General features: G+C 56.4%; 5 protein-coding genes across 20 annotated transcripts; 2 read left to right on the forward strand and 3 right to left on the reverse strand.

The window, feature by feature from the left end:
- Positions 1–2673: 2673 nt before the first annotated feature.
- RNF112 (ring finger protein 112) lies at positions 2674–12182 on the reverse strand. Of its 5 annotated transcripts, XR_011467967.1 has the most exons (16): positions 11908–12181; positions 11685–11725; positions 10892–11180; positions 10485–10691; positions 10245–10373; positions 9967–10071; positions 9514–9564; positions 9211–9267; positions 9060–9134; positions 8840–8957; positions 8550–8716; positions 8423–8476; positions 8226–8300; positions 6772–8092; positions 5518–5684; positions 2674–4410 (listed from the first exon to the last, which is right to left on the reverse strand). XR_011467967.1 is itself a non-coding variant. In XM_070389586.1 (14 exons), the coding sequence occupies exons 1-14, from the start codon at positions 11959–11961 to the stop codon at positions 7622–7624; spliced, it is 1887 nt and encodes a 628-aa protein (XP_070245687.1). In that variant the 5' UTR covers positions 11962–12182; the 3' UTR covers positions 6711–7621. The 5 variants fall into 5 exon arrangements, 4 of the variants coding, with proteins under 4 accessions (XP_070245687.1, XP_070245686.1, XP_070245690.1 ...); XM_070389586.1 differs by lacking the exons at positions 2674–4410; positions 5518–5684 and having other exon boundaries at positions 6711–8092; positions 8550–8710; positions 11908–12182; XM_070389585.1 differs by lacking the exons at positions 2674–4410; positions 5518–5684 and having other exon boundaries at positions 6711–8092.
- Positions 12183–25408: 13226 nt separating this feature from the next.
- On the forward strand, positions 25409–28053 carry MFAP4 (microfibril associated protein 4). The gene is made up of 6 exons (XM_005887296.3): positions 25409–25545; positions 25775–25853; positions 26056–26210; positions 26621–26717; positions 26795–26977; positions 27121–28053. The coding sequence occupies exons 1-6, from the start codon at positions 25540–25542 to the stop codon at positions 27366–27368; spliced, it is 768 nt and encodes a 255-aa protein (XP_005887358.1). The 5' UTR covers positions 25409–25539; the 3' UTR covers positions 27369–28053.
- A 92-nt stretch (positions 28054–28145) lies between these two features.
- Positions 28146–34587, reverse strand: MAPK7 (mitogen-activated protein kinase 7). 3 transcript variants are annotated; one of them, XM_070389591.1, is made up of 7 exons: positions 33303–34587; positions 32575–32811; positions 31806–31971; positions 29869–30947; positions 29213–29787; positions 28751–28884; positions 28146–28606 (listed from the first exon to the last, which is right to left on the reverse strand). In XM_070389591.1, exons 2-7 carry the CDS (start codon positions 32804–32806, stop codon positions 28453–28455), a joined length of 2340 nt encoding a protein of 779 aa, XP_070245692.1. In that variant the 5' UTR covers positions 32807–32811; positions 33303–34587; the 3' UTR covers positions 28146–28452. The 3 variants fall into 3 exon arrangements, with proteins under 3 accessions (XP_070245692.1, XP_070245691.1, XP_070245693.1); XM_070389590.1 differs by lacking the exon at positions 33303–34587 and having other exon boundaries at positions 32575–33272; XM_070389592.1 differs by lacking the exons at positions 32575–32811; positions 33303–34587 and having other exon boundaries at positions 31822–31961.
- A 15095-nt stretch (positions 34588–49682) lies between these two features.
- On the forward strand, positions 49683–58080 carry B9D1 (B9 domain containing 1). 2 transcript variants are annotated; one of them, XM_005887266.2, is made up of 7 exons: positions 49683–49835; positions 51177–51245; positions 51979–52090; positions 54796–54892; positions 55709–55771; positions 57548–57615; positions 57884–58080. In XM_005887266.2, exons 1-7 carry the CDS (start codon positions 49773–49775, stop codon positions 58024–58026), a joined length of 615 nt encoding a protein of 204 aa, XP_005887328.1. In that variant the 5' UTR covers positions 49683–49772; the 3' UTR covers positions 58027–58080. The 2 variants fall into 2 exon arrangements, with proteins under 2 accessions (XP_005887328.1, XP_070245704.1); XM_070389603.1 differs by lacking the exon at positions 49683–49835 and adding an exon at positions 50264–50373.
- A 928-nt stretch (positions 58081–59008) lies between these two features.
- On the reverse strand, positions 59009–111739 carry EPN2 (epsin 2). 9 transcript variants are annotated; one of them, XM_070389600.1, is made up of 10 exons: positions 111583–111739; positions 83870–84631; positions 82100–82267; positions 71445–71557; positions 70054–70146; positions 69205–69379; positions 65310–65483; positions 64982–65068; positions 62749–62961; positions 59009–61525 (listed from the first exon to the last, which is right to left on the reverse strand). In XM_070389600.1, exons 2-10 carry the CDS (start codon positions 84462–84464, stop codon positions 61227–61229), a joined length of 1917 nt encoding a protein of 638 aa, XP_070245701.1. In that variant the 5' UTR covers positions 84465–84631; positions 111583–111739; the 3' UTR covers positions 59009–61226. The 9 variants fall into 9 exon arrangements, with proteins under 9 accessions (XP_070245701.1, XP_070245698.1, XP_070245700.1 ...); XM_070389597.1 differs by having other exon boundaries at positions 69190–69379; XM_070389599.1 differs by having other exon boundaries at positions 69205–69382.
- Between the last annotated feature and the right edge of the window lie 6356 nt (positions 111740–118095).

Consider the following 118095-nt stretch of genomic DNA (forward strand, 5'->3'; position numbering starts at 1 on the left):
TGGCCTTACGTCCACGGTCATTGGTGAATCATGCTGCGTTTGCCCCAGCCTCTTGGCCCACCAGACAGTGGAGTGGACTCTAGAAGCTTTGTCCCACCGTCCCAGCAGCACAGCTGCACCCTCTGAACATAACACACTGGTATCAAGTGGGCCTGTGACCTTGGATCTGAGGCCATGTCCCGTGGGCACAGGACTCCCAGGCTGGTCCACTCATACCCAAAAGGCCTGCTTTCCCTGGACGCCCTGAGGCCTCGAGTTGCAGGAGCTGGAGGGACCAGCCACACGGGCACTGTCATCCGGGAGGACCCCTCACGTGCGCTGATGTGACTTCCACGTGAGAGAAGAACCCAGGCAGATCCATGCTTCCAAGGTGAGGGACATTCCCAGAGGACTGGACACAAGTTTTCTAGAATCACTGATGTTGTTTGGAACTCCAGGGAGAAAATTTTCCTAGTAGAGTTGTCTGTCATCACAGGCAGCCCCCGTGTCCTGTTCACAGCTGTGACACCTCAGCAGCTCGAAGACTCACAATTCATTGGCCACAAAGATGCCATCACACTGCTGTGTCCCCCCAGGCATGTCTCCTCGGGGTTCCCAAACAGACACGGTCTGGGCACAGGTGTCCAGCAACTCACATAGCCACAAAGTAAAGCTGGACCCTCTTCACTAGTAATCTGCAACGATGTTGAAGTGACAGTAACTAAAATGCATCCTGATGTTGTTGTTTAGCCATTAGGTCGTGTCTAAGTCTTGCAACCCCGTGGACTGTAGCCCACCAGGTTCCTCTAACCTAACCTCATGCCCTCCTCCAGGGGATCGTCCCGACCGACGATCGAACCCATGTCCCCTGTGTTTGCAGGTGGATTCTCATCTACTGTGCCACCAGGTAAGTCCTAGCTGATGTTTTTTGATGTTAATACTTTGATTAGTAAACTTAGTACTTTGAGATAATTACCAAAACAAACACAATTGGAATGGAAATGGGGGAAATTCAGAATACTGCTGGGACAAAAACTCCCCACAAGGACTCAGAGGTCACTCAGCGATAACACAGCTTGTGGCCTCACTGTGGCTCTGAGACCATCACCAGCTCAGACCATCACCAGCACAGACAGCTCAGACTGGCTGTAATCACACAGCAACTGGTGTGGGAAATGGCCCCCAGGGGGTCAGTCCTGAGACTCAGAGCCGTGGAGGCTGAGCCTGAACCTCCCAAGAGCACCTCAGGAGACGCTTCAGTACTGGGTGACAGCCATGGGTGTCTTTTCCTTTGTGTCTGGGAAACATTATTTAGGATAACAGAACACTTACTGAAGACCAAAATTATCACGGAAGTATGAGGCTTCTTGTGTGATCAGGGGATCTTGGGACAAACGTGTTGGTTCTTACAAGAGAAAATGTTGGCATGTTCCAACTATCAGGCCCTGGAGTTACACTGTTCCTCAGGTTAGGACTGAGTGGTCCAGGAGTTAAGACTGCCCTTCCACTGCAGGGGACTTGGATTCCTGGTCTGGGAAGTTCCACAGGCCATGTGGTTCGAGCAAAAAAAGATTGGGTGGGACTGTGAGCAACAGAATGATACTCAAACAGTTGATCGTGTGAAAGTGCGAGCAACAGTGAATATGGTTTGTAAAACTAACGTGCAGCAGAAGGGGGATTTTGCACGCTGCTTATCAGCGGGATTCAGGATACGCTGCCCCAGAATTTGGCACCTTGGCACACTGAATATTTTAAGATGAAGGGATTTGAGAAATGGCAGGTTCAGGAAGCAGTTTCTGACCCTCATAACGCTGTCGTGTGAGAGGGGACCCCTCCCACAGCTGGAGGAAAGGAGCCCCTTGTTTCCTCGAAGAGTGAGGAGGGGAGGAAAGGGTACGGACAGGTATTGTGGAGCCCCCTCCCCCTCCCACCGCCGCTAATCCACGGAGCTTGTCATACCCTTTCTGGTTCTACCATGTTTCTCTAAAAACACACAGGTGTAACCACCTCTTCAGGCTTCTGTTTCCTTACCAAGGCTCCCGCATCCCAAAACAACTTACATTAAATAAATCTGTGTGCTTTTCTCTTGTTCATCTGGCTTTTGTTGCATGGCTCCCAGCTGAGAATGCAGACAAGTATGTTAAGAAACAAAATTCAACTGCATACATTTTAAAGATCGTACTGGCTTTGTTCAATGACTTATGAATTAGATGGCATTGCCTCTGGCAGGAGCTCTGAGGAACTGTACAGAGGACAAGACTTTCACAGGCAGAAGGGGCAGGAACAGGAAGTCACGCTGGGCTGAAAAGTGAGGTGGTAGTTGAGAGGTAATTTCCCTGTTGGGGAAGCAGGGGTCCATCAGGCCAGTGTGACCTCACTGGTATCGACCAGGCAATTCCTGATTCCCTGGTTTAAGATCCTATTTCGGGGAGAGTCTGAAGCAGTAATTAAGTGAAGTTTGGTGATGTGGAGCTCAGCATCAGTGACTCCATTTTGAGAATGTCATCTTGTTTTTCACAAATATACAGCAAAAGAAAAGATGCTTTTTCCTCCCTCACATATTCAAGAATTTAAGTGTTTAACACTGGTATGCATTAAAGATTTCTCCTCAAATCATGTATTGTACTGACATCTCTAATTCATCCCATTGGGATTCTGATAATTACTTGGCTTTGTATTTACAGAATGGCTTAAAATTTCAATGGTTGCAAAAAACAAGAAAGGTAGAAATAGCAACGGAGATCATTAGAAATTGTAGTGTTGCTGTTACTGAACCAGGTGTTTGAACTCTTTATTTTTAATTTTTTAAATAGATTCTGCTCCTTTAAAAAATATATTTATGTACTTATTTATTTTGGCTGTGCTGGGCCCTTGTTGCTGGTGAGCTGTCTCCAGTTTTGTGCGTAGGGGCTGCTCTTCACCGTGGTGCACAGGCTTCTCGTTGCGGCAGCTTCTCTTGTGCAGCGCAGGCGCTCGGCCTCTGCAGTCGCGGCACACAGGCTCAGTTGTTGGTGCAGGCTTAGTTGCCCCATGGTATGTGGGTCTTCCCGGGCCAGGGATTGAACCGCATCCCCTGCATTGGCAGGCGAATTCTTGATCACTGGACCACCAGGGAAGCCCCTTGGACTCTATTTTAATCAACAGGTTAATTCTCTGAAGTCTGACTAAGTCACCCAAGGTGGGAGTCTCAGGCCACATGCGCTGTGCTCGCATTTCAAGCCTCACGTGCTGGATTTGAGCCCAGCATAGACGCATACGAGAGGTTGGACAGACAAAACCACATGAAACACAGACCCCTTTAAACTCACTGATCAAGCCTTAACATGTAGCAGCAACAGACACTATTACAGACAGGAACAGAGAGATGAGGTCACCGTGCGTTGTCCCTGGAGGACTCTGTGCAGCCCTGCTCCTCTCTTACATGCCCCTCCTACCAGCAGGAGCTGGGGACAGAAAAGCACTGGGGGGTCATGAAAATGTGACCCCACAGGGAGTGTCCAGAGTGAGAGGGACAGCAGTGTGGGTGTGAGAACCAAGGGAGGGGAGGAGGGACAGAAAAGACAGATAGAGAGAGGTTGCCATTTCGACCCAGGCCGTGGGTGTCTATTCAAGCTCCAGTCCCTTCCCTTCCAGAAAGGGCTGAAACCCTGTCCATTGCCCCCTGGGATGATGGAGCCTGGACACCAGCCAGTTACATGTCTCCTGCCTGTCTGTCCCTCGTCAGGTGACCGCTGCTGGCCAGAGGGAGCAGCTGTCACGCCTGAGAGAAGCTGTAGCTGCCTGTCCTCCACCCCCTTGGAAGAAGAGGACAGGAGAAGGAGATGAGAGAGGTCAGGAGAGGGCTGGGACAAAGGGGAGAGAAGCTGTGCCTGAGCACAGGTGCTGAGGCCCTGGGGTGAGGAAGCAGATTTACCGAACGGGAGAAGCTGAAGCAAGGGGTCCCAGCCGCTCAGGGAAGCTTGTTCGATGGTCCCGGAGGTGGCTGCATCCTCTCCCAGGGAAGAGGCAAAGGCCCCACGGACTGCCCACCAGGGTGGTCGCCAAGTATAGCACTGACCCGAGTCCTTGGACTCTTTGATCAACAGAAATCGATGAGGCCAGATGAGAAATTCAGGTGAGGCTTATTGGAGCTCCTGCCACTTGCGCAGTGGGAACAAGCACCAGGTGGCTTTGCGGCTCTTAGGGGCGGGCTGGGCCCTTAACCAGGTCGGGTGGGGCCGGGGTCAGCTTGGGCGGTCTGCCCGCCCCCTGGGTGGGGCAGTGCGCAGAGATCTGCCTCAGCGCCCCGCTTTAGCTTCCGCGCCTCAGCCCTGGTGGTTGGTTTGTGGCCTTCCGCAGCTCATTGTTCATGATTGCCCCCACGTGTGCCCTCGTGTTTGTCCAGGTGCAAGCGCTCTGGTAAACAGTCCCGGGTCCCAGCCTGTCTCATTACTATAAAATAACAACAAAAGGGGAAAATCTGGAGGATGAATAAACCTAAGACTGAATTTTCCCTGGTTATCAAAGGGAAGAACTCTTTTCGCCCCCTCTCTTAAGACTTCCTGGAGAAAATTCATATTTGTAAATTCTTCCTCTGTCCTGTTAATAGGTATGCAAATGTTTTTAAAGGCTAAATAAGCATTTTGCCTGCATGCTCAGATGCTTCAGTCGTGTCTGACTCTTTGTGACCCCACAGACTGTAGCCCACCAGGCTCCTCTGTCCATGGGATTCTCCAGGCAAGAAGACTGGAGTGGGTAGCCATTTCCTCCTCCAGGGATCTTCCCCACCCAAGGACTGACCCTGTGCCTCTTGTGTCTCCTTCGTTGGCAGGTGGATTCTTTACCACTCAGCCACCTGGGAAGCCCAAAATAAGCTTTTTACCAGAATTAAGAGATTTTTCTTCCCAGAAAGGCCACCTCTTTTCAATGTCTACATAAAGGGACTGCTGTAATAAAATCCACAGAAGGGACAGCGTTTATTCCTCATGCTTGAGAAGTTGAAAGTCCAAGATCCTGGGGCCAGCGGACACGCTGTTGCAGCTGGGGAGGGCCCACTTCCTGGAGCATAGTCGGCTGGGCCCTCACACGTGGAAGGGGCTGGGGGCTGTGCCAGGTCTGTTCATATCTGACAAGGACACTAACCCCATACACGAGGGCTGCACCCTCAAGACCTAATCCCTCCCAAAAGCCTCACCTGCTGATACCACACACTGGGCACAAGAGTTTCAGAGTATGACCTGGGGGCTCGGGGGTGGGAGGAGGGGGCCCAAGGACACAGCTTCCCTCCCTCTGTGGCCAGCTTCAGCACCAGGAGGCTCCAGAAGCAGGCACCACAGGCTAAGTCCCCAGCCAGATCTCTACCCTGACGCTTGTCACCCGAGGAATGTGGAAATCAGTTACCTTCACCAGAGAGAAAGGTTAGAACCAACCAGGCTGCGAGGTCTCGACACAGTCCCTGGGCTCTTGTGAACTACAGAACTAGTGTTGGAAGCACCGGGCTTGGAGCCCAGAGGCCTGATCGCAGGATCTGGGTTGGGGGAGGGAGTGATGTGGGCTTACCTGAGCAACGAATTTGGCATCAGAGATCGTGTGTTCGAGGCCCAGCTCATCTCTGACTAGTTTTCTCAATGGAGACGCGTCATTTCTCTGAACTTCTGATAAAATCGGGCCCTCGATGTCCTCAATGCCCCAGGTGGGTCCCAGGCTCTGGGGAGATGCTTTAAGAGCTGTAAGACACAAGGCAAATGTGGCTCAATGTGATCCATCTGGCCTCTGCAGAGTGCTCACCTGGCCCACCGGGCAGTCTCCCTTCTGTCCAGAGAGCAGGGGGGCAGTGCACTGCAGTTCCTTGCAGCCCCAGGGGAGGGGGCTTCCAGCTAGACCGCTCCCTCCCTTCCTGACCCCTTGGAGACTCCCCCACATCCTGAGCCTGCCAGCCCCAAAGCCTGCGAGGCTCTGTAAACCTGTGTGTCCACTGGATGACAAGGGAACAACCCAGGGAGATGCTTCCAGAAACTGTCCTCGACAAACACACACGGTCTGAGCCCTGCCTTCACCTCTGGCCCCAACCCCAGAAGTTCCAGAGTCACCCCAGCCCTCCATCTCCATCCGTCCCAGGCGGGGCATTGGGATTTCTCTGACTTCTGCTGTGGAGCTGGGTCCCAGACCACGCCCTTCTGTCTGTCTCCAGACACTGCTTCCAAGAGCTGGTCCCGACACCTCAATTTCAGCACAGCTGACCCTAAAGGAATCTCCCAGTTCGGCAGGGGGACACCAGCTAGGGGTCAGGAGTTTGGAGGCTCTCCTGCCATCAGCCACCAGGGCAGCGTCAGCTGAGATGTCCCCTCTCTGGGTTTGCTGCAAAGGACAGGGTTCCAACGCAGACTCAGTTGCTGTCCTGCTGAGTGCAGGCTGGGCAGAGCCAGGGCAGCAGATGCTCGCCAGGTGCTGGCCTGCAGAGAGGTCCTGGCTCCTCCTGCCTCCGGCTCCAGCAGTCACTCCCCGTCCACCTCCACCCTTGGATGGAAACCAAGTGACTACCTTCCCCAGGGCCAGCGAGGTGGGAGAGACGATCGGAGCGGGACCCAGTCCTAGTGGGCGGACAAGCCCTTGGCCCCCAGGTCTCTGGATTTTGGCCCCTCTTCCTGTCTGCAGGTCCCCATCATGGAGCGCCTGGGCTCACTGCCCAGTCCCCAAAGCCCCGTGGAGGCTGAGCTCTGGAGCTGCTTCAATGATTTACCGGGACGCTGACACTCAAGCACACACGTTTTATTTTTTGTAGGATGCACCCATTAATCCTTCGCAGTTTAATACCCTAGAAGCCTCCTCGTGGGGCTCTCCTGTCCTCCTCGGGCTTGTCGTGGGGCTGCATTCAGGTCTCCTGCCACCGGGCCCGAGGGGTCTGCCCCAGGGTCGGGGGCGGTGTGGTCCATGGACCTGTCCCCCCAGGACTTTTCTAGAATCTGCGATGAGGGCTGTTGGTGTAATTCAGCAACTACTGGAGTTTTTCTTTGGCTCTGACGCGTTGCTGGGACGGCATTCCATAGAGAACGTGGGCACTGACCGGGCTGGACAAAGGACATGACCACAAGGGACACGTAAGGGGCCCTGCTCTCAGGGAGCGTGCAGGCTCCCCGGGGCTGCCAGAGGAGGGGCAGCCCCCGTCCTGCTGGGGTAACTTTGGGAGGAGTCTCCGCTCTGGGGTTAGGCCACTGTGTGCCGCCTGGGGTGGGGGCACCCATCCCATTCTCAGCCCCTCTTCGGGGCTCCTGATCCTGATCACCAGGAGCCCTCATCCTGGGGCTGCTTCCGTCTCTGAAGGGGAGGCTTCAGAATGGCACCCGCCCAGCCCTGCTGCAGTCCCAGGAAAGAAGCCAGTGTGGAGAGGGTGGGTCACACTCTTGGTGGGAGACCCTGGGCCTGTTCATCTAGGAAGAGAGGCAGGTCTGGGACTGTCTGGGACAGAAACAGCCCAAGGCTTTGTTCAGGCCCCTCCTGGCCCTGGGCCCTCTCGCTTTCTTGGTGACTGCGATTCTGTCACCACCCAGATGGGCCGTTCACCCAGGATAGTGTGGTACACCGGGACCCTCGGATCAGCACCCCCAGCCCTCTCCCACATCCGCCCCTCCCCCCAGCATCCAGCCCTGGAGCATCCAGGCGGGGGTCACTCCTCCTGCAGCAGGGGCTCCCGGTCCCCCTCCTGCACCCTCTCGTCTTCCTCCTTCTCCATGCAGCCCACCGTGGCTGCCAGCCCGGCACCCACACCTCCCCCGACCACGGCCGCCCCCGTGGCCCCCACCGCAGCTCCCGCAGCCACCATCCCGGCCTCTGCGGCCAGCGCCGCTGCGGCCATGCCTGCGCCCACCACGCCCCCTGCCAGGCCCATGAGCCCCGCGCCCACTGCGCCGCCGACGGCAGCCAGGTGGCCACAGAAGCGCACGGTGTAGGAGTCCATGAAGGCCTTGGCCTCGGCCTGCAGCTCGGCCTCCAGGGCCTCTAAAGTCTGCTCCCTCCCGGTGCACAGCAAGGTTGCCCCGTGCCGGGCCAGCAGCGTGTCCTTCTGGGCTGACAGGAGGTTCCGCATGGTGTCCGGCAGTACCCGGAGCGCAGAGAATATGCGCTTGGTGGCTGCGTCCTGTGATAGAGGAGGAAGAAGGGGCCTGACCCGGAGCCAAGTGCCTCCCACCAGACCCTCGCCTGGGCTCCTCCTACACAATGCCTGGCTCCTCTCCTGCAGGACGCCCAGGCTCCCAGCAGGCCAGGCTCACCTGCTGCCGCACGTACTCCTCAAACTCCTTCTTGGCAGCTTCCACCGTCCGTAGGTCGTGCAGCTGGGCAGCCATCTGTCCAGGGGGAAAACCCGGCTGCCTCCCTCCTTTGCCCCTGTCCCCTGCTGGTTGCCCGGCTTCACCCAGAGGAGTCCGGCCCACCTCCCCACTCCCACGTCCTCCCCTTGGCCCCGTACCTCGTCCGGGGAGGCGCAGCTGGGCCCTGTCCTGCCCATCCAGCCCGAGAGGTTCTGTAGAGACAGCGGTGGGGAGTCAGGGGGTGCAGGGGCACCAGGTGTCCGGGGCTCCAGGGGGCTTTCACACCTTGACCTCCTGAGCCAGCTGCTGCCCCGTGAGCAGGCGTCGGTCCCCCCGGGCTGCCGGGCGCCCCTCGCTCCAGTAGCCTGGGCAGCGGCTCTTGGCATGCTGGGGGGCTGCACTCAGCACGTCAGCCACGTAGGCGCGCAGGCGGCCGGCATCGTCATCTGTGTCTGAGGAAGAGATCCCTCATGCAGAGGAGCCCGGAGCAGGACCGGCTTTAGGAGGAGAGAGGGTATCAGGCTGGGCACCCAGAAGAAGGCAGGCCAGGGAGTCCCTGCTCCAGGGACACTCACCGCCTGAGCTTCCATGGCCTCGGCTCACCCACCGCCGTCCAGGAGCCGGCAGGAGGTAGCAGCGGGCTCTCCTCCCTTGGAGCAGCCCCTGGACCTTGGGGTACTTGCCAGACGATTTCTAAAGGAGGGGGAAAAAAATAAATAAATGAAGGAGGGGGAGCACTCTGAGCTAGCTCCCCATACCTGCCCCATCTTCCTGGCCCTCCGTCCCCTCCCTCACCTGGATGACATCGCCCACGTGACCCTGCCAAGCCTTGCTGGGGTGGGAGGAGTCACGAACTAAGAGGTCCAGGTGCTGGAAGAGAAGGGGTGCTGACAGCAGCAGCTGGGGCGTCGGGGTCTGGGCTCCAAGTCCAGAGACGGGCTCTCACCTGGATTGGCACCATGCCATAGTGTCTGCCCATCACCTCGGCCACGTGGACAAACGTCTGGGGACGGGGCACAGAGGTCACAACTGGACCACTCCAAAGATGTGCCTCCCAGCCCCTGGAGGACACCCTCCCAACTCCCAGCCCAGGACCCTCCGGCCTCTCCTCAGCCCCCAGCCCACAGCCCTGCTCCAGGTCACGAAACCCTGGGGCAGAGCCCGGCAGCACTCAATTCCAGCTGCCCAGTCCCCTGCCTCACAGTCAACACAGGGACAGAGAGCAGCCCCAGGCCAGCCATCCCCTCACCTCCAGGTGCTCCAGGTCTGTGTCCTTCAGCTCCTGAGAGGCCGTGAGGATCTGCAACCAAGGAGAACAAGGTGCGGGAGGGGCTGTGATGACAAGGAGATGCTGGGAGGACTCCGGCAAGGAAGGATCCTCAGGTGGACTGTGGGGCTCAGAATGTGGGAGGGATCAGCCGGGGAGGGGAACCCCTTGCACCCTGCAGTGGGGCAGGACTGGCCTGACCTTGGTGGGGTGGAGGGCAGGCCCAAGAATGGTCCACAGACCTTCAGCTGCCCCAGGAACCTTCAACCGAACTTTAGGACAAACCATATTCCCACCTTCCCTAAGGTCATCCCCTCGCAGGGGTGCCTCCAGAACCTGCTCTGGGGCCAAGGTGACCTTCCTTGGTGGGACCAGGCTGGGCTAAGATGGTCCTGGGAAGGTGGAGAGGGCCTTGAGGAGCTAGCAGGGCCTCACCTGGTAGGAGCTCAGCATGGAGGTGAGGGCGCACAGCCGGGTCCTTGTTTCCCTGCTCAGCTCCGGGCTCATGACGTCCCCCGTGTCCACCAGGAACACGGCCACCTGCGTGGAGTGCCAGCTGTGGGTCAGCCTGCCAGGCGCCTCCCCAACCCTGCCCCTTCCCACCCCGCATTCTCATCCTGGCCCCCAAAGCTTTCCTGCCCATCACCTTCTCTGCTCCCCAGCCCCCGCACTGCCCGAATCGGCCTGGACCCCTCCGTCCCTTCACCCCTCACCTTCCTCCCCTCCTTCCCCAGCAGGAAAGGGTGGCTCCACATCCAGATGCCCCTAGAGAGGCCGTTGGCTCCCCACCTAAATCCCTGCCCGGAGCCCGCGCTCCTCGGCCAGCTGCCCTCGCCGGACGCCTAAGGAACAGAGAAGCAGAGCAACTTTGGACCATCCGGCCCTGCTCCCTTCGCCAAGCCCGGCTGGGACCCTGGTCCTGTCCCCCAGTCCTCGCCCGGCCCCGCGCTCACCAGGCCGGGCAGGCCCTGGAGCAGGTGGTTGAGGAGGAAGGTCTTCCCTGAGTGTGGCCCCCCCAGGACGGCGAGGAGGCAGACCGGGGTGTCCCTGGCCAGCGGGTGCTTCAGGCAGCGGTTGATGGCGCCCATTCGCAGGATGAGGCCCCCCGAGGCGTTGATCCGCACCAGCAGCAGCGGCTCAGCCCGCACAGCGCAGGTCTCCTGGGCCCAGAGACGAGGTTCCCTGAGCACCAGGCTGGAGCGTGTCTACCCCGAACTCCGCTCCCTCCGTCGCCCCGCCCCATAGCCACGCCCTCCGTCGCCCCGCCCCCTCCGTCGCCCCGGCCGAGGCCGGCATGCTCACCTCCATGGCCCCGCCCCCTCCTCCGCCCCGCCCCCTCCTTCCAGGGCCAAGCCGGCACCTGCAGCGCGGCGGCGGGCAGCGGCCTCTGCGGCAGGAGCCTCATCCTCTCCCCCAGGCCCCGCAGGCCCTTCCTCCGCTTGCAGGTCTTGCGGCACTCGGGGCAGCAGGGCGGCCCGCAGCCAGGCACGCGGTGGGTGCTGAAGCACCGCGGGCAGAAGTCGTGGCCACAGTCCAGCGAGATGGGCTCACGCGGCCTCTCCAGGCAGATGGAGCAGGCGGGCGGCTCGCGGGGCGCCGTGGGCCGGGACCCCAGCCCCAGCTCCAGCTTGGGGAACGGCGTATGGGACCTGGGGGCGGCGGTGGGGGGAGGGGTGCGGGGACCCCAGACAGTGGTGAGAGGGGCCCCCGAAACGAGGAACCCTGGATGGAGCCGTCGCGGGTAAGTTCCCGCCCGGGTCTGGCCTGTTTCTAATCCTCCAGGAAGGGAGGCAGGGGCGGGCAGACAAGATGGTGCCGGCGTCTGGCACAGATGCCAAGGAAATCCACCCCCACGGCCTCCTGCTTCGAGGGGAGGGGTCCCTCCAGGGGTCACCTACCCCTACCCCCTCCCTGCAGTGGCTTCAACACGCTGGGCCTGTGGACATAAGGGGGCTCCCGCAGCGGGGCAGATGGCTCTCAGAAGATTCCAGCGCTGAGCTGGCACCGACTTCCTGAGGCACCCACCTGATTTCCCGTCCTTCCCTCCACAGCCCACCAGGGCCAGCCTCGTGTTGCCCGCCCTGGGACAGGCCTCCGTGCTCCCAGCCAGCCCACCCACATGGCCCCCACCCGCCGCCAGGCCTTCCACTTACCAACTGTTGCTGCTGTTCCCCATGAAGCTCCGTTTTCTCTCCTTGGAGAAAATTGGGGACAGAAAACCCAAAAAATGTTATTTAGAAGAGAATCCAGAGTTCTATCTTCATCCTGGGTTTTAGGTGCCCCCATCCCCTCTCTGGAGACCCATCCCCACAAGGGGGCCCCTTCCCAGCAACCCCCCACACACTTCCTCCCCAGATCTCAGGACCAAGACCTTGCCTGTTTGCCAAGCCGGTGACAAAAGGAAATGACTGACAAGGCGGACCTCGGCATGGGAGGCTGGCGGGGGCAAGAGTCCCAGAGCAGAGAACAGGCCCGAGAGACCTTGCCGGCGCTGAGGATGGCTCTTCTCCTGGAAGCGCTGGTGGGGCTGTGGCAGGTGGAGGCTGGTGAGGGGGAGGGTGGTCTCCCCGGAGGAGACGACTGGGCAGGGCTGGGAAATGGATGTGACAGTCGGGAAAGAGGAGGCTGCCTCTGGACTCACCCCAGGGGGAGGAGACAGGACTGCGGGAACCAGGGCTCCGGAGGAGGGAGGGATGAGAGAGCTGAGCCCAGAATCCCTGGCAGAGGCTGGGATGCAGGCGAGCGAGGTGGTGAGTCGCCATGGAGACGAGGGAAAGATAAGGACAGGGCGGGGGAGGGTGGAGGGAGAACGAAACCATATGGGTGCGTGGCAGACACAGAACTAGGCTGGCACTGCCCCTCCTGGCCCAGCAGGTCTCTTCCAGGGCCGCAGGCAGGGGGTACAGAAGACAGAAGTGTGGGAACCGGGAAAGCACATGGCGGGCGCTGACCCAGAGCCCCAGATGGTCTCCTTCCTCCCGTGGATGGTCGTGGTGCTGGGCATCTGCTGGGGCCCATGATGCTACCCACAACATGTGGCCTACAGGACCCTCCCCCACGGTAGTGCCTCCCCCAGGGTCATCCCTTCCCTAGGGTCGTCCCAGCTATGCCTTCCTCAGCCCCCTGGGCTGCTCTGACATTGGCTCTTTGTCCCGTGGTGTCTTCCTCTTCCACAGAGTTATCCCTGGACCCTCTAGCTGCCTATTGACTGGGCCCCTCCCACTCACCCTGCAGTACACAGCCAGCCCAGACCCCTGAGCACAGCTGACCCCTGGCTGCTCAAATACCTGCCACAGCTCCATTAGATTGGAATCCAAAGTTCCTGGGCTGCACCCGAGGGTCTGAACCTCCCTGAGCAGCCCTCCCTCCTCCACCTCCGACCTCCACCCAGTGTTCCCTGTGGCTATAGCGGGCCGCCAGGCTCCTCTGTGTGTTAGTCACTCAGTCGTGTCTGTTTGTGACCCTGTGGACTGTAGCACACCAGGCTCCTCTGTCCATGGGATTCTCCAGGCAAGAATACTGGAGTGGGTTGTTGTGCCCTCCTCTAAGGGATCTTCTCAACCCAGGGATTGAATCCAGGTCTCTAGGGGCACCAAGCAAAGGCAGGGCACTCGGATCTGCATTCCTGGGGAGTCTGGGCCAGCAAAGGGGTGGGGGTGGAAGGACATTTCTCACAGGGAGTGAGAGGTGGAGGAGAGGCCAGGAGTGGGGCGTGCAGGACCCTCTGCAGCCTAGCCCTCAGTCCTGTCCCCAGGGCCCTCTCTGGCCCAGGAGGCCATTGTCTAGCCAGCGGCCTCTGGGTACTGTCCAGTGGGTGAGCCCAGACTCAGCTGCCTTCGTGGCTGGGACCCTCCCAAACCCGGAGGGACAGCAGGATGTGCTGAGTACCCACCCCCACCCCCCAGGGCCACCAGTCCCCTCCCATCAAGGTGACCCCCGCCCTGTCCTAAGACGACAGAGCAGAACAATCATCCCACACCTGCTTAGCAATTTAGGGTCACACCGTGTCACCAAGAGCTGCCTCCCCCGGTCCCCACAGCACAGAGGGCCTGGTGTCTAAACAGGGAACCCAAGGCTGGGCGAGCAGGATGGCCATGCAGTGCGGGTCCAGAGGGCGGCCTCGGCCCCCCAACCCCAGGTCTGTGCTGGCCTGTCGCCGCCTCCCCCCAACCCATGCTGGAGGGTTTACACAGACAGAGAGCCCCAGCAACCACCCCCCAGCCCAGGCCCAGGCTGGCTCAGACACCCTCAGAGAGCTTCCCGTCTGTCCTTTCCCCTCTTTGTTCTCAAATCTTTAGGAAGTGCCTCTTCTGTACCAATCATGGAGTCTGCTGCCAGGGCTACAAGAGACAGATGGGGTCCTTACCCAGGGGAGCTCAAAGGCTGTGTTCAAACCCAGGACAGGCCTCCACCCTGAGCACAGACACCGAAACCTAGGAGACTGTGGGACTGGGGAAGCCCCGCAGCCAGACCTGCAGCTGCTGAGGCTCAGTCTTGTGGGATGGGTGGACGTTAACCCCTCTCTGTGAAAGGCGCTGGGTGGGGTGGGCGTTGCAGTCACAGGGAGCAGCCTGTGTCAAGGCCAGGCTGGGGCAGTGCTGGGGAGTGCGGTCCACAGAGCACAGACCTGGGGAGGACATGGGGCAGCTTTTAGACTTTAATGACGTGACGGTGGGAACCTAAAGGAGTTGAAGCAGGAGGCATGTGACGAGATCTGCGTCCCTGAACCCACGCAGAGAGACTACAGGAGACCTGGCGGCTAAACCAGGCCTGAGACCTGTCCCCTAGGGACTGCGTCCAGAGTGCCACCAAGTTTTGCTAGAGCAGGCAGTGCTGTGCCAGGGGCTCCTGCCCTGACACTACCGCCGACCTGGTGGGGATCTTCACCTGCATAGAGGTCAACTCACACGCTGATCTTTGCCAACTTCAGCCACAAACAATGAAGGGTGGTTCCAGGCACGTCTGACTTGCTCTGGAGTTTTGAGGTTAATGGTCTGCCATGTCACCAAAAACAAACTTTTTTTTCTAATTAAAAGGGGAGATTAAAGCATCCTAAGTGTCCAGTCATAGATAAATAAATAGTTGATGATTTAAAACTAGACGCTTCAGCCGCAGGGTGGCGTGGGCAGAGCTGTTGTTGATGCTAGGCACCCAGGGGTCTGTTTTGGGCTGAGTCCATTTCCAATTAGAATCCCATCTGTTCTTGCTTCTTTTGGACAACAGACACAGGTGGTCCCTGCTGTGTGTCAGCAGCCGAGCAGCCCACCGGAAAGGCCCTGGCGGTCAGGCTGAGCACACTGGGCTCTGTCCCCTGAAACAAAGGGCATGAGGACAAGAGTGGAGATTTTGTGGAGCACCTGGAAACTTCTGGGCAGTGGTGTGGTCAGTCAGAAGTGGGGCTCAGCAGCCAATCTGGTGGGGTGGGAGAGGGCAAGGGGCCACGGACACTGGAGCCACTTCTTAACACTCACAGCCCCACTTTGCGGACAGGGAAGCAGAGATTCAGAGTCACATGACCTCCTCACAGAGACTTGGGGCGGCCCACCTGGGGGTCAGGAAGGGGTAGAAAAGCCACAGTCCCAGCACGAGGGACAGGAAGGGGACCTTCATGGGCAGGACGCCCAGGCCAGGGCACTGACTGACTACTGTGGGGACTGGAGGTGACAGTGGTGACGCTCAAAGGCCCCCTGAGGTTTACACTGGCTAGCGGGGGGCCATCAGCAACCAAGGAACCTGCACCATCATGCACCAATTTCCCTGAACCCGAGCCCATGCCCAGCTCCAGGCCCCTCCCCTGAAATCCCCCATTTGGACTCCTAGCCGCCCACCAGGTCTGGAGCATCCAGGCAGTCGGCCAGGATGCTGAGGATGCGGCCAGCTGGCCCTGAGGAGCAGACACCCTGCCACAGTCTCCACTCAGCTGGGCCTGGCCCCCCAGACCCCTCCAAGGTGAGAGGCAGCAGCTCGCAGCTGGACAGCCAGCCCCAGACTGATTGGGGCCGGGCCCCCTGCAGGCTCAGCCTCTACATCTGGACCTCCACTGGTCATCTGGTGGCCAAGGCCACCCCGAGATGGACCGGACCAGCTGGAAGGCCCTGGCAGCACCCAGGCCTTGGTTCAAATGCCAACCCTGCCCAGCTTGCCAGCCTGGTCACTCCCCTCCCTGCAGCTCAGCTTCCTGACAGTAAAGCTAAAGATAATGATCTCCCCCCTGCTGGGTTATTGCGAGAGCCTGGCATGCAGCTGGTGCTCAATAAATGCCAGCTGGGCTCACCTCACCTCACTGTGCCAGCATCTCCCCACTGTTTGCCCCCTGCCTGGTCTCTCAGCCCCCTCCCCATCCAGGGGGCCTGACCCCTCCTCTTGTCAAATAAGAATCCGAGAGGTTCCTACAGAGGCAGGACCTGAGGGCGTGAAGACCATGCCCCACAGACAGAGCCCTGTTTCAGCTAGTTTGTTACTCTGATGAGATGGTCACAGGCATTTACTCGCTCCTAAGGTAGGCTGCCATCCCATGGATGGCATCACCGATTCAATGGACATGAGTTTGAGCAAGCTCCAGGAATTGGTGATGGACAGGGAAGCCTGGCAGAGAAGGCAGTGGCACCCCACTCCTGTACTCTTGCCTGGAAAATCCCATGGATAGAGGAGCCTGGTAGGCTGCAGTCCATGGAGTCGCTGAGTCGGACACGACTGAGCGACTGAACTGAACTGAACTGAAGGTAGGCTGAGTCCTTTCAACGATAGAAACTCAGTTCTCCCAGATTTCCTCCAAAGGTGGAATCATTGCTCCACTTTACAGATGAGGAAACTGAGGCTCTGCAGATGCTCACAGCCACGCCTGGCTTCTGCTAACCTCACTCCCTCACACACACATATACACATACATAGACACACACATGTACACACACACTCCTTCCTCTCTCAACCCCTCCCCACCCTGTAGCCTAGACCTGGGGAGAGCAGAGCGGCCATAACAGCCAGGTGCTCAGCAATCCACCACACAGCCTGTTTGTTAATGAAATCTAGTGTGGAGTGAGGTTAGGTAACAGGAAGTGACCAGCTGACCCCAGAGGTCAGGGAGGATGGTGTCCAAACGCTGGAATCTGCTTCTGCTTTCTGATGATGAATCTGGTGGCAGGAAGAGGAGCCCCACCCCGATCGGAGCAGCTGGTCCCAGAGGACATTCTGGGGCCAGAGGCGGGGAGGCGGTCAGCTGACAGGCCTGAGAAGGCTGGGGAGCCATCCCCAGGGCCCAAGCCAGCCCTGCCCATCCACAGCGGCCACCAGGAACAGACTGCAGGCTGACAGCTCCTGCCCCACCCGCTCCACCAGTATTATGCATATGTGCTAACTCACTTTAGTGTGTGTCTGACTTTTTGCAACCCCATGGACTGTAGTCCACCAGGCTCCTCTGCCCATGGGATTCTCCAGGCAAGGACACCAGAGTGGGTTGCCATTTCCCTCTCCAGGGATCTTCCTGACCAGGAATCAAATCTGCATCTCTTATGTCTCTTTCGCTGGCAGGCAGGTTCTTTACCACTAGCCCACCTGGGAAGCCCTACGCCCTGCCAGCCCGAATGTAAATCAAAACGAGTCCTTCAGGCATAAGGGATCCTGCTGGGCCACTTCATCAGGTGGCCAGGGGCTCATGTCCATGGAAATGGGCCCACGGCGCTCCATGTACGTCACACTGCATCACAGTCTTGTTGAGCAACTCCCACTCACAGGGAGATGGAGCAGGTGTGCCTTGTCCCATTCCTATGTGAAGTACGACGAAACGCCCGGACACCAGGCAGAGTGTTCGGGACAAGACTGACTCTAAAGGAGACAAGACTCTAAAGGAGAGAGAAGGGGAGGGCTGAGGCACTGGGGCCTCGGGACCTGAGGAGCCACATGGAGGCGGGTGCCCTGGATTCTCCTTCTGCCTCACTGTTCTGGACCTGATGTTGGACAAGGGGCAGCCCACAGAGGCTAACAGGCAGACCAAAAAAGTCCCAATAAACTCCTTGCACCCCCACTCTAACTGAGAAATCAGGAGAGGGACAGCCTTGCAAGATGGGAAACTTTTAGACAGTAAACACTCCAGCCAAATACCACGAAGAGATATAGCCCCAGCCTAGCCGCCCCAGCCGGCACCAGGGGGGACGAGATGCCCCCTCACCTGGCCGTGTCAGAGGAGGCCGGAGGGAGCCTGGACTTTTCTCCCAGCTGGGGACACCCGCTCTCCTGACCCCACAGCACTGTGGAAGCCACCTAGGGAGTCAGAATCCTGAGCCTATCTGGTGGTCACAGCCCCTCCTGGGGCACTGGTTGGGGTGGCAGAGTAAGGAGCCTGGACGCCCACCTGCCTCAGCATCCTGAGGCTTTACCCCATCCCTTGCCAGAGGGGTGTCAGAGAAAGCCACGAGACAGGGGCCAACAGGATCCAGTGTCTCAAGGCATCGTGTGATGAGGTGTCCCACTGTTCAGGATTCAGCACCAAGTGGCCATCAACAGGCCAGAGGGCAGACCCTGCAGTCCTGGAAACGTCCTGCATGATGACCGCATCCATGGTATCACCCGGGTTGTGATGCTGAGGGACAAACGTATGACGTGTGCCCACTGGGGAAACGGAATGACATATGCCCACTGGGGAAACAGGACAAGGTACCAGGGCTCAGAGTCTCCCCTGTGGTCCAGTGGCTGAGACTCTGCACTCCCAGTGCAGGGGGCTGGGTTCCATCCCTGGTCAGGGAACCAAATCCCACATGCCACAACTAAAGATTCCATGTGCCTCAACTAAAAACAAGGTCCTGCATTCTGCAACCAAGAGTTCACAGGTCACCGCGAGAAAAGATCCCAACACTGCAAGGATGAGGCAAGACTCTGCATCTGCAACTAAGACCAGGCACAGCCAAAAAAAAGGTGGGGAAGGGGAGAAAAAGATGCCTGGGCACTCTATCAATTTACACAACTGCATGGAAACCTACCATGACCTCAAGACCAAAAGTCTAGTTAAAAATAAAATAACAATCTAGAAGAAAGGTGTCCCTTCCTGCTTAAAATGGGACACCGGCTTTCTGTTGCCTGTAGGATAGCCTGACACTCCCTCCCCACAAGGCCTGCCCATCTAAAGTCCCCCCACTACAGCTCCCCAGCCCTCCCTCCTCCAGCCCCTCACTCACTCCCCCCAAGCTCAGGGCCTCCTTGCCTGCATCTCACCCGAAGCAAGCATGGCCCAGATAGGCCCCTGGGCCCCACTGCACTCCTGCCGCCGTCCAGCTTCTGTGTTCAGTCTTGAGAAGCTGCAGTCACAGGCTCTGCAAACTCCATCCCACTCCCTGGAAAAGCAGGGCACAGAGTGCAAATAACACACTACTGTGAAAACGCTTCCCATCGTTCAGATCCCTGGAAAGGCCCCAGACACCCACAGGGGACCCCAGATGACACTCTGAGAAGCACTACATGGAACTATTTTAAAAATACTTTTGTATTGAGCAGAACACCGGATGCTTAAGAATATGTATAGAATTATTCCATTTATAGGAGGTTCAGGAACAGACAAAGCCACTGCAAGTTGAGAGCAGTGACAATGGTGTCTCCCTCGGGCTGGGGAGTGGGAGACATAGACGTGACCTTCTGGGCTGGAAACCTGTCTCTTGACCTACAGGTAGTGACACAGTGGTTCACCCAGTACAAGCTGCACCCCTGCCCGCACCATCGCTGACCTCGATAAAAGGAAAACCATTAACATCGCACTCTTCCACCTTGGACTTGGCTTCAGCTTCATTAGAACTGCCGGGATGTGCCTCCCATCAGTTCCAAGGATCGGAGGCCACCTGTGGGGGCCCCAGCCTCCCAAGGGCACGCCTGCTCTCCATAAGAGCCAAGATCACCCTGGTGCAGCCAGGGAAGACCCCAGAGTTCATGGGACACTCACTGGCAAGGCCACTGCTGTATCAGGGAGACCCAGTCCCTGGGGCACCAGCAGGACCAGGGGACACAGCTGTTCCCCACCCCCAGCCTTGCTTGCTTCCACCAGGTCTGGGCATGTTTGGCCAGGGACTTTTCTTCCCCCAGTGAGTCTGTCTTTTTGACTCAGGACCAGCTCTCTTTGCAGGAAAAAGAACAAGAACGGGCTCTTAGTTCTGCCTCGGGCAGGAAGGAGACTTGGAGTAACCACGGGGAGACAATTAGGCACGGGCCTTGGCATTCTCCACGGCCCTCCCTTCCCACTGTTTACAATTGCACAAGCCAAAGTCCGTCCTGTGTCTGCGAGGCCCCGAAGGACCCTGCCCCGCCTCCTCTGAGCCTCTCCTGTGTCCTCGCTTGTCCTTTCTGCCTGGCCAGTCGGCTGGCGCCCCAGCCCTCAAATGCAAAGGCGCCTCCTACCCCAGGGCCTTTGCACATGTCACTCCATTGCTCACACCTCTCTTTACTGGAATGTCTGCACTGCTCCCTCCCTGCCCCTGCAGTCTTTATTCCAGGGGTCCGGACAATCAGCCCCTTCCCCATCACCTGTCAATAAGGCTCACTGGAGCCCAGCCATCTCGTGCATGTCCAGGGATGGCCAAGGTGGCACAGCTGAAGATTCAAGTCTGAGACCATAGGGCTCCTGAAGCCTGAGCTATTTCACATCTGGCCATTTATAGAAAAAGCTGCTCACCCAGTCTCAGTCCCTCAGAACCTTCTCACTGCTCACTGAGGCTTCCTGCCCCAAACTTGAACTCTATGAGACTCCCTGCCTTCAATCACTGATGTGGGCAGGCCATCCACTGGGTCTGCTCCTGGGTGTATCCTGGTCACCTCAGCATGGCAGCATGCCAGGCTCCAGAGATGGATGCTGAGAACGTGGGTGTCCGTCTGCATCCCCTAAACTGCTCACATCGTGAGTGCCCTGTGGTGACTGGCGTGGCACAGGCACCCCATAAACACTGAGGGACGCAAGGATGAGGGGATGTGTGTGCTGTGGGCACATGTGCATATTTGTGCTTGTTCAGAGCTGGCGGTGGTGAGAAGAACACTCGCCGGAAGCAGAATTCTGTGCCACTCGGTCTTCCTGGTCAGGTGGAATGACCCTTGGCCACACTCTTCACTCTGGGGCTCTTACTAAAGCATCTCCAGGAAGGACATGAAGTGCGGGGCGCTTTGCAGCCCACAAAGCCACACCACCCTTGTTCCAGCCTGCCGGGCTCCCCGTGCTGCACGCACCCCCCCAGCACCTGCAACCTCCTCAGGGCGCTGGGCCCCCAAACCCAGGCTTCTTCTCTGCAGCAGGGGCCAGCGCCTGGGCAGACAGCTGCTCACCCCCAGCATCAGCACCTCAAGTTGGCTCCCTGGCTGTGGGGGTGGGCGGGGTGGGGAGGGTGCCACAGGACGACTAAGTGGAGCAGAGAGGACTCTCAGGGCAGGAAGACTCGTGTGTGTGTGTGTGTGTGTGTGTGTGTGTGTCGGCATGTGATGCAGGCCGCACAGTGCCAGGCATGACCCCTCATGTTAGCTGTGGGCTCCGAGTGATGCTGAGCTGAGGGCGTGGGTCTGGTGGGGCTGTTGTTGCGGAGCTGTGCTTGTGTCGGGGCGGGGGTGTGGGAAATCTCTGTACCTTCCTCTCAGTGAACCAAAAAGTGCTCTAAAAAATAAAGTCTTTTTTTAAAGGAACAATTATTGAACTGCACACCTAGAGTTGATGGATTTTACGATGTGTAAATTATACCCCCACAGTTGAGCAGGGCCCGATGGGGTCTTCCTGGAAAAGACTGCCCCCAACCATGGCCTCCGCCTGCCTCTTGTTTATAGGATAACTTTAGCCTCCTAGGTCTTCCTTGAATTCCAAAGAATAAGTTTCATCAGAGAAGTGAGTAAATGCACAAACAATGGGAAGAAGACAAGTAAGACAAAATAATAATAGTTTAGCCATAGAACAAAGCCCAGGATCTTCAGTTCCACCTCAGGGAACTGGACTGGATCATGCAGTCTGAACCACGGCCTCTGAGTGCTGCAGAGACTGGACCCCTACCAGGTAGGAAGAGTGTACTGCACACGGCCCACCGGCACGTGGATCCCAGCCTGGTGGGACCCAGAGGTGGATGACTGACATTCTGCAAACACCAGGCTGTCCCCTCACTGCCAGCCAATCAGAGAGCGGCGCACAAGCTCATCACACACCTGGTGACCCCCTCCTGCACCCTGTGTTTAAATACCCTCCCCCAGGGTTCCCCCATCCCACCTGTCATCACGCTCTCCCCTCTGGCTCCAGGACTGCTGAGGCTGTGTGTCTGTCCTCTGCTGCCGGCACAGGGGTGATGGGCTGGCCTGTGTCCTCAAATGTCACCTGCTGAAGCCCTGACCCCACAGTGGGCCTGATGTGATCTGATGTGACACTCCACAGTGCCTGTGGGGCCCCAGGGCCCCACCCCTTCCCCATCAGCCTCCCTCCCAGTGCAGGTGCAGCCTCTGGGGAGGGGCCTGGGGTCAGCGGCTCAGCAAGACCCTCCTTCCTTACAGCAGGCAGCCCCTCACTCAGCCGGGGCTGGGGGACACACACCCAGTCTTCTCCAGCTCAAGCAGAAGGAGCAGTGGCCTCCTGCGGGAGACGAGGGACCTCATCTTCAGCTGTGGTCCCGGATGCTCTGCAGGCTGCCAGGCTTTCAGGACAAAATCAGCATCAGACCTGTATCATCCAGGATCTGGCAGGGAACAAAGGCAGACTCAGCTGCTCTGCTTTGTAGAGAATTTCACGAAGGGACTGTCACCGGGCTGTGGGCCTTAAGGAAGGCACCTGGGACCACCCTGGGCTGCAGGGATAAAGGGAGGAGGCAGGTCATCAGGGCCAGTTGGGGTGCTGTCTTGGGGTGGAGAGGGGACACAGCCATTGCCAAACTGAGGTCCTGGCAGGGTGGGCCTGGGAGCACCTCTCCCCCCCACGCCCTGCTGGTGCCTGCTAAGGGCCACATTCTGCCAGCATCTGGGCCCACGGGGCCAGAGCAGGACAGACAGGTGGAGTACAGTGAGCAGGTGACCCGTGCAAGGCCTGTGGGGTGGGGGCCGCAGCAGGCGGGGTGGGGGCCGCAGCAGATAGGCCTGTCCAGTGGGCCCACTGCCCCCATCCTGTCACCCCGAGTTCTCCCGCCTCCTGGCAATGCTGGTCAGAGAAGCCCCTCACTCACAGCAAGGGGACTTCCTCAGACTCATAACCAGAATCAACCAAGCAGCAGGGGACTAAGACCCAAGCTCAGGGCTGGCAGCCCAGGCAGAGCTGTCGTGACTTAGCACCTCACCTGCAAAGTTGCTGCTGCCCAGCCAGTGACCCAGGAGCAGGCCTGCTGGGGGTGACTGGCACTCCAAGAATGGATTCCCCCACCCTAGCTTAAATCAACACCTCCCACAGTGGGTCCCAGGGCAGCAGATTATATCTGCAAAACCAACCAACCATTTCAGGCAGGGGCCCCCCCAAACCCAGGAAGACATGTCCATGCTGGGTGGCCAATAAACACGCCCACTAATGTGTCTCTTCAGGACATCCAAGGGTTTCCATCAGACACCACCTTCAGAGGAGTGCATGGGGCCAGACTTCTGTCCCTGAAGAGTGCATCTAAACCCCACCACACCCAACAAGCAGAGGGCCTGCTTTGCTGACCCACGTGAAGGTTTTAAGAAAAAATTAACAGGCAAAACACAATAGGGACCACCTCAGTTCTTAATTACTTGTCTTTCCTCTTCTGTTTTTGGTGTGCATGTTCTGGGTTTCTTCGGGGGCAGGGGGTGGGGCCTAGGCTTATTAGCTGTACTCAGCAGAAGTCTTTGATGCTAGAATTAGGACATGTTTATTAGTATTTTTTTTAATTTTACATTTTATTAGTTTTGAAGACTGATTGTCCATTATTTTCCTTGCTGTAGCCTGCCTGTGCTAAAATTAGCTGAAAGGATAGATGTCTTAGGATTAGATTCAGCTGTGTGTAACAGGAAAGAGCCCAAAGAGGCTTAAACTAGATAGAAGTTCCTTTCTCTGCGGCCTGAAAGAGGCCTGGGGAAGGGCAGTCAGGGCTGGCTCTCGACCACGCCATGAAGTCCAAGGGACCCAGCTCCTCCCTGATCACCCCCTACCACCCATGGGAGGGGCCTCCTCCTCCCCGTCCAGCTGCTGTGCCCGCGGACAGGTCAGAGAAGAGGGAAGAGCAGCTGCCTTTGCACCACATCCATGTGCATCTTCTTGGCCGGATTTCAGACATGTGGCCTCAGTAAGGGAGCTGGACCGCGGGGCCTGCGAGGAACCAGGACTCAAGGCTAAGGGAAGAGCGGCTCTCGAGGGGAAGGCCACCGTCTCTCCCACAGACGAGGACGAAAGTCCCATTTCAGGCAATCTGTTCACAGCGGAAAAGTTATTACACAATTATTACATTTATGATGATGAAGGTGAGTATTCACTACATAGTTACCAACTATGGGCCCTGCGCCAGGCACCTGGTATCTGTTACCCAACCACAGGCCTCTGAAGGACAGACTATTACCACCCTCGTTCTACGGAGGGGCTAACCAAGGCCCAGAAAGGCTAGGGAACCTGTCCAAAGTTACGCAGCTAACAGGTGGCACAACTTGGACTTGAGTGCAGGCAGACTGGCTCCACGTCCCCCAGGACACACACAGCTATGAAGAGAAAACCGTCATCAGCTTTCACAAACTCGAGGGGCCAGGACTCAGGAGGGAGAAGGGGCCGGGGCCGGCGCTGCTCTTACTTTGAGCCTTTGCACATCTCATCCGCTCAACCAACACTCTTCCTCAACACTCGTGACGTGTGCGATAAACTGTCTGGTGCCTGCATTTGCCACTCCGTGGGCAGCCAACACACGGCAGGTGCTCAGATGTCTGACCCACGAGTGGGCCACGACACCAGCCCATCAACGCTCAAGGCCAAATAAGGAGCAGGCAGGTGGCCCCTCAGGGAACAGAGCAGGCTCAGCTGGGGCCTCCTCGGGACAAGCCTGGTGTGGCTGGGCTGCACTTTGGGGGTCACAAGCAACCATGGTTGAGGCCCTCCAGGTGGACCAGAGTCACACTTAACTCTCCTCTCAAGTCCAAGATGAGAAGCCCAGCCTCAGGCCTGAGGCCACAGGGAGGCCTGGAGTGGGGTGGGGGGGTGGGGAAGGTGGCAGGGTCGCCCCCCAAGGAAGACTGTCCTGGAAGCCTGAGCAGAGGCCAGAGCCCTGAGGGAGGGAGCCCGAGGCAGAGACGGAGCCGGAGGCTCAGGGGGCAGGACGGGAGGAGGTGGGCTTCAGGGCTGAGGCAACCGACTGAGAGGAGCCAGGAGAGCCTGAGGTGGGACGGTCCCAGTGAAGGCATTTGGAAGACGGGGTTGGGGCAAGAGAAAGAAAAACAGAGGAGGCCTGTGTGAGAGGGGGAGGGAGGGGGCCTGCTGCAGGGGGCTGGAGAGGGGCCCTGGCTTGGGCTGGCAGACAGCACTTGGACGCCTGCGGCCTGTGCTCACAGCTCAGCAATGTCCCAGCCCTGCCAGGAGACGCCCGGCCCCAGCCCGGGCCCCGGCGCAGCCCCCACATCGGGAGCTCTGGAGCTACCCCCCACCCCACCTCTGCTCCCCGGAATGGGCCTCCCCTCCCCAGAACCTAGACATACCCCCACACCCTCACCCCAGCCTTCCCCTGGACAAAGACAATGGCTAATGAAACCCAGGCCAGGGAAGGAGAGGGAGAAAATAAACAGACGTGAGCAGGGGGGCCGTCAGGAAGCAAGGCAGGGGCTGGGGGTGCTGGTGGAGGGGTCCGGGGGTGTCTGCGGGGCATGGATGTCCTCTGCGCTTTGCCCAGACAGGCCTAATGAGATCCAGGTGGTCCCTTGGCCCAGGCCCGCCCCGGGCCCCCAACAGCATGAGTGGAGCGGGGGAGGGGAAGGGGCGCTGCAGCCACGGGGCGGGGCCGGGCGGCTGGCTGGGGGCCCAGCACATAACTCTGGGCGGACAGTCTGGGACAGCAGACACCCAGCCGCTGGAGCCCAGCTCGGAGCCCAGCTCACAGCATGGAGGTACGGAGCCGGGAAGGGGGCCGGAGCCGGGAAGGGGGCCGTGTGGGCTGAGCCCACCGTGCACAGAGGGCCCTCACGGACAGACGGGGGCTGTCGTGAGCCTGTCCCAGAGGAGGTGGGGGCAGCAGGGGAGACCAGGGGTTCTTGGTGGGGCTGGCTCCTATGAGGGGCAAGTGCAGGGAGACGGGGGCTCCAGGGCTGGGCGCTGACCCTGCTCTCCTGTCGCCAGGCTCTCCTGGTCCTGCCACTGCTGCTACTGCTCTCCGCTGGCCCCTGCGCTCCCCAGCTCCTGGGGATCCGGGGAGATGGTAAGCTGCCTCGGACCTGGCCCGCAGGCTGGGTGACAGGCTGGGCGAGGGGCTGTCCCGGGCCCTCACAGCTGGGAGTGGGGCTGGCTGTTAAGATGGGGCGGGTGGGCTGGCCAGTAGGCACCCCTGGCCTAGGGAAGGAAGCAAGCATGGGGTGCAGAGGTGTCCGTCGCCTCAGGCCCCTTCTCCTCACCTGCCCCAGCTCTGGAGAAGTCGTGCCTCCAGCTGCCCCTGGACTGTGACGACATCTACGCCCAGGGCTACCAGGCGGACGGCGTGTACCTCATCTACCCCTCAGGCCCCAGCGTGCCTGTGCCCGTCTTCTGCGACATGACCACGGAGGGCGGGAAGTGGACGGTGAGTGGAGGGGGGACGGGGGACACATCACGTGGCTGTGAGCCTGGGACGATGCTCACAGCAGTGTGTGGAGCGCCGCCACCCCCAAACCCTAGGCATCTAAGGTAGGTTAGGGGCTGCATTGCACCATAACCCTGGGAGCAAGGTGCCCCTTACAAATGACGGTCTGGAGCCCAGAGAGGTGCAGTAACTTGCCCAAGTCACACAGCCAGTGCCAGACTCCACCCCAGGTGCCTAAACTCCAGCCCACCAGCTCCCTCCACTTGCTCTTGCCCCCGGGGCCAGCACGCACCTCCTCTTGGCCCCCATTTGGTCCTTTCATAAACCACCTCAGCCTCACAGGGTCTGTGTCTGGGTGAGGGCACTGCCCCCGGCCCCTCAGGCATCCAGGCCCACCCCCTCCGCTCCAGGTTTTCCAGAAGAGATTCAACGGCTCGGTGAGCTTCTTCCGGGGCTGGAACGACTACAAGCTGGGCTTTGGCCGGGCTGACGGGGAGTACTGGCTGGGTAAGGCAGGGCCCGGTGGGCTGGGGGCCCCTGGAGCCAGGTCCCCACTGACCAGCCAATTGCACCCCCCTTCTCAGGGCTCCAGAACATGCACCTGCTGACACTGAAGCAGAAGTACGAGCTGCGGGTGGACCTGGAGGACTTTGAGAACAACACGGCCTTTGCCAAGTACGCTGACTTCTCTATCTCACCCAATGCTGTCAGCGCAGAGGAGGATGGCTACACCCTCTATGTGTCGGGCTTTGAGGATGGCGGGGCAGGTACACTCTGCCAGCTGTGTGGGGCTGGGGATGGGGAAGGGCACTGGGCCCAAGCACCGCCACCCCGGCCACCCTGCGTCTGGCTCGGGGGGCCCTCCCAGGGCCTCCTGCCTCAGCTGCCCCGTGCCCCTCCCCTCCGCCAGGCGACTCGCTGACCTACCACAGCGGCCAGAAGTTCTCCACCTTTGACCGAGACCAGGACCTCTTCGTGCAGAACTGCGCAGCACTCTCCTCGGGCGCCTTCTGGTTCCGCAGCTGCCACTTCGCCAACCTCAACGGCTTCTACCTGGGCGGCTCCCACCTCTCCTACGCCAATGGCATCAACTGGGCCCAGTGGAAGGGCTTCTACTACTCGCTCAAGCGCACCGAAATGAAGATCCGCCGGGCCTGAGGGGCTGGCCCCCTCGCGGCCCACCGCCCCTGCCCCCATCCCACCCGGCCCACCGGCAGCTCTGCTGCTCTCAGCACCGCCTCGGCCAGGCCCCCATGGTTCCAGCCAGACGTCCCCATCACATCCCTGGCATCCACCTCTCGGCCAGGCCCCTGCTCCCTGCCACCCGAGGCTATGCTGCCGCAGCGTCCCAAACCTCCAAAAGGCACCACGGTCCAGCCCGGACTCGGACCCTGTCCCGAAGGACATGGGGCTGTGTCCCACTTTAGCCAGCTTCTTGACCGCGGCCTCTGCCGGCCGAGCCTGTAGACCTCTCCTGGCATCTGCCAGGCCACCCGCGTGTGGCCACTGCTGCCACACCCCAGCAGTCCCACTGGCTGGCCCTTCACTTTCCTCCCACCCCCGTGTTCCCCAGGGGTGAGCACCACAGCCCGGCCCCATTGCACTCACGCTCAGCGGCCCCCTGCCTGCCTGACCCAGGCATCTGAAGCGCAACACCCAAACTGTATTTCACCACAGCTCCAACAGGCCACCCAAAAATGCCACAGCCAAGGCGGGCACACATGTGAGGTCCCCCCACCCGCCCGGGGGGTGAGTGTGACTGTGCTAGGGTCAGAGGACTGCCTCTGTGGGGCTGGGAGCAGGTGGGAGTGGAGGTCTCAATAAACCTCAGGACCTGAACGAACCAGCCTCACTGTTGTGCACGCAGATACCTTTGCCTGCCCCCATGACGGCACACTGTCCTCGAGTCCGAAAACACACCCTGAAGACAGGTGGTAGAGGAGACCTTGTATTTCACAAGCAACCTTCCGAGGGCAAAAAAACTGTGTCATCATAATAATGTAATAATAATAATAATAAAATTACGATACTGAAAAGAATCGCTTGGGGGAGGGGTTCCCCCTCTTGGTGTGGCTTGTGCTGGCTCAGGTGGCTGCTTAAGGCCACAGGGTGGGTCTGAGATGAAGCTGCAGAATGATCTGAGCTGATTCCCCAACGGGGCGCAGGGCTCCGGCCCTTGGGGACGGTCCTGCAGATCTCGGAGCTGGGTCTGCCCCTGGCAGCAAGGCACGGACTGCGGGCCTCAGGGCTCTTGGAGGTCGGGCAGGTCGGCCAGCAGCATGGGGGAATCCATCTGGATCTCACGCTGCAGGGACTCGATGTCAGCAGGGTTCATGCCGTGGCCCTCGAGCCAGTCAGCGAGCAGGGAGGCTGAGAGAGAGGCTGAGTCTGTCTGGCTGTGGGTGTGGCGGAGAGAGGGGGTGAGAGGCTCCTCCTGCAGGGGAGCCCCAACTGACAGCCCTACCAGACCCAGAGACCCACCAGACCCAGAGCCCCACTGGACCCACAGCCCAACTCAAAAGGTCAGACCCAGCTCTTACCCGTCTTGTGGCCCATCAGCCACACCCATGTCAAAAGACTGGTTTAGGAATTCCTCCAGGTCAAAGCCAACACCATACCCAGCTCCACTGCCCTTGGGGGTGCCCGAGAACACGGGGGGCAAAGGGTCCTCCACCTGCAGGGGACGACGGCAGCTCTCAACACAGGCACCACCAAGAGCCGACTGAGGTTGGCAGGGTGCCCAGCCATGACACCGCCCCACCCATGCCCGGGCCTGGACAGCAGCGGTGACAGCACCAGCCTCGACAAGCCCTGAGCGTGGGCTGGGGTCTCCAACAATCTGCTCGTCAGCATTAGGCTCTTTCTGCGAGCAAGGGGCAGGTGAGGGGACCTCAGCTCTTCTGGCACCAGGACACACACGCCCTCTCCTGGCCTCAACAACCTCAGAGCCCACCTCCCCCGCGTCAGACCCAGGCATCCCCACGACCAGGCCTCTCTCTCACCTGTGACTTGGACAGCTGCTGGGTCACCAGGGTGACGTCAGGTGACTCCGATGTGGAGGGCTGTGGGGCCCCCCCGGGGTCTGGAGGGGGTGGGCCAGAGGGGAAGTAAGGGAGAACACTCAGGGCACTGGGGCCGGGCAGCCCAGGGGGCGGCACCAGTGGCTGGGGGGCCAGGAGGCCGGAGGCGGCGGTGGTCTGGGGAGCAGCAGGGCCAGCTGCAGGTGCAGGGGGTGGGCAGGCCGGCTGTGGCAGGGGCCCAGTGGGCTGGGTGGCAGGGCCAGCGGGAGGGCTGGGGGGCCGGGCTGTGGCGGGGGCGGGGGGCTGGGCCATGCGAGTCCAACGCTCCAGCAGGCTGCGGTCGTTGTCGCTAAGCACCAGCCCAGCCAGGGGGTCAGCGGAGGGGCCCCCCGAGACCCCCGCGCCCCGCTCCTTGCGCTCCCGCTCCTGCCGCCTCTTCTCTCGCTCCTTGGCCCGCTCCTGCCGCCGTCGGCGTTTCTCCTCCCGCTCCCGCTGGCGCTCCTGAGCAGTCACCGGCTTCCGAGGCTCAGGAGCTTCCAGGGGGGCACTGGGGCCATCTGTGGGGAGGATGGGAAGGTGAAGGTAAGAGTCTATCCAGGCAGGGGGTCCCCTCTGCCCCCCATTCCCCAGCCAGGCACCTCGGAGCCGGCTCCGCAAGGACTTGAGCAAGGCAGCCTTGAGGGCAGCCTTGGTGTTGTCTGAGATGGCCCCCTCCTTCTTTGGAGGGGCTGGTTCACTGGCTGGTGGGGGCGGCTGCAGGGTCAGATCGATGGTGTCGGGCGCAGGGCCAGGGCACGGCAGTGGGGCTGGCGGGGGGGACTCCATGGCGCAGTCCCCACTCGGAGCCCAGGGGCTGGGCATTTCCACATCGGGGCAGCCGGGCTCACTGGCCACAGGCTGCAAGGAAGGCTGGAAGCGGATCTGCTGGCGGATGCCCTCGCGCCGTGCATGGAAGTCCTCGATCTCCGCCACAATGGCCTCCTTAATGCGCTCCCGTGTGAGGGCTTCACGGTCAAAGGCAAAGTCAAAGGGCGGGGCACAGTCAGGCTCGTCGTCGGGGTCATGGTACTTGGCCAGGAAGGGGTGGCGGAGGGCAGCAGCTGCAGAGACACGGGCGCTGGGCTCAAAACGTAGCATGCGCCCCAGTAGGGAGAGCGCCTGGCGGTCGGCGCCCGGGTACACCGTCTCCCAGGGCACAGGCTGGCGTGGTGGCAGGCTCTGGATATAGGCCCGCACCCTCTCAGCTCCCACAGCCTGAATCACGGCCGGCGACGGGGTACCCAGCACCGTCATGATCAGCTGCAGCTGGTGCACATAGTTTTTGCCTGGGAAGAGTTGGCGCCGGGCCAGCATCTCCCCAAAGATGCAGCCCACGGACCACAGGTCGATGGCCTGCGTGTACTCGTGCAGCGAGAGCATGAGCTCAGGGGCGCGGTACCAGCGAGTGGCCACATACTCGGTCATGAAGTACTGGTGCTCAGCGGGCGAGGTGCACAGGCCACGGGCCATGCCAAAGTCCCCAATCTTGAGCTCGCAGTTCTCGTTCACCAGCAGGTTGGAGGGCTTGAGGTCGCGGTGGATGACCTGAGCCGAGTGCATGTACTTGAGGCCCCGCAGCAGCTGGTACAGGAAGTAGCGCACATGCTCCAGTGTCAGCGGCTGTGAGGAGTGGATGATCTGGTGCAGGTCGCTCTCCATCAGGTCCAGGACCACATAGCTGAGAGGCAGGGGAGAGACGCAGGCTGTCTTGTCCAAACTCCAACCCCACTGTCACCACGCCCTCCCAGCTCCAGACAGGTCAAGGTCTTACTCTTGGACTCTGCAGGGGCTGCCCGCATGGTATCAAGATTCTCTACAACTTTTCCATGGACTCAAGTGAAATCACTTTTCTCTCCAGGCCTAGCTTTTCTCATCAGAGAAGAGATGAGGCTGGACTAGACCAGTCTGGCCCCCGGGGTTTAGTTTGGGGGCCCTCTTCGTTGTGTGGTAGTGGCTGCTTGAAAGGCTATGATGAAAATTTAAAGGCTTCTGCAATCTGCAGGACAGTGTTCTGTGACTGACTAGTGACGTCTGCTACTGGAATAGGAAAGAACAGACATAGGATGAATATCCTACAGTCGCCATGCTATATACTGAGATTCTGGGCTTCCCAGGTGGCACCAGCAGTAAAGAACCCACCTGCCAATGCAGGAGATGTGGGTTCGATCTCTGAGTCGGGAAAGATCTCCTGGAGGAGGGCATGGGAACCCACTTGAACATCCTTGCCTGGAGAATCCCCATGGACAGAGGAGCCTGGCAAGCTACAGTCCACAGGGTCGCAAAGAGTCAAGACATGACTGAAGTGACTTAGCGTGCACACATACTGAGATTCTATAAAACTGTCACTTCTACATTTTCTTTGAGGAAATCATAGGTGTCCCTGGCAAACCCTTAGGGAGCACTGGTCCTGGAGTCGTGGGAATTTCCCCAGCCTACCCTACCTTAGGTTCAGCTGCCCTTCCAGAACTTCAGCAGAATGGCTCCAGCCTTCAGAAAAGGTGCCAACTCTGCCTCCCTCCCTATCCCCACTCCTTACACAGATTTGAACTCGCCATAGGGTACAGTGGGCCTCAGGATGTCCTTTATGGCAATGATGTTGTCATGCTTGAAGTGCTTGAGGATCTTCAGCTCTCTGAGGGTCCGCTTGGCATTGGTCACCACATCAAAAGCATTAGGGATCTTCTTAATGGCCACCTGCTGGCCTAGGGAACAGGGGAAAAGTAGATGTCACCTGGGATAGCTGGTGAGCTGCTGAGTAGCACATGGCCTCTTTCAATATGCTGTGCATGTGACAACCGCTACCACAGAGGACCTACTACGTGACAGATCCTGTGCTGAGCACAGTTGGTACATGACCACATCTCCCCTTCACCTCTGTCCTTCACTTCTAGCAGGTACACAGCTCAAAGTCACAGACATGGAGATCTGGGCACAGTAATTTGTTGGGCACACTGCACAGCTAATTAGCGGTACCCCCCTACACTCTATGCGTCTCAGGCCTCTTCATCCCACCACCAACCCGATGCCCGCTGTCTGCTCCACAACACACTCCGGGGAACCTCCATTCTGATCTCACCCGGACTGTCACCTTTCTAAGGAGGAAGCCGACTGCTGCGCTGGCAGAGCCACCAGTTTCTAGAGACCTGAACCCAACACAGAGGCCGGCCCCCAGACAGCGCCCAACCCCTGCCTGCTGACTTGACTCAGATTTCACATCCCAGCTTCTCTGCTGGCTGCTGGGACGGCGGGTCCCACCCCTCGGGACCTGGTTCCCACACATGAGAGCGGCCGGAAGGGTCGCTCACCGGTGAGGCGGCGGCGCGCGGAGGACACCACCCCGTAGGCCCCGTTGCCAATGGTCTCGATGATCTCGTACTCGTCCCCCACGTCGAAGGTCACGTCGAAGGACCGCGCCTTCAGCAGGGCCAAGTTCTTGGCAGCCACCGAGGCGGCGGTGCCAGCGGGTTCCGCCTTCACCGGCCCGGGGGGCTCCCCGGAGCCGTCCTCACCGTCGTCCTCCTTCAGGGGCTCGGCCATGGCGTCTGCGTGGACACGCGGGCGAGGAGGGGCCCGGCCCCGGACTCAGGGGCCCCTCGGAGGCTTCAGACCGGCAGGCCGAGCAGCACGCGCAGCCCGCGTCCCGCACGCTCGGGAGCCCCCAGCTCAACCCCGCGCGGGACGCGGGGTCGGCAGTGGGGGAGGCTCCGCGAGGCGCGGTTCAGGAAGAAAGCGAGGGGCGGGGCGCCCGCTCTTCTTGGTCCTCACTAGGCGGATGGTGCCTCACCCCGACGCCGCAAGGGCCCTCGACGCCGCCCAGGCGTCTAGTCCCGAGGTCGGGGTGGGGGCGGGGTGGGACCCGAATACCCGCTCCCTCAATGGGTCTGGCAGCCGCCACCACCTCAGCGGAACGCTCAACTCCGCAGGTCTCCCGCCCCGCCCCCTCAAGACCACGCCCCTCAGTCTCTGACCAATCCCTGAACGGCTTTTGCTGAAGTGCCCACCCCCTCCACTTGCTCCTCCAATCCGCGCCTACCTTCCGAGGAAGCCACGCCTTCACCCGCGCCCGCGCCGGGGTCCAGTCTCCAGGAGGGAACCACCCAACCCGCGCTCGGCGCTCAGCCGGGGCGCGGCCGCCTGGCTCAGTCCTCGGACGCAGGCGCGCCAGCAGCCCCCGGCGCCGCGAGACTGCGAGGCACCGCCTACTGCCTGCGTGCGCGCGCATCCGCTCCGATCTTCCAGGTTCTCTCAGGTCAGTTGCTGGTGGCTTCCGAATCTTGGAGGGCTGAGGTTACCGGTAGTTACCATCACTGAGTCCCCCTCCTTTAGGCCCCTCTTCCCTTATCAGACCCTATCAGCCCGGGGATTGCGTCCCCCATTTTCCCGATGGGCCCCAGGAGCCTGGCGCTTGGGAATGCGTGGTCCCTGGTAGACGGTGATCCGTCACATCCAACCACCGAGATCCCGGTCCTCCGGGTTCTAGAGCGTCGGCTCGTAGCCGCCCTGTATCTGGTATCTTCCGGTATCTGGTCCTCTCAGCTCAGCTTCCGGCGCCCCGGACTTCGGCCAGTGCTTCGCCAGCCTCGGCCGTGAACCTTCCGTGAGGTGGCTGCGTCCAGCGACTCCCGCGCTGTGGCTGCAGGGCAGCGGGCAGGGCCACAGGGTCAGCTGCGCCTGGAGGAGGCAGAGCTCCGCCGGAGCCAGTGCCCTGCCAGTCTTCAGGGCCCGCGTTCGACCTCGCAGCGAGTGCGTGCCGAACGCTGACCCTCTGGGTCCCGAGGCGGCTCGCGGGAGGTCGGGTGTCCTCCAGTGACTGACGGGAAAGAGCCAGGAGGCGGGGAGCCCAGGAGTTAGGCCTGAGGGTCCATCCCTTAGACCGGAGAGGAATTTTGTTTACATACCCCACTGTTGTGGTGGTTTATTTTTTACTAAAACATACTTACAGGAAGTTCCACACATAGCCTAAGTGTATGAATAAGTTCACAAACTGAACATATCAGTGTATCGAAATCAGGTGGAGGAAAACAAACAAACAAACAAAAATCCAGAACATTACCAGCCCTTCAGAAGCCCTTTCTCTTTTCTAGTGGTTACAACTTCTTTCTGTTAACTCTTCCATACTTTGGGGGTCGGGGGTTGCCGTGAATTCTAGGAGGTTCACTGGGGCCCATACATTAAGATGGAAAAGTGGAGACTGCATTTTAAAAATACAACATCAGAGAAAATGTCTGGGAGCATAAGGTCAGCTCTAGGACAAATAAATACCTCGTATTTAGACATGGAAAGATCACTTGGACCTCCTGAGTTAACTATACCTTTGGTTCTGGTTTTCCTGAAAGCATAGCAAAAAGCCAAATTATCTGTTACATGATTTGCCTTGACTATTAATAAACCATATTCATGGGAAGTGAACATTTTCTGTACTGAGTTCCAAAAACATTTCCATGATGGCCTTTTCTTAAGTGACACTGTAGACAACCTACCTTAACTCTGACGTATGTGTGCGTTAAGTTCTGCGGTGTCCATCAGTGAAAAGAGAGGACATAAAACTGCAGGACCCAGAAACATGTCTTCTCAGGGAACCCGATGGCCAGTTCTGTGACAATATGGTCTGCTAAAGGAATAAAGCATAAGATAGCAGAAAAGACCCATACATTTTGAATGCTTTAAATACTTTTTTAGAAATATTTGAGCTAGGATTGGTATACAAGTTATAGACGATTCAACTTTCTCTGGCGAAACCTCCCTGTTTCTCATTTACTTAAAAAAAAAATATTTTACTTGTTTGGCTGCACTGAGTGGTCTTAGTTGTGGCACATGGGCTCCAGAGCATGCAAAGTCAGTAGCTGCAGCACGCAGGCTTAGTTGGTCTGGGGCATGTGGGATCCTACTTAGTTCCCCAACCAGGCATTGAACCCACTGTTCCCTGCATTGCATGACAGATTCTTAACCACTGAACCACCAGAGAAGTCCCTTCATTTACTTTTGAATCCATCATGAGCTGTTTTACTTCTCCCCCTACTAGACCCTGACTCTGTCCTGAGAAAGTTGTCAGTTATCTAACATTCTTCAGCCTTGTCTTATGAGCTTACTTCATATGACACAACTACTTCAATAAAAAGTTTTTTCATGTGGCTCAAAATTCAAATCATAATAAAAAGGTTCAAGTGAAAATCCTGGTCTCACGCCAGGTGGCTGATTTTATAGTTTCCTATTGGGCTTCCCTTGTGGCTCAGCTGGTAAAGAATCCTCCTGCAATGTGGGAGACCTGGGTTTGATCCCTAGGTTGGGAAGATCCCCTGGAGAAGGGAAAGGCTACCCACTCCAGTATTCTGGCCTGGGGACACGACTAAGCCACTTTCACTTTCATTGGAAGTAAAAAAGAAACAATAAAAATCCGAAACACACAAATACAACTATACATTCTTTGTCCCCTACAACTATACATTGTTTGTCCCCTTGACAAAATATAGCAAATCATTTACACTTTTCCTTAAATCATTAAGTATCAAAAACCGGAGGGATCTCTCATTCTTCTTATAACAGCTTTTTTTGGAGGTATAATTCACATACTGTAGAACTTATAGTGTACAATTCAGTACATGAATTTAGTAGGTTCACAGAGTTGTGCAACCATCACACCACCCAATTTTAGAACATTTTCATCATCTCAAAAGAAAGCCATTAGTCACTCCTGATTTCCCCTCACCAGCCCTTGGCAACCACTAATCTACTTCCTGTGAGCCCATGGCAACCACTAATCTACTTCCTGTCTCCCCACTGCCTATTCTGGATGTTTCAGATCAATGCAATCATACACTCCGTGACCTTGAGACCTTTTGTATCTGACTTTTTTCACTCAGCCTAATGTTTTCCAGGTTCATCCTTGTATCAGAACTTCATTTTTATTTTTAAAGCTGAATATGTTACACTGTATAGATAGACCACATTTGTTTATCCCATCATCAGCTGATGGACATTTGGGTTCCTTCCACTTTTTGGCTGGTATGAATAATTGTGCTCTGGACATTCACGAACAAGGTTTGTGTGGACGTAGGCTTTCTGAGCTCTTGGGTACAGATCTAAGGGTGTGATTGCTGGGTCATATGGTAAAGTTTTTAAACATTTTGAGGAACTGCCGAACTGTTTCCTTTAGTGGTCACACCAGTTCACTATCTCCCCAGTGTATTTGAGGGTTCCAATTTCTCCACATCCTCACCAACACTTATTATTTTCTTATTTTTCTTTTTAAAATTGTAGTCATCCTGGTGGGTATGAAGTAGTATGTCATTGTGGTTTTGATTTGCGTTACACTCATGACTCACGAGGGCTTCCCTGGTGGCTCAGAGGTTAAAGTGTCTGCCTGCAATGCAGGAGACCTGGGTTTGATCCCTGGGTTGGGAAGATCCCCTGGAGAAGGAAATGGCAACCCACTCCAGTATTCTTGCCTGGAGAATCCCATGGACAGAGGAGCCTGGTGGGCTACAGTCCACAGGGTGGCAAAGAGTCGGACACGGCTGAGCAATTTCACTTTCACTTTCTTTCATGACTAATGACGTTGAACATCTTTTCACAGGCTGATGAGCATTCTTCTCTGGGGAAATATCTGTTCAGTGTCTATTCAGTTCCTTTCTGTTTTGTTTGTTTGCTTTTGGCTGTGTTGGGTATTTGTTGCCTCGAGACCTTTTTCTCTAGTTGCAGCAAGCTGAGGCTACTCTCTGGTGTGGTTTGCTGGCTTCTCATTGCAGTGGCTTCTCTTGTTGCAGAGCATGGGCTCTAGGGCATGTGGGCTCAGAAGTTGCAGTTCCTAGGCTCCAGAGCACAGGCTTAATAGTTGTGGTGTAGGGGCTTAGTTGCTCCGTGGTATGTGGAATCTTCCCACTAGCAGGCAGATCCTTTACCACTGAGCCACCACAGAAGCCCTCATTGGCATTGAACCCACTTTTATTTTTATTTAAAACTTTATATAGACTTTATTTTAAAAAACCTTTATATAAAAACTTTTATTTTTATTTATATATTTGTTTAAAATTTATTTAAATTTTTAACTTTTATCATTTTTTTTTGTGGCACCACCATGCAGTTTGCAGGATCTTAGTGCCCTGACCAGGGATTGAGCCTGTGCCCTCAGCAGTGAAAGCTTGGAGTTCTAACCACTGGACCAGCAGGAAGTCTCACTCCACTCTTTTTTACAGCTGCATAGTACCTCTTTTCAAATATAACCTATTTAACCAAGACCCTATAGGTGTACACTACTACTTTTAAGATTTTTGCTCTTGCAAATGATGTTGCACTAAATTATCTTGAACACATCATTTTGTGCATTGCAAGTTTAAAATACGCAGAAGTAGATGTGTGCCAAGTTAAAGAGTATTGCACTTGTGATTTTAATAGGTAATGTCAAATTTCTGTCCTTATTTGTTGTTTAGTTGCTAAGTCATGTCAGACTCTTTGCAACTGCATGGACTATAGCTCGCAAGGCTCCTCTGTCCATGGGATTCCCCAGGCAAGAATACTGGAGTTCAAAATTAGGAAAGGAGTACATCAAGGCTGTATATTGTCACCCTGATTATTTAACTTATATGCAGAGTACATCATGCAAAATGCCAGGCTGAATGAATGACAAGCTGGAATCAAGATTGCCAGGAGAAATATCAACAACCTCAGATATGCAGATGATAACACTCTAATGGCAGAAAGCAAAGAGGAACTAAAGAGTCTCTTGATGAGGGTGAAAGAGGAGAGTGAAAAAGCTGACTTAAAACTCATCATTCAAAAAACTAAGATCATGGCATCCAGTCCCATCACTTCATGGCAAATAGATGGGGGGAAATTGGAAACAGTGACGAATTTTATTTTCCTGGGCTCCAAAATCACTGTGGATGGTGACTGCAGCCACAAAATTAAAAGATGCTTGCTCCTTGGAAGAAAAGCTATGACAAACCTAGACAGCATATTGAAAAGGAGAGTCATCACTTTGCCAACAAAGGTCCGTATGTATAGTCAAAGCTATGGTTTTTCCAGTAGTCGTGTATGGATGTGAGAGTTGGACCATAAAGAAGGCTAAGCGCTGAAGAACTGATGCTTTGGAACTGTGGTGCTGGAGAAGACTCTTGAGGGTCCCCTGGACATCAAGGAGATTAAACCAGTGAATCCTTAAGGAAATCAACCCCATTTATTCATCGGAAGGACTGATGCTGAAGCTGAACTCCAATGCTTTGGCCACCTGATGCAAAGAGCCAGCTTATTGGAAAAGACCCTGATACTGGAAAAGTGAAAGTGAAGTTGCTCAGTCGTGTCTGACTCTTTGCGACCCCATGGACTGTAGCCCACCAGGCTCCTCTGTCCATGGGATTCTCCAGGCAAGAATACTGGAGTGGGTTGCCATTTCCTTCTCCAGGGGATCTTCCTGACCCAGGGATTGAACCCAGGTCTCCACATTGCGGGCAGACGCTTTAACCTCAGAGCCACCAGGGAAGCTCTTGATACTGGAAAAGACTGAGGGCAAAAGGAGAAGGGGCCAGTCCTGGAGTCTGTTCTCTATGGAAGGGCTATAGTCTCTGTGTCAGGCCTTAGGGCGACCTCCAAAAGGGCTGACACCACATGCCACACCTCCCAGGACTGCTGCTGCTCCTGTCCCCACAGCAGGCCACTGCTGACCCCTGCTTCTGCAGGAGACCTACACACACTCACAGGAAGGTCTGGCTCAGTATCTTGTGGGGGTCACTGCTCCTTTGCCTGGGTCCTGGCACGCATAAGGTTTTGTTTGTGCCCTCCACTATGTCTACCTTCGCCTTCGTCACTGTCCCTGTTCACGGCTGAGAAGGGGGCTCAGTAGGGGAGGGATGTGATAACCTAAGAGCACATAGTGTGGGTGGGTGGGGGTGCCGCCTCTGCCTCTGGGACTCCCTGTGCCTGGCTCCACTCTCCCCACTGACTAAGGCCAACAGCCCTGAGTCACCCAGTGAGCAGCCGGCCGGCGCAGCCCACACCCAGATCTGCAGAGGCTATGGAACCTGCTCTGGGGCCCACTTGTCAGCCTGAAGCCCCTCCCCCTTTCCCTTCCCCCAGCAGACATGCATTTATCTTGTTAGACAGAACTTTGTCACATGGCCAGCCCCCTGCAGGGGTCTGAGAATCAAATGCTTAGTTAGGCACATGGCTGCCCATACAATCAGGATTTGTTAGAAATGCAGAACAGACAATGAACAGGTAGAAGGGCCAGAGCCACATCTTCTGGTCTAGAGGACAGGTGTGTGATGACCTAGTCCCCAAAACCAAGACAGGACCTTCTCAGAGACCCTGGAGACTGGAGGGCTGAGTTCCCTCAGTCAAGGTCCACAGCCTCCCCATGACAGACCAGCCTTCTCTCTCTTAGCCCTGGAAGGTCACCACTCCTTCCCAAAGGTGGCAGGGACCACGAGTCCCCTTGGCCCAGAGCCCATACCACAGGTGACAAGCAGTGCAGCAGGGGTGGGTGTGAGGGAGGTGCTGGCCAGCAGCTTGGACTGCCCCTTGACTTCCTTCAGGACTGCCAAGCCCTCCAGTCCACACACAGTCACACTGTGACACACACACTAGTACAGTCACAGCACGGCGCTCACATGCCCTTGTAGTCCATTTAGGTTCCCAGAACACGGACACATGCCCACCCAGGATGCACAGAATTCAGGGGCACCACTGTGCACACAAGTTGACTGTTAACCCTACTGCAGTCCGTCTCTTCTCCCCTCCCCTGAGCTTCTGTCCAGCGCCCAGTGCTCTGTAGATGTCTCCAGGGGATGCCCCACAAGGCTCCCGGGCCTGTGACCACTGCCACATTCACCAGTGCCCTGGCCGGGCCCCCATCTCACCCACATGCTGACTGACCACTTCCACACCTGCCCCAAAGCCAGAGTCTCAGTCACTCACTACATCGCCAAGCACATGCTCCGTGAAGGGCAGTCTCCCGGGGTGGGGGAGGGTGGGCAGGGGAAGGGGTTGACCATGAACACGACATGTACAAATCTCTGCACTTGAAGAACTCAGATTTAGCCTGGAAGAGGACAACAAAGTCACTGAACTACAGTGTCTCGGGTGACAGGCCCCAGGCATGGACCCAAGAAGGGCTGATGGGGGAGGAGGTGGTGATTTTCCATGGAGTGATCAAGAAAAGCCAGCCAAGATGGTGACCTTGGAGCAAGGACTTGAAGGGGTGAGCGGGAAGGAGCCCCATGTGGACGGAGCAGCAGGAACAGCATTCTGGGCAGATGGAACAACAGACAGAGCTCAGAGGCAGGGTGTGCCTGGCCTGTGTGAGAATCAGCCAGGGGGTGGTGATCGGGACGACTGCTCGCTGCCTGGTCCCAGCTGCTGTCACTTCTCACCAGGACCCTTACTGTCATCACTGAGTCACTGTCCTCTTAGCCTCCTCTCCCTGCTGTGACTTCCTCCCTGCCCAGCAGCCAGAGTGACCTTTCAGCAAACACAGATGAGGCTTCAACAAACACAATATGGGTGTCCCCATCTTGTGGGATCAAGTCCGCCCCAGGCCCGTGAGGCCCTGCTGGTGGAGAATGGAGGACAGATGGAGGAAGTGGCCTTTGTGATGGGACTGGCTGCCTGGAGGCCAAGTGCAGGGTGTGGTGGCAGCCCCAGCTGTGGTTCCTGTGAAGTCATCCCCTTTATGCATCTGCCTGATTTCCTCTCTCAGATCTGCTGGAAAAGCCCCGAGGAAACCACTAGTGGGTATGTGCAGCCCAGGGTGGTTGGGGTGTGGGTTTTTGGGGAGCGGGTGGTGGGAATGCTCCCAGGAGGAAGGGACTGGCCTGGGTGAGCTGCTCAGCAGCAGTGTGGCCCTGCCCCTCCTCTGGCACCTGTGGGTGGGGCTGCAGACAAACACAGGAGGCCCCACTGTGCTTGAATTTGGAGGTCCCACCTGCGTCCTGTGTTTTCCTTTGCTGAACCTGGCAGCCCTGCAGGGACCACATGCGCCTCCACATGGCCTCCCGGCTACCCTGGCCCCAGGTCTCGGCCCCATGTGGGGACCAGAGACGCCTGGTGAAAACCCAGTGGCTTCACATCTCTCCTGGGCTCCCCCCAGTACTTGGAGGCCTTGATGACCTGCGTCGTGTGCACTGTCAACCCACCTCCAACCCCCATGGCATGCTGGGGAAGTACTCTCTGAAAAAATAAAGTCAATAAAATGTAAAGAATGGAAAGTCCTAATTTTAGCACTTGCCAGTTTCTGTGGCTGATCTCAAGCCAGCAGCACATCGCTGGAGGCTGAGCTGCACACGGTTACCTGTGAGTCAGCGCAGGCTGTGCAAGCCGGTGCCCGTCAGCTTCTCTGATCCTCGAGCACATTCCTCCCCAGGGCCTTCACACCAACTGTGCTCTCGCTGTGGCGTGGGAGCTCCTGCCCCACACCTGCACAGGACTTGCCTCTTCCCTGCTTTCAGGACGTTGTGCATCATCCACAGTAACCCTCCCCTCACTCTCCAGCCCTCTTCTCTGCTTTTTTCCCTCAGAGCAGCTTCCACAGTGCTGGATTATCAAGTAAGTTTACATGTTTGCCTCCCTACTAGAAAGTCACTCCATGAGGGCAAGGGCCATGCCTGTCTTGTTTTCCACTTAACTCCAAGCACCTAGCCCAGTGCCTGGCACACAGTAGGAGCTCAATAAACACCTGTTGAGTGAGCGATAACTCTCAGCTCAGTAAGCTTGGCTCCCATGACCTTGATGTTTATTTTGTGCATTGGTTGGAGCCACTCAATACACCCCACCCCCACAGGAGCCAGTTGGACACACAAACTTCAGCCCCACTCCACTCCCACTCTGCCTGTGCAGCCTTGGTGAGGCTCTCTCCATCTCTGAGGCTCCTGGATTTGTCTCCTGTGAGGGAGGATTAACTAATAACTTCCACCTCCTGACCTACTGTGGGCACCACATGGCTGAATGGATGGGAAAGCACTTTGCAACTTATAGCTGCTAAAATTTAGGAGCTCCCATCCCCCCACTATTTCTCAGAAGGAAAGACATTTTGTAGTTATTAGAAACATCCTGATGCTGCTGCTGCTAAGTCACTTCAGTCATGTCCGACTCTGTGCGACCCCATAGACTGCAGCCCACCAGGCTCCCCCATCCCTGGGATTCTCCAGGCAAGAACACTGGAGTGGGTTGCCATTTCCTTCTTCAATGCATGAAAGTGAAAAGTGAAAGGGAAGTTGCTCAGTCGTGTCCAACTCTTAGCGACCCCATGGACTGCAGCCTACCAGGCTCCTCTGTCCATGGGATTTTTCCAGGCAAGAATACTGGAGTGGGTCGCCAGTGCCTCCTCCATAGAAACATTCTAGAACTGTCGAAAGTGCTCACAATCAGCTACACATGATGTAAAAGCATAAATCATTCAGTAACAGCTTTTTTAAAAAAAATCTAGTAGAAAACTTGACTTTTCATTATTTTCATCAAGTAGAAAACTGAGGAAGTGACCTTAACGAAGCAATCTCCACTTAGAGCAAGTCTTCTTGACCACCATGTGGAGATGCTTACCTGGCTCTGTCTTGTCTGGCAAACTTCTTAAAAAAAAAAAAAAATCTTTCTGTTGTCCCTTCCCCATTCTTGAGGACTTCAATACATTTCAAAATGATGCCAGGACCTCCCTGGTGGTCCAGTGGCTAAGACACCAAGCTCCCAATGCAGGGGGCTTGGGTTCCATCCCTGGTCGGGGAACTAGATCCCACATGCCACAACTAAAGAGCCTGCATGCCACCACAAAGATCGAAGACCCCAGGTGCCCACAACTAAGACCCCATGCAGCTAAATAAATATATATTTTTTAATGTCATTCTAAATTCTCCCAGCTCTCAGCTGTCTCTTCCTAGGGAGCCTCTCCCACTGTCCCCTGGGCCCCATCCCTCTCCACTCAACCTCCTGTCTCTCTTCTGGGTACCTGGAAGGAGTGATGTCCCAAAGGAAGGAACCATCTGTCCAGGACCATGCAGAGTGGCTGGCACATGACACCCCCTCCCATGAGCCAGTCAGGCCACGCCTCTGCCACCTCAAGACCCAGATGAGGGATTAGATAACAATGCCAAATGAGCTTTCTCTGCCCTACCTAACATCATCTAAAAATTCACCCAATGTGACAAAATTAGGAGAGTTCAAGGAAACAGAGATTTCCCAGCTGTGAACCCCAATGTCTACTACCAGGGCTGGTTTCTGCTGGTAGGCGTGGCTTCCGGCCATTAGCAGGCACCCGTGAGGACAGGCTTGGTGTGTTTTGATCAACTAGACCTCTGATCAGGTTGGTTGGGGTCTGTGTCATGTGAGTTATTCAACATTTTAAACACCACACCTTCTTCAACAACCACTTGGGACCGAGCATGCCTCATTATCCCCTGGATTATTTCCACACCTGAACTCATGTTTCTGACAGCTGCATCTTTCAGCACAGCAGGAAAACAAAAGCTAGACACAGAGACATGCTTGTTGAGACAGACAGCAGCAGCATGTGGTTCTCCGAGGAGAGGAGAATGCGTGACTCAACACTCATTCTAACTATGACTTCCCTCCTATCTCACCTGAGTTCAAGCTCCCAGGTTCTCTTGCAGCTAGAAGAGGCCCTGAACCCCAGTTCTAGCTACTGGGCTGTGCAGGATGCCCTGTCCTATGCCAAGCCCTGCTGGGGATGCCCAGCCTCTCCCCCTGCTCTGCGTAGAACATGGCCCTGTACCTGGAGCTGAACTGGCAGTCTTGTCATGAGGACAAAAGCCACATGTTAAGCAGGTCAGGAGAACCAGGTCCCTGGTGGCATGGCTGAGCTGGTGTCAGCTCTAGGCTGTCTTAATTTTGACACAAGTGAGCCTTATGTATTTAAACCCTACTTGGGTTTTCCACACATGCAGCCTAACCGCCATGCCATGCACCCAACATGTGAACTCCTGGCAAGCTTCACTTCTCTGCCTGGCTTTGGCTGATGTTGAGTTTATGTCCCATGGATTGAAAATGAATGGTTTTTAAAGACCTGCAGTGTTTTCCAGAGTTTAGCCAGCAATTCAACTTGCTATCTCCAAGCAAGGTGGATACCAACTGCATCACCGCCTTCACTATGGGGACCATTGATTCCCTGTGCTGAGCCCCGCGAGGTCAGGATCTTACCACCCCCGATTTCCGAGAAACTGAGACTCATGAGAAGTTGAGGCATAAACCCAAGGTCATACAGCCAGAGAGCGGCAGAGCTCAGATTGGAACCCAGCTCCCCCTGCTGGTTAAGCCCTGGAAGCAGCGGCCCTGGCATTTCCCCCTTGAACTTGAGGATGAAGGAAGCATGCCCCTCCTGGGGCTGATCTGGAGAGGCCAAGGACCCCCCGGTTCTTCAAGTGACTCGGCAGGAAAAGGACAGTCCAGGCCAGGCCCTCATTTTCCTAGTGAGACACTGAGGCCTGGAGAGGGGCAATGACCTGCTGGGACCAGACTGCAAGCTGGGGACAGGCTGGAGATGAGACATCTAACTTGGGCTGTGCCCCGACACAGACCTACTGATTCAGCTGTGCTGCTGGAGGCTGGGGTCCCTGAGTCCCCTGACTCTGAACCGCCCTCTGGATAGAACCTAAGGGTTCGGCCCTGGTCTTCAGCGTTCTAAGGTCCCTCCTGGAGGTCCCTATTCTCTGCCCACTTGTTCACTTACTCATGAGTTCACTCAACAAGTGGGTGCTTGGGCAGTTGAGTGTGGTCCAGGAGCCCGATCAGGCCATAGCCTCTCCTTGGTGGAGAAGGCCCCTGCCCAATCAAGGCTTGTCTGGAGGACAGGACAGTTGTCTAGAGCTTGACGCTCAAAAGGAAGGTCAGATGGAAAGGGTGGAAGGAACAGCATGTACAGAGACCTGCAATGCACTGAATTGGTGGTATGTGTGTGCAGGCACCCAGTACTGCGAGGTTGAGAGGAGGGGGAGATGGGCAGCAGCAGGGGGTGCTGAGGGACCCAACAGGCCAGGGGACCTGGGCTTTGTCCCTGGTGACACACAGCTGCAGGCCTGGCCTGTGGCCCATCCCACAGGGAGCTGACACACACGCTCTGCCAGAGAGCTGAGAGTTGGGCTGGGAAGGAAGGTCTATGAGGGTTGTCACAGGAATGACCTTGGGGACCGGGGGCCCAGAGACCCTGATTCAAATTGCTGCAAGGCTCCCCGAGATCCTGGGAAGGCCCCTCCATGTAAAAAAGGAGCAGCAGTGTTCTCATGGAGTCAAGTGTCGTGGGTGCTGCAGAGTTTGTGGGGCCTAGGGAGGGGAGAGGAGGAGGTCTGTGGGTGCTGATGTCACTGCTGGCCTCTGCCTCTCACCTGAGATGGCAGGTCTAGGGGTCCCCAGCCCCCCGCCCCAGCAGGGGCCAAGGTCTGTGAGTGGGACGCTTGCCTGAGGCCGTGCACCCTGGGGCAGGCCCTGCCTGGCGCTTCCTTTTCCCCAGACCAGTTCCCCTTTGTCCAGGACGTGGGCCTTAGGATGGTGGTAGGGAGGGGTTGCTGGAGAGGTTAAATGTCCTGGGCTGATGGGGGTAGTGTGGGGGTGAGGGAAGGCCAGACCCAGCAGAAACAGTCTGATTTACAGATGAGGCGGTTGCTGCTGCTGTTTGGTGAGGAGCTGCAGGCAGGAAGGGGGCTCCTGCCGGGAGGACCCAACCCCTCAAGGGCCAAGAGTCCAGGTTCTCCTGACTCGTAGCCCAGACATGGGTTCAAATAACAGGAAAGCTGTACAAGATAGAGACGTGCCAGGCACTGGGCAGGGTGCCTGCCCAAGGGTGAACCAAGCTAACAGGCCCAGGCGGCCAGGAGCCCAGCACGTTAGTTAGGAGTGTGCTCCTTGTCTGGAAAGAAATGCAAGCAGAGCTGTACACACAAGTATAATGAGCTTCTGGGCAGGAGAGATGCAGGGAATCTGCCAGGGCAGACTATGATCAAGGGATCAGGGGACGCAGAGAGGAGATCAACATCAACTAGAGACAGAGAGCAGACGCTGAGGCCCCGGGACCCAGAACTCAGCTGAGATATCTCGTCCTTGAGGCAGGGCCCAGATCGGCAGATGCCCACAACAGGAAGGGCCTAGCCAAGTGGCCTTGGCAGGCCAGCATCTTTCTGGTACCACAGAGAGGGGGCCCTCATCTCCTGAGAGTGGGTGCTCACAGGTGCCGAATGCTTTGGCAGGCGGTTGCCAGGGCCAGGGAGGGTGGTGGAGAGGGGCTCGGGGATGGGGGGCCTGAAGTGGGTTCCCAGATGCTTCACTTCCACTCTCCACAGCTGGCCTCAGTCCCCCTTCAGCGTGACCCTGAGCCGAGACCGACTGGCACTGGAAAGTTGTGAGAGCCAGTCCAGTGTGGAGGAACTGCTCCTGTCCCCAGGAGGGTCCAGGACCTTTGGGTCTGGTGGCCTGGCCCTGGCCTGGCTGGCAAACCCACCATTTCTCAGTGCTACGCAGCCTGTCCCTCCAGCCACCGGGCCCAAACCTTTGTTCACGTTGTGGCTGTGTTGGGCCCAGGGGTTTGAGCCTGACTTCAGGAGGGACAGGAGCAGAAGTCCAGCGTGGAAGCATCGGGGGAGATGCTGGGCTGGGCTGGGCAATCAGCCAGGGTGGAGCTGGGGTGCCACAGAGCAGAAGTCCCCAGTCTCTGACCCTGAGAACAGCCCAGCTCTGACTGCTGCTGGCTGGCACGCAGATATGGGCATCAGGCATTGGTGCCCGCTACGCCGGGGCCAGCTTCCAGCCCCACCCAGCCCTCAGGGTGACACTGGGCACTCTCCCAGCCCCCTCCCTTGGGCCACAGTGTGTCCCCAGTCTCAGTGGGCCTGGCCCTGAGGGGACTATGAGAGTACAACGGAGGAAGAAGCTACACTGAGAGGGGCTAGGGGTCCAGAGAGAGGACAGGGAGGACTGGAAGTCCAGGAGGAGTGGAAAGTTTTGAGGCCAGGTTGGTGCCAACCTGCTGAGGGTTGGCTCCCCTCCCTGTGCAGACCCCTACATCCTGCCCCGAAAACTGCACAGCATCCTGCCTAGGCTACTGCACACCAGCACCTGCAAAGACCCGCTCCTCCTCCCTCTGACTGTCCTGATCTGAAGACCCGCCTGCCCAAGGGCTCCTGATGCACCAGACCCCATAACAGCCCACCCCACCTCACAGTGAGGACTCCAGTCGGGCCCCACCAGCCCCGCAGTTCCTCCTAAAGCCACTAGGCCTGGTCATCTCCTACCTTCCAGGGGACTACTGATCTGCACCCCTAATGGACACCCCAGAGATTCCTCCCCGCCCCCAGGAGCCTCCCTGTCCAGGTTCTGTGCAAATGTGGGGCAGCCTTGGACACAGCCAGGTTTGCAACTCTAGGGAGCCCATGATTATTTGATAACAGCAAGCATTTTGTTGAAAACTGATTTGTGTAACACCAAGCCTCAAAAGCCACTGGAAAGTGTTAGACGAGAGTGGTATCATCTGTGGAGAAGCATCTTAACTGGAAAGGGATGGGGGGGTGTGTGTGGGGGACATGGCCAAGGCCTCAGGGAGGCAGACTCTCACCCGAGCCCCTGGCCCACCCATCAGGCTCCCCAGCCTCAGCCTCTCTTATCAGATGTGTGAACACGGGCTGTCCCGTCCCCTGTCAAGTATCTTTGCTTACCTGGCGGGGGGTGGGGGTGGGGGGACGGTCAGTGGGCCTGGGCTGGCTGTGACCTCTCCTTCCCTTTCCCGCACAGATGTCTCCTGGGACAACCCCTGGTCTGCTACCGAGCCAGCAGCTGGCTGCTGCAGGGTGTGATGACCTGGGCACCCTACTGAGGGCACGGCCTCCCTGATGTCTACACACCTGTCCATCCCTTCATTCTCTGGATCCCAGATAAGGTTTCTAACGCCACCTTTGATACCTTGGTCAAGAAACGCCCTTGGCACTGGCCCAAGCCCAGGAAGGGAAGCAGCAGCAAGGGTCCCAAGCTGATGGAGTCCTCACTCAGCTCTGTATCTACAGCTCTGACTGAGTCCCAGTCATCTTGCATCTGAATCTGCTTCCTCTTTTGCACAACGCCTGTTGTTCAGTCGCTCAGTCGTGTCCAGCTCTTTGTGACCCCATGGACTGCAGCAGGCCAGGCCTCCCTGTGCATCACCACCATTTCCTGTCCACCAAACTCATGTCCATTGAGTCAGTGATGCCATCTAACCATCTCATCCTGTGTCGTCCCCTTCTTCCCCCGCCTTCAGTCTTTCTCAGCATCAGGGTCTTTTCCAATGAGTCAGTTCTTCACATCAGGTGGTCAAAGTATCAGAGTTTCAGCTTCAGCATCATTCCTTCCAATGAATATTCAGGACTAATTTCCTTTAGGATGGACTAGTTGGATCTCTTTGTTGTCCAAGGGACTCTCAAGAGTCTTCTCCAACACTACAGTTTGAAAGCATCAATTCTTTAGCACTCAGCCTTCTTTATGGTCCAACTCTCACATCCTCCATACATGACTACTGGAAAAACCATAGTTTTGATATTGCGCAACGGAGATGTATTCACACTCCAGTACTCTTGCCTGGAAAATTCAATGGACGGAGGAGCCTGGTAGGCAGCAGTCCATGGGGTCGCTAGGAGTCGGATACGACTGAGCGACTTCACTTTCACTTTTCACTTTCATGCGTTGGAGAAGGAAATGGCAACCCACTCCAGTGTTCTTGCCTGGAGAATCCCAGGGACGGGGGAGCCTAGTGGGCTGCTGTCTATGGGGTCGCAGAGTCGGACACGACTGAAGCGACTTAGCAGCAGCAGACGTATTCAATTATCCATCCACTCCACAAGCTGCCACCAGTGCTCAGGCAACCGGGACACGGGGCTGGCACAGCCCTGGTGTTCGTGGTGTAGGGCTTGGGGGAGAGGCGGCACTGGCTGGAGCTGTCACAGTAATCAATGTGCAAAAGCGAACAGTGGTGAGCGCTGAGAGCAGGCGGGCAGCCGAGCCCGGTGGGCTCGCCCCTCCCCACCGGCAAGGTGCTGGGGCGGCCCCTCAGAGGTCCGTTTTCCCGCGTCACGCAGAGACCTGCTGTCTTGGGCTTAAGGACCTTCCAGGTCCCTTCTCGGTTTGTCTAATAAACTTTTGGGAGGCGAGGGTCTCAAAGGCACGAGGGAGAATCTGTCGACCCGAGGCAGGGAGCTGCTGGCCCCACGGGGACTCTCGGAAGCGCGGCCGGACCCCGCCCCTCAGCAGCCTCGGGCTCCAGTCACACACTCCAGCCGGCAGCGCGGTGGTCAGAACGGACACACATTCCCGGGCGATGGCCTGGGTCCTACACCACCAGCTACACTCGCGTGGGGTTCCTCGCGCCGACCGCCCAGCAGACTGACCGGACGGCTGAGCCCCGCCTCCCACCGCAACGGGCCGCTCCGACTGCGCCTGCGCGCCGCCGCCTTGTGCGCGCTTTTCCGAAGCTCCCGCTTCCCTGAAACTTGTCCCTTGCGCCACGCCGTCGTCTCCAGGGCAACCCGGCGCCTCCTAGTAACCGCGCGGCCCGGCTATGGCTGCCGCGGCCCCCAGCGTGTTCCTGCTCATGGTCAACGGGCAGGTGGAGAGCGCCCAGGTGAGCGGCCGTGAGTTCTCCAGGGTCGAACCTCGGGGGAGGGAGCCAGCGTGACAGGCTTGGCGAGAGGTCGCGCGGACCCTCCGCCACGAAGTGCGGTGGGGAAACAGGCCTGGAGGGTTGAGCAGGCCGAGGCCACAGTTGGCCGAGCCCGCGTGAAGATTCGGGCAGGGGCCTCCATCCACCCAGCGACCCTCAGCTCCTCCGGCGCGGGTTGGTCTGACACAGCGATGGTGGCAGCTCTCCTGACCCGGAGGGTGTGTCTGTCCGACGGAAGGGGACAGTGCTTTCCAGTCCCCTGCATGTCCTAAGAATCGTTTGTTACTACTGTAAGACATGATATATGCCAGTCTTCATGCCCAGCCCCGCTCAGCCAGTCTTCACAACCACCCTTTGAAGTAGGTATTACTTGCACCCCCATTTTACAGATGGGAAGTTGCCCAAAGGAAGTGGCAAAACGAATTTCAAACTTGGACTGATGTCAAAGCTTTGCTGGACTTGCCTTTCCAGGCTGTTTTTAAAATATTATGATTATATTGTGAGTACTAACCAAGGTGGTCTAGGTAAAGCCCCGTGGGGTCTCTTAGTGGGCATCTCCCGCCTTCCTGTTTCATCAGGGTCGCTGCCCCACGCTCCCACCCTGTCCACCTCCTCCTTGGCCTGGTGCCTAAGGCCAGCTTCCCCTCTTCTGCTTTATCCCAGCAGGGGCCTCAGCTGGGCTGGGTCACATGTGCCTGTGTTCTCAGCAGCCCCTCATCCCCACTCTTCCCCTTCTCTGCTTGGGCCGCTCTGCAGGCCCTCAGCTCCCACCAAGCCCTGTATCCTGGGAGCACCTGTCTTCTAGACCTTTCACTTCGGCATCATTCCTTAGACCCTCCTGTGCCCACCCTGTGCCAGGTGCTAGGGACACAGAAGGCCCACATACCTGTCCCTTGTTCACAGTCTAATGGAGTTGAGAGAAATAAACATGGTCAGTGCTGTGATGGAGCACCAGGGGCTGTGGAAGCTGGGATGTAGCTCCAACAACCTGGAAGTCATGGCAGGCTCCCCGAAGTGTCAGTTTTGAAGGGTGACCAGCACTCCTCCAGGTGAAGGAATGAGAAGGGCATGTCATACAGATGTCAGAGCCTGAGCAAAAGCCTGGGGGCAGCAGTGGCCCTGGACTATCCCACATCTTGAGACCAGACCCTCCAATGAACTCCATATCCACGCACCCTGCTCTCTCAGCCCCTGCCCGCCAGGTGCCTCATGTTCAGAGTTGCTGGTGGCTGTACCTGCCTGGCTAACAGGTGGTCACAGCATGAGTCCCTGTGAGCAGAAGCTGTGTGTGCTTATTTCCAGTTTCCTGAGTACGACGACCTCTACTGCAAGTACTGTTTCGTGTATGGCCAGGACTGGGCCCCCACAGCGGTAAGCTGGACCCTACAGCCTCCCAGACTCACAGCTTTTGTGACTGGAGGGGTTTCTGAAGGCTCCATTGCACCCTTTCCCCTCCCAGTTCAGAACCAGTTAAGAGTTCACGGGTGGCACACACGTGAGTTTGTTCCCAGTGAGGCCGGGGCAGAGAATGCAGAGATCCCTGATCCACCCCTAAGGCTATGGTCGCTCCTGGGCCCTGCCCTGCAGCAAACAAAGCCAGACCAGCTCAGCTTTGCTGGGGCCACTTGCCTGAGAGGGATACAGACTCGGGGCAGTAAACGCTCCAGGCTGTTGGCTAGTAGCGGTGCTGAGGGGAAAGTGAAGGCAGGAAGGGGAGGGATGAGAGGCCAGAAAAGGCCTCCTTAAGACAGTAACTGAGCGTAGAGCTGAAGGAAGCAGGGGGATGGGCCAAGTAGAAGGCTATAGAATAAACTAGCCAGGCAGAACGACAAAGGAGAGGGCAACAGCCTGCTGGACCGTCCCCTCCTCTGAAGGAGGTGCAGGTGGAGCTTGGGCACCAGGAGAGGGGAGGGGCCTCAAGGTTTCAGGCCCTAATGGATAGAAACCCTCAAAGACCTGGGAGCCGCTCTGTCATGTCTTAGGTCCCTCTGTTCGGCAGAAGATGGTGATGAAAACAGCTCTCAGCTGTCACCTCTGGGGTGGGGTGGGAGGACATGGCAGCCTGGAGCTGGGACGCTGGCCGTCACTGTCATTGTCCTCGCAGGGGCTGGAGGAAGGCATCTCACAGATCACCTCCAAGAGCCAAGATGCGAGGCGGGCGCTGGTATGGAACTTCCCCATCGACGTCACCTTTAAGAGCACCAACCCCTACGGCTGTGAGTCTGCAGGCTTCGTCCTGCTCATCCCTGGGGCCCTCTACCAGCCTTGTCAGGTGCTCTCAGACACCTGGCTGTTTTCCCTTCCTTCCCACTTATTTGTGTGCACTTGACCTTTCCGAGGTTCTGAGGAAGTCGGTGAAGCCCAGCCTGAAACCTTGAGCAGCGACTGCCTGCGAAGGGCAGAGCCTGGTGACTGGGGCTCAGCAGTCTGGCCTCTCAACGGCTCTCCCCCATCCATCACCGCTGTGCTTCCGCCAGTCCCGAGCCCCCTGCTCCTCCTCCAAGACCCTGCCCTGAGCCAGGGGTAGGCCCTTCTCTCTGCCATGGGCACCCAGCCCTCGTCCTACCTCTGGCCTCCCAAAGTTCTCCTTGCTAGTGTCTGCAGGGTTTGTTGTCCACTGTATCTGGTCGTCTGTGATCACTCTCACTTAATGAGTGCTGCTGCTGCTGCTGTTGCTAAGTCGCTTCAGTCGTGTTTGACTCTGTGCGACCCCATAGACGGTGGCAGCCCACCAGGCTCCCCCGTCCCTGGGATTCTCCAGGCAAGAACACTGGAGTGGGTTGCCATTTGCTTCTCTAATGCATGAAAGTGAAAAGTGAAAGTGAAGTCACTCATGAGTGCTAGCTGTGTGCAAAGCCTGGCTCGCTCCACAGAGCTGTGCGTGCTCTCCAAACGTGGACTTGGCTGAGCTGTGAGATACTATCTTAAAGGTAGGCTTCTCTCCACCTCTTCTCCTGTTTAGGAAACCAAGACTCAAAACAGTGGCATCATTTGCCTTCAGCTTCACCTTGAGTAGCTGAGCACGGATCTGATTTCACAGTCCAGGCCTTCACACTGCGTGCAGCCGGCGCCCAGGCTTAGAGGGTCTGGGGTTGCAGGTCTTGAGCAGAGGCTGCCCAGTGACCCTCCTGGGCAGGACGGCCATCCTGCTGTCCATGAATAAGAAACTCTCATTGGCTCCCTGGAAGACAGCACTAGGTAACATACCAGACTCCTGCTGCCGAGGACAGGTGAATAGAGTACTTAAAAGCAAAACCAGAAAACAACTACATGAAGGCATCATCAGACAGGCAGCAGAGCATGGAACTTTATTTAGCTGCTGAGCTCCAGGAGCAAAGCAGGGCTCCAGAGAGGCCCCGCCCCCGCTCCCCCCAGGAGCATTTGCCGATTCTGGCAGAGATGATGGAGATGCCCGTTGAGACTTTTGCCAGCCAGATACTAAGCTGTAATTATACAGCACAGTGAGGAGGGCACCGGGACAGACAGATCCATACGGAGCCCCAGGCAGAACTGAATCTATGCAGACAGCCGGTTCATGACAAGGGGCAGCGCAGGAGTGGAAAGGGGACTTGAGAGTGGTCTGAGTGACCAATAAACAGGACAAGGCCTCAGGTTTATTTTAGGAAGAACAGTTACAATTAAGGAAAATGCAAATTAAAGCTAAAGTGAGGGGCTTCCCTGGTGGCTCAGTAGTAGAGACTCCACCTGCCAGTGCAGGAGACACAGGTTCGATCCCTAGTCTGGGAAGATCCCACGTGCTGCACCACAACTACTGAGCCCAAAACCACAACTTCTAAAGCCCTAGAGCCTGTGCTCCGCAATAAGAGAAGCCACCACAGTGAAGACCTGCACATCACAACAAAGAATAGCCCTTGCTCACCGCAACTACAGAAAAGCTAACACGGTGATGAAGACTCAGCACAGTCAAAATTAAATACAATCATATAAGAAAAAAGTGAGTGGCCACAATGCAGGCACCAGAACAGCCCAATCAGGAAGCTTGAGGATGGCAAGTTGTCATGAAGGGTGCCAAGCGCTGGCTCAGGGAACAAGGCTGGAGTGGGTGCTGCGCCCCCGGGAAGCAGCTGGGGGGACATGTGCTGAGCCCCTGCTTGACTGTGCACCCCACAGACATGCTAGATGGGACCAAGTTGAGCAGACCCTGTAGGTGACATGGTTTGGTTGCATCCCGTGAACACTGAGTCTAAGAAGCTGAAAGAAATCTATGCACTGTTCCATTCCCATGGTACAAAGTTCAGAACACAGGCAGAACCAAAGGACCAGGCTGGGAACACTTGCTTTGGTGGTGAAACCTTAGGAAAAGCAGTGACAATCTCTGAACGGCCCTCCCCGCCCCAGGAACACTTCATGTGGGTTGGCCACGAGCCAGCTCCTGCCTCCACCGGAGGGGCCCAGAGTGGAGGGAGTTCTCTTCTGGGCCTCCAGGGGGCAAGACTGCCCACCGGGAACACTGGGAACTGTTAGGATTCCAGTTAGGATTCCAGAGGAAGGGCGTACAGGCCTCTGCTTCCCCTCTGTCCTCCTGGACCGGACCGGACACCACCCCTCCCAGGACCCACCCCGCTGGCCTGAGTCTGACACCCCTTCAAAAAAGGTCCCAGGACCGGACCCCACCCGATCACACCTGGATGCCTGCCGACTTCCTGGGTCTGTGGACAGTGGAATCACAGCATCCCAGGCAGGGCATCGGCCTGTACTGGACAGCTGCCAGGCTCTGCCCCCCTCTTCCCGCCTCCTGAATCCTGGGTGGCAGAAGCCCCTGGTGTGGGGTGGGAGGTCCCCACATTCACCCCGTTCTCTGTCAGCCCCATACCTGGGGGCTTCAAGGACCACGGCCCTGCTCTCTGCCCTGCTCTTCCCAGGATTCCCCACGGGCTGACCCCTGCCTTGTCGTTCGAAGGGCCGCAGATCGTGCTCAGCGTGTACGGGCCGGACGTGTTCGGAAATGACGTGGTCCGAGGATACGGGGCGGTGCACGTGCCCCTCTCACCTGGCCGGTAGGTCCTCCCTCCATGCTCCCTGGGCTGCTGGCCACGCAGCTTTGGGAGGTGGGCACCCTCTGCCAGGCTCCTATCCAGAGGAACCCCCCTGGAGGTGGGGAGTAGATGGGGCCTTGCAGGGGTGGGGGCGCAGCCCCATCTGGGAGGAGGCAGGGGTGGGCAGTGTCCTGGGCTTCGAGAGGCCCCAGGGGTTGGAGTTGAGACATTCATTCCTTCTTTCCTTCCCGAGAGCCCGCATGGCTGCTGCCTTTGTGCGCGGTTCTGCTGGCCTGAGGACGACATGTCAGACACATGTGAGCTCAGGGCCCTGCCCTCGGCAGCCCCCATTAGTGGGCAGGGTGGAGAGTTGAGGCTCTGTCTCATCAAGCCCCATGACAGATGTAGACACAGTGCAGACAGGACGTCTGGGCACAGGGGGACCAGGCGGGCCCTAAGGAGTAGGACTAGGTCAGAGGGGGCGGAGGGAGGCGGCACAGCAGGCAGCCGAGAGGTGTTGGGACAGGACCTGCTCGCTGATCACAGCGGGTGGGACCCTGGGGGCTGCCATGGGCTTCCTGGAGGAAAGGTATCCGGGCAGCACAGGGGGACATTAGGGGAAAGGCAAGACCCTGTGAGGGTGCAGCTGAGCTGGGGTTGGTGTCTGTAACCCTCACATCCTCTGGCCCTTGAAAACAGGCAGGGCTCTCGGGAACTTGGCCCTGGAGGCGGCCTCGGCTTTAACCTCTGGGCACTCCAGCTTGTCCCTCACTGGAGGCTCAGAAAGTTCCAGCACTTTCCCTTGATTCAGCACAGCTGTGAAAACATTTGTTTCAGGCACAAAAAGACCATCCCCATGTTTGTCCCAGAATCTACATCTAAACTGCAAAAGTTTACCAGGTGAGTAGACGCCTATCCCCCGTCCCCAGGGCGCCCATCCTGGCCTCAGTGGTGGGAAGGAAGGCTGTCACATTCCCCCACCCCTCCTTATCATGCTGAACACCTCTGCATGAGGGGCCTCTGCCAGGAGGTGACATCTGAGCAGGGCTTAGAGCCAAGGGTGGGGCCATCGTGGCAGAGCCCAGAGAAGATTGCAGGCACAGGGAGTAGGTAATGGACTTGGCAGCACAGCCAGCGGGGGCTGGACACAGGGTCTGGGTGAGACCAGCCGAGGCCTCTGGCCCCTTCCCTCATCTGAACAGGAGCTGGAGGGTGGCTGGGCCTGGCTGGCTGTTGGGGGTAGGGATGGAGAACAGTCAGCTCAGCTGCTGGGTGGGCGGGCAGGATGAGGGGAACGTGGCTGGAGCCCTGCTGGCTGGAGGAAGCTTCCTGAGCTCTGAGGCCTGGGGAGCATGGCTGGGTGCTTGCTGCCCCTGGGAGCTCCTCCGGAAGCCACTGTGATTGGGCCAGTGTCGGCTGGAGGTGACATCACCACCCACAGGGCAGCTGTGGGGTGTCAAGGGCCTTGTGGGTCCACACATCCTGGCCACGTCCACACTGCTCGGGGGAGAACTGTGGGCCCCCGTGTGCTGTCTCCCTGAGGAAGGGGCTTCTGGCTAGGGAAGACCTCACTGCTGACCAGGTGGTAGCAGGGGTGTCTCCTGCTCTTCTTGCTGGGGGGGTGGGGGGGTGGGCAGGGGGCGCTCTTGCCCCAGCTGGACTGTGTGAGCTTGGATGATGGAACCCAGGGCAGCAGCTGAATCGACAAGACCTCCGCAGTCCAGGGCCCTTGGAGGCCACTGAGAAGCTGGCCAAGCAGCCCCTCCAAACACCCCCTCTCTGGGTGCTCTGCTCCCAAGCACCCTTCCTCAGCCTGCTGCCTACCCACTCCCCTGCGACTGCTTCCTGTGACCACTGTGACCAGTTACCACAGATGTGGTGGCTTAAAACCAAAGACGTTAAGTTCTCTCAACAGGACCTGGTATCTCTGGGGCCATCACTCCGCCCCTCCAATCTGATGCTCAAGGGTTTCCCCAAGATGCCACCACATGGGCGACTCAGGCATGTCTCTGCCCCAAGGAGCCGCTGGTGCTCCTACAGCAGCATCTGTCCTTGGCACATGCCAGCCCTGGGGGCTGCTTCCCCAGCTTGGTCCTCAGCGCAGCCTGGCAGGCAGGTACAGGTGGAGCCCTGCTCCTCCGACGGGGAAACTGAGGCGCAGTCAGTGAGGCTCCTCCCGACCTGCCACAGCCACATCCCTTGGTGCCTGTGTGGGTGTAAAGGACCCAGGCCAGTGCCACCTCCCTGCCGTTGGGAGCGAGGTGGCAGGACACTGCCCAGGCCGGGGGCACAGACATCTTGGCCAGAGCCCCGTCAGGTTGGGCCTGTGATCACATCCCCGGGACACTGGAGAACACTAGGGCCCAGAGTCGGGAAGTGACTAGTCTAGGGTCCCGCTCTACTAGGACAGCAGAGAGCCCTGATCTTGTCCCTCTGCCCACCCCCAAGGATGGCTGCTGGACTCCGGGTGGGGCCCCCTGGGTTCAGGCCGTGCACCCTCCCAGCCCTAGCCCTCCCTCTGCTTTTGCCCACAATGACCGTACCCATGGACGGTGTCCAGCTGAGGAGGAGGGTGGTGTGGGGAGGCTCTTCCCCGGGAAAGGGCTGAAGGGAGAGCCCATGCCATGTCTGCAGGACCCCCAAGCTCCTTGCTCACCCGCTCCCCTGTCTTCCCAGCTGGTTCATGGGACGGCGACCCGAGTACACAGACCCCAAAGTGGTGGCTCAGGGGGAAGGCCGGGAAGGTAAAGGTTCACCCCTCACCCTGGGCAGGGTGGGCATGGAAGGGACCAGGTGAGCCCCCAGGAGTCAGATGGGTGGAGCAGGGCCCAGCTCAGAAAGGTTGCCACTTCCATCGCCCTGTCCCCAGGGCAGCCCCTTCTCCCAGGGAGGAATGTGGGCTGGGCAGTGTTGCCCCCACTTTCCAGGAGGGAACATGGAAGCTGTTGATTCCCAAAGCAGCCTGGATCTGTCTCTGACCCAGCTTGGCTGACTCTGTCCTTCTGTCCCCAGTGACCCGTGTCCGCTCCCAGGGCTTCGTCACTCTCCTCTTCAACGTGGTGACCAAGGACATGAGGAAGCTGGGCTATGACACCGGGCCTCCGGACACACAGGGCGTCTCGGGGCCCAGCCCACCCCAGGGCCTCCCCCGGTGAAGGCAACAGCCCTCTGCCCAGCAATCGTATAATAAAGTGTAACCTTTTCACAGAGCCTGGGCTAGGGCTGCGCCGACTTTTGCAGCACATCCCCTGGGAGCAGGGCCCTCACCTCAGAGAGCACCGCCCATGGCCGCTGCACAGAACAGCCACCAGCACGCGCGCTTGGACTCAACACTGATCTCAACGGCTCACAGCTGTGTGCCCCTCACACCCCGACACGTTCGGCCCTAAAACCTGCCTGCTTGGTGCCTGGCACATGTCAAACTGACCATGCTCCATGGCTCCAGTTCCATGGATGCCTGCCACCCTTGGACAGGGGACGGGCTGAGAGCCTCCCCAGGTGGGTGGTATTGCAGGGGGAGAACCCACTTGCCCTCGGCCAACGCCAGGCCACCTGACCACCCGCTGGCAGCTTCAGGGGAGCCCTCTGAGCAGGTCACAGGGCTCGCCCAGTGTTCTCTCCTTGGCAGGATTTGAAGGGAGCCCCCGGCTCATGTTCCCCCAGTTCCTCTGGAAACCAGAAGTTTATGCTACTCAGGGCCACTCCCCCTGCCCCAACTCATTGTGCTCCCTGGAATAGGCAGCAGGACGCTGGCCTTTTCTGCATGAGGAGTCCTCTCCTGCTCTGGCCTCTGCTCCGCAGGCGCATCCCCCGTGGCCCCATCCCAGCTTCCAGAACACCCCTGGTCATCAGACCAGCCTACGGCCACCGGACTCCAGCCACCCTTGACGCATCCCCATCCACCTGGATGGTTCCTCCCTGACATGGCCTCTCTCTCAGCTCCTCCCTTGTCATGACCTTGACTGTACAGGAGCTCCCCAGTCCACTCCTTCCCTGATGCTCAGGCTCACACAGGCACCGGGACCAGCTCAGTGGCCAAGCTGGGTCCAGGTGGGAACTGGCTCCTGAGCCGGCCCCTCACAGTGTTTCAGGATTGATGAGGGTGGAGGCAGGGGAAGGACACAACCAGAAACCGCATCATGATACAAATGATAAATTATATTTATACAGTAAATAAGTATCAATAGTCAATACGAGTTCAAAACCAGCCACCTGCCCCTGGACTGAGAATGGCTGGGTTACACCCCCACCATGGCACCTGGGCAGGAGGGCGCTTGATGGCACACATCCCACACTCTGGCAGTGCCAGTGGCTTCATGATCAGTGCAACGGGCAATGGGAAGAGGTGCCTGGGGATGGGTCTGATCGAGGGCGGGAGCTGAGGCTACCTGGGCTTCGGAGGCCTGTGTCACGTCAGGAAGGGCTCCTAACTGATGAGGAGCGGCCCCAGCACCCAGTAGTGTGGTCCTACCACCTGTGCAGGCGTCAGCCCATCCCTCCCTGGGGGAACATCTTGCCCCAAGCCCGCTCTCCCCTGGGCCGCTGGGAGAGGAGAGCCGGTCCGGCCTTCCTGATGACTCAGGAGCCCACAGTCCAGCCCAAGTCTCTGGGCTGGAGGTGGCCTCCGAAAGGAGGAGCAGAGTGAGCTCTCCAGGCTGCTCTGTCAGCCTCCCGTGCCCAGCACTGCAAGCAGAGGGACCTGGTGTTAACTGCCCTTGGTGCCGGAGGCAAGACGTCCACTGTGGAAATGGAGACTGACTTGCCCACTAGGCTAGCTGTCCAGACATGGGACTCGGGGCCAATGTCCCTGCTCTGGGGAGGAGTGAGTCTCTTCTGATCTTTGTGACTTAATACTTCTTTAAATTGTGGTGGGTGGGACAAAGGAAGCAGGGGAGAGGGAGGTAAGATTAGTGCATGTTTGTTAATATCTTTTCTGTATAAGAGTGATTTTTGATCCTCTCCAAAGAAAGAGATGGTTATTTCTACATCACAACATGTGTCTGGAGGGCAGGTGAGTGTGTGGGAGCCAGGCTTGGGCCGCAGCCCGTCAGCCTAGGGCTGTCCCAGGAGCCACAGCAGAGCCCCACTGCCCCCTGACAAGCCGCCAGCACTGTCCCCACCTCTGCCCTGAGGGTGGAGGGAGCTAAGGGGGAGGTCACAGAGACAGGGTTCCATCCCATGTTTCCACTGTAAACGCGAGTCCTGTTAACTGTGCATGCCTTCAGTCACAGAAGTTAGCTGATAAAACCTGGTGAGTAACATTCATATGTTAGATTTTGTCTTTAACTTTCATGTTGGTACATCAGTAAGAAAAATAGCCTCTCTCTTAGATCTAGCCAAAAAGGCTGAAAGTCAGTTTGGTAATTTACCAAAAAAGGGAGTTAAAGGAAAAGGCAACTAGAGGCTACAATTTTTTGTTACTATTGTAGGTTTTTCTTTTTTTTTTTAATATCTTTTATGTGTAATCAAATTCCCATATTTTTCCTATAAAGAATTTGCTTTAGTTTTTCCATAAGGCATTTTTTTGTCTCTTCGTATTTAAATTTTCTTACAGAGTTAAAACCATAAATAAGAGAATTTAAACCACTAACATGACACTGCCAATATCTTAATTCAGCCAGACCTGGTAAATTCTATCAAAACTAGACAGTTAAATAAGAACCACGTTATAAAAATATTAGCCAAAAAAAGACTATTTGATAATTCTGCAAACTCAAATATGAAACTGTACTAAACAAAATCTGTGCAAATGCATACAAGCACGGAGCACGTGGCAGGGCTACGCTCAGGTTAGTTTAAAGCTTCTCTAGTGGATTTAATTCAAGAGTTGTTCCACGGTGGTGGCGTTCACTTTGAACTCACGCACGAGTCAAAGAAAAGTAAAACACGCACAACTGCGTCCCCAAAAGGTCAGTGTCTGAGGGTGCTGGCACTCCATCCGGTCCATGCCTGGGGCTGCCCGGGGTGTCCCTGGGGCTAGGGGTGGGGGCCAGGTCCCGGGCGAGAGTGTCCCAGAGACCCTGGGCTGAGGCTGGACTGGCACTTCACATGGCCGCCGCCTCGGCCAAGCCCCCGAGAGCTGGCAGATCCCCACAGAGGCAATGGGGTGGCCAGGCTGGGTCAGGGGGCCCCCACAGGACACGGGCCCGGGGACCCACATGCTGTGTGATGCCTCTTGTCTGCTGCCACCGCTCACCCCTCAGACTGAGGCCCGGGATCACAGAGACACCCTCTGCTCAGGAAGCTGGACAGGACGCCCTGACACCCATCCCCCTGCTCTCCGACCCCTTCCACAAGCGACAGTCCCTGCTCGGCGTCCTCGGCATGGATGCTCTGCACGGGTCCCGGCCGGGCACTAGAGGAGGAACGGGTTGGTTGTGCCGGTGGCCTGAGCTGCCGACTGGGGTACACCCAGGCTGCCCACCATGTTCATTGCAGCAGGGCCCAGAGGTGGCAGGGAGGAGCTGCTGGCCCCCAGGCCTGGGTGGGAGGCCGCGGAGGTCATGGAGGCCACAGCCACAGGCTCCACACCTGGGCTAGGACCAAAGGACGCACTGCCCCCTAGCACTGGGCTCCCCCGCAGCTGGTTCAGCGTCAGCGGCTGCGGCTGGTTAACCTGGAAGGGGTTGACAGGGGCCGAGGCCGTGGCGGCACCTGGGGAGAGAGTGGGAGAGGCAGTGGCTGTGGGCAGAGCAGCAGCGTCCCTGGGCCCCGGGGCTGAACTACAATGCCAGGGAGGCCACCCAGGCAGCCCCGCCTCTGGGCGCGATGTCCAGAGGAGGAAACTCAGGCTGTGAGGAGCCAAGTGATGGGCCAGGCTGACAGGGGCCAGCGCCTACTCCAGGCTGGCACCCTGGGCACCGTCAGCAGCAGCCACAGGTGCAGGGAGAGAGGGGAGCCATGGGGGAGGCGGGACGAGCAGCGCAGCCTGAAAGCAGTCCCCACATGCTGTACCGGGGGACCCTGACCTCATGAAATCTCTGAGAAGTCCTGCGATCAAGGAGAGACGCAGACCCCTATCCCTTCAGGAGCTCATGGCTGGGGCTTCTGCACTTTTGCTCGAGGCTCTGAGAGCTTGGCCCTGCCAAGTCCTCAGGCCAAATGCCCTGAACGTAACCCGTTCCTGTCCTTGTAGAGCCCAAGGAAAACTCGGGGAAGGGCGGGGGCTTCCTTAAGGAAGAGGGTTGCCTGGACTGGGGCTGAAGGGTAGATCTGACCCTCCCACCCAGGGAGAAGCAAGACAGCCAGGCCGGTGGGACAGAGCATGTGGCAGGGATGGTGAGCAGCTCACGCAGCTGAGGGTGTGAGCACACTGGGACTCGGGACTGGGGCGGGACATGGGGCCCTGGCCACCGACTCAAGGGCTGGGGCCTGTCCTGCAGCCTTGTGGAGCCCCTGTGGGTGGAGAGCCCACCAGCAGGGAGGATGGGCTCGGGACAGAGGGCAGAGTTCCGGCCCCAGAAGAGGCAGAACCCAGGGCAGGGGCAAAGTGAGGGTCCCTGGAGCATGGCTCGGCAGAGGACCCAGGTACACTCACCCAAAGCGGGGGCAGCCAACCCTGGCTCCCCTGGCCCCCAGAAGTGTCCCAAACTCATGCTTGCTAGAGGGTTTCCCTGGCTGGGGGCACCAAGCCAGGGGCAGCTTCTGCTCTGTGGTCTCAACTGAGAGGAGGGGCTGTTTTCCAGCCCCTCACAAGGCCCCCCGAGAGGCACCAGTGCTGGCCCAGGATGTGGGTGCTCCAGAGCGTGCTCCCCACCTGCCTACGGCCTGTGGGAAAAGTCCATCCAGGGTTGGAGGGGAGGTCAGCGCCCACAGGCCTGCCCCAGGGCCACTCTCAAGAAGGGTGGATGGCTGGGGGAACCCAGGAAGCCACATACCTGGTGCCAGGAAGGGGTTGAGGGCCTGTGCCGGCGGGGCTGGCCTGGTCACCAGTGAGTCCAGGTTGACCAGGGCCGCGTTGGGGCCCAGGAAGGACTCTGGGGTTTTCCGGGCACCACTGGGCTTGCTCGAGGCGACGGTCAGGGGCTGAGACTCAAAGGGATCAGGGCTGGAGGTTCCATTGTTCTGGGTCGGCGGAGAGGCTGCCTTGGCTGCAAGACAAGGACACACATGGACCAGTGAGCTGGGAGGGCGGGGGCCCAGGACAGGTGCATCCCACCCTGCAGTATCCAGAACCCAGATGTCCTCAGATGCTGCCTCGCTGGGGACGTGCATGGCTGCTCCAGAGGATAGGACGTTCATGGCAGAGCTTTCCCAACAGCCCCAAACTGGAGCTGCCAGCAGCCACAGGGCAGGGCTCGCACCATCAGACCCGAATCCAGGGACAGAAGGTGTGGGGAGGGAGAGAGCAACCAAGAGAAGCAGGGACCAACAGCACGGCACCGTCTCCACACACGACAACAGCACTGTGGGTTGGTGGCTACGCGTGAGTAAATTACATCTTTTGGATGTTTTCATTTTTTAAAGTTTTTACAAAGGACATGAATCTCTCAACAATAAGAAAGCAAATGATTTTTAAAACTTCAGCCAATAGAGGGTGTGCTGAGACAGGCCAGCAGGACATGGATGTTCTGCCAAGATGTGAAAAGGCAATGTGGATGTGGGTTCCTAGAAATGGTGGTGCCTTTGCTCATTGTTCCTGCAGCTCCACGTCCAGGAGCCTGGTCTCGAGAAATACCACACAGAGACACACAACCTGGAAGTCAGCCTGAAACGTCCTCCCCTAAGTGAAAAATTCAGTAACATCGCTGAGATTCTACAGAGCTATTTCTAAAGGATTTGTAATGCTGAGAGAAAATGTTTTCAATCTGTTTTTCCAAAAAGTCACGGGGGCAGGATTGGACTCTCACGCCACCGTGAGTTCCAACGACAAAGGCCGTACGTAACAGCTCAGGAAAAGTACTGGAATGAAGCTTGGTGGCCACGAGCACACGGAAGAATTGGAAACGATTCTCATTTTCTTCCGTAAGCGTTTCCAAACTTTCTATTGATACAGTGGAACTCCTCTGGAGTCGGGGTAAACACTTCACAGGCCCAGGGAAGCGTGTTCAGACTTCTCACTAGGCGCAGGGAGCAGGTATGGACAGTTAGGTTGTGCTTTGGCTGTGGAGGACACACGGAAGCTTGCTGCTTTCTTCATGTGGCAAAACAAAGAGCCCAGGAAGCAGCAGTTCTAAGGCGCTTCCGGCCCCTCAAGCCGCAAGGCCTGGGGGTGGTGCACGGTGCCAGGCTGCCCGTACCTTCAACCAGCCCAGCCCGGCTGCTGGGGGAGGCACAGGAGGCAGTGGGAAATGGGGAGGGGGAGCCGAGAGGAGAGAGCAACGAGAAAAGTTGCTCTGGCAAGAGGGGTGGCCCTGGGGATACTCTGTCCCCAGCCCTGTGCGGTGTGTAAAGAGGGCGTCCAGCCCCTTCCTCGGCCCGCCACCCTGACCACTCCCAGCCTAGGGGCACACGAGGAGGGGTCAGGCCTCCTGCACAGTGGCTGGTGGGCAGTGCAGGAGCTGCTTGTGTGTGTTTGTGTGTGCATATATCTCTGTGTGCGCATGCGCACAAGTGTGTATGTATGTGTGTGTGCATGTTTTTATGTATGTGGATATATGTCTGTGTGTGCATATATCTGTGTGTATATCTGCACACGCACTTGTGTGTGTGCACGTCTGTCTGTGTGTGCATGTCTGTGCGCACATGTACGCATGTGTATGCACGTGTATATGTGTGTGTGTGAGCATGTGGCTCTGTGTGTGCATATACCTGTGTGTGTGTGTGTGTGTGTGTCAAAGATGCCTGCCTATACAGAGACCTGAGTGGTCTAGAAAAGGGGGCGCCTCTGGAGAGCTGGGAGGAAGGAGGCAGATGGAGGTGGGGCAGGAGCCATGTGGGGCTGGAAGCTAGGGCAGTAGCCTCTGCAGGCAGCCCCAGGGCAGGAGGCTGAGGCGGCCCAGCGAGAGGACAGAAAGCTCAAGGGCATCCACTGCTGCCCCGAGTCACTCCAGCTCTGAGTCAGACAAGAGGGAAGTGTGTGGAGTCACTGGGCTCACGACTGTCATCCCTGCAGAGACGGGATTGGTCAAGGGCATAGGACCGTGCGGAAACCACCACCACCTCATGTACCTGCTTTTTTTGAAGTTCGGAGGTTGTCAAATTCAGAGAAGTCATCTTTAATTGTACCATTCAGATTACTGAAGAGATCGAAGGACCCTGGGGGAGAGAGTGGTGGTGACTGCAGGGGGCCTCCACTCCCTGCCTTCCACTGCCCACCTGGGCCGGGGTGGGCAGGCATCTCTGCCCCTTGTGGGGAGAACCAGAGAGCCAGCTGAGGAAAGGGAGGTGAAGCACAGGCTTGGGTTACCAGGTGGGCAGGGCGGGGACCAGGAGAGGGACTCCCCATGCAGAGTGGGGTGCTCAGACTGAAGCAGAGGAGCCAGGAAGGGGGTCTCACCAGAGGAAGACACAGGCTTGGCAGCCGAGGCTGCAGCCCAGGGGTCAGCAGCTTTCCCTGCGCTGGGGGCTGGCTGCTGCGGGGCAGCCCAGGGGTCCGAGCCCTTGGGAGCAGAGTGTGTGCCGGCTCCAGTGGGTGCCCCCCATGGGTCGACGGAGGCGGCTGGCTTGGCACCTGTGGAGAGGTAGGGTTGGCTCGAAGATGCCCGGTGAAATGGCTGGGCAGCTGGAGTGAGAAGGGGAGGGCCACCCCTGGGTGGTAGGAGCACCCAGGGGGAGAGGGCCGCAGAGCCTGCTGGCAGACTCGTGTGCTTCAGAGAGCACAGGGCACACACCTGGGCGCCACCACAGCCACTCGGCGGATCTGGACAGGCCCTTCCCTGAAGGACAGACAGACTTCTATACCCTGAAACTGTCCGTGGGGAGGGGGCTGACTCCAAGAGCACCCACATGCTGGCTCTCCCCCCTCGGAGCATTACAGGTGCCCACACCATGCCCCTGCGCCCCGTCCCAGTGGCCAGCACCTCCCCTAGGCGAGCGGTGCGGGGCCCCTGAATCAGGTGCCCGGCAGACACGCCACAAGGCTGTGTTCACGTGTTTTATTTGGGAGGCTCAGCTGTGCTGCTTTCCTGCTGTGCGACGTTCCGCTCTGAGACAGAGAAGGAGAGGCGGGTGTGCTTGTGTGGCTGCCGCTCCCCAGGAGCCCCTCACAGCTCCCCTTGCCCTCCATGAGGTGCTGACTCTGTTCGCCTCCTGAGGGGCTGCTTTTCTCCATCATGCTCATCAGTGGGGTTCTTTCCACATCTGGCTGCTGATTCTCTTCCATGAGTTACAAACATCTTCTCACTTGTGGACTTTCCCTTCACCCTCCTTAAGGGGTCACTTGAAGAATGGAGAAGTTCTCAACGGGGATGGGGCAGGACCCCCGGGATTTTCCTCTGATTTGTGCTTTCCGGGACATGCAGGAGCTCCATCCCCACACGCGGCCTCAGTAATACTTTTTACTATAGTTTTTATTTCCATAAGGGATTTATACAACTTTTGTAAAAGTTAGTCCTAGGGACTGTTATGTTTCTAAAACTTCCTTTTCTAATTACCTTTTTGTTATGCAGAGAAACAACTGAAGTTCACATAGTAATTTTCATATCCAGCAATCTTACTAAACTCAATTCTAATCACTCAAATTCATCCTATTTATTCTCACAGTAATTCTAATAATAACTCTCAATTCCAATAAACCCCTCCCTGGAAGCTACGCACTCTCTCCCATCTCTCATAAAGGATGGGGGCGGAGCTCTTCGAGTTCCTTTTCTTTCTATCTTGCTGCACTGGCCAGAACCACCCGTCCCAACACATGGCAGGGGTGCACACTGCATCCATGTCTTGCTCTTAAACATTTACCATTAAATGGCACCATTTACCATGACAGGCTTTCTCCTTTCAGAAGCTGATCAGGTTACAGAAGCTCTGCATTATTTCAAGTTTGCTAAGACTTTTGCAATAAACAGCTGGTGAATTTTGTCAACCTGTTTCTGCCTTTACAAAGATGACTGCATGATTTTTCTCTTTGGGTTTATTAATATGGTACATTAATACATTTCCTGGGGATTCCCAGGTGGCTCAGTAGTAAGGAATCTGTCTGCCACTGCAGGAGATGCAAGTTCAATCCCTGGGTTGGGAAGATTCCCTGGAGAAAGAAATGGCAACCCATTCCAGTATTCTGGCTGGAAAATTCCATAAACAGAGAAGCCTGGCGGGCTACAGTCCATGGGGGTCGCAAAGAGTCAGACATAACTTAGCAACTACACACCAACCATGCATTTCCTGACTTGGTCCTGGCAAACAAGGCTTTTCATAATGCACTATACCATTTTTATGCTTTTCTCATTTTGATTTTGCAATTGCTTCTTTGCTGAGGGTTTTTGCATCCATATTCCTAAGTGAGCCTGGCCTGACATGTCTGTTCTCACACTGGGCGTCTTCTGTCTGGTTCTGGTATTAAGGTTGTGCTAGCCCACAGGAGTTTGTGTGAAGGGGAGGTGTTTCCTGTGGGGTGTCAGACCTCCCAGCAAAGCTTGTGGGGTGATCAGGGGGTGAGGGGGAGGCGCATGGCTGACTCAGGTCCTTTAGTGACTCTAGGACTATCCTGTTCACAGGTGTCCTTCCACCACTGTGGCTGAGTGTGACTTCATCCATTTTATCCAAGTCCTCAGGTTTGCCAACACAGAGTTGGTAAAGTCTTCTCACTCTCTGCTGAGTCTTGGCAGGATCTCTCTCGAGGACGCTGGCTCCACTGCTGGATGAAGCTGGCCCAAGCATAGAGCCACCTGTCTGCACTGGGGCCATATATGACTGGTGTCCTGCCCATCAGACTGCCTCCTTGACGTACTCGGGGTGCAGTCCTGCCCTGCAGCCCCCATGCCACCTCCTCACACAGCCCAGAGTAAAGTGCATAAGAACCAAGGAGCTGGCCCTGGGTCAGGCAAGGAACAGCAAGGAAAAAAGCGGCAGGCCACAAACCACATGAGGCCACAAACCACATGAGGCCAACCCAGCTGTATTCTGATGAGCTCCAAACATGCTCTTAATCTTTTAAATTCACTATCAACATTTAAAGGTTTGATTTGAAAATTTAAGGTTATGGACTTTCCTGGTGGTCCAGTGATTAAGAATCCACCTGTGAATGCAAGGTGCCTGGGTTTGATCCCTGCTCCGGGAAGATCCTGCATGCCGTGGAGCAGCTAAGCCCAGAGTACCACAACTACTGAGCCTGCGCTCCAGAGCCCACGAGCTCCAACCTGAGAGCCTGTGCACAGCAACGAAGACCCAGCACAGGCAGAGATAACCATTCTTTGTTAAAAAATTTTTTTTCTAGGTTTCAATCATCTCTTACTGCTCAATAGTTATACAAAATATGATTTAATCTATAAAATGGAGTATTATTCAGCCATAAAAAGGGGTGAGGTAGGAATGTGTGCTACCATGTGGATGAACTCTGAAAACATACCAAGTGGAAAGCACCAGGGCCACGTGCTGTGTGATCCCAGGGCAGGGCGATTCCCTGCGCCTGTCCGGTCCCCACGTGGGAGAACGGAACCTGGCATTTGGTACACTTCAGCAAACTGCTAGGGAACTGAGCTGAATACAAAAGATGGGGTTCTGGTTTGCAGAGACAAAGGCCCCAAGAGACATGGGCACAAAAGATACATCCAAAGTTGTAAGACAGGATGTCCACAGATCAGCCATGGCAGCAGGATTGAGTATACCTCGGGGGGCTCCCAGAGCGGCGGGCTGGCTGCAAAACCGTCCCAGAGCCTGTAGCCAAGCCCTGCCCAGCGATCAGGAAGCCCATGTGCCCAAGGTTACTCCCCAGATGAAACTGATGGTGCCACGCTCATGTCTGAATCACCTGTCACAAGTTCACTTTACGCTGGCATTAAACAGAACTCTAAAATGTTCATTTAGCCTATTAAACAGATTTGCTATTGCTTTAAATAGCAAGTAAGAAGAATTACTTTAATACGGTCATTTAAGCATGTCATAATTTCTAGCTAATCACAGCAACTCGACTCAGACATTTCACGCCGTGTAATACAGTTTCTTAACCCGGGTGCGATCCTGAGGCTGAGGGTTGATGTGTGTCCCAGGGGAGGGACAAGCCATTTCCAGTGCACGTGGGAAGCAGAAGAGAAACGTGCCCAAGCAAAGCTCCTCACAACAGGACGAAGTGGAGCTCTGAACCACCGCCCTCAGGAGGGCGTTACAGTGGGTGTGCAGGCCTGGACACCCACCCCATCACCTGGACCCAAGCCCACCGCTGCCAGGTGAGCAGAGTGCCCGTAGCTCCTCCCTCATCCAGCAAGTGCGCAGGGGAGATGTACCAGAGGGGTCTTTACCGAACGACGGCCAGGGGTCCGCAGTGCTGGCCGGGGCTGCCGGCGCGCCCCAGGGGTTGGTCTGGCTGGCGGAGGTGGACGGGCCCCAGGGCTCCGCCTTCTGGGCAGCAGGGCCCGCGCTGGGCAGGGCGTCCATCAGGTCCAACAGCGTGGTCTGCTGCGGGTGGGAGCCGTGCTGCTGAGACAAGCAGGGTAGGGGACAAGTGAGCTCTGCTGCCTGGCAGCACATGTTCACCCATCACCTGCACCTGCCCAGGGTTCTCCCAGAGAGAAGGCCTTCGGGGGCCCAGAGGACCACAGGACTCCCACTGCCCCACATCACCACTTCCCAGTGAAGACCTGGCTCCACCCTACATGCCACGTGCCCTCTGTCAACCGGTCCTCAGGGTTTCCTGGGAAAACGCAGGCTTTGCCTCCTTCCAGGTGCTGTCCGCTGACACACCTGGCCCTGCAGTGGCCAGCATCACCCAAGGCCCTCTCTCCCGGGGGCTGGCTCACCCTCCCACTCTCATGGCCATACTGGATGCCGTCAGGGCCAGGATGTATCAGCACTGTAACAGGGTAGGGGCCCCAACGGAGCCCCTGGCCCTGGGGGGACTCTGCCGTCCGTCAGGATGGTTGTCGGGGGCAGAGTAGTCACATTTAGATCTCAGAGCACGTGATGCGCAGCTTAGGAAGCAGTGGCTAGAGCCATGTGGCTGGGGGGTGGGGGGCCGGGGAGGGGTCATGGGGGCCCACCACCCAGGCAGAAGTGTGCACTTCGCCCTCTCCTCGCTCCTGCTGTCACACCACGGGGGCGGGCTTGGAAGGGTCTCACACAGTGACCCCCCAGCCCCGTGAAGCACTCACCTCTTTCTTTTTTGGAACTTTAACCGTGTCTCGGCGGCTCTCCTCCAGGGCCATCTGCAGCCTGAGGTCATCGCCCCGCCTAAGGCGCTCTTCCTGTGGAGCACAATGGACCTCAAAGCTGGTTATGGCCACAACATCGCCACCCAGCTAGGCCCTCCCACCACAGCCGGAAACTAAAGCTGGATCGCCAGTCACTTCAGAGGAGGGTCTGAGGACAAGGTGGACAGCGAGTATCTCCCGTCCCCTCTATGCGCCCGGGGTCCCCTCCCACCTGTGTGACTCCCACCTACTTCCAGTCCCACCAGGGAGCCCAGGGCACAGACACCACAGACAGAGAGGAGAAGAGGAATACTTCTAAAATGCTCTTTCTCAAAGTGAAAATGACTTTAAAATTCTTTCTAATTATGGAAGCAATATGTCTCTTCATAAAACACAAATAATCAGGAGGGGAAAAAAAAACAAACACAAACAATCCAGAGAGGAACTGGAAGGGGGACACGTCACAGGCCGTTCCACCCTGACCCCCGCCGTGCTTCCAGAAAACAAGTGTGTTCCTATTTTTGAATTCTAACAGAAATGGTCCATTGTATTTTATATTTATTCAAAGCACAGTCACCATATATAAGACTGGGCCACTCAAGCTTTTACAAATAGATAATATAATGATTAAATGTAAGTGAATACACTCATTGTGTCTTATTTACTCTAAGATGGGATAAGGAACCACACTGGATGGGCATGTCCATCTGCCCCGTTTTCCCTGTGAGCTCTCTGTACCTCCCTTGGGCCGCCAGAGGTGAGGTGGGACCCATAGGGAGGTCGTGTGGACTGAGGGGCCACCCTGGGGGCAGTCCGCTACTGTGGACCTTACAGGATACTCCAGTTACAGGGGGACCAGCCACTCTGGGACCGACAGCTGCCTCCATGTGACCCCCTGCCTGTCCCTCACGGCACTTCTAAGCGAGAGGGTGACGCAGCCATGCCACACTGCTTTGCCCTTTTTAACCACAGGACAGCAAGTCAGGGCTGAAAGCAGCAGCAGAGGGCCAACCCCTCTGAAGGTCCTCTGGGCCACTCCCCCTCCTTCGCCATCTTCACGTGACACGTGCTCATAACAGGGAGACCAAACACACGCCCCTCTCTGGACGTTAGCACTCTCCTCTCTCCTGGGCCCTCCCTCCAGCCTCTGTCTTGTCCTTTTCCGGGTCCAGATGCTCTCCAGCCACCTTGTGGATCGTATTCTGCACACAGGATGTGCAGAATACAGAGGGAGCATCTTGTGAAGCACCTCTGACAGGTGCGTCCCCAGGACCAATGTCCTGAAAAGCCTTTCCTCTGTGTGGCTGTGCCTGGGCCCTCCCCGCCGGGGGCGTGTCCCTGCCAGCACCCACCTGCTCGGCCACCTCTCTGCTCATGGCCAGCGCCAGCTGCAGCTGCAGCTCCTCCTCCCCACTCGTCTGCGGCCTCGCCTGCTCCAGCTCCGAGGACACCCGTGGGGAAGTGGCTGTAGGGAAGACAAAGTCACTGTGAAGGACCCGTGTTCCCCGGTCAGCCACCCGCTCCCGCCTCACACCCACGGGTCCCCCTGGGCGGGGAGAAGGGGTGTCTGCGACCATCCCAAGGTCACAGCTGAGGAACATCACAAGCACATCAGCCACCCAGCACCCACCAGGAAAAATATCCTGGGGCACAGGCATGGCCAGCTCCGACCTCTCGAGGATCAGACCTGCCCCCATGGCAGAGCTGCATGGCATCAAGAAGGGGAGCTGAGTTTTTACAAGATTGGGGGCACAGTTCTGGAAAAGCTGGGTCATCATTCAAAGAAGCCCAAAGCCTGTGTGGACTCACAGGTCCTCTCAAGACCTCCTGACCCCAAACGCTGCTTCAGCCTAAATCTCCCACTTAAGCCTGCCTCTCAGGATCTGCTTCTTTGGGAGAAATTAACTGGTGGGGAAGAGCTCGGATACTGAAGTTTCTAGATGGCTGTGCTCTGGCTGCAGTGAGTAAGGTGGGAGAGGCAAGACTGAACTGGGGTCCCTGAGCAGTGCAACGGGCAAGGCTGCGGGGCAGTTTGGGGCAGCCTGTAAAGGGGAAAGACACGTAAACACAGCGAGGAGACTGCATCTGGAGCAACCAGGCCTGGAGCACAGTGTGTTCACTATGATTCACAGTCAACCAAGAGAAATGGTTTAAAAAAAAAAAAAAAGGCCAACTGCCTCATGTGTACTCTAAGCTAATGAAGAGGTCAAAGAGCAAAAAAACACTGCAGTTAGGAAAAAGCACAAAGATGCTTTTCTAAATAAAATCAAGTCCAATCCCAGTCCATCACCCCAATTTTCCAGAGCATTCCTTTAGAAATAAAGCTGGATGGTAACAAAATGTCCTCAAATCTATCTTAACAATCCTATTTCTTAACAACATCCCCAAACAAAAGCATGTCTGGTCCCCAAAGTTCACCTCTGCCCATCACAGATGGCAGATTCTGGCGTCCCTGTGCTCTAGAAGCAAAGCCACCACCCAGACTGGCGAGAACAAGGGAAGTGGGACGGCTGGGGTCAGTTGTGGGGGCAGGAGGAGGCTCTCCCAGGACCAGAGTGGCTATCTTATCCAGGTCACGGCCCCATGGGCTGCCCGCTCCCCGCCGGCTCCTGATGAATGGTCTCTGAGGCTGCCTCACGAAACTCTCAGTTTATAACAAACCCTGGATATCTACCATCCTCCACTTACTCCCAAAGGGGAAACCAGGCCCCCAGGCTCCACCCTATACCCCCAAAGGGCTCTGAACAGAGGGCCCCATGTTGGCAGGGAAAGCTGAACTTGGCTGTGCAGCCACAGAGTCTGACTTGCCCGGGACAGGATGAATGGGCCGGGGCTCTGCAGGGCTGGCCAGAGAAGTGAGGCGCCCTGTCCTCGGTGCCTCTCTGCACAGCTGCGCGGCCGGCCCAGCTTCAAATGCAAATGTGCACGTCTGTGTCCCCCCAGCTGACGCTGCTGGAATAATGTGTGGCCAGCACACACGGAAATAGCTCACCACATCAATGTGGAAATCAGACAAAGGGTATTCCCCTAAATGCTGTGGTTTTTATAAGCGGATGCACGGCTCTAGGTCGCGCAGATGGCAGAATTCACAGCCACCAGCCCGGAGCGTCAGCTGAGCGCACACGGGCTTCAGCTGCGAGGGCGGCGTCCGGTGGAGATGCTCCTGCCTTAGTGACAGCATCTCGGCCCCACAAAGGGCCTCTTGTGCCAGAGAACAGGACAGTGAGCACAGAGCCTGAAAGGGCCCTCCGGCTACCAGAGCTCGGCCGGGCCCCACTCTGAGGGTCCACCATTCACGGGGCAGTAGGAGAAGCAAGTCCCCTTGGGTCTCTGCTGCTTTCTGCCCCAGCCATGCTCTCCTGGGAAGGCAGGCCCTGTGCACACAGGCTCATCACCCTGGGAGCACGAGCATGCCCCTGCCCTTCCCCTGCGGTTGAGCCTGACCCGTGGGTAGGAGCACAAAGCTGGCACCCCTGTGGCAGGCTCCCTTTTTTCCTGCCTGGTCCACCACCCTGGCTGAGGAAGCACAGGGGAAGGCTGGACAGGGAGCCTACACAGGATCACATTTTCTCAAACTCCAGGCTAGGAGGAGAACCAGAAACCCACCCCCAACCTGGTACCTCCTGCAGGGCCACCCTCCTTGACCCTGCTCGCCTGCTCCAGGCCCTGAATGCCCCCTACAAGGCACTTCAGGTGTGCACGGTTGGGGAATTGCGAAAAAAGAAAGTAAAGCACTCAAGGTAACAGAAAAACAGGAAACTGCCCCTTCTCATTGGCAACGTTCTGCAGTTTTCCTAGAGCACTCTTCAGCGGCGTCTGCAGTCACGGCCGCTGTAAAGGGTGCAGACTGCACGCCCCCTCCCGCAGGCGACTCTGCACAGGGACTTCACGGAAAGCCAGGCACACGGGCTGGCAAGAAGGCAAGGGCCTGGCCATGCGGCTCCAAGGAGACCCCACCTGGGTCTGAGCACTGCCACTACCCCATGCCTGCCAGCAGACGGGGACACCAGGCACCTGGCCTGTCCCTACCCCACTGCAGCAGGGAGCTGCACCTGGATGCCACCCCTCCAGGCTTCTGCTTCCAAGTCTGTGAGGTGAGCGATGGGAGGGGCGGGAAGGGTGGGAAGGCCCGAAACAAGCTGCCCCCACCCTGGGGGTTGGCCCTGCCCAGGTCACTGCTCTCCACTCCACCCACAGCCACAAGACACCCCCTGTCTCACGGGGTAGAAACCAGATGGACACCGTGGTGGCCCAAGGCCCATGTGGGCTGAGGACTGTGGTTCTGGAGGCCGTGGCCTCCCCCTCCCTTTTCTGTTGGCCACCGAGGGAGGGGCTGTGGAGCTGGCACTGAGCCCAGGGCCACTTTTTGCCCCTGGTGACCAGATCCCCGTTCAGCTAAGTTCCTTCCTCATCACTGAACTGCAATGAAATGCTTACTGGGCCTTCCTCAGCTGCCGACATCTTCCTGTGCTCCACAGGCTGTTTCCTGAGTCAGCAATGACCTCAGCCACCAAGGACACTCCCACGGAGAGCAGAGGCTTCTGACCCTGTCCCCTGGGAGACCTTCCAGGCCCGCCCTCTCCCAGCTCACAGGCGACAGCAGGAAAGACTGTTTTTAGTCAAGTGAGATGAATTATGAGAAAATAAGCTCAGATTACCCCAGGTAACATTGAAAGGGAGAAAATACAAAAATATGTTGTGGAAATAACATGTCCACTGACTCAACGGACTTGAGTTTGAGCAAACTCTGGGAAATGGTGGAGGCCCGGGAAGGCTGCTGTGCTGCAGTCCATGGGGTCGCGGAGTCAGACACGACACAGCAACTGAACAACAATGTTGTGGAAAAGCCAAAAAGGTGCGAGATGTGAGGAGACGGAAGCACCACCACAGCCGGGGGACCTTCAGGACAAGGGGGGCTGGACCATGACCATGCTCTGCCCTTTGCCCACCACTTGACAGTCCTGGCAAAACCCTGTCCAGATCCCATCGCAGACTCTACATCTGATTCCAGTTCACAGAAGCACAGGAAAAGGACTGAGGCAGACAAACCCAGATCAAGGGCCGCTTTGCAGGATGGCCAGCCCAGCGTCCCAGCACAGGAGGGTCATGAGCACAGTCAGACTGAAGGGACAAGATCCCGGGCAGTCTCCGTACAGACAGTTGGCTGCACGTCACAGTCAGAACAGTGGGCAGATGGGCACGCGGGCAGGGACGAGGCGGCCCAATGGCTGCTGTCCACTCCATCCACTGTCAGGCTATGGGGGAGGGGAGATGCCAGAGCCTGTGTTAAATACTTCAGGATAAGAGGAAGTGAGGGCCACCCCACTCTTCCTGCCTCTACCCCTCTTCCCAGAGGAAACAGCTGTTGACATTTTCTCATGATTCCACCCAGAAGACATACTCGCACACCCTGCACATTGGCGTGCTTTCCTGACTCTCGCCCACCGGCCCCCTCAATTCCTGCCATGTGTGGGCTCCACCTCACTGCATCCCCACCCAGGCTGACGGTCTCAGCCTCAAAGAGGCAGCCCTGGTGGAGGGTGCGCCTGGAAGCCTGGGCCCAGACCCGGGCTTGCCGCTGCTCAACCCCTCGCTTTGGCTTCCTCACCCACAGGATGGGAAACAGGGTTCCTGCGGCTTGGGCTGCTGTGAGGACCAGACGAGTTCCTACGGGGGGCACCTGGCCCAGTGCCTGGTGTGTGACAGTGGTACCACACCTGGTGTCTTGCCCAACCCTCAGCCCAGATGGGGTCCTGCCTTCCAACCCACCCTCAAAACCGGGGCTGAGGTCCAGAGATGAGGTGGCTTGCCAGGGTCCCACAGCCACAAGGGACAAAGGCCGACCTAAGGCCTTGCTCTTCACCATCACTGCTTCCCACAGAGGAGGGAACCGGGGCCCAGGGAGGTCACAAGGCCACTCAGAGCCAGCAGAACTCAAGAGCCAATGCCATGCTGTCCCCATGCCCTGAGCTGCTCGGAGCCCTCGGTCCTAACATTTGCGCACATCATGCCTGGCGCTTCTCCAGGCCAGAGGGCAGCCCATGCTCTCCCAGGGCCTGTGTCCAGTAAGGAGGGACAAGACACACACACACAGGGGAGGGGGTGGGGACACTGGAGCATGGCCTGCGGGCAGGCAGCAAGGCTGCCAAGCAGAGAGCAGGTGGGGCTTCACCAGGGTCGAAAGCCTTGCCCTGCCGAGGGGCCAAGGCAGAGCGGGCCCAAAGGTGTGAGGTCCTGACCCCCAGCGCCTCAGAACAAGAGCAAATTTGGAAATGGCTGTGGCAGAGTCCTTAGTGAATGGTTAAGCTGAGGTCACACTGAAGCAGGTGGGCCCCACATCCAACGTGACCTGTGTCCTTACAGGCAGGGAAGTGATGGGGGCGAAGACACGAGGGGAGGGCGGCAGCCATGGCCCAGGGACACCAAGGAGGCCTCCAGCAGCAGAAGCAGGGGGAGCATAAGGCAGGATGCTCCCTGCGCGTGCGGGTCTCAGAGGCAAAGGCCTGCGCACGCCCTGATCCAGGGCTTCCAGCCTCCACAGGGAACAAGACCCGGGTCAGTGCTGCTGCAGCCCCAGGTCCCGGGCTCTCCCAGCACACACATCTGGGCCCCACCTCCCGCACACTCTTGCCACGGGGAGGAACTGCCCCTGGACTCTATACTGCTCACCACCCACCCCTGGCCCCTGCTCTGTCACCCCCGCACAGGCCCTAGAATCCCCCAGCTCCTTCTGGCTCTCGGGCGGGCAACAGCACCTCGGCTTCCCCTCCAGGGTCGGCTCTGGAGCCACCCCCCTAGCACGTCCTCCCCACTGGGGTGCTCCACGGGCAGGGGTTCTTCTCAACCTGGCTCAGTGCAGACACCCCTGCCCCGGGCACCTAGAGCCGGCAGACCGGAGGCCTCACCTGCGCTCCAGACCTGCCTGCAGCTGGGCCATCTCCCCAATCTGCCTCTTTCCACACACCTGTGTGTTCATTTTCTAGTCTAGTTTCCAGTGAGCAGAAGCTGTGACTCCCAAGGGCACACCTCACACACTGGTCCCAACCACCCTGAGGTGCGTGAAAGCCGAAGCCCAGAAGAAAGGAGGCAGCGCAGACGATTGTGGGGATAGGCAGCCGGGCAGAGACAAAGGCCGCCCTAGGGCTGGCTGGCAGGACTCAGAGCCCGTCCTATCTGTGCTGCTCTCCTTGGGCTGCAGAGTAAATCCTGTCCGTTATAAGGCCATCAGCTTGCAAGGTGGGAGCTAGGAGCTTGTCCAGAACAGGAAGCCATTTTTTCTCCTTGCTCTTTCCCAGGGGTTCCATGGTTCCTGGTGCTTTGGGAAGTCACACTCTGGAGGGGGTGAGGGAGCACCAGGGCTAGGGCCACACCCACAGCTCCCCAGGCAGGCGCTCGGGAGGAACCGGGGTTGGGGGGGTGCTGTGGTCACCGGAACTTTAACAGAGACAGAAGGCTCTCTTTCTTAATTCAGTCGTAAACTGAGATTGCATGCCTAGAGCACTTTCTTATAGAGCAACACTTACAAACAGGAAACTCACTTTTAAAATGAATATCCTGATGGAAATTTTCATCTACTAAACTAGCAAAGTAATGCTCAAAATTCTCCAAGACATGCTTCAACAGTATGCGAACAGTGCTTCCAGACGTTCAAGCTGGATTTAGAAAAGGCAGAGGAACCAGAGATCAAATCGCCAACATCCGTTGGATCATCGAAAAAGCAAGAGAGTTCCAGAAACACATCTACTTCTGCTTTATTGACTATGCCAAAGCCTTTGACTGTGTGGATCACAGCAACTGTGGAAAATTCTTCAAAAGATGGGAATACCACACCACCTGACCTGCCTCCTGAGAAATCCGTATGTAGGTTAAGAAGCGACAGTTGGAACTGGACATGAAACAACAGACTGGTTCCAAATCGGGAAAGGAGTACATCAAGGCTGTATACTGTCACCCTGTTTATTTAACTTTTTTTTCCTTTTGTTTTTTTGTTTGTTTTTTGTTTATTTAACTTTTATGCAGAGTACATCATGAGAAATGCTGGACTGGATGAAGCACAAGCTAGAATCAAGATTGCCCGGAGAAATATCAATAACCTCAGATATGCAGATGACACCACTCTTATGGCAGAAAGCGAAGCAGAACTAAAGAGCCTCTTGATGAAAGTGAAAGAGGAGAGTGAAAAAGTTGGCTTAAAACTCAACATTCAGAAAACTAAGATCATGGCATCCGGTCCCATCACTTCATGGCAAATAGATGGAGAAACAGTGGAAACAATGACAGACCTTATTTTGGGGGGCTCCAAAATCACCGCAGATGGTGACTGCAGCCATGAAATTAAAAGACGCTTGTTCCTTGGAAGAAAAGTTATGACCAACCTAGACAGCATATTCAAAAGCAGAGACATTACTTTGCCAACAAAGGTCCATCTAGTCAAAGCTATGGTTTTTCCAGTAGTCATGTATGGACTGAGAGTCGGACTATAAAGAAAGCTGAGTACCGAAGAATTTATGCCTTTGAACTGTGGTGTTGGGGAAGACTCTTGAGAGTCCCTTGGACGGCAAGGAGATCCAACCAGTCCATCCTAGAGGAAATCAGTCCTGAATATTCCTGGAAGGACTGATGCTGAAGCTGAAACTCCAATCCTTTGGCCACCTGATGCAAAGAACTGACTCTTCTGCAAAGACCCAGATGCTGGGAAAGATCAAGAAGCGGGAGGAGAAGGGGACGACAGAGGATGAGATGGTTGGATGGCATCACTGACTCAACAGACATGAGTTTGAGAAAGCTCCGGGAGTTGGTGATGGACAGGGAGGCCTGGCATGCTGCAGTCCATGGGGTCCCAAAGAGTCAGGCACGACTGAGCGACTGAACTTAACTAAAACTAGAAATTATCTTTCAGAAAAATCTCAGTACCCATTTTGGGCTGGGGGCTATCCACCAAGCATGGTCACCCCTCTTGCACCCCAGCTGGGGGCGCTGCACCTGGGCCGGGTCTGCTGGGAAAACATCTGCCAAGTTCAAGACATAGAATGATGCTAACACACTTGCCCACTAACCTCACTTCCTGGAATTCTACTTTGAAGACAAGACAATTCTACATCAAGACCCCTCAGAAAAGCAGCTTTCTGCCCAAAGGTATTCATCACATTGTTACCACACTGTGAGAACCTGGACACAATTCAGACAGGGTGGAGACTGTGATCCACGCGGTCCCTTCTCAGAGCATGTCCCTCAGGCAGGGCGCTGTGTGAGAGCCTGTGACAGCACAGGGGACAGGCAAAACCGGGAGAGAGCACCATCCCAACCTGCTGTACGGACCTCTAACCCACCCGAGCTCTAACCTTTGCAGTCAAGTGTAACTGTGCAGCAACGTGGAAAATGCACAGCAAGTTATCTGAGTCAGCTGAGGGGTCCTCTGAGCCACTGCATCCGGCCCACTGCACGCAGGGTGAGAACAGCCTCTGACTCGCCTGCCCGGCCCCCTCCGGGCACTCCATGTGGCACACCGTCAAGGTGCCCACCCTCTCCCAAACTGGAGGCCCACAGAGGGCCAGGCCTCATCTGGGGACCACGAGCCCTCACTGCCCAGCGCGAGCCCTGGGCAAATGAACGCTGTAGCCTTCTGAGATGTGTGCTTTGTTACAAACAACACGCGTGTAACACTGTTGTACCACGTATACAATATAAAACATCAGATTTCTTCTGCTCCCACAAAACACTTCAGACCCAGATCCAGGTCTGTCCATACAGCTGGCTGTGGGGGATATGGGTATTGATCTGGTCCTCGCTTCCTCCTCAGAGGAAGAACTCTCTGGCTCTCCCAGACAGATGGCCATGACGAGGCCCCACCACTGCCTGTGCCCAGAGGCCTGGGAGCTGGGACGACGTCGTGATAGAAAGGGCAGGGATCCAAACAAACCTGCAGGCCTAGAAAAGCACCCGCTTAGAAAAAGCATTCAGAAGGACACACCCACACGGGAACAACAGCAGTCTAAGGAGATCATGGAGTGTGTCCGTCGTCCTTTTGCACTTTCTACATGATCAGGAGTACACAGGCATTATCTTACGATGAGAAAACCAGCAGAGTTTCTTTTGTGCCACCCATGCTGAGCTCACCACCTAGACATGGAGAAGCGGGCCACAGGGGCACTGGCCTGACGGGCTGGTCACTGAGTGGCCAGCAGGCTGTGGGAGGAGGCCCATGGGCGCATCGCCTGCTGACTCTGACTTTCTGAAAGGGCACGGCTGCCGGTCATCAGCCGGAGGGACGGGAGGAAGAACCTGAACTGGACAGGCCACAGCCTCCGAGAAAACTCAGCACCAAGACCACGATGCCCGCGCCCACCCCAAGACTCCAGCCTGTCAGACGTGTGCCTGGGCTCTGGGCAGCCAGCGGCTCAGGGAGCAGAGAAAGGGCAGCTACAAAGTTGGAAACAGCCTTCACTACCAACAAAATCTAACCTCTAAGAATCAGATGTTCTAGACTCAAAGCCTCAAGATATGGCACATTTCCACATTTCTGGAAAAGCCCACAAAATGCAGTTCCAAAGGCTAAGTGTCAAGAAAAGGAAAAGAGGACTAGTTCCCTAGCCTGATACAACCACCGATGGAGACCGCATACCACACGAGCCGAGCTAACGGCCCGGCCTGGATCTCCGCTGTGTCTCACAAGGCCGGTCAGGGTGACCCCTCCATGCTGCATTTCCAAGCCAGCGTGTTCAAGGCAGATCCCCAGGGCCCAGGCAGATCCCCAAGGCAGATCCTCACCTCACACTGGGCATCAGGCGGGTGCTCAGAAATGATCACCCGTGACGGTGAGGGTTGAGACACAGAGAGAAAGGCACCCAGAACGGTGACACCACGTATCACTGGTTTGCCCAAACCTCATCCAGCACTTGAGAAACTCTGGGAAAACAAACTCACTCACTCATTTTACCCTTAATTTCTACCTCTAACCCCAGAGCTGAGGCAGTGTGGGCTGTGGGTCGACCAACTTGGTGGTGGTGTGTGGAGGCACCGAGTTGAGGGGGGACCTGCGGGCCTTGGCTCGGGGGCTTTGAATGCAAGCGTCCCAGGAGAGCTGGGGGTCCCGGGTACTCGACAGGCAGGCTCAGGGGCCCTGGGGACCAGCGGGAGTGTCACTCTGAAACACTATGACTGCCTCCCTGCACCAAAGCCAGTACTCCCTCGGGACAGAGAGTGAGGGGAAAATGGGCCCGGAGCTCAACACAGTGATCCCGCGAGCACTGGCAGGGGGGCCACAAGGCGCACAAAGCCCAGGTGAGGGGCCGCCAGCCGCCCCGGTAGAGCCACTTAGGCAGAGAGGAGAGGCGTTCTCTGTGGTGGGCCCAGGTGCCAAGGCAGTGGACTGAGTGCACTTCTTCGTAGGCTGCGGCGAAATCTGCTTTCAGCGTAGCCCGCACCAGCTGAAGGTCGTCCAGGAGAGCTAGCAATCACCACCAAAGCAAGCCTCACTTCCATCCCCATTGAGTCAGAGACCTCCAAACACTGCAACCTACAACTGACTAGGCAGCCAACTCTCTGCCTGCCAGGGTCCCGGGTCCTGCAGATTTCAGGAAGGATGGCGGGGAACTGAGAAGCAAGATCCACCCCATTTGGTCCTCTGCTCACCTGCCCACATCACTGCAACATGGAGGATGGCTCCCGGCTGGGTGTGCCGGTGGGACAAGGACCAAACCACAGGCCCGGCCCAGGGGCCTGGTCCTCCCCGCATTTGGGGCTGCCGCCAGCACACCTCCAATCCCGCAGGGTGTGGGACTGGGAGAGCCTGATAGCTACCCAGGCCTCATGCAAAGCAAACAGCGGATCCCCTGAGGCCTCTGGGTGAGGGGTGTGAAGAGGGGCGCAGGGTAGCCAGGGCTCCCGGGAGAGGGGAGGACCAGCACTGGGCTGCAGAGGGAGCCGCCCTGAGGCCTGGGAGGCAGGGAGAAAGCTGGCTCTACTGGGCGACCAGGAGCACATCCAGCAGGCTGCCCGCGTTTCCCACCTTGGGCTGCGGGGTCCCAAGAGAGGCAGGGCTGGGCCGGGTCACTGGCCGGGCAGGAGGGTGGCCCCGGGCGCAGCAGGAAGGGCGGGCGATGGCTCGGCGGCGGCTCCTCGCTCTGACCCCACAGGGGCCCAGTGCGGTGCTGGGGACACAGCGAGGCCTCGGGTGCTGTGGGGCAGGGACACACACACACACACACACACACACACACACACACACACACAGAGACAGGCCGTTAGAGGGACAGGCAAGGCCGGACCCCGCAAACAGACTCTGAACATGCAGCTCAAGCTCGGGCTCTCAGAGGTGGGCCAACTCAGGGCCGCTGGGCAGGGAGGCGAAGGCTGAGGCCACAGGACCAGACACGAGGCCCCACCACCTCCTCCCAGCCCCGAAACAGTCTTCACTTGATGCATGGGACGTGGCTTCAGCTCCTACACTCAGTCCTCGGGACTCAGGGGCAATGACCTCAAAAGGCAGGCAAGAGAAAAGCAGCCCCCAGGGCCCTTACGTGACCACTTCCAAAGAAGAGGCCAGCCCGGAGCCCAGCCTACCTGCAGCGGCCTTTCTTGGCGGAGAGGGGCTCCCTGAGGGACACATACGACTTCATTTCTTAAGGTCAATCTTCCTTTTCTATCAACCTAGTGTAGGGGAGCCCCTGGAGCCCCAGATTGCATGCTCCAATTCTTTTAAGCGGCTTCACCAAGGTCCCAGCATTTGCCTGAGCAGAGTCATCCAAACTAGGTGGGGAAACGACAGGAACTACAAGTGGGACAAGGAATGCTGGCCTCTGAGCTTGACAATTGCTGAGAATCCCAGAGGCGGGAGTCCAACCCCACTGTGCAAACCTGCTCAACACAGATGCTACAAGTGGCGGGGCGACGACAAACCGAAACCTGCCAATAAGCAAGGTCAACAGGGGGTCAAACTGCAAACAACTGCCTTAAAATTTTTTTTATGCTAACAGTGTTACTTATTCCAAAAGCAAAGGGTAGGGGTACCTGGATTTCTGTTTTCACAGCCAGAGGCACAATTTCTGTGTCCCTCACCCTGCAGGCTACCAGGGCTGCCTGCTTGCCACCTCACTGAGAAGGCAGAGGGGCACCATTTCAGGGCCCACATCCATGAACAGCTAGGATGCCAACATGGCTCCCTGGCCAGCCTCCGTCAGGCCCTGAATGCCACTTCTGCTCTCTGACATTTCTCCTGAACACTAGGCAAAGACCTAGCATCTTCAACATGCAAAGCGAGAAAACAGAGCAGCCCAGAAAGCACGGACCCAGCCGTGTGACCGAATCACCAAGGACTCCCACCCAGAAGCGGGAAGGAAGCCTGGTCTCTCCCTCTGCAAGAGAGGCGAACATGCACTGCCTCACCCAGTGATGCTCAAGCAGAACAGAAGCTGAGCCAGTCAGGAGACCGGAAGCCCAGTTTCAGAAAGGGACTGAATATGAGATAAAAGAGAGTAGATTCTCCAGGACAGCCAATCCCCTGCTGCTGTGGGCAGCCAGGCCCTTCGCTTCAGCCCTGCCCTGAGGAGGAAGCAGGTAATCCAACCTCTGCGCCTGCCTTGCCCCCGAGGCCAGCCCTGCCCACATGCACAGAGTCAAACCCCAGAGCAGCAGAGGGTCTCGGTACCCCAGGCCAGAAGCCCCTCTGTAACAGTAACTCCAGGCGGACTGAGGGGCTGCTGCCAGGTGCCAGCAGCAGGAAGGTAGGGGCCATGAGCTCTGGCTGAGCCCGGTGCCCAGCATGGGGGTTACTACTCACAGCCATGGTAGGAAGCCGGCGACCCCCCGGCCTTGCCGTACTCCTGCTCTGAGTAGCTGGTGGACAGGTTGGGCTGGCTGGAGCCCCGGCCAAAGGTGATCTGGTTGCTGCCCATGCCGGTGGCCACCTGGGCCATGCGCTCCTTGGTCTTGAGGGCCTGGGCCCGCTCGGCCTTAAGCCGCTCCTCGTCCTTCAGCAGGGCCACCAGCTGCTTGGCCTTCTCACGTACGTTGACCCCCTGGTCCTTGCCGTCACGGTCAACGTACTGGAAGTCCTTCAGGGTCTGGATAGCAAAGATGTTCTCGCGGCACTGCTGGGCCACGCGCTCGGAGCCCGTCTTGATGAGGTAGTCAAGCAGCGTCAGCGCCTTGTACACGTGCCGCCAGTTCTTGCCGTGGTCGTTGAGCCGCTTCCACACCATGCTCATGATCTCCGAGAAGGCCACCACGTTGTAGGTCAGGTCTGCAATCTCCGTCATCAGGGAGCTGGACGGGCCCCATGGGTCATTGGAGGTGGCTTCCCGCACTTTTATCTCAGCTTCCGAGTAGTTGTTGACAATGTTTTTCATCTGCCGTCTGATGGATGAGGTCGTCATCTTTACGTTCTGTGACAAGTGCAGATCCTTTCAGAGAGAGAAGCTTCCCCGTCTCCGGCAGGTTCGTGCTCCACAGAGGTTCAGTCTCTGTAACAGGTCTGGAGCAGGGTCCCTGACGGTCATTTCCTCTATTGGCGCCTCAGGTCTGAGAAGCTGGAAGCCATGACCTAGAGAAAGAAGTAACAAACGTTACTGTGTGTGAGTTCCCGAGACAGCAGGCTCTCTGCAAATGGCAGGCAGGGGTCGGCCAGCCGGGGTGGTGAGAGGACATCCTCCAGCCCCCGAGGACAAAAAGGATGCCATCTTCCCTTCAAAACTAAGTTAAGAACAATACTACACATTAATAACCAATACAGTTTAAACTCAAGTTTAAGCCTCTGGAAGGAAAGCGGTAACACTGTAACTCCTGGTCTATTTTCAAACCACTTCTGCTGGATCTGCTCTGCCACACCTGGCAGACGCCCGCTAGAAGAATCTCACACCATCTACACTGGCTCCAGAGACTCTCTCTGACCCTCTTCTCCTAACTTCTTACAGAGACTCCCAACCCCTTCGAGACCAGGGCTGAGGCCCCACTGGGCTTTCAGAGCCTCCAGCATCTGGCACAAGCTATGTAGCACTGATACAACCTTACATATAAACTGCTTCTGGCCCAGTTTCCTCATCTCAGAGAAAAGAGAACTGAGGACTCCACATTAACAGGTCCACCCAGTCCTTTGCCACAAACACATCTCTCCAGGGAAGGAACACCTGCGGAGCTGGAGTGAAGGCTACGCCTCTGGCCACAGGCCTGGTCCAGAGTGTGGAGGACTCCACCTGGTTTGGTTGCCAGTGGGCACCCAGCACTGCGATATAAATGCTGCTGCCACAAGTTAAAAGCAGCGCCCCTTCCCCCAGGAAGGCATCTGGCAGGGGACAGAGGTGAGTGCAGGGACCTGAGGATGCAAGTGGAGGGCAACTCGACTGTGGCGGTGGGCCACCGACAGAGGCGAGGAAAGCACTCCCTTCAGAGCCCTCAGGGGGGTTCTTCAGAGGAGGTGACAGGGCGGGCGGGGACTGGAAGGGAAGCGGTGCCAGGTGACTCCTCTCCTACAGAATGAGGAGGGGGCCCAGGACCTGCAGCTCCCCACCCCCACCCCACCCCCAGCTGCCACTGGGCTTCTGGCCTGGGAAAGAGCTGGGTGGCCTTGGGCCAGGCTGTCTCACTATATGCTCACAAAAAGCCTTCCTTCCGGGTAAGGATCACCCCTCCCCTGGTGCAGATGGAGAGCCTTCCTTCTGGGTCATGAGGTCAGCTGACCAAGGCCCCCTGGTGAGGACTCTCTCCCTCCTCCCACAGGGCTCTCACTCTGCTGCTTCTGCCAGAGGAACAAGAGGTGGGCGGCCTCTACCAGCTTCATTCCAGACTCAGAAATAAATAACCAGCAAGTGTCAGGAGTGGGGAAGCCAAAGGAAATGCCCACTCCTCACATTCAGCCAAATAGGAGAAGCTCATAACCGTCATCCTGGTGCCATTAGTCATCGGCCTGGTGAGCAAGGCCTCTCCACCCTCAGACAGGCCAAGAATTCTATCTTCATCTGCAGATGCAGGGCTTCAGCAGAATGGGACTTCAGCTGAAGGTGGGCAGAGTGAACTCCACTGCCCGGTCGGCTCTTAAAAACCTTCCACAGTGTGTCCGAGGAGCAGGGCCAGGTGCTCTGTGGGGACCTGCATGTGTGACATGACAAGGCTGGTCATCCATGGCCACCAGACAGGATGGGCCTCAGAGGGGGCCTCCTGAGCAGCTCCGGCTCCCAGAGCAAATGCTCCAGCATCACTGGTCACACTCAAGGTCCTGAAGCCCCAGGGCCGCCGAGCACTTTGTCTGTCACCCACCTGGGGCTCGGCAGGCTCCCCCACCCTGCACTTCGCAGCTGCAGGAGCCATCGCGGCCGCATGTAACCTGCAGCTTGCATGTCCTGTCCCAAGCAACAGCCCACCTACACACACAAAGCCTGAAGGACGGGCCCCTAGCCACAGCTGAGCCATGGCCCAGTACCACCGAGGAGCTGCGTCCCGTGGCTCTCAACACACAGGCAACCCAGCCAGAGTCTGGGATCAGGACTCTTGATCTCAAGAGCAGCCTATAATGGTGACCATAAAGTAACAGCTGGATCACATTTGCCAAAGACAAGCTGGGGCAGAAAAATTCTGGCATATTTGAAAATATAACCAGAATTCGCCTGACAGTGGAAACTACAAGTAGACTGAATAAAACAGCAAATAGAGCAACACTAAAAAAACAAACAAAAAATTCCAAGGCTAGAGTGATGCCCCTGGAGGCAAGAAGAATTCCATAAAAATGTGTTCAAGAGCCTTCAGAGTTGGGTGGGGAAATTCCTTCCCAATCCAGAGTCCCAGACTCGGGAGGAAGCAGCCCTCATGGCTCCAGACCCCAGGTGGGCCCTGGTCAAAGCCCACGTGAGTCCTGGCCATCCCTTCTGTGACAGGGACATAACTGGCCAGGTGTCAAGAAGATGTTGATGGTTGGGGTCTCCACCAAACCCCCATGTGGGGGGCTTTTCAGGGATCGGGGATCGTTATCAGGGACCCAGACCAGCTATGAGGGAACGGCAGCAAATCTCTCCCCTCCCCAAACCTAACAGGATCCACAGATGGCAGCTCCTGATCTGCGTCTGGCGGCCTCCTGTGACTTTCTCCAGGCAGGCGACACCCACAGGGAAGCTGAGAGCCGTCCGCCTCACTCACCGAACGCAGCATCTGTGTCCCAGGACTCCTTGGTGGGCAGAGAAATCAAATCTTATATCTCTATCCCAAAAGCGGGCTTCAAGAAAACCCTGCATTCATGTATGTGAAGAATTTCAAAAACAAACATCTGAGCCTCTTAACTCCAAGATGATAAAGCAGATACAGTGGCAGCACCCACATTACAGGGAGAGCCCCAGGTGCCAGTTAACTGGCTGCAGGGGGACTGACCGTCCCCCCAACGCTGGATGACCCCTGTCCCCTTAAAAAGAAAGAGCCACCTGGGGGCTTCTCCCAAGACATGACAGCCTTGGAACAAGCACAGGAAAATTCAAATTCGATGTCAGACAGCCTCCAATGACCATGTTAGTGATTTTTCTAAAAGCAGAAATCAAGCACTGAAAACACACGTGAGGACTTCTTCTTTTCTTTAGCAGTGTGGCGGATCGTTCAGTCTCTAGGAAGAGCAGCCGGGCTGCAGGTTACACGGGTGTTGAAACGCAGTCACTCTGAAAGGCGGTGTGAAACAAGGACCAGGATCAGGAGACGTGGTCTGGCCACCCGACAACACAGGCGCTTAGAAACGGTGGCGTGACGAGCAGCACCTCCAGGAGAGGCGCGAGCACCGAACGCTGGCGCCTGGGCCAGTGGATGCGTGAGCAGAGGACAGAGAATTCCTCACTGCTCCCCTCCACCACTCCTCCATGTAGTTTTGCTAATGGCCAACCAGGGACAACATTCTTAAACAACCCTGCCAGAAACCAGACAGCACACAGAACCAGGGACCTGGAAAGCAGGGCTCGGGCTGGGCCAGGCCCAGCCTCCCGCTCCTGGATGGCAGGGCAGACCGGACACCCAGCCTCCTGTCCCAAGGCCCCTTTCTGACAAGGGCTCAACTCCTGCCAGCCCAAGGGTGTCACAGGAGCCCCCACCTCAGACCAGCTCCAGGTCAGTCACCATGAGGCTAGAGTTCTGGCGACAAGCCTAGTGGTGGATGTTTCTCTTGGCCTGTGGGGCTTCCCGGGTCTGTGGAGTGAGCCCCTGGAACTCAGCCCCCCTCCAAAAAAGGAGCTTGTGACCTCTGGGCCAGAGTCTCCATTCCAACACGCTAAGTGACTCTACCACCAGAGAGAGACCCCCGATGGCCAGTGGCCATGCCACCCAGAGACTGGGGCACAGAAGGGGACATTTGATGGCTTCACACCCACCCACCCGCACACGGGGCAGGCCCGCAATGGGTTTGATCAGCAGAAGTTTCCAGCTTGAGGCATTTTGGGAAAAGAACAGAACTACATGGGAAAAGGCAGAATTCCCAGGGATTCATGCTTAATTTAGACCTGGCTGGTCACTGTGGTGGCGCTGAGTGCTGGGCTGTGGCCACGTCCTGAGGAGCCAGCAGGAGAGGGGAAGCCGGGGGAGGGGGAGCTGTGGACCACACAGGCCTGTGTTCAGGCACAGCAGCCACCCGTCGCTGCTCTCTCAGGAGCTCAAGATGCTGCCCAGAGGAAGCCCGCAGGTGAGGACAGGCACCTCCGGGCAGTGTAAATGCAGACCAGCCTGGCACAAAGGGCTCCCGTGGGCTTTGGGGAGTGTGGCTGAGGTCCTTGCAGCCCACCCCAGGCGGTGCGGGGGGCACCAGAGCCCAGAAGACGGCACACCCGGAAGGTGACCTCCTCCAGGGCCAGCACGGGTGCACCCTCGCCCCCTGGCACTCTCCCGGTCCCAGGCACGGTCTGCTCCCCTGCCCGTGGCCTCCCCCAGCACTGTCCCACTGGCTCTTTCCTGTCAGTTGAGATCTGGGGACCACGATCACTCTCTCAAGTCACCAACTCCCACTGTGGGCAGAACCTCTTCATGTGGGACACCTTCCTGCTCATCCCAGTTGCTGCTTGCCCATCTCCACCACGTGTCCTCAGCACAGGCTCCTCTGACGCGGGCTGAGTGAGTGGGAACAGAGGGAAACTGAACAAGGCAGACAGCACCCCACCCCCTCCCCCTCAGACACGGGGCTCATCTGGGCCAGTCCCCCAGCAGTCTCCCTCAGGGCTCTGTCGCTGGAGTCAGAGCAGCCACTCTGCTCAGTGAACATATAAAACCACTCCACGTGGTTAAGAGTTCACAACGAAGAACCTGAGGGCAGGGGTGGATGAGCCATGTCAGCCAATAGTACCCAGGCAGTCCCACGGGCAGCAGAGCCCTGCCACCCCACCAGCCTGGGCTCAGGAGCAGACCAGGTGATGAGGTGGGGACAGCCGCTGCTCAGCACTGAGTGACACAGGTTCAGACACCTGCGTCCTCCCAGAGTGTGTCTCTGAGGATGTTTCTCAGCAGCACCCCGAGGGCAGCCTGGGGACACAGTCCAGGGCAGGGGACACACCTACAGAAGCAGCAGGGCCCAGGCAGAACATGCTGGGCAGAAGGCCCCTCCTGGTCAGGCAGGTGGCATCATCCCCAAGCCCCTTCCTGACCGTCACACCCGGGCCCAGTCCTCTCCTGTGTGGCTGGCATTCCCAACAAGGCCTCAGATGTGCTAACTCTCTGATGCCAGCAGTCACCCGAAAGAACAGGCTCAGAATAGAAACTGAAAATAGCACAGGCTCTCTCAACAGACGCTGGAGAATCCTAACAGCTCTGACTGCATGCCAGAGCGTCTGCTCACTGAACCTCAGTAAGAATTTGCAGGTGAGGAAGTTGGGCGCAGAGAGGGTAAGAAACTGGCCTGAGCCACATGCCAGCATGTGGTGGGACCAGGACTTGCTCCCAGACCTCTGGCTTCTGGTCCTATCCTCTTCATCTCATCTGTTTAGCTTCAGATAAACCCCACACTACCATGAGAATAGTGAATCCTTCCTCCCTGAATCCAGAGGCTTTGAAGGGCCCTCCTGTCAGGTGCTAAACAGGCAGTGAGACAGGACAGAAATAACCACCCTCCTGCCCCTGCTCAGCCCGTCTCCAGCTCTGCAAGCCAAGCAGGCAGGAGCCCAGACGCTGGAGCTAAAGGGCCAGCCCCTGACCGCGTGCGGACATGAGGCCCAGGCGCTGTGGTGCTGTCCTGGGATAGGCCCCTGGCATTCCCAGCGCCTTCCAACGTGGCCCACCAAGGAGAGGTCTTTAAGGTTCTTCCCAGAAAGCACTGCCCTGGAAAGCGTCAGGCCCCACAGACGGGAACAGGAGGAAAGCTGGCAGGTGGAAGCCTGCGCATCAGAGACTCCAAGACGACTCCAGCCCATCAGAACTCACACTTTTAAGAAACAGGACCTCTTCGGTGACTGCTGCGTCTTCTGCTGAAGCAGCCACATGGGCTAGAACAACCCGAGAGCTCTGATTACTCCTTTAAGAACAGCCGTCATCTGAAGTACCACCAGGAAAAAAACCAGTCTCAGAGCCGAAAGGTAAACTTCCTCTTTTGGTTCAGAATAAAAATACGACTTCCCTCCTTCCTCCTCTGCTGGATATGTTCCCAGGATTTTATTTACTCTGCACCGCTGACTGGACTCTCAAATGTCAGCGTCAGCCCAGAGAAGGTCTTCCAGCCACCACTCTGTCCTCTTACATTTTTATGATGTACGTGCTGCTGGGCACACACGAGTACACACCAGCCCCATGTGGGCACAGATGACGCGCCCCTGTCACCCAGACCCCTTCCCCACCCAACCCCGCAAACAGCTTGGGTTCTGAGCTCCGTGATCCCACGGTTTTTAAGAAAGAAGATGGTCTTACCATTGACATCATCCAACCACCACAATCTGCCGGTGTCGATACTGAGGCTCTGAGACTCGTCTGCGCTGCTGTGTGTCCCTGCCATGTGACAGCGCCTGTGTTCACCGACACCCACCCCCTCGTCTGTCCGGGGACACCTGAGCCCACTTCACCTTCTTGCCATCGTGAACAGTGCTGGTGTGTGCAAGAGTCCCCGAGACTCGTGCACCAAGGCTTCTAGACCCTGTTCCGGGAGCAGAGCTGCTGCTCTGCAAGGCACACGGCGACGTCTGCATGGCATTTTACAAATGTTCTTGCTGTTCTCTCTTGTAACATCATTTCCTTGTCACAGCGCAGACAGAGGGTTTAGCCAATACTTTTCACACGTTGGACATACAAGGAATGATGCCTATGGGGAAGCCCAGGACGCAGCCCCCGCCCCTACCTAGGTGGGGACAGCCGGTGGGAAACCTGTGCCCCTGGGGCAGGGCTGCAGGAGGATCGGGGCACAAGGGAGCCATGGGCATGAGGGGAAGAGGTGGTGAGGCGGGGGGCGGGTTTGGGGGCCTCATGCACTGAGGAATCTGGATCTGCTGATTCATTATTCCCCTTCCAGATCTCTGTCAAACCCTCCAAGTAAGAGTCATATGGTTAACACTCACAGGGTACTTCTGACATGCCAAGCGCTGTGTTAGGAATCCTCCTCTTTAATTCTTAATATAAGCTGCGTTATTGTACGCTTAATATTTTTCTTCAAATCCATCTACTTTGTTTTTGGCCACACTCAGCTTGTGGGATCTTCATTCCTAACCAGGGACTGAGTTGGGCCATGGCAGTGGAAGCACAGAGTCCTAACCACTAGACCACCAGCTGCTGCTGCTGCTGCTGCTGCTGCTGCTGCTAAGTTGCTTCAGTCGTGACCGACTCTATGCGACCCCATAGATGGCAGCCCACCAGGTGCCCCCATCCCTGGGATTCTCCAGGCAAGAAGACTGGAGTGAGTTGTCATTTCCTTCTCCAATGTGTGAAAGTGAAGTCGCTCAGTCGTATCCGACTCTTCGTGACCCCATGGACTGCAGCCTACCAGGCACCTCCATGCATGGGATTTTCCAGGCAAGAGTACTGGAGTGGGGTGCCATCGCCTTCTCCGCTAGACCACCAGGGAAGTCCCTAAATCAATTTACTTCTAAATTCAAATACCTGCATTAAGTAATCACATACATGAAATCAGGTATCATGCTATGGCATTTGGGCAGAGGAGGTCTTTCTATTTGTTTTCATTAAGACGAAATTCACCATTTTAAAGTAGGCAATTCACACTCACAGCTTAGGATCCTCACAGTGTTGCATGGGCTTCCCAGGCGGCACTAGTGGTAAAGAACCTGCCTGCCAATGCAGGACACATAAGAAACGTGGGCTTGATCCCTGAGTTGGGAAGACCCCCTGGAGGAGGGCGTGGCAACCCCCTCCAGTATTCTTGCCTGGAGAATCCCATGGACAGAGGAGCCTGGCGGGCTACAGTCCTTGGGGTTGCAAGAGAGTCAGAGACAAGTGAGTGACTTAGCATACAGGCACAGTGTTGGGTAACAGTCACTGCAGTGGACGTTTGCATCCCCGGGAGACCCTGTCATCGGCCATCACTACCCACTCCTCCACTCACCAGCCCCTAGCACGCTGCCTTCTGTCTCTGTGAACTCACCTACTCTGGACACTTCACGCAAAACCACGCAGTATGTGCCTTTTATGTCCGGCTCCTTTCACTCAGAGTATTCTAAAGGTTCGCTTATATTGCGTTTATCAGTACTTCACTCCTTTTTGTGGTAATTTTCTCTCGTATGGACAGACCACATTTATGTACCCACTGATCAGCCAGACACCTGGATTGTTTCCATTATTGGCCTTTATGCACAATGCTGCTGTGAACTCTGCGTATGAGTTTTTATGTGGATGTGTGTGCTCAGCTCGCCTGGACAGGTACCGAGGAAGAGGGCTGCTGGGTCACCTGGCAGCTCTCAGCTTCACTTTCAAAGGAACCACCAAAGATACCACGGCATTCTGACGATAAAAAACTCTCTAAGATGAGTAACATTCAACGGCTTCCACTTAACATTATTTTAAGAAACACTGCCGCAGCTGAAGCTACTGGAGTGGGTTTGCAAGTCTGGGGACAGAGAAGCAGCGCAGCGGAGGCGGGGCTCCTGCAGTCCTGATGGAGTCACAGCAGGCGGACTGGGGGGGGCGGGGGAGGGGGAGGGCAGTAAGCAGGCAGACGCCCATACCACAGTGCCTGGCTGCACCAGAATGGCAGGGACACAGGATGTCAAGGTGGGGAGAGTGTGCCTGCTTCAGGAGAAGGAAGGAGACCGTACAACTATGAAGACAATGAAGCTGGAGGTGCTGGCAGGACCAGCACAGAGAGCAGAGACAGCCGAGGCAGCTGTGCCAAGGGCTGCGGTGGGCGCTGGGGGGAGCCCAGGAGAGTGGGCATGGAGCACAAGTCAGAAGGGGGTGAGTGGCCATCAGTGACGTCCAAGAAGGGCCAGGAGAGGGGTGGAGACACAGGAGAACCATCCTGTGGTGTAGGAGAGAGGAGCTGAGGGGATTCAGGGCATGATGCCAACCAACAGGGATGCAGAGTCCAGAGGAGGCAGCAGGAGCCAAGCCTCAGGCTGGGAGGGCTGTGACTTCTCTGCCTGGTTATGCCAACAAACAGCTCCAACACCCAGTGTGGGGCCCTCGGCCCTCCAGACCTGCTGCACGGGGCCGGTCTCTGTGGCACAGCACCAAGCCCATCACCGCCCCCCCACCTCCAGCCAGCCTTGCAGAGCACCCCCCACCTGCTGCGGCTGCCCTGCAGGCCACCTGCGCTTCCGGCCTCCCCCTTCTCTCCCCGCTTCCTCCCACGGCCTCTGGACAGAGGCCCCGACTGTCTGCACACTGGGGCTGCCTCACAGGGCCTGGCGCTGAGCCGGGCACACAGCTGCCCCAGGAAGGAGTGACTCAACCCCACCTGCTCCCACACTGCCCCAGCCTCGGCTGCTCCTCACACCCTCACCCGATGCCCAAGTCCAGGGCCCCCAACGTCTCACGGGGTGTGGAAACATGGGCTGTGATGCTGCTGGGGGTAAAAACTACCATGAGTTGGAGTGGAGAGAGAGCTGCCCCCACACCACGTTTTCGTCAGCTCACTAATCTGTTTCCTCCTCAGGAAAATGGCAGCAGCAGCCTTGGAAGCCTACAGATGACCCCATGAAGGATCTGAGTGGATGGAGGGGAGACCCTTCACTCCTGCGGGGCCCACGGCTGCTCACAGGCCTCTGCCACACCCTCTTCGGTCCCGCTGAGCACCTCCCCCACCCAGGAGAAAAGCAGGACTGGAGAGGCCCTCGTCTGGCAAGGCGGCACTGAGTCAATTTCACACTAAAGTTAACAAGCAGAAACAAACCACGGCTGGCATACCATGTAATTTTTTTAATTCTTAAAAGATTAGAAGTATGCTGCTGAATGTCAAAACACAAAAACCAAAAAGAAGTTAAAGTTGTTATTTTCCTTTTAGCTTTATCTCCATTAGCCAAATACTTCTCTCCAAACAACATTTACATTGCCTTTGTCCTACTTTGCTGAGGAAAATAATAATGCAGGAGTGAGTTTCCAGTGCGGATGACAGTGCACACGCAGATCTGCCCAGTAAACACTCCACTTTAGAGAAAGAAGTGTTTCCTTGCCTCACTGGCCACCAGCCTCCTGCTCCCTCGGTCAGCCCAGGGACGACCAGGGGGAGGACCGGGTCCTTCGGCACACCTGTGCTTCACAGGAAGACAGTCAAACCTGGGGAGGCCGGCCCGCTCACTCACCGGCCGCAGGCTCGGCTGCTGCTGGCCAAACTCACCGAGGTGGCCGCTGAATTTACTGATGGCTTACTGTGTGCCCCAGCCTGCAAGGGAAGCACTTCACAGGAGAGGAGAGAGGGTGAGCGAGGCAGTGCCCGCCGAGGAGGCGCAGTGCCAGCTCCTCAGCCTCAGGACCCGAACATAACTTACACGAGGCTCCCGGGTCCTTCCTTGAAGACCACCACATGTTCTAAGCTGCTCCCTGGAGGACTCATAGTCTCTCCACCAACCAGCTTCCAAGGCGGGCCTACCAGTGGCAGGTAATTTGCACCTGGGAGCCCCACCTTGCAGTGACCCCTCCCCTGTGCCCAGAATGCCCACTCCCCCTCTGTGGTCATCATTTCTATGCACCAAGGACTTCCAGTCCACCGCCTCCTGGGCCTGTAACAGAACTGTGTTCCCCGCTCCTCAGGGATCAGCCACGGCCCTAGCCGGTAAAACTGGCAGAAGGGAGGTGTGACGTTCTGCGTCCAGCACCTCAGAGGCCCGTTCCCCGCGGCATGTGTGTGTGGGGGTGGTGGAGGCCTGTGTCTCCGCCAAAGAGAAAGGATGAGGTGCCCAAGCACACACGTGGCCCTGGAGTTCACAGCAACATCGCTCCTAAAAGCCAGCCAGTGAGAAGAGCTTCCCTTCACAGATGAACAAAACGTGGTATACCCATACAGCCTTAACAAGAAGGAAAGCAGGCACAGAGAGGGCCACTTGGGGCCGCCCTGCAGGCCAGCAACAAAACTGGACCCTCCTGCCGGGCCCTCCCCTGGCCTCAGTGAGACACAGAGAGACGTGGAGCTGCGGGGAGATGGACAGGCCCTCAGAGGCCAGCTGCACTGGCCTGGGACTTTCTCTCTCAAGTGACTGGATGCTCAGAAGTCGCCAGTTCATCGGGCACTGTGCTTGGCCCCTTCCACATCACCACCTGCAAGGCGGGAGGCCTTGGGGGAAGGATTCCAGGTTACATCCTGTGAGCCTCAATGGCACAGGTTTTTAAACATCTTTTATTTCTGAGAGCTTGATTCAGAAGCAGTATGCCAATGAAGTTTCTTCCTTTTAAAGAAGACAATATTTGTTCCCCTCCTCCTAGTTTTAACCCAATTTCTTTTTCTTTCCTCCCAAAGGCCTTTAGGGGTCTACCACATGGATTTCTTCACCATCCAGTGGCTAGCAGAGCAACGCCACACATCACTGATGCAGACCCCCGAACACCCCCCTAACACACACCAGGCCCACCGCCATCACAGGACGCACAGGCTCAGGGGAGGCCAGCACCTCCTTCCCGGAGGTGCCTGTAACCAGCCAGGCAGGCAGGGAAGTGGGGACCCCTCCCCAGCATGACAGAGCTGCTCACAGAGGCTCAGGCTAGGCACAAGCACATCCACACCAAGGGCCCCAGAGGGAACTCACTCAGCACTGACGTGTCGTGGGTCACCCCAAAGTGACCTGTGAACCCACAGCCTGAACTGGAACAGAGGGAGCTGGTTAGCCCCAAGCAAAGATGTTCCTGAAGAACGGCCTGCTTTCTCTTCTGGGGCCTGCCTTCTCTTTTATAGCCTCCAGAAAGGAGAGGCATAAACCACCCACGACCACCTCATCATAAACCAACCTGACCTCAGTGAGGGAGGAGGTTTCTTCAGAAACCCAGGATGACAGGCCGGACGCCACTCCAGCCCAGAAGGGAAGGTTTCGAAGATCCAGCACCCAGGCACCTGGCCCTGGGAGAATGCCACCCCCTGTACTACATGGTAAAGGGCAACCTGAGCCCCGAAAGTCACAGCTGACTCTGCCCGGGGGGGCGCCGCCCGCTCCACAGTCTCTGAGGCTCGCAGAGCCAGCAGTCTTCTGCTCCACTGTTCAGCCCCAAAGTCTGCCTCCCTGCAGGCCACCCTGCCTACACGCCCCATCCCAGCACCCGCTACAGCCTCCCTGTCAGGGTCTCCTCCTCCTCCTCCACATCCAACTGCTGAATAAGCCCCTCACTCCGCAGCCTCGCCCCCAGCAGTGCTCTCAGCCACAAGACCCCGCACCCACAGCAAGGAAGCGGGGGACAAACCACAGGAGGCAGCTGAGCTCTTCCCAGCTCAGCCACTGAGGGAGAGCTCTGTGCCAGCCTGCGATGGCCACACAGGCCACAAAGACCCCTGGGCACTAAACAAACAACTTAGAGAAAATACACCAAAACATTAACCGCAGTGACAGTGACAAGGCTAGTGCCAGCTTGGCCCTTCCTACTTTCATGAACTTCCCACATTTTCTTTCATTACCATTAAGACAGGCATCATCAACATTCCCCAGAGACGTAGCACAGAGAAGAACCAGCCTGAAGATGCTCGGTCAGCGTGTATGTTTTATCAGAGCTGGCTTTAGTTTTTGGAAAAACTACGGATAATCAGATGGTGAAGAGGGGAAAAAGTTACCAAGATTCTTGCTCAAAGTCAAAAGAACCTAATGAAAAAAACCTGAGAAGAGGGAGAGAGAGGGAAGAAATAATAAAGGGTTTGGTTTTGTTGTTTAAAGAAAACATTTGTTTCTCTTTCATCAAATATTAACATCTACCTAACACCTTGCAGTCCGGTTACATGGTGATTTCTTACGCTACTTACTTTACTCTCCTGCCAATAAATAATATTTTTTTTAAATCAAGAAGGAACATATTTTCAGTCATAATTTATTCCTTCTCTCAATTAGAGCAGGGAGAGTGCTCCTTTAACACACAGGCAGGGTCAGATGAGTTGCAAAGACCCGGTTATGAATGCCTTCTTATCCACTGGTCTTCTCTAGAACTGCATTCCATAGCAAATGGCAGCCTGACTGGGCCCCACACACAGGCTCGGGTCCTGGACAGCCCGGGGACGTTGTCACACAGCCGCGCTCCCATCAGGCAGGCCCAAAGCCCTCAGAGCAAACTCTACAGCCACTCATCCCCGGTCTGTCCAGGAGGTGAGGCCTCTGCAGGCTGGCCAAGGAGAGCTCCTGCTGGTTCCACCAGCAAGAAGGCCACCAGGAGCTACATGATCCACCTGCTGCTTCTCTGAGCTCAGGCCACCTTTGCATCGGCTGTCCTCCCCAACTCCATCCTTCCTATGGAGGCCTATGTTTCCTACCTTGTCGCTAAAAAGAAGGGAAATGGCCAACAGCAGTGGCTCACAACCCCCGCCTGTGAGGGGGATCTGTGCTGGGATCTCTGGCAAGCTTCAGGAACTTACTTATGCTCAAGCCCCACCCAGAAAAATTAGAACCAAAGGTGATGGGGGCACAGCATTTGAGAATCACTGGCTCAGAGGAAGCCAGGAGACACGGCGAATGGCAAGTGAATGAAGAAACCCAGGCAACAGGGAAACGGAAGGGGGAGGAAAAAAAAGCAGGGCCAGAAAGCAAGGTTAGAACCCAAGTGCAGACCACACCAGAGTTAGGACAAGAGACTGGCTCTGAGCTGAGCTTCCTGGTGGCCAAAGCAAAGATGACTCACACTGTCTACAGACAAAACAGAACAGAGTCACAGAAGAAGCTTCTCCTTGTCCTGGGGCCTGAGATGAACCCCACCCTCATGTCCTCATAAGGGGACACACAGCATGACATAGATGAAACGTGCTCCCAACACCAGGACCAGACCCCTATGAAGTGGACAAGGGCCGCTCTGCATCCCCATGGCAGCCCTTGACCTACAGTCAGCAGTTGGGCTGCTACTGACTCTTCACTGGAAATAAACTCCTACCAGAAATCAACGCCCACATCTACGCCATGCTCCCGAATAATTTCATGGTCCAGCTGACAGCCGTGTATCTAACCAGCCATCCTGAACTCAGCATGCAGTCATGAAGCCACAAGGGAACTGACTCTGACCGTCTCACTGGGGAAAGCAAGGAAAGGCATCCACCCGTGTACTGATGGCTCCAAGAGAATATGAGAGATCATCCCCTCGCCACCATCCACCCCCAGACCCATGGCTGTGGCTGTTCAGGTTGGGAAGGGCAGGGCCTGTCCTTGGTCAGCAGCCTGCTGGGAGGGCCTCATGGCCCCCAGAGGCAGACAGCAGCCATGTGGGCCTGGGTGCCCTGAGGGGGATGCTCTGCACAGTGCGCTTCTGTAGTACGTGTGTCCCACTCAGCAGCGAGCATCTTTAAATGTGTGTGTAAAAACCAATGGAGCCAAGAGTAAGGCACCTTCCTGCTCCCTCACAGGTGACATTTTCTTTTTGATCCACACACCATATCACCACGTTTCAAATTAAGCATTGACAAGTTAAAGCCGCAACTACTCACAGCTGCCAAAGTGGAAACAAACCAAGTATCCATCAACAGATGAACAAACTGTGGTCTGTCCACATGACGGAATATCATTCAGCCATAAAAGGCATGAAGCACTGACACTCGACCATGGGGGTGACTCTGGAAGACAGGATGCCAACGGGAAGAAACCAGTCACAGAAGGCCGTGGGCCACATGGTTCCATTCATGTCAACTGCCCAGCACAGGCAAATCCATGGATGCCGGGGTGGGGAGGGGAGCAGCGGCTGCTGATGGGTGCAGGTCTCCTCAGGGTGTGATGAGACCAGCTTGGGAACCAGAAAGAGGTGAGACTGTACAACACCATGAATGTGATGAATGCCGCTGAGTACTTACACTTTAAAATGGTTGCTGCTGTTGTTCAGTTCGGAGAAGGCAATGGCACCCCACTCCAGTACTCTTGCCTGGAGAATCCCATGGACAGAGGAGCCTGGTAGGCTGCAGTCCATGGGGTCGCTGAGAGTCGGATGACTGAGCTACTTCACTTTCACTTTTCACTTTCATGCATTGAAGAAGGAAATGGCAACCCACTCCAGTGTTCTTGCCTGGAGAATCCCAGGGATGGGGGAGCCTAGTAGGCTGCTGTCTATGGGGTCACACAGAGTTGGACACGACTGAAGTGACTTAGCAGCAGCAGCAGTTGTTCAGTTGTGTCCAGCTCTTTGTGATTCCATGGACTGCAGCATGCCAGGCTTCCCTGTCCTTCACTATCTCCCAGAGTTTGCTCAAACTCAGGTCCATGGTAAATTTTATGTCATTTTATAAAAAAAAAATAATAATTAAGATAGCTGAACTCTCATTGTTTTGCCTTAATAGAAGTGCTAATAAAATTTAACCCACATCAAGATTTTGTATAAAGATGACTGTTATGCTACCACTGAAAAAACCCAGCTTTGAACCCAGAGAGTATGAACTTCAGAATTAGGACCGCTGGTGGTCAGTCCTTATTTAAAAATAAGTTCCCAAAGAGTCCACATCTGTGAGCAATACACATTGAAGCACTTATCAACAAAGTCAAGTCTCGGATTTGGTTTGAAATAATCTGGTAGGGGAGGGAGAAGAGCCTAGATTAAAACAGTCAAGCTGAACTATTCTATTTTTATAAGCTGGAAACCCTCCATAATGATAAGTCTTACTCTGTTTTCAAGCAAGTTTCCAAAGATCTCTGACCTGCTGGATAGTATTCTGTGTAGATAAAAGAACTAGATGCCTCTAAGCTGTCAAATTCCAGGGGCTCAACCAGGTGTCCTCCACCTGAGCCCCAGAGCACAGGGTCACCTGGAGGCAGACCTGGCCACAAGCAGCCATACAAAGGGCTCCTCGAAAATAACCAGAGTCCCAGGCCAGGCCACCGGGCAGCAGCGCACAGAGGTGTCTGGCCTGGTCTCTCACGCTGCTAATGCTAACTAAGGGCCCTCCAAAATGCCTGTCCCAAATTCAGCCATCAGCTGGAGTCCCGGCAATGTCTGCAAATACGGGGATCAGTCACCCAAGTGCCTCTTCCAGAGCCCCAGCACACCAGACGGAGCTCACCTCTGGGCTAGGGTCCAGGAACAGGACGCTGCCAGAGCCTCCCTCCCGAGAGGCAGGAGGAGCTGATGCTGCAACTAACTGCCAGCTCACCTGTCCCTGCTCCCTCTTCCAGAACTAGGTGTGCAGGGGAGGCAAGGCAGGTATCTCCCTCCACCCACCCCTGTCGCATTCCCAGAGTCTAGGGGAGCATGTAGCACACAGCAGGTGTTCAACAAAACACTGCTGTGTGGTCCTGACTCAATGGGCACTGCTCTAACGGTGTACTAGAAAGACTTGCTTCTCACAGATGCCAATGCAAGATGTAAGATGGAAGGTACCAGGATGGAAAGAAGGGACAGGAGACAAGGAGTTATGGTAAAAAAAAAAAAAAAAAAAAGCACCACCACCAAGAAGAGCACCAGAAAGGCTCTGGAGCATGGAGCCTGGGTCAGCAGGGAGGCATGGAGAGGACAGAGATCTGGAGGTGGGGGAGGGGGGTCTCATAGGGACACAGAAGACGGAGGCAGGAAGCTCCACCATCCTGAGCAGGCACCTGCCACCACAGGACTCCGTGGAAGGCTGTGAGTCCCCAGAGCAGGGCCCAGGCCACAAAGGGAGGTGAGTGGACACCACGGGAGGGGTGGGGGCTGTGAGGAGCTGGAGCACGCAACCTCACCCAGAGATGGCGCCGACCCTGGCGCTGACCCAGGGTTGCCAGGCAACGGGGCAGGCCCCGGCTGCCAAGTGTTCTGATTTGTCAATGAAGCCGCAAGTCTGGATTGCTATGTAAGATCTCCTGATTTTCATGTTGGCATCTGGGGTAGACCGAATAATGGCCTCCCAAAGATGCCCTCATCCTAATCCTGGATGGATGGCAAAGGGGAATTACAGCAGCAGATGCGATTAAGGTCTCTAATCAGATGACCTTAAAATAGGGAAGAGGACCCTGGATTATCCAGGGGGCTCCATGTAACCACAAAGGACCTTAAAGTACTAGTGGGGGCAGGCAAGCCGTATCAGAGGGCACAGTGGGAGAGGGACGGGACTATAGCTGCTGGCTCTGAAGAGGAGGGACCTCAAGGCAAGGCGCTGGAGAAGGCAGGGGACAGAGCTCCTCAGAGCCTCCAGAAGAGCCAGCCCTGCCTACACCCAAAGAGCCACATGGACTAGACTTGCAGAACCCTGTTGCTTTAAGCCATGTGTGGGTGGTAATTTGTTACAGCAGCCATAGGAAACCAATACAGCAACCAAGTTCAATCTTGAAAACGAGGCACCAACAACCCAAACGAAAAGTACCGGCGGGCTGGATGGGACCCATGGACCACTTCTGCCTGGTGCACGTGGGGGGTGCCCAGGTCCAAGTCTGGCACACGGCAGCTGCTCACACATGCCCTGAGCTAAGGGCTCGACCCCTCGCCCCGACAATGTCGTCACACAGGGCTCCATGGGTTCTAGAGAACATAGCCGCTTGGCTGTCAGGAGTCCTCTCCCCAGGGACCTGCTCACTAGGCAGGAGCACTGCCCCGCCCCGCCTGGACCCAAGGAACCAGCTTCGCAGAGAGGAGGGGCAGCCGAGAGCCCCCTCCACCCCCACCTTCTGCGACAAAAGAAAGGAGTGTGGGCATTCCAGGTTCCCAGGGAAGCCTCCAGCACCCGCTCCCAGTCACCCCAGGGTATGCCCACACACCACAGCAGTGACATCACTTCAGTCTGTCTCAAACAGCAGAGGACCTCTTCTCACAGGAGCTCTTTCCAGCTCCCCACGCTCAGAGGGACCAGAGCTGCTCAGATCAGAGGTCAGGGGGAGCACCGGGTGCCCCCTGCCACCAAAGCCATATGAGAACCAGGGTGGACTCCAGGCTGATGGGGGCCTCCGCGCACGCCCCGGCCTGCCTCCTCCACACCCTCCCGGCTCAGGGAGCCTGACATCTCACCCACGGCTCCTCGTGGCCTGTTCCTGCTGCTTGGGGTCCTCTGCCCCTCAGAACTCCCACTTTTCCTTCAAGATTCTGCTTACGTACCATCTCCTCTCTGACACCCAAGTTCGTTCTCAGCATCTGCCCACCCTTTCTAACGTCTCTCTCTCGGAGTTGACACTACCTGTCCCACATCAGGAGCCGCTCTCCGCAGATCATCAGCTGCTTAAAGGCAGGAATTTACATCCTTTGTTTTTAAACTAGAATATTTACAACACTGATTCACAACACAGTGTTAATTTCAGATACACAGCACAGTGACTCAGTAGTGTGTGTGTATACTTTTGAAGATTATTCTCCCTTATAGGTTACTACAAAATACTGAGTATTGTTCCCTGTTCTATACAGTAGGTCCTTGTTGGCTATCTATTTTATGTATGTGTGTGTGTGTGTACATATATATATATATATATATATTTGTGTGTGTGTGCATGATCAGTTGTGTCTAATTCTTTGCAACCCCACGGACTGTACTGTAGCCTGCCAGGTTCCTCTGTCCATAGAATTTTCCAAGCGAGAATACTGGAGCAGGTTGCCATTTCCTACTCCAGGGGATCTTCCGGACCCAAGGATTAAACCCACGTCTCTTGCATCTCCTGCATTGATGGCATATTCTTTACCACTGTGCCACCTGGGAAGCCCTATTTTATATATAGTGGTGTGTATATATTAATCACAACCTCCTAATCTTTCCCTCCTAGGAACTTACATCTTATCATGTATGTATTCCTAACCTACAGTGTATAACACGTGTGTTCAGTAAACATTAAAAACTGAATAAACTGGACTGAAAACTACTTTTTTCTGGAAATACCATAAATGATGATATTGTGGTATGTGTTAAATACACCAGGTAAAACCTTATTTCTGACCTTTAATCAATAAAGTGCATCTACCTAAATAAGGAGTTCTAAATTACAGCTGCTGCTGCTGCTGCTAAGTCGCTTCAGTCGTGTCCAACTTTGTGCGACCCCACAGATGGCAGCCCACTGGCTCCCCCATCCCTGGGATTCTCCAGGCTACTATAATTACTTTTCAGAAGTGTAGTTCTACATTTTACAAGCAGTGTCTGCTGTGGTCATCACAGTTAGGGATGCAGGAAGGAACCTGGCTTCCAGGCTGGCCCGGCGGTGTCAGTTGCACTGACGTGGCTGAGAGCCAGGCTGAAGGAGGTCACCAAACAGCTGGGCCAGAGTCTCTTCTGCTGCACTACAGTCTCTTCTCCTGCTCTCACCTTGCTGACTCCGCTAACCCAGCCCGCTTTCCCCGGGGTGACTGAAAGGCAAACCTCTGCAGCCAGGTGGTCACCCAACCGTCCTCCTCTGGCACAACTCCCCTAACCTGCCCCCTCCCCTCTCTCCCTCCCAAACCATCCACAGCAGCTGACAGGAGCTCAGGGTCCCAGCACCCCACACCTCGTGACTGCAAAGGCTTCCGGCTCCCTCTGGCTCCAGCCTCGCAGCCCACATACACAATCAGAGTGCTCTAAAGCACTTCTGAAAACATGACTGGCTCCCTCACCACGGTCTGGGGTGCAGCCCCATTACAGGCATTCTGAAAAGCTTTCAGGCCACGTGACCTGCAGGTGCAGCCAACAATACGAACTGCAGGCTCCAAGGGCATTGACAGCCACCTTCCTAGGCAGCAAGAAGGCCCCAAGGAGCCCCCTCCACAGAGCAGGACTCCGGCCTCTTCATCCTGACACACACCCTGGGGCTGGCTCTGGAACTAGGACCCATCCAGTCCGGTGAAGGCAGCCTGGCCAGGCCCTCACCCACAGGAACTAAGCCACACTGCAGGCCCTGCCAGAGGGCGCCCCCAACACTGGAACCCCAAGGCCGCAGCCCCACTGGAGCTAGTGGCCACCCAGTGCTCCCTGCTCTCAGGAGGCATCTGCCCGGCAGGGCTGCTTCCATAGCCTCCTCCACACACACGCCACACCCCCGCCAGGCACCTGCCCCCCTTCTGCCTTCTGGCTCCCTGTCCAGCCACGTCCAGCTGTGATCCTGTCCTCTCCCTGACTCTTCCAGACTTTTCTCCACTCTTCATTTCCTGACCAAGAATCAAAATCACAACTCAACAAACCAGCTTCTGCCTCACTAACAGTTTTCTTTAGTGGTGGCGGAGCCATGGCTTCTCACAAACACCCAGCTCTGACCTCAGAGACCCTGTGCGGCACTCCGGCAGGCTGCCCTCAGATATTGGCCCTATGGTCATGGAACCGCCCTGACTTGACACCCATATTTCTGCCTCAACCGACTGCCTCTCAGAAAGTGGCCTAAAAGCTATTTCTCTGATCATTAATTTCCCAGTATACCCCATGGCAGCTCTGAGTATCAAACAGGCACTCAGGGAGGACATACTTTCAAGTAAAAATGTGAACTTTTCAGCCCATCATCATTCCTTGATTGCCACAACCTTGGGGTAGGCAGACATAGAGAAGGGGACAGACTCTAGCTAGCAACCTTTAGCTCTCAGGATGTATTCACCCCAGAGTCTTAGAGAGTTTACAAAACAACCAACTGGAGTCCAAACCTCCAGGGCCTCCCAAGAGCACAGGGCAGGTACTGACACATAGCTGTTTATCACCCCTTGGCTTGGGAGCTTCGGGCAGTTTTCAAACCTTGGGAAAGTGATCACACCCCAGCCTCCTCACCCATGGGAGGTAGGACCAGAAAAATGACCCATGTGCTAGAAGGCATATGTGAACTGCCTACTGAGGAAGGTGAAGCATCATATTTTTATTTATATGCAACATTTTAAAACTACCAAGTTTTTCGGTATGCATTACCAGACCATTTTTTAGTCCTAAACTCCCATGTGCTATGTTTACAGAACGAATGTGCAGTTTCAGGATCACAGAGTCAAAAAAAAAAAAGCCCCTTCTCTCCAAGGGCAATTTGGGCGATTACTTTAGCATAGCTTTATGAGCACAAAACCAATTACCAGCCACACAGACTTCCTCCCACCGCTCCAGCCAGGCTCCCCCCAGGTTCCTGCTCTACACACCCAGGCAGCTCTGGGTCTCAGAATTGACTTCTGCACCTCTTGGCAGGGAGGGGAGGATTCAGGTCCTGCCAGCAGCGGGTGGGTGCCCATGAGCAAGCCCAACTCCTCCAAGCCCCAGCTCTGCTCCCCTGTGAAGCGCCTGCCCCCGGGCTGCTGTGAGGCACGCTGAGGCAGTGGGCACACCTGCGACGGCTGCAGGGCAAGGCCACGGAGACACTGTGGTTTTCAATCTGACACGGTGGCAGCAGTCTTCAGCTGGGCAATGACTGGCTGTGTGGCCTGAGGTCAGCTGCTGAGCCCCTCTGAGACTTAGTTTCTGCACAGGCGAAAGGAGAAGTAGTGACGGGTCTTGGAGGATCCCTGCGCCCTGTGGAGGGACTCCTGAAGGAGTCGCACGGGGCCAGGCACAAAGGAGACACTCAAAGATCGGCAGGGCTCACACACACCCACGTGTCTGGTTTTGACGGACAAGCTGATCATTACTACTGGAGACAAAAAAATTTTCCTTCCCAACTGTAAACACCAAAGACTATGAAATCACTCTGAACTGCTGGAGGGAGGAGCAACTTCCATTAACACCAGAGGCCACCCCCAACAGCCCGGTGGGAGTTTGCTCCTGTCCAATGCCACGCCCCCTGCCCTTTCTCAGCTGCATTTCTCAAGAGCCTTGACAGCGAACATCTTGCTTGACGTGTGGGAATGAAGAACCAGCTTTTCAAACAGGATTCTGGACTTAAACTGCCTCTTCGAACAGCACTGACGTTTACGTTCCCTTCGTTTACGGACAACATCCTGACTAACCCACAGAGTCATCGTGCTGTGACCACAGGTCAAATTATAATCACGTAAGAACAAATGAAAACATCACTTTGAGAAACCAAATTCCGTTCCCAAGCGTCATGCCACCATCTCACTCAGAGCACTTGGGAGGCAGCAAGGACCTGCTGCTGGTGACTCTCCGGCACAGCCAGCCAGGGCAGACTCCTCACTGGCCTTCCCGTCTGTCCTGTGGGCCTGCATTTCCAATCTGGCCCCAGAACAAGCAGCATCAGAGAACACCTAGTAACTGGCTGAAAAAGCCCATTTTCAGGCCTCACTCCAAATCTACTGGGTCAGAAACTCTGGGGGCAGGACCCGCCCCACCCTCTGAGCGATGCTAATATGCACCAGTGGCTGAGGAAGACCACTCTTCTATCTGCAGTGGTTATTACTGGCCTCTTCAGAGACAAGGAAAGCAAAGCTCAGTGATTAAAGTGCCCAAATCCATCCAGCCAGGAGGCCAATCTGTACCCACACCTGATTCCAAAGCTGTCGCATGGCCTCTGTAGCCAAACTGCCTGTGCCATTTGGTGTCCTCAGCTACGGAGCCCTGTTCTGTGAAGCTTACTCTTCCTTAAGAAGGGGGAGTGACAGGAAGGATGAAGCCTGCACTCAGAAGTGATGAATTATAGATGCTTTTAAACCCATATCATGCTTGAGCCTGAATGGGCAGTCACCACTCAAGCCGAGCCTGATTCTCCTGACTCCATTCACGATCCATGTGCCAGGAAGCGGACGGGGTCCGTTCCCTGACAGCCTCTGTGCACAGTTCCAACCACCACTTCAACCAGGTAAGGGACACGGCTGCCTGCTCTGTCTCCAGAGGGCTGGCACGCTCCACCCAGATCAGGGCCCACAGGAAGGCATAACGCAGCCCCAGCACCTGGGTGCGCCGGGCTGAGTCACCAGAAGGAATCCCATGCACGCAGGGGATTGTCACAGTGCTGAGGATCTGCTCAAAAGAGCCAGGCCATTCTCTAAATCCGAAGCCAAAATTCAGCCTCTATCAGTTCAAACAGTCCATTCAAACCTCAATTTCTTCACAGACACTAAAGTCAGAAAAAGACACACATCTCCTTGCTCACAATTCCCAGCCCTCTAAATAAATGTGGTGGTTTTCAGGTTACAAGTGTGTCCTATAACAGAAATGAGCACTCATCATGTGGGGTGTTCTGCAGGGGCTGGTGGAGTAGGAAGCACCCAGCTTTAGGAACCACACAGGCCTGGGTTTGACTCCTGGCTGGGTTAGCTCCTCAAAGGTTACTTAATCTCTCTGGGCCTGTTTTTCTACTCGAGATAGGGTGGCAACCCCTGTGTTGTATGTGGATGTGAAGACAGAGGGGAATTATGTTCAACAAGAGTCTGCTGGAACAACTTTGCATTTCAAGCCATCAAGAATCTAGAAGGTAGGTGCGGTCAAACAAGCCAGTGGATAGAGGCTACTCAACACACCCTCTCAGCCGCATGGACACTTACTTCACTGTGTTTGCTTTTCAAGCGTCTATTTTTAGACACCTTGAACAAACTTAATTAAGACCAAAGAAAATTCCATTAAGGAACTTATCAGAAAGCTTGTCAATTTTCAAAAACTCAACAGATGGAGACAAACAGACATTTCACAATGCATCTGGCAAAGCCAAACGTACTCTCCCACCTCAGCAATCCTGATAATCAGGTCACCCCGTGGTATTCAGTCCTCCACCAACTCACAGCTGGGTTTAGAACAAGTCTCTTCACCCCAGGACTCAGTTTCTCAGATGATATTAAGGCATCAGAACATCTGGGGAGTCAACACACCTGTCTAAATTCAGCCCCATCACCTACTGGCTGCATGACCTTGAGCACAAGACTTACGCTCTTGGGCCTCAGTTTCCTCACCTGTAGAAGGGGGATAACACCCACTTGACTGGCACAGGACTACTGGACCAACAGCAGCAGTTCTGGCAAGAGCAAGACAGAACCATGGATCCTGCAGTGGGGATGGATAAGCTTGTTCCCTGCTGCCCACAGCCCAGGACTCCTTATTCACATTTCATGCTACACTGAACGAAAATCTTTGTTCTTTTTTAAAATATATTATTTGGCTGCATCGGGTCTCAGTTGTGGCTCATGGGCTAAGTTGCTCTGCAGCACGTGGGACCTTAGTTCACCGACCAGGGATCAAACCCACATCCTCTGCCTTGCAAAGCGGGTTCTCAACCACAACAGCACCAGGGAAATCCCGGAAGACCTGTTTAAGTAGAACGCTTGAACTGAGAGCCCAGCAAACAAAAGCAGGGTAGGACTAGATAATTCCTCACATCCTCCCCAACCTCAATCTCCCAAATCCAAGCCCTTTGATTTCTCCAAGGCTCAGAGTCAATAGATCCTCAGCCATGAAACAACAGATTCTCAATCTCCCAAATCCAAGCCCTTTGATTTCTCCAAGGCTCAGGGTCAACAGATCCTCAGCCATGAAACAACAGCCACAGTTCTCCACACCCACCAATTCACCAGGAAGGTTCTGGGGAAGGGGGAGAACAGCTGCCAGAGAGCTTTGAAAACTTAAAAGGCGCTTCCCTAGAAAGTGAAAACAGCAGCCCTGTGCGTAAAAATCCTTCAGCACTTCAGGCCACAAAGAAGTAAATGCTGCTACTCTTCCTAATAAAACTGAAACAATTATTATTATTATTATAAATGCCCACTCCTTAGGTTCGGGAAAAGTCAAGCCATTGAAATAAATCAGAGACTTCCCTAGTGGTCCAGTTGCTAAGACTCCACACTCCCAATGCAGGGGGCCTGGGTTCGATCCCTGGTCAGGGAACTAGATCCCGCATGCCATAACTAACACCTGGTGTAGCCAAATAAATATTAAAAAAAAATAAAATAAATCAGCGACACAAGCAATTCTCAACTACTTTTGCAGGGCTCTTATCAGAATCCAAACACTCAGGAAACCCATGTCTTGTCATGGAAGACAGTTACACAGAGAGTCACCTGCATTTCTAGAGAGGATTTCCATAGAGGATGGGGCAGTTTTCAAGACTGTACACACCATGCTAGCTTTCATCACGCGAGTCTTACATTTCTTCACACCCCAGGCACATGCTTGGAGTCACACACCCTGCTGGAAGAGAGGTCTCCCCAGAGCACCCCATCCACCAGGCACAGGGAGGCAAGAAGCCTGTGTAAACCGAGATCAGTACACCCCACAGCACAACCCAAACACGCTCCTGGCCGGGGGGCTGGTGGGATGCAGTCCTGGATCGTGCCTCACTCTAATCAGCACTTTACCAAACTCTTCAACAGCCAGTAACTCCTCCAGGACAGTGGAGGACAGCCTGGCCTGCTGTAGTCCATGGGGTCGAAAAACGTAGGACACGACTTAGCAACTGAACAACAACTCATCCAGTGGGCTTCCCTGGTGGCTCAGTGTTAAAGAATCTGCCTGCCAGTGCAGGAGACCCAGGTTCAATACCTGGGTCGGGAAAATCCCCTGGAGAAGGAAATGGCAACCCACTCCAGTATTCTTGCCTGGAAAACTCCATGGACAGAGGAGCAAAGGGGTCCATGGGGTCACAAAGGGCTGGAAACAAGTGAGCAACTGAGCATGCATGCAACTCATCCAGTGCTTCCAAAAGAAGAACTCAGCAAGACTGGTAAGGATGACTGACGCAATATTAAAACTAAAGAAGCAAAAAAGCTTTCAAAATGTAAAAATACAGTACAGATTTTTTTTTAATTCAGATAAATAAGAAATGAGATCTTGGCAGACTCTGACACAATCACCTGTCCAGCAAACACAATCGCTGGAATGAGCATCACTCAGGAACAACCTGTAGGCCCTTTGGATGTTAATGTAAATACAGATGAAAACTTAATTATCAGTGCAAATTCAATCCCTGCTGAGCAGGATTCAGCATACGATCTGTTAGCACCTAACATCCGTAGATAGAGCTACAAGATGCACAAGTTTTCTGCCAAATCTTCATTATCTTACATAATTGGAAGAGGACAAAGACAATTAAAAATTAAAATTCACCTTTTTTCAATCATTTTAAGCTCCTCCTGGAGGTGGAAAGGAACAACTACTTCTCACCTTTTTCTGTTCAAGTTCTTAGTGAATGTTAAAAAGAGAAGAGGGATAACCCTGAACATCTCTCTAAAAAAAAAATTCTAAAATATCCCAGAGAGCCCAAGCTTCTAGTTCCGGCACCGACGCTGCATCACCGCATGACCCAGTGCCTCTCCCTGGGCCTCAGTTTCCCCATCTGAACCCTCAAGGTGGATAAACCCATCCTCTTTCCAGCACAGGCTCCGACGCGTCCCCAGGGCAGCTAAAGGGCGAAGGGCCCCAGACGGAGCCCATGGGCGGAGAAATGGGTTTCCACAGGCCCCTGCCGGGATTTCTGGGGACAGCGAGCTGTCCTCCCCTCTCCCCGCGGCAAAGCCACCGGGCCAACTCCAGGTTGCAAACAAAAACCTGTTGGCACGGACTCCTCTCGGAAGGGCTGGCCTCTCCCAAGGCGCTAGGCTCCCGGGAGCCGCCCCACGGGGAGAGAGACGAAGGGTCCTCTGGAAGAGGCGGCTCCACGCACCCCTTCACCCACCTCGACCAGCCCGGCAGGACCGCGGGGCGGGGTCTCTCCATCCCACGCGGAACAAAAGGCAGCTGGAGCCTGGCTCCGCCACCCCCGTCCCCGCTGTGCCGTGGGGTAGGGAGGGCGAGCCCGGTCCCTGCGGAGGGGAGGGGGCCCGTGGCAGCCCAAAGGGGGGCGGCCGGCACCTGGACGAGGGCGGGGGCGCCCCGCCCGGGGAGGAGGGGCAGGGTGGGTCCAGCGGAAAGGTGGACGGCGAGGCCTGGACGGGCTCCCGGAGCTGCGGAGGGCGCGGGAAGCCCGGGGCTCCGAGGATACCAAAGGAAGAGCTCCCTGAGGGAAAGGCGGTGGGGCGCGGTGGGGCGCGGTGGGGGGGGGGGGTCCCTGCAGAGGAATGAGGACCCAGACGGGGAGGGGCCGTGCTCCAGCCCGTGGGGCGGGGCCTGTTGGGTAAGAGGAGATCCGGCCTGAGGTACAGACCCGACTGAGACTGAGGGGTGTATACTCCGGGAGGTGGTAGGGGGAGCTGCGCTCTGGGGGCGCTCTGGGGAGGGGCAGGGTCCGCGCCCTCGGTCCGCTCCGGCCCCCGAGCCCCGAGGCCCCGGCTCACCTGCGCTCCTCCGGGCCGACCCGGGTGCGCGGCTGCGGCCTCCAGTAGAGCTGAGGAGGCGGGAGCGACTGGAGCCCGAAGAGTCACAGCCGCTTCCAGCTCGGTTTGACACCCACACACCAGCCAACATGGCGGCCGGGAGGGGGCGCGCCGGCTGCGTGCGCGCGCCCGCCGGCCCCTCCCCTCTGCCCGGCCCAGGTCCCGAAAGGCCCCGCCCCCTGCCGTCCGGCCCCGCCCCGTGCCCCGAGGGCCCGCCCTTCCGCACGGCCCAAGTCCCGCACGGCCCCGCCCCCTACCGTCTGGCCCCGCCCCGCGCCCGCGGGCCAGGGTCCCAGCCAACCCAGGCTTCACTTTCTCTGACCCCGCGACCTCCCTCGGATACCCACGACCCCACGCAGACTACCCAGCCTTCCCACCACACCCCACAGCCCACGCCCCAATACTCTAAACAACACCCAAAACCTACGCACGCGTGCCAACGACCCCACACCACTGCACAAACCGTGGCAAATTCACCCCGAACCCACGCACACGGCAACCTTCACTGCTGCTGCTGCTGCTGCTAAGTCGCTTCAGTCGTGTCCGACTCTGTGCGACCCCATAGACGGCAGCCCACCAGGCTCCCCCGTCCCTGGGATTCTCCAGGCAAGAACACTGGAATGGGTTGCCATTGCCTTCTCCAATGCATGAAAGTGAAAAGTGAAAGTGAAGTCGCTCAGTCGTGTCAGACTCTTAGCGACCCCATGGACTGCAGCCTACCAGGCTCCTCCGCCCATGGGATTTTCCAGGCAAGAGCACTGGAGTGGGGTGCCATTGCCTTCTCCGGCAACCTTCACTCAGACCCCACAAATCCCCCCATATCTCAGGCATGTCCCACAGGTCCACACACCCTCTCCTCCTTCACACACACACACTCCCAGAGCCCCCAGCCAAAGCTCAAACACGCTTTCCCTCGCAGTGTGCGCTTGTAAACATTACCAAGTCCGAGAGGTGGAACCGGATGGTGGGGGTGGGTGGTTGTGCAGGGGCGCTGGGTGCTGGGGTACAAGTGTTACCCTTGGTGAAAATTCACTGATGTATGCTACAGATGTGTCACTTTAATGTATGCATTCTACTTCAGTAAAACACACCTGAAAATTATTCTGAGGATGGTGCAGATGCTTTGCTAGACTGCTAATGACATTATGACCCTAAGAAGGTGGGGCACTGGGTTCACCCTCCTCCTGTGAGGGGCTTATAGATCCCCCGGTGCAGGCTCGCCCCTTCACAGGGCCTCGCACTCTCACATAGGAAACACGTCCTCCCTTTGGTTCAACCAGGGCCCACGAGACACCTACTATGTACTAAGAACCATGCTGGAGGAGGGCCAGACCCTGGAGAGGAGCCCAAGCCCACCTTGCTCCAGTCACAGTGGGGTCAGCAAAGACCCCTCACAGCAGGGTCTGGGGATGCATCAGGGCTTCCTGGGTTGGCAGAGAGCACCCTCCCGCAGCCTGTGATCCAAGGAGGCCCAGGTGACCTCAACAGTATGCCAAGCTTTGGTTTCAGGGGGGCTGTGTCCAGAAGTCCCACTGTGCCCTCACTGGCAAAGGCATGGAAGGCAAACCACTGTCCTTCCCCGAGCCCCATATTCCTTCCGCCTGTGTGAGAGGATATGGGGGATGACAGCCCTCTGTTCTCACTAGCTGGAATCTAGACTACCCTTCTCTGGCCACAAGATAAGAGGGAGAGAAGAAAGGAGAGGGAAGACTGGAAGGAGTGATGAGGGGGAAGGGAGAAGCAGAGAGAGACACTAACACCTCTGCAAAGCCATGCAGCCATCATTCTTTTGAAAAGTCCAACAGTGGCAGTCCTAGAGGCCAGAAACCGCTTGTCCAACCTGCCTTCAGACTCCACATGCCTTCTCTACCAGAAAGTGAATGGAGCCCTGTGTGCCTGCCCCCAGAGGCAGGAACCTGAGCTCCCGATTTTAAACCCGGTCCACCCCCATCCTGGAGCACCCTCCTGGTGAGCCCCGGCTCTCTCCTGGGCCTTCCTGGGCCTGCAGGAGGGCAGCACTCTCGCTGAAATCATGGCCCTCCACCCCCCAAAGAATCTGCAGCTACAGATGAACTTGTGCCCACACGCAGCAGTTGCCGGCACAGGCTGGAGTGCTGTCCACAGATTCTACAGACCAATGCTGCCACTAGGACTCCTTGGGAGGATGGACTGCAGTCTAGCTGTCCTGTCCACACGTAAGCACTTGAAACGTGGCCAGTGCAACCGAGGAGCTGCAGTTTTAAGTCTTTATTTAACTTTAGTTGATGAATTTAAACAACCACGTGCCCCCACCAGGCATGGCGCTGGCCCCAAACCTCACCACGACACCTCAAGGTGAGCCTTCATATTGTTCGAATTTTACAGGAAAAAAGTGAGGTTTGGAGAGATGCCGGGCTGGATCACCCAGGCCAACATTTGCCTGCAGAACCCAGTCCCTTCTACACCCAGCTTGCAAATCTGCACTGCCACATAGATTTAGGAAAGAGAGCTGGATGCAGATAAAGAGATGATAAGCCAACCACAGCCCAGGAAGTGAGCTGGAGAGCAATTCACGGGATCAAGCCAAGCTGCAGAGTAGGGAGGGCCTCCTAAGGCTGGAAGACCATCTCCCCTGTGCAATGTCGGAGGGGACATTCCTGCGTTCCTCAAACTCACTTCTCTTTCCTCACGCCTTTTGAATCCCAGTGCACTCTGGCACTTCCTCTGTTGGTTCATCCCCATGAGGAGTCCTTGAGGTTAGCAGTGCCATTCCCATTTTAAAAATAAGGAAAGAGAGGCAGCGCACGGCCATGCTGGGATTCAAAGCCAGGTTCTCCTGGGTCCACAGCATGTAAGCTATCTTACAGAGGAAGGTGCAGGATAAGTCAGATACTCTGCCCAAGGCCCAAGCTGACCCAGGGCACAGGCTGGAACAGTCATGCTCATCTGCCTTCCTGGGGCTTCCCTGTGGCTCAGTGGTTAAGAACTCACCTGGCAATGCAGGAGACATGGGTTCTATCCCTGGATCAGGAAGATCCCCTGGAAAAGAATGGCTACCCACTCCAGTATTCTTGCCTGCAGAATCTCATGGACAGAGGAGCCATGCAGGCTACAGTTCATGGAGTTGCAAAGAGTCAGACACAACTTACAGTTTGGAGGTGAGTCTCAAATGCCTAAAGAGGCAGAGTGATGGGGGCCAGTCAGGGTGATGAGGGTCAGAAGCAGGAAGAAATGGCTGTACAGATGGGAATGTCTCTGGGGTTAGGGAGGGAGGGCTTCAAGGGGGAGGCACTGCAGGCAGGGAAGAGAGGGCGTGCCTTGAAGATGGCATGCATCTTCTCCTGGTGAAGACGCAGGAGGTCTCAGGGAGCTTCATCCAAGGTCTGAACTCCAGATCCAAATCCATTTGTCCAGCAAGCAGAGCCTATGCTGGCCAGCCCTCAGGTTCCCCATCTGTGAAGTGGGGGTAGCAATTCCTCCCACCTTGAGGGATTGCATTTCAGTTCAGAATGAGAAAGCAGAGAAGGAAAGCTTTAGAAATTTAGAAGCCCTAGATGGGCGGTGGTTCTTATTAGGGCACAGAGATAAAGCTACCCTGGTCCCTCCAGGGGCTGGAAGTCTGAAAGGGCAGAGGAGTCCTGAACACAGACAGAAACCAAAACACTGAAACCACAAGAAATCATAAGGGAAAGGGCATGAGGGCTCAGAAGGAAGCTTCCTTCTCATTTTTAGGGAAGGAGCAATATTTGCAGTATTTTCTACATTAATCAATAACCTGGTAATTCAGTAGAGATTTGTATAACACCTTTCTTCCACAGCTCTCATCATGCCTGAGAAACAAGTTTTTATGATCTTCCTCAGATTTCCTCCCTAGGGCATGAAGTGTAACAGTAAACAACAGCATCAGCTTAATATATAATTTTCAATCTGTGACCCAACATTTCTAGTCTTTATTGACCATTATTCCTCAGGTTTTTTCCCCTATAGTGGTGAACATTCCAAACAAGATAGGCTATTTTTATTGTTTTTTAATGTTATTTATTTATGTATTTAGTTTGGGCTGTGCTGGTTCTTTGTCGTGGTGCTCGGGCTTCTCACTGAGGTGGCTTCTCTTGTTGGAGAGTAGGGGCTCTGGGGGACGACAGAGGATGAGATGGTTGGATGGCATCACCGACTCGATAGACGTGAGTTTGAACAAGCTCTGGGAGTTGCTGATGGACAGGGAAGCCTGGCATGCTGCAGTCCATGGGGGTCACATAGAGTCAAACATGACTGAGAGACTGAACTGAGCTGAACTGAGGGCTCTAGGGTGCCTGGGCTCAACAGCTGTGGTGCACGGGCTTAGCTGCCCCGTGGCATGTGGGATTGTCCCAGACCAAGGATTAAACCCTTGTCCCCTGCCTTGGCAGGTGGATTCTCAACCACTGGACCACCAGGGAAAGTCTTTATTTTTTGTGTGTGGGGGGGGTAAACATCTTTAACCAGAGAAGGCAATGGCACCCCACTCCAGTACTCTTGCCTGGAATATCCCATGGATGGAGGAGCCTGGTGGGCTGTAGTCCATGGGGTTGCTAGAGTCGGACTCGACTGAGCGACTTCACTTTCACTTTTCACTTTTATGCATTGGAGAAGGAAACGGCAATCCACTCCAGTGTTCTTGCCTGGAGAATCCCAGGGACGGGGGAGCCTGGTGGGCTGCCGTCTATGGGGTCGCACAGAGTCGGACACGACTGAAGTGACTTAGCAGCAGTAGCAGTAGCAAATATCTTTAACAATAATGCTTAAGGGACTTCCCCAGCAGTCCGGTACTTAAGACTCCACACTTCCACTGCATGGGACGTGGTTCCTTCCCTGGTAGGGGAGCTAAGATCCCATATGCTGCACAACTCGGCCAAAATAATAAAAATAACAATAATCCTTAAAAAAGTGCAGGGGCTTCCCTGGTGGTCCAGTGGTCAAGAATCTGCCTGCCAATGCAGGGGACACAGGTTCGATCCCTGGTCCGGGAAGATTCCACACGCCTCGGAACAACTAAGTCCGTGAGCCACAACTACTGAGCCCTTGAGCTTCAGTTACTGAAGCCAGAGCGCCTAAAGCCTGTGCTCTGCAACAAGAGAAGCCACCACAATGAGAAACCCACTTGGCTGCAACTAGAGAAAGCCCGAGTGCAGTAAAAAAGACCCAGCATAGCCGAATAAATAAATAAATCTTTAAAAAAAAAAGCATGCACACATTCTACAAATACCTCACCAGTACTTTTCAAAACTGCCAAGGTCATAAAACACATGAAAGACTAAGCGGACAAGATAGCTCAATAATACCTGCTTCGCATAGGAGACCATGGGCAGGAAGCGTGTATTCCAGGGCCACATGCACAGCGGGCCCTCGCACTCTCAGGATCCAGTGCTGTGGGAAGAAAAGCAAGAAGACTGGCCTTGGCTCTGGAAGAGGCCTCCGGCTGGGGCTGCTGGAGCAGACAGTCGGGATCTACCAGTCTCTCCGGAGACCTCGGACCTCACCTCCAGACTGGTTCTCCCTCCGCCCTCTCCTCCCACGCACCTGCTCCTTTTCTGAGCCCCTCCTTGTGAAGCAGGTTTGTGCTGGGGCATCAGGCTGGGGGAGGCTGACCCAGACACAGCAGTTACAAAGCCAAGACACAGAGGTCTCAAGAGAGGGCAGGAGGCCAATGACCTCAAGGGGTGAGGCAGTGCAACAGTTTTGGCCATTTAGACCAGAAAAAGGCAAAAAAAAAAAAAAAATCCCCCCAATCTTTCTTCTGCTTCTTTCTCTCATTTTTCTCTCCCTTTCTTTCCTCCCTCCCCCTCCTTTTTGTCTTCCTTCCACTTCTTTCTTTAATTTCTTATAAGAAAATACAAGTTGAGGACATAAAGCAAATATTGTTAATTTTTGTAACTGTGCTTATCTAAGAGATACTGAGCAGAAAGATGAGAATAAAATTCCATCTTCACCATCTTCATCTGAGTGGCTGGATACAAGCCGCCCACACACCCAGACTGCCAGCCAGCCCGGGTCCTCTCGGGCCTCCCTGCCTCATTCCTGCCAGGTTCCTCTGTTGGCACTGCTCCCAGATCCTGCCCTGCGCCACACCTATTCCCCGGGATCTCCCAGATGGCTTGCATGTGCTTGCCTCTGAGCGCCTGAATGTGCTGTTCCCTCTGCCTTGAGCACCTCTCCACCCCGGAGGATCCTTCTAGAAGTCAGCCTGGCCCAAGTGCTCATAGGTTTTTAGGATCCAGTGGGCATCTTGCCCTGGGGGCCTCCGTTGATGCCATGGGCATCCTGGGACCTCCCCCTGGACAGTGATGTGGGTTCTGCCACCCTGTGGTCCTGCAACTCCTTGACTGGGGCCTGGCCTGGCCTCCCTTACCTGCGTCTCCTCCCCTGCAGGGTTCTCCCAGGGCACAGTGTTTGAATGTGTGTGTTGAGGAACGATAGGGGACGGGCCATCACTGGGGGAAAGCCCTCCCGAAGCCC

The sequence above is a fragment of the Bos mutus genome, chromosome 19 (genome assembly GCF_027580195.1).
Source record: "Bos mutus isolate GX-2022 chromosome 19, NWIPB_WYAK_1.1, whole genome shotgun sequence".
NCBI classification, from domain to species: domain Eukaryota; kingdom Metazoa; phylum Chordata; class Mammalia; order Artiodactyla; family Bovidae; genus Bos; species Bos mutus.

Bases quoted from the DNA above. Each gene is read 5' to 3' on its own strand.
- RNF112 (XM_070389585.1), bottom strand. From the start codon at position 11,961: ATGCCGAGGTCCGCCTTGTCAGTCATTTCCTTTTGTCACCGGCTTGGC. The intron at 10,072-10,244 runs GTGAGGGGTGAA...CACTCCACGCAG, and splicing joins TGGGGAAGGAGGGGAGGAAG to GTGGCCGTGTTCCTGGTGGA. The intron at 9,565-9,966 runs GTGAGGCCCTGC...CCTTGGTTGCAG, and splicing joins CCATGCTGAGCTCCTACCAG to ATCCTCACGGCCTCTCAGGA.
- MAPK7 (XM_070389591.1), bottom strand. From the start codon at position 32,806: ATGGCCGAGCCCCTGAAGGAGGACGACGGTGAGGACGGCTCCGGGGAG. The intron at 28,885-29,212 runs GTGAGAGAGAGG...CGTCCCCTGCAG, and splicing joins AGCAGCTGTCCAAGTCACAG to GTGGAGGACCCTTTGCCCCC. The intron at 28,607-28,750 runs GTAAGAGCTGGG...CCACACCCACAG, and splicing joins GCTGATGGGCCACAAGACGG to CCAGACAGACTCAGCCTCTC.
- EPN2 (XM_070389593.1), bottom strand. From the start codon at position 84,464: ATGACGACCTCATCCATCAGACGGCAGATGAAAAACATTGTCAACAAC. The intron at 65,069-65,309 runs GTGAGACCCCCT...TCTCTCCCCCAG, and splicing joins CAAGCCTGTGTCTTCCTCTG to GGTCCTTCGATCTCTTCAGT. The intron at 61,526-62,748 runs GTATGTGGCTTC...CTCTCTCCCCAG, and splicing joins CAACCCCTTCCTGGCACCAG to GTGCCGCCACGGCCTCGGCC.
- MFAP4 (XM_005887296.3), top strand. The intron at 26,211-26,620 runs GTGAGTGGAGGG...CCTCCGCTCCAG, and splicing joins CGGAGGGCGGGAAGTGGACG to GTTTTCCAGAAGAGATTCAA. The intron at 26,718-26,794 runs GTAAGGCAGGGC...CCCCCTTCTCAG, and splicing joins TGACGGGGAGTACTGGCTGG to GGCTCCAGAACATGCACCTG.
- B9D1 (XM_005887266.2), top strand. From the start codon at position 49,773: ATGGCTGCCGCGGCCCCCAGCGTGTTCCTGCTCATGGTCAACGGGCAG. The intron at 49,836-51,176 runs GTGAGCGGCCGT...GCTTATTTCCAG, and splicing joins GGCAGGTGGAGAGCGCCCAG to TTTCCTGAGTACGACGACCT. The intron at 52,091-54,795 runs GTGAGTCTGCAG...TGTCGTTCGAAG, and splicing joins GAGCACCAACCCCTACGGCT to GGCCGCAGATCGTGCTCAGC.